This window comes from Eublepharis macularius, chromosome 2 (assembly GCF_028583425.1).
Source record: "Eublepharis macularius isolate TG4126 chromosome 2, MPM_Emac_v1.0, whole genome shotgun sequence".
In the NCBI taxonomy this organism is placed as follows: domain Eukaryota; kingdom Metazoa; phylum Chordata; class Lepidosauria; order Squamata; family Eublepharidae; genus Eublepharis; species Eublepharis macularius.
In genome coordinates, this window is record NC_072791.1 from 66,461,390 (window position 1) to 66,591,954 (window position 130,565).

At 42.3% G+C, this 130,565-nt stretch overlaps 4 protein-coding genes across 4 annotated transcripts; 2 read left to right on the plus strand and 2 right to left on the minus strand.

Annotated features, from left to right (window-relative positions):
• Nucleotides 1-18,752: 18,752 nt before the first annotated feature.
• On the minus strand, nt 18,753-26,969 carry OIP5 (Opa interacting protein 5). The gene is made up of 5 exons (XM_054972129.1): nt 26,696-26,969; nt 25,753-25,819; nt 24,559-24,678; nt 22,884-22,965; nt 18,753-19,620 (listed from the first exon to the last, which is right to left on the minus strand). Exons 1-5 carry the CDS (start codon nt 26,967-26,969, stop codon nt 19,462-19,464), a joined length of 702 nt encoding a protein of 233 aa, XP_054828104.1. The 3' UTR covers nt 18,753-19,461.
• Nucleotides 26,970-27,141: 172 nt separating this feature from the next.
• Nucleotides 27,142-43,088, plus strand: NUSAP1 (nucleolar and spindle associated protein 1). The gene is made up of 12 exons (XM_054971660.1): nt 27,142-27,456; nt 28,977-29,042; nt 29,596-29,757; nt 36,125-36,290; nt 37,356-37,451; nt 37,834-37,946; nt 38,964-39,029; nt 39,273-39,460; nt 39,631-39,809; nt 40,488-40,598; nt 41,415-41,505; nt 42,618-43,088. Exons 1-12 carry the CDS (start codon nt 27,364-27,366, stop codon nt 42,703-42,705), a joined length of 1,419 nt encoding a protein of 472 aa, XP_054827635.1. The 5' UTR covers nt 27,142-27,363; the 3' UTR covers nt 42,706-43,088.
• An 8,543-nt stretch (nt 43,089-51,631) lies between these two features.
• On the minus strand, nt 51,632-63,577 carry NDUFAF1 (NADH:ubiquinone oxidoreductase complex assembly factor 1). Its single transcript, XM_054971042.1, has 5 exons — nt 63,072-63,577; nt 61,433-62,017; nt 56,846-57,031; nt 55,414-55,488; nt 51,632-52,121 (listed from the first exon to the last, which is right to left on the minus strand). Exons 2-5 carry the CDS (start codon nt 61,922-61,924, stop codon nt 51,984-51,986), a joined length of 891 nt encoding a protein of 296 aa, XP_054827017.1. The 5' UTR covers nt 61,925-62,017; nt 63,072-63,577; the 3' UTR covers nt 51,632-51,983.
• Nucleotides 63,578-63,627: 50 nt separating this feature from the next.
• RTF1 (RTF1 homolog, Paf1/RNA polymerase II complex component) lies at nt 63,628-107,838 on the plus strand. Its single transcript, XM_054971041.1, is given in 19 exon segments — nt 63,628-63,767; nt 63,769-63,868; nt 73,420-73,530; nt 75,198-75,345; nt 78,967-79,168; nt 85,013-85,127; nt 86,724-86,835; nt 91,930-92,065; nt 93,025-93,202; nt 94,630-94,712; nt 95,225-95,312; nt 95,414-95,521; nt 96,174-96,251; nt 96,794-96,915; nt 97,148-97,205; nt 99,851-99,928; nt 100,567-100,662; nt 100,932-101,043; nt 105,255-107,838. Coding segments are annotated over 19 exon segments (2,157 nt in total). The 5' UTR covers nt 63,628-63,642; the 3' UTR covers nt 105,362-107,838.
• The last annotated feature ends 22,727 nt before the right edge of the window (nt 107,839-130,565 follow it).

The following is a 130,565-nucleotide window of genomic DNA, read 5'->3' on the forward strand; positions in this document are numbered from 1 at the left end:
CACTAGTCAATCATTGTCTAGTGAATCAGTTCTTCTGGGGCCTTGTTAGCTCCATCTTTCAGTTCTGTCACCAGTCCCTGAAGGCTAGTGAACTTCATGCTTTACAATCCAACTAGTCTTATTTGAGGTTTCATTAAAGGTAAACTGTCCAGACATTTCTTTTCTCTGAAGATAGTGTCAAGTTTCCTGTCAACCAGTACCTCACACTCTCTATATTTTTTCCATCATCAGCTTCTGACGTAGAGCGAGTGTTGTACACCTTGAACATTAGGAGGGCCTTGTCATTTATTTGGACAAAGCTACTGTCTTTTGATATCTTACTTTTTTGGTGTTATGGTGTTCAGGCCCTAAGAAGGGACAGCATGTCTCCCACAAGGATTGCCACTGGATTTCTCAGACTATCTAGTTGTGCTCTGAGCTGTCTTCCAAATGCAGTTCAAGCATGCTCTGCCAGAGATGTGGCTACCTCCTTGGCCTTCAGCAGAAGGATCCCTTTCCCAAAACTCTGTAGAGCAGCCACCTGGGCCCTAGCCTTCTGCCTTGAGGCAATATGCCTTAGCTATCACAGGAGTCTCTACATGAGATGAATTACATGAGGATGCTCAAGTAAGGGAGGCGCAGTGTTATCCGGGAAGGGTAGTTAAAAAGACAATATCGAAGGCTCTGTCAGTTTCACCTCTCCAGAGCAGGCAAAGATCCCTCCTCAGAGGGTTTCTTTATTTCCTCTTTGCTTCTGGAAGGGGGGGGTGAAATTAACAGAGACTTGGGGGAGGCCAAGAGGAAATAAACAAACTCTCTGAGGAGCAATCTTTTCAGCTCTAAAGAGGTGAAACTGACAGAGCCGAACTACCCTTCCCAGCTAACATTGTGTCTCCCTTCACTTGAGTGTCCTCGTGTAATTCATCTCCTGTAGAGAGAGACTCAGTCTTTGGAGAACAATGTTCCACTCCTTGTTTTCCTGAAGTATCTGTATCTGCCACTAGGTAGCGCAGCTTGCTACACTATACCCATCAGTGTGATACATACAGACTACAAAGTAAAGAGGTTGCTTAGCTGTAACTGTTCTGAGTGGTTGTCTGTACATTCACATGACCCACTTGTTGCAGTGTACTTTTAGGCTTTGGAAGGACCTGAGTAGGAACGGACCTTTGGATACTTACCGTGAAGGGTCTTTCTCCTCTGAGGAAAGGAGGACATCTTGGGTGATTCCCACCATCCAATCAGGGAGGCAGGAACTAACTTTCTTCCTCTTCCTGTCTAGCCTGTGGGACCACCCTCTCTTCAGTTCAGGTGACTCCACAAAGCAGTAACATTGAATTTATCATTCAGCAACTGTCAATACTGAGAGAAAAATCGCCTGTTGCATTAACATGTACTTTAAATAAAGCATAACCCGGAGGAGGTATAAGAATGAGGCAGCACAGTAGAGAAGGACGGAGACCCAGGGAGGGCAAGATGTCCTCCTTTCCTCAGAGGAGAAGGACCCTTCACGGTAAGTGTCCAAAGGTCCGTTCTCCCTCTGAGGTGGAGGACATCTTGGGTGCTCCCAAAGCAGTTTCCAGTTTCTGGGTGGGATATGGTCTTCGTCCATGATCCTGTACTGCAGTACTTTTCTACTAGTCAGTGTCCACTGAATCATATAGATTCAATTTGTAGCATCTTAATAAGGTAAAGACTGACAATTTTGCAGCCTTTTTCTACAGAAGTGTTCCTGTGTAACGCTGCATTGGTAGTAGCATTCCTCAAAGAGTAAGCTGGTATACCACAAGGAACCTCTGCAAAGAGAGTTTTTAGGAGTTTCGATAGTGTATGTTTTGCTATTGGCACCTACTGCTGCTGAAGACATTTTCTTCCCTAAACTGAGATGAGATATATTTAAGAACAGTAAGACTGACTTTCTAATTTGCACTATTCGGAGCAGAGGCCTTGAGCCTCCTTCTGACATCTAGGTTGTATCAGAGCCTCTCCCTCGTCTACTTAGGGTACAGGTAGAAATATGGTAGTCTTATCTCTTGCAAACTATGCAGTTTGGAATACTCTTTTGGAAGACAGTACGAGGCATCACCTTACTATTGGGAAAGATACGGAGTTCAGGTCTGACTAAATCTTCTGGCAGACGCGAACATAATAAGGAAGATAGTCAGGGGAACACCCTTGACCAGAACAAATGGATGCTTGGTCAGGGCTGTGTAAAATGTCTACTGAGTGAGGGCTTCCCAGTAAGAGTTGTAAATTCTGAGCATAAACTGTTTTCTGAATGCTAGGAGAGTGTTGGCCACCTCTCAGAAATATCCCCATCTTAGGAAGGTGTTCCTTTCTATTTCCACGTGGTTCAGCAGAGTAAGTCTAAATGAGAGATCCAAATTGGTCCCTGCTGTAATTTGACCGAAGAGGTCAGTGGGATGAAAGGTGGAAATATCACCATCTGTTGGAGGGTGGAAAGGCATGGTCTGTTACTGGTAAGGGTAGTAATACATAGAGGAGGCATAATAGCCACTGCAATGTCAGGGCATCTGCTTGTGAGTAGAACAAATCTTGTCATCTACCCCGGTAGTTGATGGTTGTGTTGGGGTGCACACAGGTTCATGAGGTGTTGTGAAGCACAATGTTATGAGATGTTTCTTAAGGGACGATTCCCCTGTTGTCTCCTCATCCAGTCTGCCTGGGCATTGGATATGCCTTTGATGTGTACAGTTCTGATTGAAGCTAGGTGACCATCCTCCCAGGTAAGTATCCTTGCTGCCACCTGTGTCATTTCAAGGTCTTGAATCCCCCTTGCTTGTTTATACATATTTTGTCTGCAACCTTGTCCATACGGATCTCTGAACTGGAACAGGGCCAGACAAATTGCTCCCCTTTCTACATCATTGATAGGAAGACATGCCTAACCTGATTCTTACACCTGTAAATATTGGTTGTTCTCGAGGGATCATGAATCTTTTGCTTTGCATTGGGTTGGTGACCTTAGCTCAGATGGGTTTTGATCTGAAGTGGTATCTGAATGGGAAGATCTGTCTTCTCCACAATCTGTTGTTAATGAGATCTAAGAAAGGTCTGAAGTGGTCTTGCCTATAGATGACCCCAAAGGTATTGCATTGTAGGTAGCAACTAGCAAACACATCAGTTTCAGCAGTGTTGTGAGAAGTGATTTTGCACTCTGATGACAGTCCACAGTTTGGTCTTCCTGACCTTTTCTTTGGTGAGGGATAGAAAAAACCCTTTTGGTGACTGATCTAACTCAGGTGTTCAAGCGTGTAGGAACTGAATGGTGAATTGAGTGTTGTGGTGAGATTTTCTCTTGAACCGATCAGGAGATCATCTGGGTACTAGTGAACATGAATACCCCGTCTCTGAAATGTATGATGGGGTTGATCATGAATTTTGTGAATACTCGTGGTGTGATGGACAGGCCAAAACAGGATGGCTCAGAACTGCCAATTTTTTTTTAAACATAACATCTGAGATATTGTTGATGGGCTGTCAGAATTGGTACATGGAGGTATGTCTCTGTGAGATCTGTAGATGTCGTGTGTTCTTCTGATTGATTAGTCACTGCGACTGAGCACAGAGTCTCCATTCAGAAGTCATATCATTTGATAAACTTGTTCAAAGAAACTTGAGGTCTAATAACACCCTCCAGTCCCTATTCTTTTAGGGATTGAGAAGAAGATTGAGCAGACCCCTTTCTGGAGGGGTCTTCCATGCAACTTTCAAATTGCATGGAATAGCCTTGTGAGACTATTTGTAAGGCCTGCCTGTCAACCTAAGCTTGATGGTAAAGAGTAGCTGGCCTCTCACGGGACAGCTAGCAAGTTCTGTCTTAGAGATCTGGGTATTAAGGTTGATCTCTTTCCCCGTGTGGAGAACTGGCTGTTTGATATTGGGAAAAGGTAAGCATTATCCCCACAATACAGCTGGAGAACTGGGACTGAGAGGACTGGTTTATTCAAGGCAATGTGGCAAGTTCATGGCAGCAGTGAGAACTGAACCTGCAGAGTACTGCATCACTGTTCAGTTACTTAACCACTATACTACAAGTGCGGTCTTGAAAAGACCCCCCTTATTAAAGGGCTGCCTAGATTAACCTCAGGATGGCCATTTGGAAGCTTGTCTGGACCTTAGTAGTGTGTGTTATGAATAAAAGGCTGAGGGCCAATGGATCCCCTCTCAGATTGATTGTTTTGGGCAACACATTCTTCTGTCCTAGGTCTCAATCTAGATCTTTCCCAGGGCACCCCCAAATAGCTTGTCTTGCTGAAAGAGGTAAGCCAGGACGATATTTTTTAGAGTGTGAATCTGCTGGCCATACTCTTACTCAAGCGTGCCAGCTTGTCACTGCTGTCAAGACCATAATCCTAGAAGAAAAAGGTAAATGTATCCAGGATGATATCTGTCTTGAAGGTATTGGCCCTTACATTTCTGTTTGCCCCTTCAATGGGGGCAGCTATTGTTGTACAGGAGGAGTTGGATCAGTTTCCAGATCCATACTCCTGACCCTCTTGAGGCAATTGAGACAATAGCTGTAGCCTTAATAGCCATGGTTCCGGGCTTGTGAGCTCTTGTTAGCATGGCCTCTCTCCTCTTGTCTAAGTGGTCTCTGACTGATCCTTACCCATCTTCTGACCAGAGCCCAGATGACTGAAGTGTAGCCACTGGAGGTTCCATCGCAAGTACCTGCAACAACTCATAACAAAGCAAGGTAGTGAGTACAGTTTGTTTTGTTTTGGGACCAAGTTTGGAGATTATTAATTGGCTTATGGTTTAGACCACTCAGCCTTGAACCTTCTCCACAAATATTCTGGAAATGGGAGGACCTTTTCTGAGGAACCTTCACTAGGAAGCAACTCATTTTCCTGGGTTGGATTTGGTATTCCCAGTCTAAGGGTCCTACTCCCCCAAGGCTAATTTTTACAGCTCTAAGGCTGAGAATGTCTTAGGTAGTAAATACTGGTAGACCTCAGATTCTGACAGCTGGGCTGACTGTTCTGGTAGGGATATTTCTTCCTTTTCCACATCTGAAGGAATTCATCCTTCTCCCTGTCATTACAAACTCTATCTGAGGGTGATTCCCCTGCTCCGTGGGGATCCCTGACTGATAAATGTTACAAACTGCCTTATTCTGACTCAGACCATCGGTCAGTGTTATCTCCTCAGACTGGCAGCAGGCCACCAGGGTCTCAGGAAGAGGTTTTTTCCCTCATCTACCTAATCTCTTAAACTGGAGTTAATGGGGAACAAACCTGCATCTTTTGCATACAAAGCAGAAGCTCTTCCACAGAGCTACAGCCTTACTCATGGAGGGAGGAGGAGGTAGACACCACACCACTATTTCCTCTCTCCTGGTTAGTCTTAAGAGTTAAAAGGTTCAAAGACACCGGCAAAATTGCGCCCTTTATACATTACCCATCTGACAGGGAAAGGCAGGGCTAGATCCTGTTGTAAAAGCAGGGTTAAATCCAAAGGGGAAAGGCCTGCCGTAAAATCTCCAGCCAGGAGATTGGCATGGGCACATTCACATGGTACCAGGGCTGAGGAGATTCATGGAATCTTTATAGGGCCAAGGTGCTTCTGACTGGTAAAGTAACAGGATTTCCTCCCTCACAGCCAGTCTAATTGCTGACAGGGATTCTGGAGGTATAACACGCTCGGGGGAACACTTACGTGGCCCTCCTGGGCTTGTCGGCTGGAGCTCTGGGTGTCTGGATTATGTTTCAGCCATGTTTCTCCTGCCAGGAGATTGGCAAGCGTGTTGCGTTGTTTCCCGCCAAAATTGAGCTCCACCAGGTGGCGCTGCTCTCAGCTGGCTGGCTGAGGCACGCTGTTTTAACAAGCTCCCTCTGTGGAAGATGGGGCTGTTGAGAGGCCTGCGTCTCTTCCAAGGCCATTTCCTTGCCGGGGAACCCATACAGCCTCAGAGGCATGCTGGTGCCGGCTGGGCCTGTTCCCTCCGTCGGTAGGACGGCTCTCCGTGGGAACAGCCCATATTCTCCTCGCCAGGGAACCCATACAGCCTCAGAGGCATGCTGGTGCTGGCTGGGCCTGTTCCCGCCGCCGGTAGGACGGCTCTCCGTGGGAACAGCCCAAATTCTTCTCCATGAAGCTTTCCTCAGAGTCCGATGACTCTCTAGAGACCATCTTGTCCTCTTTTCTTTCTTTGGCAAGAGGAGTAAAAGAAGAGGAAATGGGAGGAGAGTAAGGTAATGAAGTAAGTAAGGAGTAAGGTAAAGAATGATTTGAGGAAGAAGAAAGATAAACAAGAGATAGAGAGAAAAAAGGCAGCAGAGCTAGTCTGCTGCAGAACTGTTCTCCCTGGAGGCAGGAACAGAACTGAACTGAAGAGAGGGTGGTCCCACAGGCTAGACAGGAAGAGGAAGAAAGTTAGTTCCTGCCTCCCTGATTGGATGGTGGGAATCACCCAAGATGTCCTCCGCCTCAGAGGGAGAAGGTGTGATTCCTCCCCCTTGGGCATGCATTCTAAATGCTTACTCTGGAGGTTTCTGAATCAAGGCTCTGTGCAGGTGCAAAGCCCATTAGTATGAATTCAGAGATAACCACTCGAAGAATAACCATTAAGGGAAGAAATCTGTTTTTCTAATGCCAAAGTCCCATCATGAGGGACTTTTATTCTGACTGTGGTAGCCATGTAGTAACTTCAGCTCTACTAGCAATATGGTGAAGCACTAATTTGTTACCTGAAACTTTCTGCGGTTACATTGACAGCTATCTCATTGTTTTAAATTAATTAAACTGTCATTGGTCACTGAAATGGAAAATTAGTCTCATACATCCATAATGATACAGCAGATGAGCTCCCGTTCAGCTTTCACTACTGATTTTTATAACATTAAAGATTTTTTTTCTGTTATACCTTGGAATTCCCAAAGAAGTGTTTCTGAGACTAGTCATATCTCTTTATGCAGTTGAGTTATTTTTCTATATGTCTTCTCTGGCAGAGATTTTCATTGTTTTCTTCAATGTAAGACAAGCTTACTCTCATATATATAGGACACCCAGAAATTTCAGGATCTGTGCTGGGTATGTGAAAGCTGGTGAAGTAGGCAGGAACATGACCAGGAATAGTATACTACTTTGAAGGCAAATGGAAAAAAACATCTCTCAATTTTTGACACTATCCTAGAATTTATCTACAAACCTTTCAAACAAAAGTATCAAAGAACTAAGGTCTTAATGTAGCATTGTATGTAAAGTGTGCTTCAGTTTAATTGTGTTAATTATTTTGTATTCCCAGGACTTTCCAGTTGACCCAGAAAAGGCTGATTCTGAAGTTTTGCTTGATTCTGAAGCCTCGCCTGTTCATGAAAGCACTTGCTGAACAAAATCATCATCTTGAGGGAAATGAAGAATATTCTGTTTCTGGTTCAACTCTTCAACATTTCACATGTGAAGGCTGTATTATAACAAAGACATATTTCCAACCCTTGCAACCCAACTGAAATGAATAGTTGACATTTCACAGAACGTTGGTAGCTCTTTGCTCAAGAGTTTCTCCTAGAATTTCTCCCTCAGTTCTCCTAGAGATTGTACATACAGGCACAGACAAAAGCCAATATTGATTGGTATTTACTCCTTTTCAGAATGCCTTAGTTAACTGCCCACTCTCTACATAGCCATTGGAGAATCTAACAAATTGATAAGTCCTCAGACCATGTTGCAGAAGTTTAGCATGAAATGTGGTAGGGTGATCAGGATGCATGTATGTATTCACTAAAGTGAGGAACACTTTTTCTTAAAACACTCTGAAAAATACCCCAGCTAGGATTTTTCAGCCCATTAAAGACAAATTTATAGATAACTACCTTGATGCTACTGTGTAGAGCCATTTGTGCACAGAACGTGGCATTTGGCCCACTGTGTCAGAGTACATCCTTGCCTTTAAAAGAAACCCAATGTCTACATATTTGCTGGAAAGGAGATGTTGGTATGAGCTGCTGCCATTCTGACAAATCTTTTCTGAAGGTGAAATTTTCATTTAAAAATACATGCAAGTAAGCTGAGGGGCATTGGGGTTAAGTGGCATCTCCAATCGTCCCTAGAGAATTTAGCAGCAAAAGAAACAATAGCTTTCTCCAGTTCAAGATTTTATCCAAAGGGAACAAACATGATAGTGTAAAAATATATGTGAAATTTTCCACCACTTAGATTAACAAAGGCTAGACATACTTAGGAAGGGTTTCACTACTTCCTCTGGTGTCTCCACTGCAGTTAAGGTGGAAATTATGATTCTAACACGTTTACACAAAATTCTGTCATGCATGAACTTTTACGGGACATTTTGCTTTACCATGGGATAATAGATGGTCTTTAGCCACACATTGCCAGAGTTTGTGGCTTCCTGATGTCAGTCTTATCCATTTATGCTGAACTTGGAGCCCTCAGTAGCACCTTACTTCAGTCTAATTAAATGTGAATTTAGAACAGGTTTGTCAACTGCTTAAAAATCCCTCATCTGTGTTAAAATGGTGGTATGTGTTCTAATAACTGTCAATATTGTCTAACAAAATTCTCAGAACTACCTAATATCTAGTGGTAGGTAGCAAGGGCATTATTTCTGGCAGGGACAGCAGTGGCTAAGATTAGACAACATATTTTCCTTTTAAAAATAGAATAGTTGAATAAATGGACCATGCCATTAAATAAGCACTTGTATTGGCTCATCTATTGGCATTGTGTATAATTTTCATAATATAAAAATGCAAGGGAAAACGTTGGAGTAGAACATGGTAAAATAACAGAGCATAAGTTGGCTCTCCTGCCAACTTCAGAAAAAAATGGTTATGGCTATCATTGAGAGTGGCATTTTTAAAAGTATTTCAGAGTCCTAGTAAAAAATTGTTAGGTAACTGAGTATCATTTTAGGATATTCTAAAGAGGAATTCTTGTTGAATTCAATGGTGTTTTAGATGCAGGATCTGCCTTCTAATTGGAATGAATGAAAACAGTTCTGTATAGCCGTGACATTGAAAAATTATAAGCATCTAGCATGGTGATGGCTTGTTGACCGGTCTGCAGACTTCACGTTGTCTTAACACCAGAAATATTTTTTCTAATGTCACAGGCTAGTTTATTGATGGGTTTTATCACAATGGCAGTTCAGAATAAATATACCCGAAGGTGAATAGTGGTCATGCAAACCTTCAGTAAAAGAATCCTTCCTCCCTTTCTCCTCTTTAGATCCTTTTCTAATTACGAACATATTTGTGCAGAATAGGGCTATATTAGGATTGAAGTTGAAATCTCAGAAAAAAAATGCCTTGTGTGCATGCCCAGGAAATCCCATTGCCATACTTGTCCTTTAGCATCTTCTTCACGGTACTGTGCAAAGGCAATATTGCCTTAATCTTTTGGTTTTATATTTTTGTCTGCATCTGTTTCTCCATGTCGGCAGGAAACTTTTCCATATGAAAGATTAAAGAAATTTGGGGCATGTGCAATAGTATAATATATATACATATAAATATATTTTAATACTTGTGGACAAAAGTTACAAGTTGTTTGAGAACAACAAAATCACCAATGTCTTCCATTTTGAGATGTGTATAGTTCCATAAGCATTAGTGCTTTGTAGCAAAACTGTAGTGCCATGTTAGGATCAGTGCATGAGCCTAGTAGTACTTTTTTTACAATTTCAGAGTGACAAATTAACACTGATGAGGAAATTAATAAAAAACTGACAAGATTATGTTCATGATCTAAAGATGCAGTATCTTTTCTAGGCAGTGGTAGCAAAAAATGTAGTATGAAACAGTAATGTGAGTTGGAAACTATGGAAGTTATACTGGCAACCATCCAGGTGTAGTCTAGTGGCATTTAAAAGAAACTACAGATAAAATCCAGACTGCAAGTGACATAGTCTTTAAGCAAAGGCCTTTCTTTGTGAACAAATACCCACTTGCTTTAATTGACAGGTCCATTAATCCCTCATATTCTAAAAGTTCCACTTAGTGGAGTAAGTTGATGTTCTTGTAAAATGCTCCTTTGTGTATTGAATCAATTACTGTATTTCCCATTGTTGGCTGCACATGTGACTTAATCTCCCTTGTTTTAAGAGCATCACTGTAGCTCTAGATCAAGAATTCAATCTTACAAAATTAAGTATGTTAAAACTGGTAGAATTATTGGTACTGCTTAAGATAAAAAAAATTGAGTATTGACATCCATTATTAAAACAGCTGAATATAAAAGAGGCACTTATGTAAGTTTGCAGGTAAACCAAAATGTTGGAATCCCTTTACTGTTATTGTAGTGTTCTGTTCCCAGGATGCTTCTCTTTTATTGGAAATATAGCTCCTGTATGTAACTATCATTTTACATTGCTGTTGTTTGGGCTGCCTTGCTTCTCTCTTGAGATTTTTAAAAAAAGCCCTGCTCCCAGCTTAAAAAAGATACTGCATCTTTTTCCTGGTCTTGTCTGTAAATGGCCACCTTGGGGGTAGGGGGTGGATACATTTCTCATTCTGAGTTGATTGTCTAAAAATTCATAGGAAATGTATAATTAACTGCAATACAAGGGATCCTTGTCAAGTTACCTTTACTTTAAAAGGTCTCTGCCTATTCTCTCATCATAAAAATTGGAGTCGTTTACAGATGAGCTGTGAGGACCTGTGCTTGGTCAAGGTTCTATTGTGAACAAATGTATCTGTACCATTGAATGAAGTGGTTTTAGTGTTTGAAGAATCAATTGATGGAAAAATACCTCTGAAACTGGAATGCAAAATAGCACAGTATGTAGGGGGAAGAATCCCTGATGCAAATAAAGCCATAAGATGACTTAATAAATAGAACTTTAGTAGCAATAACTGTTTGCATGTAATAGGAATTAACTTGCATTAGCAAGAATTGTACAGTAGAATAAACGGTACCAACCAAATAGGTTTGTGCTGCTCTGTGTTGCGGGGAGTTGCCTGACGAGATAGGAATTTTTCTTTTTTAAAAATTAGAAAATTCCTTTTCTCAAAGGAACCTGGCATTTGAATGCTGCAGTTAGATGGTCTGGCATAAACTCCTGAGTAGATTTTTGGTTTTTCAGAATTGATGCATCTAGAAGAGGTTGATTGTTCATAAAGGGGTGGATGTACCCATATTCCGCTTGTCTGTAGATAGCATGTAGTTAATATTTACTTCTGGAATGAAGGGGAACTCTTCCCAGCATGTGAACAGGCCTAGGATGTACTCAGATGTGTAATTTGGGACACTTGTTGTTTAGATGTGACTGTTTTTGAGGAAAGTGGGCAAAGTATGAAACATCCAGGTATGTCTTTGAAATGCTTGTGGGCATCTGGCATGTGCTTTTCTTTATCTTTTTTCAAATTGCTACATGTTTTCAGTTGCTTTTACAAAACTACATTTAGACTAGGGAATGGGAAAATCAGGTATAGTAATAATTCAGTATGCCTGGCAATCTTTCCTCCCCTCCCATCCTAGAAAGCAATTGCAATTCATACCTCTTTACAGTGCAGGTCACTCTAATCCAATATGCACTTGCATACTAAAAAACATGGAAACTGTAAACTCAGTTCTGCCTTAAGCAGGATTCAGTTGAAGTATGTAGACCAGAGAACAGATTTGTCAGTGAAGTTGGAATGTATACAGGAACAATATGGCATCACCTGTTTCCTTTTACTTATGAGGTACACATTAGCTACCTGCAGCTTAGCTTTCTGATTGGATGGCAGAAGCTCCTGTTTTAAAAACAATGCACAATTGTACTATCAAAGCCCTGTCCATATATATTTTATATAGGAATATACAAATAGTAATTTCCAGTCTTTGTCAAGAAAATGTGTTCTATACATAAGATAAGTCAACAAAGCCAGCATAACTGTCTAGCTTATATTGTTAAAAATACAGGAAACAATCTTGGAAAGAAAATTCCTAAAACTAGATTAGTTAAGGAAATTATTTGCATTTAATTACTGATGTGGTTCTTCTGAATATGGATTTTGCTGAATCCTAGAGAAATATCATGGCAGTGTCTGTAGAACTTTCATTGATCTAAACCTTCCGAGCAGCTGGTTGGTTGCAAATTGTTTGCTGTCTGCAAAACTGGTGCTAGACTGATACAATGCCACTGCCCAATTCAGTCATAATAGAAACTTGGTATCCCAAGCTTAAATGTATGAACCTCTTGACTGCAAGGTTTGCTGCCTTGGCTTATTGGTGCTACTAAGAGGTTTAGTCAGAATGCATACAATTAATTGCTTCCTTGAAGATGCTTGGCTGTCTAGCAGTGTTATTCCAGAGTCTTACAGCCTAGATTTGGAGGGATGAGGGACCTTAGTACTCTACAGGGCATTAAAGTGCTTCAACAATTTAAAACTTGCCAGCTGTTATTTACATTCTTGAAGATGTAATAGTGAAACTTATTAGATGTATAGTGAAACCTTTTTCTAAATTCTCTTTGTGATACTTAAGTAGTCCTTGGATTTTCCAGCTTTTGTGCTGATTTTCCAACTATTGTCCTTTGACTCAAGATTGGAATTTAACTGAAAGCACTTTAGTGCTGTGTGCGCATGCGTACACCTGTCTGTATTATTAGCTGGTATCTGTCCCAATCTCCCAGTGACTCCAGGTACAATCTTACATGGTGAAACTCCTCTTACTAGACTTCTTTTTTTTTAGACTTACTGTCCTTCTCTTGGTTTTTTAGGTTTTGAAACAGTAAATTTAGTAAAAATCCAAGCACAATACTACAAAAAAATACATGGGTGTGTTTCATAAATAGGCTTTCAGTATACAGATATCCATATGCATATGCTGGGAATGGCAGGCCAGAAAGATTCTCTGTCCTCTCTTTGTAGAGAGACAATTAGTTCTCCTTTCTCAAAATCATCAGAGGCATAAGGCTGTTTCTCCAACCAAGAGTAGACTGGAGGAATAAAAACACATTAGGGAAAGAGTTTCTCTGCACAAAAGGTCTCCTTTTATTGGAACCTGGACAGCAAACAGTAGGACTCTCGTGTCATCCTGGGAGGTCCCCAGAATGAACATTCCCTAAACACCAAGAGGGGGAGGAGAAGGTGTGTGTGGGAGAATTTATTTAATTGTATTTTAGGAAAATAGGTGGGTTGAGGCTTTTTGTTTGAAGCACTTGCTAGTAGGTTTTAGGTGGAATTCTCAAAATGTCTGCAAGTACTAGCACAATATAATGCTTCACAAAGTTTAGAATTTCTTAAGTATCGGATGGTGTTGCCGTTTATATCTGTTCCTCCATACGGAACAGGTGTTTACTGAACTAACTAGAAGGGGGGGTTGGCTTATGGAGCCCTCAGAATGGAGAATTTGTGTAGAAAAGTGAATAGCGGCACAAGCACACAGACTCACAAACCAAGTCTTTTATACAGCTAGTATTCTAATTATGCATGATTAAGATGTCTAGTGTTAGAGTTATTATCAGTAAATTGATATATGCATTTATACATAATAAAGCAATAGGAATATACCAATAGCTTGAATTTACTGCTTTGATTCTCAGATTTTGTTTTTAGGAAACATGCTACCCCTTTAGAAAAGGGGCAGAGTGTAAAAATAAGGGAAGAAGCATGACACCAAAACTGTGTATTGGAAAGCAGAATCAGCAGAACAGAGCCCTATTAACCACTTGCCAAATTCAGTGATCCCCTGAGCCTACTTAAAGACAGGGCATAAACTGAACAGGGTTGGTGGTAAGATAGGTTTCTTAACTGCTGCAGTTGTACAAATCAAAAGGTGCAGAGTTTCAGAGTGTAGGGAAGGCAATAGGTAAAACCCAAAAAGGACTAAGTAGTAATGGATTGTTCAGGTATCACAGTAAAGGAACCTTGGTCCAGAGCCTGTTGCACCCCAATATACAGGAGATGAATGAAATCAGTAAGCAGTCTATACTCTTCAGGGGTTGAATAGTTTTTAAGGGCAGGTGGTTTTTTCAGGTTTCTTTCACTAACTGGGCAGCTACATCAAGGTGAACTGGTTTCAAACCAGCAATAATGGTACAAAAATTAATCAGAAAATTATAATTTTTGTGCAGCTAAAGTTCTGATGCTTGCTTGCTAGTTACAGTAAGAGCTTTAGATCTACCAGGGAATAAATAATGTGTTTTTATTTTTTCCTAGTTGAGTTTCAAAAGACAATGCTAGGTCCCTGAGCTTTGGAAATCACTTGTATTTCATGGGTAGCAAATGTTTATGCTTTGAGTTGTGAATGAGAAGATTCTTTTAAAAAATCCAAACCTCTTGTAGCAATGTCTAGGTTGAAAGATTACTTTTTTGACATGAAGGTGCTGCATGAAAGAAACCCTAACATTCTTTAGCTATTTCTGAAGCTTTTAATGTTTGCCTTTTTCCCTAGATGAGAGGAATTTTGTTCAGGTCTGTTTATATTCTTTTATTTTTTTAAAAAATCACACATTTTAAGCTTGTTGTTGAGGCCATATTTTTTTAAACTGCCATTGTCAGTAAATAGCTGCCAAATAAATTATGACTATTGGAGTGCAGAGTAGACACTTAAAGCATCAGCATAAGCTTGGCTCCTTCTCTGATTCCATTTTAAAAGGTAAAATGAAATATGACATGGTGGTCCGTTCCATCACTGTTAAGTGTCTTGGGAAGTATGTAAAAATGAAAGGATCTTGTGGCATCCTAAAGACAGGTTTATTATAGAATATTTCATGGATGAGAGTCCACTACATGACAGCTAATTTGCTGCAGCAGATTAACATAACTATTCTCCACCAGAATTGGAAAATGTGTAGGAGAGATGTGCAGAAAAAGGGCAGCAGTTGAAAACTGGATGCCAGAAATAGGTACAATGATTTTGCTAAATCTTAGTAATGGGTACATATTTCAGCTCGGTTCAGTACAAGAGATGGGGAAAGTATAGGCCACACTGCAAAATATTTACTCCATTGCACAGACTATATAACAGTACTGAAACCTACCCCTGTATATATTTGAAGTTTTCCAAAAGGCAGCTTGCTTTTATATCTATGCATCTTTGGGGAGGGAAGGCGGGATCGTAAATTTTATTCTTTTGACACTGTAAACAATAATGTTCAAAAATGAACTTGGAAACTCTGCACCTGTATACATTTTTTAGCAATAAAGCAGCATGGGCTGAGAATGCACTAAAATGTCACTGTGTCCTTTCTTCTTGGGAGGGGTAAATTGCAGCTACATTTGTCTACATCGAGATATACTGAAATTTTCCTTAAGTGTGCAAGTAAAGGAGGATTAAGCAGAGAAACTGATATATGGAAATCTTGATTGTTCACAGTCCTTTTCCACACAGGGCTTTTTTATCAGTTCTGGCTCCATTCTGCTTCTATATATCCTCCAGGTTTTACATGCACAGGCAAAATACTTTGATTCAGTCTCCAAACTGTTTCCCAGACGTTTTTGCATCTTGCATGGTGAAAACTGCATCTGATGCAGAAATGATCTTTCCCTGGGTTTTCTGTGGCTTTTTTCTTCCTTGTGCACATATTCCAAGAGTTTTCTTTTTCACATCAAAGTAAAGACAGCTTTCTTGCACTAAAGAATGTTTTCTTCAGTGTAAGCCAGAGCCTAGCTTTCACCTTCTGCCTTATCCCCGTGTATCCTGATTGGTGGAACAGCAGTGTGTAACTACACCCTTCCCACCATTTTCAGAGGTAATCCTTTTTTTAAAAAAAAAAAAACTTTGTGCACACTAACCTTGGCAGTAAAATGTCTTATCGCAACACAAGAAGCTATAAAAATGAACAGTGGTTTCCCCATTTTAAAATTTAAAATAGTTGCTGGTTTATCAAAAAATTTTTTTAATAGTTGCAACATTGGGAAAAACTGTTGCAATAGCTAACATAGAAACTGCAGAGAGCCCTATAGTTTCCCTCCAGAACACCTTGGCCAATCATACAACCTCCTATAATGTCCAAACATTACAACGTTGCAATGCATGGGCAAAAAAACCCCCAAACATACTGATGAATCCACTGACGTGTTCTTTCCTTAGAAAGTCTCTAGCAGAACTGGGGCATTTTTCTAGCACTGAAATAAATACCAGGAGCCACTTCAGTTCAACTTCCTCAAATGTGGAATTAAAGAAATGGAGCCATAAGTGGGCCACAACTGATGAATAAATGGTTCTGATGCACGCTGGCCAATATCTTTCTATACCAGTATAATAATAATTTATTTTCTTCAATTTATAGTCCACCCTCCCCCCACAAGTTAACGATGGATAATGGTAACTACACTTATACCCTGGTCTTCTAGACAGATTAGTGCCCCACTCAGAGCAGTTTGCAAAATCAGTGTTGTTGTTATCCCAATGCAGCTGTGGAGCTGAGGCTAACAGAAATGGTTTACCCAAAGCCATCCGCTGAGCTCATGGCAGTAGTGGGATTTCAACCAGCAGATTACTGATTTGCATCCTAACCACTTAACTATGCAACCCATGAGGAGGCCTGGGTAGGATAAAGGGGGATGTGAAAGATTCTCTTAGGAGTGCTCCTCCCTATTCATGTAATTTTTTTCTGATACATATATTTTATTTCAATTTACAAACATAAAATATAAATTGTAATAAAACAAAATATAAACTATAATAATTTGTATTCAGTATCATACATTATACGCAGCAGCAGCACCAGGTTTTTCGGTGCCCACAGCCAGCTGGCGGGCTGGGCGCCCCTGCACACGCACCAGCCTGCATGATGTCACGTGTGATGTCATCATGGGAGCACACATGCCGCCGGCCCAAACGTTGTGGCGGGCGGCTGGGACGGCGCGCAGGTGGCCTCTGAGCTCTCCTGCTCAGTTGCCCTGCGCTGCCGCAGACAGCCCATGGCTGCTGTGCCTGGCCGGGGACGTGTGCTGGTGGCAGCACGGGGCGGGAGGGATAGGAGGCTGCATCTCCGTGGTGCGTGCTCCCACCCCCCCGCACCTCCTCCGGCACCCTGCACCCTGAGGCCACCACCTACCTGGCCTCAATGAGCACGCCAGCCCTGATTATATGGAACTTCCTTAAATTGACTTTTAATATTTTACTTATATATCTTTATTCTATCTTTTCCATCTTCATATCTAATAACATTTTTATCAACAAACACAATGTATAACCTAACTCCTTTTATCATTCTGTGTTAATTAAATTTTATTCTTGATTCTCAGCTATATAACTGAAAATTTTTGCATTTTTCTTGAAATTCTAAAATCAGTCTGTTATGTATAAAATGTTAATTTTGTCATCATCACATACTCATTTAGTTTATTCTTCTATTCCTTCAAGTCTAGGCATTTCACTGACTTCCATTTTGCTGCAAATATTACTCTTGCTGCTGCCACCATATACTTAAATAAGTCTCTCTCTATTTTGAATCTTACTTGGTAAGATACAATAGCATATTTTTCAGATTCATCGGGAGCTTGAATTTTAATATCTTTAATGTGACAAATGGTTACGGTCTAGTTAGGGGAGAGGATTAAGGAGGCCACAGTTGCAGGGACTGAGCAGAAGGGAAAACACTCCTTTTAGCTTGTTTGGCCAAACTAATGCTTGGATTTCTTCATCATCTCGTTCTTCCTATGCCTTTTAGAAAAGACAACATTCCAAGAATGAGAGATCAGGGCTACTAGTTTGCTGCAGCACTGGCTGCATTTCATTAGCTGTCTCAACTCCTACATGGATTAAGAATCATGAACAATAAAAAAAAGAGGGTTCTTATGTTTAACTTAGAATAAGTGAAACTTTGAGAATGATCCATATTTGTGGTGGAGAAAATCAGAACTCAATCTGTAGTTTAGTTTAAGGGTTTTTTTCTTTTTTCACTTGTTTATGTATTGTCAGTGTCTCTTCTCTTTAGAATGTTCTTTTTTGTCTATAGCTTATGAACATATGTTTTCTATAGCTTATGTTATTGTTTATAGTTTAAATAAAGAAAAATTCTACTCCTACATCTCTTTTTACCACACTTGCTCTATAACCTGGCTAAGAGTGACTTTTTCCTTTGGAAAAGTTAACTGTTTGGTTATATAGGTTGTAAGGAATATATTTCATACGGGAAGAGTGAGTAACAGGATAATGACCACCCTTTCTAAAAGATTTTTTTAAGCTGCACTGGTGATGGGTTTTGCCTAGATAGCTTAAGCTTGATGCTCTACATATACTGTTAACGGTGCAGTATTCTAAAAATGTACAAGAGTGCTATACGTCTCAAGTGCTAGGAAGTCCAACTGAAGATTCCCTTCCTACACTACCCTTTCTGAACTGCACGGTAACTCTTAACAAAATTTGCTGTAAGATCAAAAACTAGAGTACAGGTGGCTTGAGGCAATGCCAATAAACTTCACCTGTTCAAAAGTCATAGCAACATTGACTGTACAAAAGCACTTTCAGGTGATGCTACCGAAGATGGACCTTTGATTTCTTTTCAGGCTCTTTCTGCTTGAGATATCAACTGTGTACGTTGCCTAATTTACTTCCAGAAGTACTCTTGCTTTCTTAGAAACAAAGCCCACTTTCACATAAGCATGCATAAGACTCAAAAACCTGTGATCAAAGTGGCTTACTTCGCCCATCCCATACCAGTTGCTTGTTTTGGCTTTTTAATCTTGAAAAAAGACTGCCTACTGTCATAGAGGAAGAGCACTAAGAGCATATGGAAGGCTCAGGGATGTGATAATGGGCAGTCAGCCAAAGTAACCCAAGCTTTCCAAAAACATTTTTATTACAGCATTATTAAACACATTCCTAAAATAATAATGAAGGTTCAAGAAGGCTTCTCGCAACTGTAGAACTTCTTTCTCTGAAAAGCTCAGCCCTACACTGGGAGTCTGGCAAGTCTTTTAAAACTTTTGCTAAGACATTCCATTTCAATATAGTCATTGATTTTAATCATTTTCTCACATAAGATAGGAGAGCAGGGCACCCAGACACAAGATGCAACTTTCTGTATATGCACAGGAACTTCAGTTCTGCAGAGAAAGACTGGCATCTGTATCTTTCTCTCCTTCCAATGACACAAAGGAAAGTGCAAGAATGCTGCCCTCCTGGAGCATCAAGAATCCTAGCAGCAACAGAGCATGGCACAAGCATAAGCCCTCATTTTTCCCAGCAGCCAAGCAGTCCTGTATTGTGGGGTAGGGAAAAGAGATGTGCTTCTTTCTCCTCCCGCACAACTCTTGCATATATCACAGGGGTTGGGATGGAGACGTAGAAGTTTTGTATTTTACTCAGACAATACATATACATAGATGGTTCGGGAACAGTATTTTAATATTTAAATGCTTTTGTGAAGACTGAATAAAATGTTTATACTTAAAAAAACCTTCCAACATAGTGGCTCACATTCACATTGTGAATATACTTGCTTGCATCCTATATTAAAGAAACAGGTCATTCTGAGACGTTATTTTCAGAAGCAACCACAGCAGCAGCTACATGACAATAGTTTCAAATTGTCATATGCACCTGCAAAAATTCCACAAGTCAGTTGTTCAATTTCTTTTTTCGATGCCCAGGTGCAAGTGGGTAGGGCCTTCGTTTGTAGCAGTGCTTCTTGTCTACAATTTTCTGCTGGTTTTGTTCTTCTAGTTTCTTATGCTGCGCATCTATACGCATGTGTGCTAGCACTAGGTTTTCTTTTAACTACAAAAAACAATTTAAACCACTGAGCTCAGGTAAAATGAAATGACACAGAATGCAACACTATCTAGCGGTTAAGCAGTCTGCCTTGTTATGAACAGTAGCAAAATATCAAAAAACTTCAGTTAGGCATTACCCTTTATATCTATGCATTTTGCTATTAGAACAGAATATGCAATCTTCAAAGATAGCTTATATTGAAAAAGCAAGCATTCATTTGAACAGTATACAAACGAATCTAGAGGATCTAGGGGAAGTTTTTCTACTGCTTTATTTTTCTGTGGAAATATTTCCATTTTCAAATATTCCTTGTTTCATACAATTACCACCACTGAATAGATGCCATTCCTATTACAATATTAGGAAGGCAAAGATGTTCTGAAGTTAACATTGATATTTTTTTTCAGGCAATTATTGTGTGAGACAGTAAATGTATGTATTAATGATTTGTAATAATCCAAATTTTAAAAATCAAGTTATCAATTTACTGGACTGGTTGTGCAGGTCAAATCAAAACTAAAGCTTCCAACGCAGAGTGGGGATATCAACCTGAGTCTCCCACATCCTACTCTGAAACAGCAAACACTACACTTGTTCGGAAGGGGGCTGCTATTACAGTAGCAAGAAGCCAGGACTGGGTAAATCATGCAAGTCATGTGGTATAAGTCTTTGAGTGGTTGCCTCTGGTACCAGCTCCAATGAGTCCTCCCTCAAAGTCCAAAACAGCCCTGGAAAGGCCCTTACCAGGGCCGGTGTGCCCATTGAGGCCAGGTAGGCAGTGGCCTCAGGGCACAGGGTGCCAGAGGGGGCGCTGGAGAAGGCGCGGGGGGTGGGAGCATGCACCACAGAGCTGTAGCCTCCTAGCCTTCCTGCCCTGTGCTGCCGCCAGCACATGCCCCCGGCCGGGCGCAGCAGCCACGGACAGGCGTCTGCAGCGGCACAGGGCAACCAAGCGGGAGAGCTCGGAGGCCACCCGCGCACCGTCCCAGCCACAGTGATTGGGCCAGCGGCGTGCGCACCCATGATGATGTCATGCGTGACGTCATCACGCAGATAAGTGCGTGTGTGCGGGCGCCCGGCCTGCCACAAACATTAAAAACCCTGGCACCGCTGCTGGGCCTTACTCCCTTCCTCTTCCTTTAACTGACAGAAACCAAGCCTGGAATACTGGCTGAATTATTATTGTTGCCTAGCAACAATCACTGAAGGCATCCAGTTAAAGCTATATGCAATCTTTTTATCATTTGGGGTTTTTTAACCCACCAATGTATTATTTTTTTAGATTTCAGATTTTTCTGCAAAACCTGGGGCATTTATCAAATCTGTCTTCTCCATTCATGGCTCCAATCTCTGGGTTTAAGTATCCAAGATGAGGAACACTTGGCTAGCAGTATGTAAAATAAACTGAAAGAGGAGGGTACTACCTAGTGACAGAGACTGTACTCTATTACCGCCTCCAATGGGTGATGGAAAAGTGCCTAGTTGTAAAAGGATATCATGCCCAGTTGCTGCTTCAGAAGAAAACATGGAATAAATGGCACAGATGTTTCCAACAGCAGTAAAAGCCCTCCTGCTACTCAGGAAACAGCAGCACATGCCGTCCTGTTATATGAATGGTACAAAGAAGAACTATGTTGCAACAGCCTGTTCAGGTAAGGTCCACTGCATGAGATAAGTTGCCTCAAAGGCTTGTATGTTACATTAATTTGCTTATATATTTGGGTGCCAATTCAAGAAGAATTTAAGAAGAAACAGGCTAGGTCCTACAAAAACAATTTTAAATGAAAGCGAGATCTTCTTACTACACTAGAAAAAAAATGCCTAATTAAAAAATGTTCACTTTAGAAATCTTTCTTTGCCAACTTGTATTACATTCTAAGACAAAGAAGGTAAATGTTATAAGTGCATTTGCTTCTTTCATTTTAAATGACAAATAATTACTTGAAGCTGAATTTTATTGTATCCTGCTAAGAACTTGTGTATTTAAAAATAATTTTAAAGTGACTGCTGGAGAATTAAGCAAAAATCATACTATTCCTGCACAACCTGAGCTGTATTTTAAGGAAACTGGCAATCATCAACATTCATTAAAGTGAATCTAGGAGTTGATTTTACAGACCCATTTTCATTTATTACCCATTTTTACATGCTCGAAGTGCTTCCTTTGGCCTATTATTACTCAATAGCTTGTGTTCTACATTAACAGTGCAATCCTCAGAAGAGGTACTCTAGTCTATGCCCATTTAAATCAATGTTCCTAGACTAGAGTAACTGTTCTGAGGATTGCACTGTAAGAGAAGGAAAAAGGACTGTTACATTTCATACATTGCATCAACATTAGAAGCTTCTCCTTATTCTTCTTGTACATAAAGAGCCAATTCATTACAGAGCAGGCAAAGAGAAAGCCAAGACAACCTTTATTCAGACTTACAGAGGGTTTGTGTTGCAGAACTTAAAGGATATTTAACATTTTTTGAATTGTAACTATTGTAGAGAACTGGTATGGCAGATTGTCAAACTAGGACCTGAGATGACTGGATTTGAATCCCTTGCTTGTCCATGGAAGTCGCCAAGTGACCTTGGGCCTATCACTCTCTCAGCCTAACCTATCTTCACAAGGTTGTTGTTGAGGGGATTTAATGGAAATGGGGTGGGGGAGGGAAATGATGTGAAAAGCTACTTTGGCTCCATAATCAGGGAGAAAAGGTACAAATTTTAAAAAATAAGTATTGCAATAAATCCCAGCAGGATTTCTTGTCCTTTTGCTGGGCCTGTAAGATGGAGATGTTCCATCAGGCATATGGTTGAGGCCAGGATAGGCCTCCGCCAGCCACGCAAGGGGAGGGGGGTGGATGAATGTTTTTAAATCCCTCCCACCAGATGTTTTCATCACCACTGTATTTACCACCATTCTGCTATACTCGGAAAGTATAGTAGTACTGCCTATGGGGTTTTATCCAAGTAAAGATACGTAAAAGCGATATTCTGGTAGCTGCCCTCTTGATATTCCTCTTAATTATTTATTATGTAATTACTTAAGATTTTAAATGTTCTTAGGGTTTTTTATGCATTTATTGAATCGTATAACATTGTTATAAGCATGTTTTAAATGATTTAATCCATCCTGAGCCCATTCGCAGAGAGGGCAGAATACAAATATAATAAATAAATTAAAAATTGTATATTTAGTTATTGTTGCTATCTGTCCAGATCCATCAAAATAAGATATAAATTCTTACATATATATAGAAAAAGGGGGGAAATACCTTTTGGACACGTTCCTTTAAACTCACTGTAGGAAAGGTCATCTTTGATGCTCTGACTGTGGTTTTAGTTTTTAACAAGTAACTGGAAAACAGAAAAAAATCATATTTTGAATACTATCTCATCATTCCTTACATGAATATATAAAAACATAACAATTTAAACATGCAAGTTTTTTAAGACAGTGGATTCATTAATTTATATTGTGTATTCCAGATTAGTTCTTTATTTTTTCCCTTTCTTCATCAATAGGAAATTCTAAACATTCATATTAGTAAAGATTATTGTTGTTGATAAAGTAGTAATTCACTAGTATTTTAACTCATAGATGTCCAAAGAAAAAGTTACTCTAGGGTTATACATTCCAGTTACATTTAACCACTATGCCACAGCTCTGTTGAGGAACAGTGTTGATTCAAAATATATGGCTGTCTGTCAATTTATGCCTGTGAATAAGAGGCTCCATCTTCCTTCATCCCCCAAAGCCCTCATCACTTTAGCAAAAAGATGGGATAAATATATAATACTTGATGTGATCTCATACTCATGCAAGAAAAATATCTAGCGGCTCTTCTGCACTATCTAACATGGACACAAACTCTGGGACCAGGGCCTGTAATCAACCAAAATAGTAATTTTGTAACCCGATATCAACACAACCACCTGACCTAACTACACCCACCATACCATCTCAGGTTTATCCACTTCTCATATAAGGCATCAAATATCAACAATGCCCTTCTACTCCTTACATTAGACAAACAAGCCAGTCCCTAGGCAAAAGACATAAATCTGACATTAAAAATCACAATAGTCCAAAACCAGTGGGAGAATATTTTAATCTTTCAGTACATTCCACTTAAGTGTAGTGGTTCTCCTATGGAGAAACTTCAAAGGGAGCTTACAATGTGAAATTGCTGAACTAGAATTCATTAACAAGTGTAAGACAATTTACCACCACCTCCCTTAAGGGCTAAATACAGACATAGGATTCTTATCTCACTGAAGCTGATTCTTAGCTGTATGCAGCTGATTTATGGCAGCTACATACAGTTTTCAAGAGAAGAGATGGTTTGCCATACTCTGCCTCTTTGTAGCAACCCTGGACTAACCTTGGTGGTCTCCCATCCAAGTACTAATCAGGTTCTTAGTTTCCAAGATCTAACAAGACCAGGCTAGCCTAAGCTATCCAGGTCAGGGTACTTATTACAGATGCAAATCTTCTCCATTACCCACCTTTATGCATATCTCCTTGCTCTAATCAAGTTGATTATATTTTGCAATGTACCTCTGCATTCTAACTCCAACTAGCCCCTCTTTGTAATACACCTTCCTTTTGACCTGGATTGTAAAGGCTGATTTATTATCATTCTCTTTTGTACCTAACAAAGTGAGCTTTCATTCACCAAAGCTTATACCCTAGAAAATTTTGTTTGCCTCCAAGGTACAACTGAACTCAAATTTTGCTCTACTAGTACAGACTAAAGGGATTACCCACATGAAAGTTTTTGGTATAACTATCACAATATCTTTAATACATACAGGACACCATCAGTCTTTTTATGCTCCTTTCAGTAAATGAATGTTTATAGGATGATTTATAGAATTTTACTAAAGTTTATCCTTATGAATTGTTTTGAGCAATTCAGTGTTCATCTTGAGTTAATGTTCACTAACCATACAACACTATCCTTGAAAAGACAGAAGAAGCCTCGCAGATGGGCCAAAGATGTTGAACAACAGAGCTTGATTCCTATGCCCAGTTCACATGACCGACAGTTCAACACATTGTAAGTGCTAGAAGAAAAAGCAGAATGTAAAGTCAGTTAAAAATTGCATTCAATAATCTGTTTTGCAACATACATCTGGATTTGAAACACCATATAGGCATCACTACTAACATAAAATCACTTAAAGATAACAGTTCAGCAAGGTCTTTGAGACAGCTTCACTTAGTGGACTGGATCCTACAAGATATTTCCACTGATAGGGAACACATTTTTGCCAATTTGTCCCCCCCTACTGTGGACATCCAAGTACCTCCTCATGCTGTTCCGGGGGTCCCCCTTCCCCCAGGGACAATTCAGGGGGCAACTGGGGCTGCAGTTGGAGGCAAGGAATCCTCACAGATCACTGATGGGAATCCTCCCATCCCCAGAAACTTGATGAGAGTCAAGCCACTAGCTACAATGGCATGAGAAACAGTCAGCATGAGTTCCTGATCATGTAATATGTACCACTAAATAAAATTCTCCAAGACATGTCACATTAATCAAGCAATTAAACATTGTTTGTAAGGACACTCATTTGAGACATAGCACAAGAGGCTGATAAACAATAACTCAGGACCCAATCTTCATGATTTTTCCACTTTAAACTTAACAGGTGAGTTTATGAACCTGTATACCTAGAAAATAATCATTACTGCTTCCAAAGGAATTACTCACGATGTCAGAGTCAATGGAAATTCTATCAAATCTCTATTCTTGCATGTATCCTGCTAAAAACAACGTTCATAAATAGAAACAGTGATTAGATTTAGGAATATCATCAAACAAGGGGATTGTGGAAAAGATTTTGAGTGCAGAGCTAGAATGCATCCTTCTTTCCCAGTTTGTGCATTTATAAAAAGAACTGCTTCTCTTAAAAGTTCATTTAGTGAACAGATGCATTCGTTTTGCAATGCATTTATTGCAAAAAAAGCTGGTCTAGCAATATTCTATTTAATTAGCCACTTTTTACAAGTCATGTTCAAATTTTTAAACAGGAGAAAGCAGTTAGGCTGAAAGACCCAGGTATTCTGGCTCTCCTTTATGCATACTTGATGGGAAGTATTAATGGCAATAAATAGCTATCCCCCCCCATGCCCACCTTCCCATGAAGTCTCCTTCAATGCAGACCATCACAGAATCTTCCACAACAACATCATTTGTAACCTCTGAAACAAGGAAATCAGAAAATTACTTATCTAGGCATTTATAAGAAAAAGCACTGCATCTAGCAATGATATTCAGTGGTTTGTGGGTCACATGTGACTCTTCTGGAAACTATTTCTTTATAAGGCATCTGCCTTATGTTTCAGGATCATGGGCAAGGTACTTGCCCAGTGGGGTTTATAGTTGACAGGAGGTTCTAAATTTGATACAGGCATTACCAGTATAACAGGCAAAATGTGAAGATCCTTTAGGTACAGGCCTCATGCCCAGAAAGAAAGTGAATGTGGCTAATTAATTTTCCTTAATTGCAAAAGTGGCTCTCTGCAAACTGCAGTGAGTACCAGTAATCTAGTACTTCCATATTTTTTTTATTCACAGAAGCAAAATGCCCACTAGCTGCTAGTGCCTTGTAAAATACTTCCTCTTTTCATTCAAAACCCATTCCCAGCTTTGTTACAGATAAGCAGTATCCACAGCTAGAACTGCTGTACCATGTACTTTCCTCTTACTGTTTCGTTTTATTCTGCCCTTCTGCTAAAAAGATGAAGGTGGTGTATGTAGTATAGTAGTAGTTTTGAAAGGTTCAGAAATAGGTATTGCCTAAACTTAACAGTATAAAACTAGGATCTCAAAATGGCTTTACTTTCCAATTCATCCTAAAGAATAAGAACCCAAGGGGGGATGTGGAAGATTGAGTTGCAGGGCAGGGTTAAAAAGGAAGGTTTCAGGTGGAATGGAGCAACACTGACCACACCACAGGCGGATAAAGAGCTCTGTACAATAGCAAACGAATGTTTCCTGCACACGGAAATGTAACCAGCATAATAAGCGGCATCGCCTCTTTCGTTCCCAACCGTTCAAAAGTCTGGCCAACTCACTGAGGCAAGCGATAAGGCCGATCTTCTCCTCCTGGGCGCAAAGATGAAGCGAATCTCCCAGGACCGTGTTGCAGCGCTGGCACTGGTAGAGTACACACTCCTCCAGCCTGAGACTCCGCTCTCTTAGGCTGCTGTCGCTAAAGGCCCCCAGCGTTTCTACCCTACGCTGTTCTTGGGGCCAGCTTCTTGTTTCCGGCCTTGCCCGCTCCACCATGATCGCACCCCCGATTCGGGGCTCCTGGAAAACCTGCAGCAGCTGCCTCCGCACCGCCATCTTGTGCCCGCCAGACGTTCAAACTTAACTCCCGCCCCCTCTTGTACCTATTGGCGTATCGAACGAGAGGAACCCTTCCATTCTTCCTTGTGATCGGATGATCAACCTGTCCGTACAACTGTCAGAGCGAATCACATCGCGAAGTTCCCGTTGAAGAACTTGTTCAGTTTGGGTCCAAACCGGAGAAGCTAAAGCACTTTTAAAAACAAACAGCTTAATCCATGGTTTCTATTGGCCGTGGCTCGTATTAGTAGTTGGCGAGGCTCTCAGCCAATGGGGAAGTGCGAAAGGCACTTTTGAAAGGAAAAACAGTGCGCGCGCGAGCCGAGCGGTGGGTTAGAAGCGCGGCGGTTGAATTTTATTTCATTTTCAGGTAGCGTGACGAGATTCCTCTATGGAGGCTCTTACTGTGCAGCAGCTGGAAAAGCTCAAGTACTGCGAGCTTCAGCGTCTGGCCAAGAGCGCGGGATTGAAAGCTAACCTGAAGGTACGTGGGCGCTAGGCAGAAGAGCGGGCTTTTTATCCGAGGTTGTCTGTTGACCGGAACGAAACCCGGCCCGGCCTCTCTCGCGCATTTAAGCGCCAGGTGCCCATGGAAGCGAAGCAGCCCTCCCACAGATTTCTGCTGCTGTTAAACCTGCAGCGGGCGGCGAGTCGGAAAACTGGGAGGCTGACAGGGAACGGTGGCAGCCAGGGAGCGGGGAGGTAAAGCGGGAAAGGCCGCCAGTTCCCTAGCACCTCGGAAGAGTCCTCCGAAACCGGGCTGTCTCCTCGCTTCCTTTTGATTTGTGCCCGTGCATTCAGAGCAGTTGACAGACATTGGTTAAGCAAATGATGCTAGATGTATTGTCGAAGGCTTTCACGGCCGGAGAACGATGGCTGTTGTGGGTTTTCCGGGCTGTATTGCCGTGGTCTTGGCATTGTAGTTCCTGACGTTTTGCCAGCAGCTGTGGCTGGCATCTTCAGAGGTGTAGCACCACAGCTGGCATCTTCAGAGGTGTAGCACCTCTGAAGATGCCAGCCACAGCTGCTGGCGAAACGTCAGGAACTACAATGCCAAGACCACGGCAATACAGCCCGGAAAACCCACAACAGCCAAATGATGCTAATCTTATCTGAGAAATACGGTGAAAGGGAAAGTTTCGCCTGCTTCTTAATCTCCGGCTACCGGTGCAGGAACAAAGCAAACAGCCTATCCTAATTGGGTTTAGAGATTAGGTAGATGTATGTATGATTTTATTATATGCTGCGGAGATGGTAGGATATAAAATACTGTAAATAAATACTAATTTAAAATTATCTTGAGCTTTTGTGTATCTCAACATGCTTGAGACTGCAACTTTTAAAAAATAAGTGTTACTCATAAAAGATAATAAACACCTTTGTGTGGGTGTTTATATGCAGATCATTTTTCTGCAGTGTGTTAAATTGGCTACAGTTTTAATGTACTTTTCTTTCTGATGTGAAACGTTGTTAAGGATATACTTAGAAATACAATTGTGTACTTTTCAAAAAAGAAATCCTACTCTTTATTTATCCCACTTTTCTCCCAAACCGCAGGCCTTAATGCAACTTGTATCATTAAAACCAGATACAATGTCACTTCACAAAAACAAAATACAAAAAAACCCCAAGAGAGTGAGCCAGAAAGCATGCCTACTTTAATAAGCCCTGAATGATTAAAGATGAGAATACCTGAAGGCTGGCTCTGCGTTTTTTAAGTGCTGGTACCTGTTATGCTTCTGTTCTGACAGTTTTGTTCTAAGTGATACATTTTATTGTAACGTATGATTTTATATTGACCTGAGTGGCTTTGGAAGTGATCTAAAAATAGGATAGAATTTTATATTAAAACAAATATTTCAAGATATTAATTCTTGAAAGGGAACAATTTTAACTTTATCCATTTTTATATTTACTATATGATTTGTCTTTATGTGCTGAAAATTAACTTTGCAAATCCAAGTCTATATCTAGTGCTCAAATTATGCTGTAATTATTTTATAGGCAGACAAGTTGTTAAAGGCATTGAAGCAGCACTTTCATGAAATCATAAAGGAAAACAGAAATATGGTGAGTATATGGTGACAGGTTATCTGAGATACAGTTTATGGATCTGTCAGTGGAAGATGCTGATGGTCACAGATCTTTTGTATTTCCCTTCCCTCAGAATCTAACCTCAGGAATGTTTGTTTCTGAAGTCATGGGACCATATGGACTAGTAATACCCACAAAGGCTGGTTGGCTACTATGGGGGAAAAGAAGTGAAATCACACTCTCTTCTATCAGCACAGCTTCACTAACAGAAGAGAGAGTAATTTCTCCCCTTCCTCACTGTTGCTTCCCAACTCATGTGGTTACTTAGTCCCATGTGGGTCCTGTGACCTCAGGAGAAAATGTTCTCAGCATTAGTAAGGACTCTTGGGTGGGAGGGGCGCACAAGGTCCCAGCCGAACATCATGAGAGAGATTGTGAAATGACCTAAAAGATCTATGATATCCCCATAATATTGTGTTATAGCAATTGATTGGTGGCTGAGAACTTTACCATGTTGCTACATTGGTAATTGTAATAATCTGGAAAGAACAGTTCAAAGGAATAATATGGTCCAATTTCTTTTCTATAGGTATCTACAGATACCAAAGAGCTTGATGGTGGTCAAATACCTCCAAATGAGACCTTTGTGACTCAAAGATGTAAAAAAAAGAAGGGAGACAACGATGATCAGGGAAATCCAGAGGGGGAAGCTGTTAATGAGGGAAATCTAGAACTCTGTCCAGAGAAAGAGGTAAGCTCATGTATAGCTTTAAGTTAAAAATACCCCCAGACTGTTGATAATATTTCATGTAACACCTAAGTGCTTTTGAAATATGTTTTAGCAGTGAGCTTCACAAGAGTGTTCATTCTGGAATCTTTTACAAGCATAGCTACAAACTAGTATTATTAACTAGTACTGTCATTTATGCCCTAATTAAAAAAAACAGTTATAATAATTACACTATTTATTTATTTATTTATTTATTTATTTAAAATATTGATTGGCCACCTTTCTACCTTGCAGGAACTCAAGGAGCCTTACAATATAAAAAATAATAACATGAATGAAAACAAAGTTTTAAAACACAGTTTATAACTGCCAATAAACATATAGATAAAGGTAATTAATAATAATATTATAATAATAACATTCAATTTATATACTGCCCTTCAGGACAACTTAATGCCCACCCAGAGTGGTTTACAAAGTATGTTATTGTATTGTCGAAGGCTTTCACGGCCGGAGAACGATGGCTGTTGTGGGTTTTCCGGGCTGTATTGCCGTGGTCTTGGCATTGTAGTTCCTGACGTTTCGCCTGACTGTGACACTGAGAGATCTCTGTCTTTTGGTGCTACACCTCTGAAGATGCCAGCCACAGCTGCTGGCGAAACGTCAGGAACTACAGTGCCAAGACCACGGCAATACAGCCCGGAAAACCCACAACAACCTATGTTGTTATTATCCCCACAACAAACACCCTGTGAGGGGTGGGGCTGAGAGAGCTCCAGAGAACTGTGATGAGACCGAGGTCACCCAGCTGGCTTCAAGTGGAGGAGTGGGGAATCAAACCCGGCTCTCCAGATTAGAGTCCCATGCTCTTAACCAGTACACCAAACTGGCTCTCTTAAAAGCAGTCCTAAATACAAATGTCTTCGGCTGCTTCCTGAAGATCAACTGTGAGGGGGCCAGGTGCACCTCCCTGGGGTTGCAATTCCATAATCTTGGACTCACTGCCTTGCCGCTGTGGAGATCTGTGGGACAGCCCTGCAATGGCTGAGCTTTCTCCATGGTTGGGGACAGAGGGTGGCACTAGAGGAACAGATGTCCGCCTACCATCCCTTGGTGTGCAGCGTCTCTCAGCGGGCGATTCTTTCCTCAGTGTTATTTAACATTTATATATGTGCCCTGTTGTCCAGGTGGTTCATAGCTTTGGGCTGGTTTGTCACGAGTATTCTGATAACACCCAGCTCTATCTGTTGATGGATGGCCAGTTAGATGCTGCCCCGGCCTCTTTGGCTGGGTGTCTGGATGCCATAGCGGAATGGTTGTGTCAGAGTTGCCTGAAGTTGAATCCCTAGAACAGGGGTGGCCACACTTGCTTAATGCAAGAGCCACACAGAATAAACCTGAGATGTTTGAGAGCCACAAGACATGATGCATTGAAGTGACTTCAGAGAAGGGGCGGGTTTGGGGGAGTGCCGTGAAATGACATCACAGGAAGGGGTGGGTTTTTGGCACAGTATGCTGGGAGTAACATCATCAGAAGGGGTGGAGCTTGGGAAGGACTACCACCTAACGTTTGACCTGGAAGTGACATCACAAAAAGTGATATCCTTGCAAGGCACCACCTCTAGAGTATTCTGGCTAAAGACTCCAGGTTTTTTTTTAGTTGGAATTGGCAACCCTAATGTTTTATTGAAAATAGGAAATACATGGAAAGAAAGAAGGAAGGAAAAAAGGAAAGGGAGGGAGGGAAAGACGTGGAAAGATGGAAAGGAAGAAAAAGACAGACATGGAAAGAAGGAAGGAAAAGACAAAAAAGAAAGAAGATATGGAAAGAAGGAAGGATAAAAAAGGAAAGAAAGATAAGGAAAGAAGGCATGGAAAGAAGGAAGGAAAGGAAGGCATAGAAAGATATGGAAAGAAGTAAAGAGGAAGGAAGAAGGGAAGGCGAAAGAAGGAAAGAAATACACGAAAGGAAGGAAGGAAGACATGGAAAGATATTAAAAGAAGTAAAGAGAAAGGAAGGGAAAGATTTCGAAAGGTATGAAAAGATATGGAAAGAAGAGGAAGGAAGGAAGGAAGATATGGAAAGGGAAAGAAGGAAGATATGGAAAGGTATGGAAATATATGGAAGGAAGGAAAGAAGAGAAAGGAAGAAAGAGGAAGGAAAGAGAAAGAAAGATGGAAAGAAAGAAGTGGAAAGAAGGAAAGAGAAAGGAAGGAAGGAGGGAAGAAAGAAAAATCAAGGAAGGAAGGATCACAAAAGAAGAGCCACACAATCTTAAAGCAAGCACATGTCCTCTGAAGCAAACACATTCCCTGCTCCTCCATCTCAGCTGTCCTGCACACACTTATGGATGCGCCAGTCCTCCGTGCAACTAACGAGGCTTCCACCCATGCAAAAGCCCCCCCCCCCCCCGGCGCAGGCTGTGCTTCATGCCATGAGCGGCTCTCGGCAGCTGCACACTTGCCTTCTCAGGAGTAAGCCGGAAAGCAGGAAGTCCTGGGCCACCTCTGCCTTGGCACTTCCTCGTCGCGTCTTCACTCCTCTCTTTCCCCTTCCCAACTGCTCTTCCCGGGCGCTCGCTGAGAGCGCGGGGCCGGCAAAACTCAGTGCTTGCAGAGGAGTGCCCAGGAAAGCGAGGAGGGGTGGGCTGTCCTCAGCCCTGGCCCGCCCCTTTGTTGCTCCAGCGTTGGGAAAGGGGAAGCACGCTGGGTGCATAGATCGGGTGAGCGGCTGGTCGGCTCTGCCCCTTAAAGGAGCCTGGGGGAGGAGTGAACTTGCAAGCCTCCGGAAGCCGCCAAATAAGACTTGAAGAGCCCGCATGCGGCTCGCGAGCCGCCATTTGGCCACCCCTGCCCTAGAAGATGGAGGTTCTGTATCTGGGTCATGAGACAACTGAATTGGGAATCTGGCTCCCAGCCCTCGACGGAGTGCAGCTACAGCCTTCATCGACAGTGAAGAGCCTGGGTGTGCTCCTGGATGCCACACTTTCTATGGAGGCCCATGTTACAGCTGTTGCCAGATCTGCATTTTTTCATCTTCGGCAGTCCAGGCAATTGGTGCACTATCTCTTGTCCCAGGACCTAACTTCAGTAATCCATACAACACTTACCTCTAGACTGGACTACTGCAACTTGTTCTATGCTGGGCTGCCTGTGGGCTTGACCCGAAAGTTACAACTGGTCCAGAATGTAGCAGTATACGACCTTATGGGAATGCCGTTTGGAGCGCACATCCACCCTGTGTTATGTTATGTGCTCTGGCTCCCAGTCGAGTTCTGGATCCAGTTCAAGGTACTGGTTCTAGTATTTAAAGTCCTTCATGGGCCTGCATACCTATGGGACTGCCTTTCCCATTATGTCCCCCGCAGAGCCTTGCTCTCTGTGGATAAGCAGCTCTGGTGGTCTCCGGCCCGAGGGACATTTGGCTGCCTTCGACTAGGGCCAGGGCCTTTTCTGCCCTGGCGTTGGCTTGGTGGAAGAGCCAGGCCTTGCAGGACCTCCTACAGTTTCACGGGGCCTGCAAGACGGAGATGTTCTACCGAGCCTTTGCCTAGGGCCCAGCATCTTGTCCCCTCTTCTGACTGCCCTGCCCTCCTTTTGCGGCCACCCTGGAGTTACATCATGGCGGTGCCTTTGATTTATGTTGACATTGCAGTCGCCTGATTTGCTTGGTGGCGCCTGGACTTTTTCATATTTGGACCAATGTGGTTATGATGTTTTTATTGCATTTTAACTATGTATCTTGTTGGAAGCCACCCTGAGCCCACTTGCAGGAAGGGCAGGGTATAAGCTGAACAAAATAAATAAATAAAATGTAACTGTGGCATGGATCACTGTAACTAGATCTGACTGAGTTAAGAATGTGCACAGCAGGGCAAAAGCACTCCAAACCACCACAGTCACCCGGTTTCATAAAGTGACTGATGTGTCGAGAAACACTCTCAAGCTGCTTTCCTGGTTTTTTGAGGGAAGTATAGTCCTGTCCAAGACAGGAGAGATCTCAAGTTCCTAGTCTGCCTTTCCACTAACTGAGATAACCTATTTCTTGTCAAGATTGAGTTTCAGCTTGTTCGCCCTTACCCAGCCCATTAGTGACTTTAAGCACTGGTTCAAAATATCAACAGCATCTTTGGAATTATGTAGAAAAGAAAGGTAGAGCTGAGTATCATCTGCATATTGGTGGTACCACAGCCCAAACCTCCTGATGACTTCTCCCAGTGGTTTAATATAGATATTAAATAGCATGGGGGATAAGATTGAACTATGCAGAACCACACAGGCTAATGGCCAGGGGGCAGAGCAGGAATCCCCCCTGCACTACTTTCTGAGACCAGCCTCCCATAAAGGACTCAAACCATCATAACACAGTGCCCTTTAGTTTCAGTGCCGAGCAGCAGCTCAGCAGGGATATTGTGGTCAATAGTATCAAAGGCTATTGAGCAATCCTGCAGGACTAGAAGGGTCACATTCCCTGCCTATTTCTCGGTGGAGGTCATCAACCAAGGGAACCAAAGCAGTTCTGGTTCCAGATCAAAATGGTCCAGAAAAACACACTTCCAACAGCCTGTGGAGTTGGAAAGCAACCACCCACTCTAGGACCTTGCCCAAGAATGGGACCCTGGCTGCAAGTTTTTCAGCACAGTATGGCTTAGGGAGGGTGTCATGACTCCCTCCATTTCATGTAGTTTGGTACCTTAAACCCTCTTGTTATTTCACCCTCTGGGTAGGTAATGCTGCCACCAGGAATTTAATTCCAAACTAGTTAATTTTTCCTTGAATAATGTGCCAAGCATTAGGCTCTTTTGAGGAACTATTTGGCCCTGAGAATAAGACTGGGATATATAGAAATCACATATACTCTGGAGTGAACAAAAAAACCCCAAAATAAACCTTTATTAGTACACGAAGGGTATTGGTTTCACACTATTAAGCTTGGTGGTTTCAAAGATAGTTATCTGCTCTTAAAGGTTTTTTTCATAGGCTCAGTCACACAAAGTAATTTTCTACACAGGTCTTTAAGAGAATAAACTCCACATAGACTTAGATTCATTCAGGTCTTTCCACACAGCTTGCATGAATTAATCTCTAACTCAAATATACATAGACTTTCTTTTTCAGACACAGTTTGACTTAGAATGAATATTTTTCTCTCAGAAACACACAGTTCAGGCTTCACTCAGATTGCCTGACTGAACTAGAATGAGAATCCTTTCAGACTTCCACACGTTGCCTGCTTTGCCCAGAATGAATACTTTTCTCTCTGCTCAGTACCTAAAAACTGCAGTTTGCTCCTCCCCTAGAGTACTACTGTCCAATCAGATTTCACTCTTATCACACTTCTCGACTCCCCCTATACTCTCAGTCATCAACCCATCACCTCACACATCCCTATATTTCACCTTCCCATTCTTCTGTAACACATCAAGTATTTAAAGAAACACATACTTAAAACCATTACAGAGGGCTTTTTCAAAGCAGGACTATTCACTGCCCCCTTGAGCATGGGAGGCACAACTGCTCTCAAGGAAGCATTTACAATTCCCCTTACCCACTCAGTTGGTCCCCCTTCAGCCAAAGCTTTTTCTCACTCTGAAAATGTTTTTCTTTGCTGTTTATGTTCTGTGCATCTACCAGCTTACTCCCCTAACTTATGAGGTGGGTGTAATTTTATTGTGTGTGTCTGTGCTAGCTTTTGGGCTTTTTGTTGCTATCTGCAATCGTGTTTGTTTCGTTTTTAACATTTGTAATAGGAACAGATTTAAAGACTTTCTGCTATCTGCTGCTGTTCCTAAAGCAGCCTTAAGGGTTTTACTTGTGTTTCCTAGTTTTTGTGATAATTTATTTTTATGCATAGTGCTTTGTATGTTTATTTAATAAGTTTAAGTAATTCAATATTTTAAATAGTTTGGCCCTGAACTCTTAATCAGAAAAAATCATAAGGCAGTTTAAAGAAATAGACTTAAAATAGTAAATACATAATGTACATTAAAAGTCAAAAACTAGGGAACCAGGATGAAGCTCTTTATGGTTTTTATAGGTTATAAATTTGGGCTTTGGGGGCATATTTTTTAAAGTGCAGAATGCACACAACTTTTATTGAAGACTTACAAATGTATGTGTATGAAAGGCTAATATATGTGTAAAAGGCTAAATCTTTAGATAAATAGTAGGTGAGAGTTTTCTTACAGCTGATAGCTAAAGCTCATCTATTGTTTTACTAGTTTATTTTCAAATCTGTGAAAACTGACATCCATAGTTACATTTAATTGTGTTTGCATATTTGATTCTACTTCCATATTAGAAATGTGCACTAAAGAGAATTGTGTGGTGAGAATAGTAAGTGAAATATTATATCTGTAAGTATCTGAACAGCACCTTTGAACTGCAGATTTTTTCTGAGCTGAAAGAAAATGAAGAGCCACAGGATACTAGAGCTGAAAGGAATTTGAAGACGAACCAAACTGAGCTTTTGGCAAACAGTGGACTGGCAAAGAATGTAGCCACTCCAAGTCAATGTAAAGAGAAGTTTTCTGCTAAACATGGAAGAACTGAACGTAAGCTATGTTTATAAAGTAGAATACTGATTCATGATGGTGTGAGAGCCTAGTATAGTGATGGGCAGCTTGTTTAGCTGTCAGATTTTTGCTGAAAAACTTTCGTACAAACATTGAAAAGTTGAAATTCTCAGGATTCAAGTAATAGTTTGGAGACAGCAAAAAACCAAAACACAGCCCTTTAAGTAAAGTAAAAGCAGCTGATTCATGGCAACCCCCTGAAGTTCCATCACATGGGGTTTTCAAGGCAAGGGATAAGCAGAGGTGGTTTGCCATTGCCTTCTGGTTAGCAGCTCCAGTCTTTCTTGGTGGTCTCCTATCCAAGTACTGACCCTGCTTAACTTTCAAGTTTTAATGAGAGAAAGTTCATGTCTGGGCTATCAGGGCTGCTTACAGTATTTGATTATTGGGACTTAAGTGCACTATGTTAATCTTTCAAATGATTATCAAGGAGAGCAGACAATTTCAGGAAGGCTTGGGCCTCTTGTTTAAAAGACACCATTATACTTGAGCAATAATAGATTGATGATAAAATCCTTCAATGGCAAACTGTTTAAAACAGAAGCTCTGTTTTATTACTTTATTTTTATGTTAATATTCCTCCTTTCCATTGGAAGGGTCATAGCATTTAACAAAATTACCATTAAACAAAATAGTTACAGCAGTTCAGTACAAAGCCATAGAAAACTGTATGGAATCATTGATTGAGAGGAGAGAATCTGAACATGGTTAATGTATTGTCGAAGGCTTTCACGGCCGGAGAACGATGGTTGTTGTGGGTTTTCCGGGCTGTATTGCCATGGTCTTGGCATTGTAGTTCCTGATGTTTCGCCAGCAGCTGTGGCTGGCATCTTCAGAGGTGCTCTGAAGATGCCAGCCACAGCTGCTGGCGAAACATCAGGAACTACAATGCCAAGACCACAGCAATACAGCCCAGAAAACCCACAACAACCATGTTTAATTTAACTTTGAAATATTGAAAATTATAAGAATGGTTTATGATATTGTAGAATTATTATGTTTGCCAGTATTCTAAAAAGCTTTGTTCTTAATTTGTGGAATCAGATAAGACTCTTGTGGACCCTCTTTCTGGAAAGAAGTCTCGGTACACAGCTAGTCTATCAAAACCTGGGAGAACAGGATTTGCTACTACCACTCCAAGTATGTTTCAAGCAAACTGTATTAACATAATAGAAAAAAATCTTAGCAGTCTCCAAATCATAGATTTTGAAAATGACATGACATTTTTGATTCTCAACTTGCTTTCTGTTGCTCTTATGGCTTATGCTAATGGTTTGTTTTTCTGCCTTGGTTATTTTGAGGTCAGAAATCTTTCACACACATTTATCACAAGAAGAATTTTGAAGGAAATCTTGTTCTTACTTCTGAAACTGATCTGTAACAAGTAATTTAGTATGTTTCCTTACAATATTTAAATACTATTATTGGAATTATTCAGCATTTTGTCTGACACCTGTGTTGAGAAAAACTTCTAGTATGTATACTTTTAAAGTAAACCAGTATATTTCTTTCAATTATGTAGATTTCAAGAAACTTCATGAGGCCCAGTTCAAGAAAATGCAATCTATTGATGATTACATTGAAAGAAAAACAAAGATGATTAAAAACTTCAGTAATTCAGTTAATGATGTTAAGGTGAGTACTGGACCTTTTCCCTTAAACTGAAATATCTTTGAATAAAAACCAGAGCGTCATTCCAATTGTGATGCGGGTAGCAGGAAAGAATTCTGAATAATATGAAAAATCATTGAGCATTTAGCTTTTGTTGCTCTTGAAAACCTTCCCACTAATAGTCCTTTCCCTCGGTCCTATTTGATGGAATTCTTAAGGCAAAATAGCTTGATGATACAGTAACCCAGCAAGTACTTTATTCAGTTCCTTGTCTCTTCCGCTTGTCTTTTATTTTCCCCCACTTCCATTCTCCTAGGCCCAGTATTTCCTTGTATTCCTTTTAGGAAGCCTTTAATCTTTGTATTTGTGACCTAATGCAGAGGCTGAAATGAATTTCTTCCTATAAATCTGCTGAAAATTGACCTCTGAAAATTTTGACTCTTGAGATTCACCAGATAGTAAATAATATGAGTGTATGATCCACAGGTAGTAGATTTCAGTATTTGGATATTGCATTGTAACTGTATCTGTCTGGCAACTGATATACCTCTCACCTTACATATGAAGTTTGGTGGTTCTTGATGCTTTTATCCTCATAAAATGATGAAATCCTGCTGAAATCAACTAGTCAGGAATACTCATGGTGAATTTCATTTTGAGAATAAATTCAAAATGTTGGTGTTGAAAATTCGGAAAGCCTTATTTCAGCATAATCCAGCCCAGCCCTATGCCATTCTTCACCTTTTTTCCACTTTCCACTTCATGTTTCTGGTATTTAATAGCAGCACCACTAATAGTTACTGACTGATCATAGACAGCTTAAGTTTAAGACAGATTGGGAGGGAGGGTCTGAATTCCTATGAAACTGTAGAAAAAATAAAAATTACTAGTTTGGGGCAAATTTATGTAATCTGTGCTTTAATTAAACATCTTATTTGTCTTTATGGGTTAGAACAGCATCTGTAGAGAAACCTCAAGATTTTATTGTTACATGAACTTGTTATACAGACACTATATGGTTTATTTTTCCAATTTTGACAGATGTTGGCTATGAAGAGTAACTATCTGAAGACTTTTAAAAAAGAAACTCCAAATAGTAATTCCACGGTGAGGCTATGCCAGAATACATTTCCGTTAAAATGTTACTTCAAAACTGATGTAGTTGGATCCTATGAGTCCATACTGCTAATGGCAGAGCAATCCTGTCAGTCGAAGAAGCAAGCTCTACTGGCACAAGGCTCTGCTATTAGCAGAATGGATTCGTAGAATTTGGGTATGGTTGCCTTGATAATCTCTCCAAAGTAGAAAGGCCAGACTTTAAAATTGTTAACTAGCCCTCACGTTTTGCAGGGATGTTCCAGTTTCAGAGAGTTTTTATTAAGTCCTAATCCCCATGGGAACAATTTTGTGGCTACACGTACTCCTGCAAGCCAGCGGCGCTCACCACGTCATTCTGTCAGCAACGGAAATAAAAGTATTTTAACTCAGAAATCATCATTCAACCCAAACAGTCTCTCTGCAATCAAAATGAATGTCAGGTATACAGCACCCTTAAAAGTATCAATGGTTAATAAAATTTATGAGAATAGTTAGTATTCAATGATCTGAGAACCATTTTCTCACAAAGTTATATATTGAGTAAAGGCAAAACTTTTAATTCTAACAGCTGAAACTGAGCTGTTATGATCATCTGAAGTATTTTGTTTAGATTTTCAGAAGCCACCAAGGATAATGAACACAAACGCTCTCTTATCAAGACTCCATCTAGAAAATCTCCTTTCTTGAACACTTGCACCCCGGATAGCCAGAAGACCAGTGTATCTGTTTCTAGAAAGAACTTCAGGGGAAGCACAACAAAATGTCAGCTAACAGAAAGCTCAAACTCTGGTAAATAAGAATGAACTAGGCAAATAATTAGGACTGTTCTCTCTACAAGCAGAAATGATTCTTACAAAGCTAGACTAGGTTTCCTCACATCTCTGTGATTTAGGCTTTAGACTTTATGCTGGTGCAACAGACTGCAGGTTGGGGAGACAGGAAAGATACTACAGCATAAAATTGTTATAACTTTGCCTTGTACTATGCAGCCAGAAGTGCTGATTCACTTAAAGAATGCTTGAAGACTTAGGCATGGGTCCATTAGTTTTTCTTCCCTTCCTGTCTTGTTTTAGTGTCTTTATTGAGCTAAAGCTGTTATGCTACCACTCCAACACTCCTTGTACCCACTATAACAGCAGGAAATAACTGATCTGAGAAACACTTGCCTATCAGAACAGCACTACCTCCTAGCTTTTTCTTTGAAACACAGTTCTGTAAAGTAAAAATTGTAATTATTCCCCTGGTAAATTAAGCAACAGGGGAAAATGCAACCCTCTTTCAAGTAAAGAAGGATCAACTAGATTATCCTTTAAGTGTCTGTTTGTGCTTTCTAAAGTTGTATAAAAACCTTTTGTTACAACTATAGCTGTCCTTTAAACTGAATGTACTGGAAGTTCAAGAGCCTTCAAGTGGAAAACAGATTTTAGTTCTTGTGGCTTACTGTCCTTTTCCCCTCCCCCCGCTCAGCTGTTACCCTCAAGTTTGAAGTGCAAACAGCAGAACCCACAAGCACCAAGAAGCCAACATTTGACCTCAAAGCTAGTTTGTCAAGACCACTTGGTTATCAGCCACACAAAGGTATTGAAATCCCTCTCTAAACGATCCTTTTGCCAATATGGCAGCAGCAATCAAGTTAATATCTTGATTTTCCTCAGATGGTGTACAAAACGTGTGTGTGTTAAGGTCTCTAAACTTGCAAAGCTTTTCCTGGAGTACATTAGAGGGGTGTGTTCTTGTCCCATCTTTTTAAAAGTTCAATTTAACTTGCCTTGGCTAAATAAAGTATGTGTTTGGTTTTGATTCAGACCATATTGAAGCAAATAATGGCTATATTAACTTTTGAGTTGATCTTCCTCATCTGTGCAGCCATGGCATCGGGCAGTCTAGTCCTCTAGACTAGACAGAGCAGAAAGCTCTTCTCAGCTAAGGACTTTTAACATGCTGCACTAGCACAAAGGAGTAAGACAAATGCCTTTCTGCTCAGTTCTTTCTGACAGCTGTAAACAGTAAGCAGTTAGCCTTCTCACAGTTTTTTGCAAGTTTATCTGTTAGAAGGGCTTCTATTATTCCTCTTACTGCATTAGTGTTGTGTTGTTCATAGATGGTATCTTATATTTCTCCCACAAGATACGCTGTAACTATGACAGTTCATTTCCAAAGGACTTGAATACTGCCTGCTATAATCTCACTCTGATTCTGAACTTGCTTTAGATGCTGAAGTTTTAAGAGAAGCATCAGCAGTTTATAGATGGTACTTTTGCATTGCAAGGTAGTTGCAGTCCTTCACATGTAATTGGTATTGATAGGAGGAGTGAATTCATTTAAGGAACCTATAAAACAGAATGTAAAGGTAAACCTGCTAAATCTTGTTATACATGCCTTCTCTGTAAACAGGTAAACTGAAACCTTGGGGTAAATCAAAGGAAAACATCCAAAATGTGTGTTCCCACAAGAGAGATTATAAACAGCCAGTTCTCACAACCCGGTGAGTATAACTTTTCAGATTAAATTTGCACAGCAGTTTTTATTTTGCTATACATTACTGTCAAGACTGATCACTCTTACTCTGTATACTTCTCTATCTCTAAACAAGGATGCAGCCACTCAGTAGCACTGAGCTCCCTTGTGATACAGCAACGTTTCCCTCAGATCCTATCATTCCATCCTAACCAATACTCTAAACTAGAAACTGCTAAAATCTACCTGACATATAAGCTGCCTGCTGTACTCTATATATACTCCAAATCAACTGATGATTAAACAGTATCTGTGTCTTGAAAGTAGTTAATCTGGTATAGTCAATAGGAGTAGAATCTTACTCCTGGATAACCTACATTTAATATGCAGTTCTGACTATCATAAAATATTAAGGCAGCAAGTCTTCTAGTGAAAGCCAGGGAAAAGACAGAGAATCTCCATGTTTTACCATATAAATAGCTCTGACTATAGGCACTCTGAAAGAAAAAAAAAAGGCAGTTGTCTGCCCAAAAAGTATTTAAACTTTTTTGTGCCATGAGCCCCTTTGGCAGTCTGGTGAAGCCAATGGACCTTTTCTCAGAAGTCCATAAAATAAAATACATAATTTCAGTTAGTGAAAATAAAGATTCCCATCCAAGTTCATGGGCCCCTTGAAATCTATCCACGGACCCAAGGTTAAGAATCCCTGTTTTACTGATAGATCCAAATCCTAGGGTTTCACTTCCCCTCTACCAAGAACTCCCAAAGAAGCCTGGATTCTTTCAGACTACCATGTCTGCAATTGAACAATGCAACTTAATTATAACTGGGAATAAATTAGGCTTTAGATCATTATGAATGCAAAATTTTTCAATTAACAATTTACAAGTCTAGGCATGCAGCTTCTTTCTTTGACTATGAACAAATGGCCCATCAAGTTGAGATGTGACTTTATGCTGTGATATCTAGCTTTTGTGGATTGAAAAGATACCTTACATTGCTCATCTGTCACAAATAGGAGGGCCTTATCAATATTAAACTTTGGATCTGGAAGGATTACAACGCAACATATTTTTCTCCAGTTATATTGACATTTGCATTAATCTTGCACCAACCTAATATGATATTTTTCACTTCCAGAGAGGAGAGGCGAGAGAGACATGAGGAAGGGAGAAAACTGAGAAAAGACCAGGCACTTGGAATCCGCAGAGGATTGACTCTTGCTTAGAGTTAACCCCCGAATTACTCTGTAAATAATATTCTTTGTGTAAAATTATTTCCTACTTCCTTGTAAATATTTTAACTTTTTCCTGTTCAGTGACTTGCTTAAGACACTCTGAATAGAACTAGTCTAACAGGCTTTAGCACCATTACAGTCAGTTATTTTAGCTACTGAGACTCACATACAATCTTGAAAGACTGTAAGCAAAAGAATTGCAATTATTGTACTGTTATCCTAGGTCTCCATTTATGTTTTTCAAATGTTTATCAAATTATCCTGGACTACTTGGAAATGAACCATTTTCTGACAAAAGCTGTTTTTTTACTATATTTGAGGGTGGAGACAAAATGGAAATGTTTTTATATGCATGCTTAATTGAAGAGAAAATATTAAAATGTATGTATAATTAAAACAGTATGACTATTGATGGTATTTCAGTTTTGAGTACAAGCTGCTACATAGCTCCTGCCAAATGTGGCTTTTCATAGCTGTTTTGGGTCCTTTGTACCACACACTAGGACAAAAGACTCTTGGATCTCATGTGAGAGGAAGCCATTTTCCCACTGTACGTTTAAACATTTAGTACAAGTTACTTTCTGCATACCCTGACTTCTACACTTAAAAATGGACATTTTATATAATTTGGAGTGCTGAACTCTCATGTGGTACTACTATGAGGGGAGAAACTGAACATGTCTAATGCAGTGGTATTTACTCCACTGTTTACAGAAAGCTACATTTGCAATTATAAGCAATCCAAAAAGCCACGAGTACTATATGCCCAATGCACTGCCCCATCAAACACACAGAGTAATATAGTTACATACATAATATTAAGGTAAGTTTCCAGAATATTTCTGGCCATGTAAGAGCTCTCTCTGTCCTTAAGTAGCTGGAGTGAGGGGGAAATCTTTCCTCTGGTGTTTTCTGCATGCACGCTTATACCAGGTTTTTATTATATTCGTTCTGAGAAGATCTGATCTGCTTTGGGCCTCTGCACTTGAAGTTAAACTGAAGTGGTGTCTTTATTTTGTCTGCACTGGGAAAAATATATTTGCAACTAGAGAGGAAAAAGTATGAAACTATCTTTCATCTACTCTAAAAGTATTGTCCTTGTATCTGATCCAGCTGATAGACTAACACTTTTATAACCTATACCCTCGCCATTCTAGAAGCACTCTTCTGATCCCAGGTATATGACAAACACTGTTGCTGTCACTTGTTTCAGGAAGGAATTTTCTTCCACCCAGCTGAATAGGACTGCCTTCCACTGTTGAGTATGTAGTTTTAGTAATATGGGCCCATGCGAAGCATTAAGCAAAGAACAAGCAACAACTGGTACAGCAGAGTTAATTTTAATTTACTCTTGAGATTCCTATGCATTTTATATACATTTCATCAAGGGGATCTAAAGTTGCTTTTAAGGTTTTCACACATATTTCAGATCCTCCCAATGAAATATTTGAAACATGTAGGGGGTCTCACGTGAATTCTCATTTTTTGCAAGGTGTGTGGTTCAGTTAGGCTGGAATCCTATTCTTACTGAACGACTTTCCTGTTTTTCAACAAGACTGACTAGCACCTGGAACACAAACTGCCCTATTTTTAAAATGGCAACATTCCCTCCTGAACTATACCTGTGGACTAGCTGTTGATCTCGTAAGGCCCAGTTTTTAAGAAATCCTTTTTTAAAAGGCAAATATTAGCTCCTCCAGATACCTGAATGTATGACTTGCAGGGTAGGATCTATCAGAAAATTTCTGCTAAGAGGATTTTTGACAATTTTGTCGTACTCAGCAGTAGAACCACACATAGTGAAATTCTTGAGCCAAAAGTAAACATGTGGTTTGCGTTGTTACACAGATTTCCTGTGGTGGTACGGAATGCCCTCAAGTCAGAGTTGGCTTATGGTGACCTCAGGGTTTTCATGGCAAGAGAGTAACAAGTGGTTTGCCATTGCCTGCCTCTGCAGCCCTGGTCTTTGCTGGATGTCTCCCATCCAATTACTGACCAAGGCTAACCCTGCTTTGCTTTTGAGATCTGACAAGATTAGACACACCTGGGCTATCCAGGTCAGGGCTCCCAAGAAAGTAGTCAAAAATCATATATATAAAAAGTAATGCAAATCCAGGATTCTTAGGTATTGTGAAATACTGCTCCCCAAACAATCCATGGTATTTTTCATCTTCAGGTCCTACTACTTAACTACAGCAGATGCTTGTGTTTTGTCTTTGATTCCATCAATTTCTCTAGTGGTCCGGAGTGGGGCAGTCATCACTAGTGGGTAGCTCCTCCTCCAACTCTTTCGCAGGGGCCGGACAAAAACTTGCGATCCTTTGGGGGAGGGGCTCCCAGGAGTCCCCAGTTTTTTCCGGCCCTGCTCGGCAGGCGGACACGGACTCTTGAGCTCTGAAGAGCTGCGATCTTACAACTTGAAGGACAATCGTTCAGGCGCGGGCTCGCTGGGGAAAGGAAGGCTCAGTCCTCCACCCCCCCCCCCCGGCCGGATTGGCTGACGGCGGCGAAGCGGCCGCGAAAGCGAGCACAGGACCGACGATCCTAGCTTGCTAGGACCCGGTTCCTGTAGAGGCTTGGAAAAAAGCGGCGGGGATCGACGCTGCGCGCGCGCGCGCGCGCGTTCCTCAAAAGCCAAGGAGCTTCAGGACGGCGGAGGCCTCTTAAAATCGCGCCAAACGCACGGAGCGGTGAGTAAAACCCCGCGGAGAGGTTTTTAGCCTCAGAGAAGCGGGGGGGGGGGGACGATTGAACCAGGAGGGCTTTTCCTTAGAGCCTGGGTGGTTATGAGTGAAATAGGGGAAAACGGAGTGGCTCTAGAAGCTACAGGGTCCCCTCTGTGTTTGGAATGGGTAGACCTGTTGCTGACTTGGAGATTAGGAAAATGCAGACGTTTTTTTCTCTAATTCCCGCCCACGCTTACTTTCACTTTAGGAGGAAGGTTTTTTGGCGGGAATGGCGTCCCAGGCCAGTAACAAAGAAAAGCAAGTGGAGTCAGACTCTAATTCTATGCACTCCCCAGAAAGATTATCACAGCATCACTCTATCCAAGGGGGGCCCTCAGGAAGTAGTGACCCTGACCTTGCAGGTCCCGAGGCCAAAGCAAATATCCTGGCCTGGCTGCAGGCAGAAATTAAAAAAGGAATTGATACTGCTGTTAAGGACCTTAAAGGCCATTCAGCTAAACACAAAAGAGAGAGAAAAGAACCTAGCTCATCTAAAGGGAAGAGGAAACTACAGTCTTCCACACAAATTAAAGCAAAAAAGAGAAAGCCCAGAGAGTGGCCAGATGATCTATCCAGTGAGTCAGAGGAATCCCAGGGGAGTTCAGATTTATCTACTCAATCATCAGGGAGTGAAGAAGGGGAATTATCAGAGGAAGAGGAGGTGGATATGGATAAAATTCAACCTAGGCTCTTCCCACCTGATATGTATTCTAAATTACTGGCAAAGGTACTAAGAACCCTAGAAATACCTACAGCGGCCTCAGAAAAGTCAGGGACATCAACCCCCTACCCTCAAGGACTAGAGAGAGCGCTTCCAAAGATGGGGCCCAAATCATCAGGGGTGCCTCTACCTGCAATTTTCCATGAAGTACTGAGGACGGAGTGGGATAACCCGGCAAAGCCAAAACTCTATCAATCCATCTTCCACAAGTTTTACTCCCTAGGTCCAGATGATGCAAAGAAAATCAAACTCCCTATGGTAGACGATCCGGTCACTAGCCTAGCGACCACCTCGGTACTTCCTATGGACGCGGAGGGCATGCCAAAGGATCCCTCCGATAAGAAAATTGAGCAGGCCCTGCGCAGAGACTTTGAGGCATCTGCGGCTTCCCTGAGATCATCGGCTACTGGGTCTTTGTTTGCGAGGGCAGCATACACCTGGGCCTCGGACTTAGCAGCAGCTGGCAGGGAAGTGCCGAAGGAGATAAAGAATGAGGTCAAAAAGATAGCCCTGGCAGCGGCCTTCGCAGCGGACGCCACCCTAGACTCCTTCCAGATGTCCTCCAGGGCTATGGGTTTCAATGTCGCGGCAAGACGTAACACGTGGCTGAGGAATTGGGACGCAGACCCCCCAGCTCGCAGCAAGGTGGCAGCGATACCATATTCGGGAGAGAAGCTGTTTGGCGATGCCCTGGACAAGTACCTGGTAGAAAATGCAGAAAAGAAGAAAGTTCTTCCTTCGAAGAAGAAAGACCCCAAGTATAAATGGAAACAGTCCTTTCGGGATCTCAAAAGACCGTCCAGACAACAAACGGACAGACCGTTTAAAAGCCGATGGCAACCTAGACACAGATCAGACAACAGATCTTTTGCCTTCAGGAAGTCTTCCTTCCAGCCCAAAGCTCAGAAGAAAAATAACCAAGCATGACTACTTGCACCCCGGGACGGTGGAGCAAGTTGGGGGACGCCTTCAAACCTTCGCGTCACAATGGGCAAGGACTGTATCAGACCAATGGGTACTGGAAACAGTATCCACGGGCTATTCCTTGGAATTGGAGGAAACACCTCGCAGACGCTTCATCCAAGTATTTCGAAACCGGTCTCAGACGAAGCACTGGGAAATAAAAGAAGCCATCAGTCATCTTTTGCAGATCAAGGCGATAGAACCTGTGCCACAACGGGACAGGAGGCAGGGCGTGTACTCAATATTCTTCACCGTTCCGAAGAAGAATGGAGAAGTCAGGGCCATTCTAGACCTCAAATGGCTGAATTTACACATAAGATCCAGAAAATTCAAAATGGAGACGATGAAGTCTACCACGGCGGCCATTCAGCAGGGGGACTTCCTTGCATCTATAGATCTGTCAGAGGCCTATTTACACATCCCTATTCGACGAGACCACAGAAAATACCTGCGTTTCGCCTACAATGGGAGGCACTATCAGTACAGAGCCCTTCCCTTCGGCCTGAAATCATCTCCGAGGGTATTTACCAAAGTACTGGTCACCTTGGTGGCCTTCCTCAGAGTCCAAGGTATAGCCCTGTCGCCTTACCTCGACGACATACTGATAAAGGCCCCATCCTTTCAATCAGCGGAGATGGCGGTTACAACGACGATCAGCTGTCTGGAGAGTCATGGCTTTATCATAAACCGCCAGAAAAGCATCCTTATACCCTCACAGAAAATTGTTCACCTGGGTATGATAGTGGACACGGTTGTGGGAAAAACCTATGTGTCCCAGGAAAGGCGGATAAAACTTCTCTCACTGGTGAGGGAGATACTAGCAAAACAAAGAGTGGAGATTTCGCAACTGGCCAAGCTTCAAGGCATGATGGTCTCTTGCCAGGATGCTCTACAGTGGGCCAGGTTTCATACCAGACCTCTGCAGAGGTTCCTGCGTCCCCATCAAACGGCCATAGCTCATCGGTGGCACAGACTTGTGGAAGTTCCCCAAACATTATCCAGGGAACTGGGATGGTGGCTGGTCCCAGCCAGGTTCACGGAGGGCTCTCCGCTCAGGGAACCAACCAGAATAGTAATGACAACGGATGCAAGCCTGACGGGGTGGGGAGCACACACCAAGGACAGGATGACACAGGGAGTGTGGCTCCACGAAGAAAGAGAGGCCAGCATAAATTTATTGGAACTCAAGGCGGTGAGAAACGGGTTGCTGGAGTTCACAGACGATCTAAGGGACAAGGATGTCCTGGTGAACACCGACAACATGACAACAAAGGCCTACATAAACAGGCAAGGAGGCACGAGGTCCAAACATCTGATGGCAGTGGCGAACGAGATATTCTTCTGGGCAGAAAGAAACATCAGGTCACTAAAGGCAAGCCACATAGCAGGACAGAAAAACGTAGTGGCAGATTGGCTGAGCCGAAACACAGTGGACCAGGCGGAATGGACACTGAACAAACAGGTTTTCTCCCTGATCTGCCACAGATTTGGTACCCCAAAAATGGATCTATTTGCCACACTAGCCAACAGGAGGTTACCACAATTCTTCTCGAGATTCAGAGAACAGGGTGCGAAGGGAACGGATGCACTAAGCCAGGAGTGGCCACGAACGCTCCTATACGCCTTCCCTCCGATGAAACTCATACCCAAGGTGCTACAGAAGGTCCTGGAACAAAGGGCGACTGTTATCCTGATCGCACCATTCTGGCCAAGGAGGCCATGGTTCCAGGACCTAATGAGACTGTCTTCTTCGGATCCGTGGACTCTGCCACTCAGAGAGGACCTGTTGTCCCAAGGGGAGATCCAGCACCCGAATCCGGCATCGTTGAAGCTGACGGCCTGGTGTTTGAACATGGACAGCTTAGAGAGTTAGGTTACTCCGAAAAGGTGATTACCACCATGTTGGCTTCACGGAAGGGTTCTACTAACAGAAGCTACTACAAGACTTGGAGATCGTTCGCAACTTGGTGTGACCGTAGAGGCCAGGACCCCACTTCGGCACCGGTGAAACAGATTCTCCTTTTTCTACAGGATGGACTGGAAAAAGGACTAAGTACTAGTACCCTCAAGCGACAAGTAGCGGCAATCTCGGCCATCAGAGGTTCCAAGTCTGGTGCCTCTCTCACCTCACACCCGCATGTGAAAAGATTCCTGAGGGGGACCATGCTGCTAAACCCACCTCGAGTCCATCGTTTCCCGACATGGAACCTTAACATAGTGCTAAAGGCTCTCACCAAGGAGCCCTTCGAACCAATGGCTACCTGCTCTCTAAAGATTTTGACTCTCAAGACTATCTTCCTAGTAGGGCTGACTTCGGCTAGGAGGGTTTCAGAGTTAGGGGCCCTCTCAGTGAATGGGGAGCTGTGTGTTTTCCACCAGGACAGGGTAGTCTTGAGGACAGACCCGGCTTTCATACCGAAAGTTAATTCTTCCTTTCATAGGGGGGAAGACATTGTTCTGCCTTCTTTCTGTGCCAACCCCAAACATCAGAAGGAAAAGGAATGGCATAAGTTAGATGTCAGAAGGGCCCTTAGCTTCTATTTAGATAGAACGAACTCCTTCCGTAAGGTGGAGGGCATGTTTGTCTCCTTCAAAAGTGGTTCTATGGGGGAGAAGGTTTCCCCTTCTACACTGAGCAGGTGGATTAGGGAGTGTATTGAGTTGGCTTACAAGTCCAGGAACCTTTCGCCCCCGGAGGGGATTAAGGCTCACTCCCTCAGAGGGGCGGCCACTTCGGCCGCTTATAGATCTTTCCCCTCGTTAGAGAAGATATGCAAGGCAGCAACCTGGAAGTCTGTGCATACGTTCACCAAACACTATAGAATAGATCAGTTGGCTTCTGCGGAGGCGGCTTTTGGCAGGAGGGTGTTACAACAGGTTCTAGACTAGAAGAATACCCACCCTGAGGGAAAAACTGCTAGACGTATATCCCACTAGTGATGACTGCCCCACTCCGGACCACTAGAGAATGGAAGATTTGTACTCACCGTGAAGCTTCCTTTCTTGGTGGTCCAGGAGTGGGGCAGTCAGTATCCCGCCCTACATTTACACACAAAAAAAAAAAAAAAAAAAAAAAAACCAGAAAAAAGAAGAAAGAAAAGGGAATTGGGAGTTCAGTATATCTGAGGTTAAGATATTGTTTCAATATGGGGGTTTTCCACAGTTGAGGTTTTCCGTTGGATGGATCATGTTGATCAGTTGTTACTTTAGTTCTGTATAACAGGAAGAGGCCGAATGTTATGGAACCGTGGTGAAGTGGACGGGGCTTGAAAAGGAACTGAGGACTCCTGGGAGCCCCTCCCCCAAAGGATCGCAAGTTTTTGTCCGGCCCCTGCGAAAGAGTTGGAGGAGGAGCTACCCACTAGTGATGACTGCCCCACTCCTGGACCACCAAGAAAGGAAGCTTCACGGTGAGTACAAATCTTCCATTCCTGGGCAACGGCATTTCATTTTTCTTCATTCTAAACAGGTCCTTGAAAAGGAAGAGCACACAGCTCTCCCAGCAAATGACCTTTGGAGACAAGCCACAGATACTATTTTCTTTCTCTTTATTGTGGGGACAGGCCCTTTTTTAGAAGTATGTTGGCTGGGGGCACCTTGTTCAGGGACTCAAAAGTACTGGAGGTCCTTGGAAGGAAGAATGGCAAATGCATCCTTTTAGCATGGTTAGTCACAGTAAGAAAATGAAATGAATGCAGACAGGGTGGTCTTATCTTAATGCTGGTGGCTAGCCAGTGCTCTCCTGGCTAGGCAACCCCTTGACAGTTATTTTAGGAATCAGTAGAGAAAAGTGCACCTGTGCAGAGGTACCTATGGGGGTGGTTCATAAAATTGGGGGTCTTTGGGTAAGAGGAAGGACTGTTGTGCACATCTGGTGCCATCTTTATAAACAGCTGCCCTGGGCCCTCATATGCATTCCCCATTGAAAGTATGGTCTCAAAACCCAGAAGCCAAAAACCCACAGATCTGAACCTTGAACTGATAATGTCCTACCCAGAAATAAACAATCACAGTACCTCTGCTGAAAGCCCAGATCCAAGATAACATTTTTTTCTCACCACACCTCTCTACTTAGCAGACCTCCAACGCCCCTATCCTGCTGTTTCTGATGGGCAGGTCCTCTTTCTTCTAGGAACAACATTTCAGGTGTCATTTGGTCTGCTGTGGATGGTGAAGCTTAATTCCACTGACAGAAATCCCTTCTTGCAGCAGAGGTTTTATGAGAGATCCAAACCACATAAGTTTAAAAGGAATTAACAGTAAGCCACAACAAGACATCACTGCCCTTGCAAATATTTCCCCATAAATGTCTTAACTTAGTTTAAAGTAAGATAAGTTTAACCGGGCAAAACAAAATAGGTTGGATGCATTTACAAGAGTTAACCTTTGTGTGCAGGTGAGAAAAAAAAGCATTCAATTTAATTTCCACCTCTCACCCTTATTAACAAGCCAGTAAAACACTGGAGTGATCACCTTCAAAGAAAGTCATATTCTGAGCTCATTCTAAAGCTTTCAGATAGAAGATTCCATTTATTTGACACAATACATACACCATTCTAATTACAATTGAATAAGGATGAATCTGATGCACTAAGCTAATAACAAAGGTGCCTCAAACTAATTCAACCAGTACAGTTTTATGTCTTACGCTGAGCTAAACTCTACTGGGGTGGTCCTAAATCATTTCAAAGGACTGAGTTTTCCTGATGGCTGCTTTTGCTCAGACTAATCTCTTTCAGTCAGATTAGATTTCCGTACAGGGACTGCAGCAGAGTGCAGCAGTATAAACATCCACCTCCTACAGGACAAATGTAAAAGCTTCCATACTCCAGATGAATAACTTCCCTCCAGGTGCTGTTCTACTTAGGATTTTTTTCATATATCTCATAGGCACATTCTTCTATATGTGCTCTGTCTCTGGCCAATCCAATGAAGTCGATCTCCAGCTGGAATGGACCATCTACTTTGTCACCTAAAGTGAATCCAAGAGTACTGATCTGTTTAAAAAAGACAAAGTTACTTTTAATTAATGCAGGTTTTATTCCTCTAAAAAATTTACTACTAACTGCAACAGTCAATCAATTATGAATTCTTAGGTTTAATGTTATGGAACCCTAAACTAAGATTCCCCCATACACATCTAAATAAAGTGGCCTTAACACCATCGACTAAACACTAGTTTAGATCCAAAGTCCTGTAGATATAAGAAGGTATTTTTGTTCACTGGATGAAGTGTTGTCATATACATGCCACTGTTCATGCATGGTACTGCTGAAGGGTTCCCTGATTTTCAGAAGTGACTTGGAGGTTATAAAAGACTGCTATGGGGAAGACTTTTGTGTACATCTGACCATAAATACTACTTTCATAAAGTGAAGCTGAAAACTTCCAAGACTGCCTCTGATTTACTTTTATGCATTATCTCAGTTTAACATTACAAATGCATTTCCCCCCGTGATTGCATCTCTGGGCATCTGGTGCATTCTCTCTCACTAACTCACACACCTCTTTGTTTCCACGCTGAAAATCAAAATAATGTTTTCTTTTTATGCTGTGGTCTGCTTGCAGTACAACTGGAGACTGAATCCTGTTCTCTTAGAGCTTCCTTCATTTGGTACACAGCACATGCCCCAGCTTCTCTTCCCTTGGGTCTACTAGCTGCCCATATCACTGGATCTTTCACACCTGTGTCAAATTCTTTGTTGGCTCTCAGGACTCTGAACTTGCTTTCTTCTTCTGACCTGTCTTTTCTCTCACACACAAATATACCTGCTCCGGTCAGGTGACTTGCTCACAATCCTGTGGGAGAGTAATTTCTCACTGAGACTTGCTAACTGTCCCACTGTGAAATGCCATATTATTCTTTTAATAAATTTCTATTTATGGTTACTGTTTGGGCTCTCTGATTACTTTACTCCATTTAAGCCTTGGGCTAGTGCTTCATCAGCCAATCAAGTAGTGTTTTAGGTTTACTGGACCCTGAGAAGCTCAGCCAGGGGTTAAAATCTAAGCCAGCAGTTATATAGTCCACAGCTGAGAGAGAGAGAGAGGCAGTTTTTCCACATTTGGGCTTCCAAAATCAATTGTTAAGAATTTTGGTTCATTGTCCATCTTCTATGTAGTCCCACATGGAACTGCGCATGCGCAGGCCTGCCAAACAGCAAAACAGGAACTGTTTGGCAGGTCTGCGCATGCACAGTCCCATGTGGGACTGCACAGAAGACATCAATGAACAACAGTTACTGGTAAGTGCAACTCTGTTTTCTCACTGAACAGAAGAACTATATTCACAAAGACACAAGCCTCAGAAGCCAAAAGTGTCTGGCGACATGTGGTAACAATGAATACAGAGAAGCAGAAATTGTCACTGATACCAGAACACAATTCTGTGACTATTTACTGTATAATACCACAGCTTAAAAAAATGCAAAAACATACTTGATTTCTCACTATATGGAATCAAAAATACACAAAGGTGGACTACCCTGGTCAGGGTACATGTTTTAGGTGTTTTTATTCTTATTGGGGGTTAACTCCCCCCCCTCCATAACCAGTGACATCTGCATGAAAGAAAACAGATGTGTGGAAACTTGTATAGGTGGTGGCAGCTGCAACATCCAAAAGGGCAAAGGTAAGCCAAGAAAAGGGGAGGAGGGAAAACACTATTAAATAAAAATCAGCTTACAGAAGAAAACAGATGGAAGAGTAAGTGGTAATGGGAGGGAAACATGAATAGGTGAGGAAACACCAAGGGGTCTGAGAGACATGAGCTAAGGACAGCTGTGAAAGGGAAGGATGAAGAAAAAAAGGCAGCATGCAAATGACAGAAAACGGAGGGAGATACGAATGAAACAGCTGAATGGTGAGGATGAAAAAAATATGCTGCGAAAGAAAGGGAGGACTGATTGCCCCTGCTCTATGAGTCCTTGCAGGTGCCATTTGTTTTAACTTTTTGGATTAAAATACTGTACTGTGTAAAAATCTAACAGACCTTCCTCTATAATAAAAGGATATTTACGTGCAGACATTACTGTATCTACTGTGGTTGCTAATGCAAGGAATCTAAAATCCATGTTGAGGTATCATAAGATGCTGAATTAAAGAGGGCATCTTCAACTTTGATTTTGACTTTTAGTAACCTAACTTTAGCTTTAGTTTCTAAGAACAGTATACTCCATTTTTTTTAAGATCAACGAAAAGACACAAAACAGTAAAAGCTTTTGAATTTCCCCAAACTCTTCATCAAGAGGGATGTCTAATACAAAAGTGGGGAAAGGGAATATTTCAGGCCATAATGGAAAACTCCCAATCAGCAATTTGTACTCTTGAAAAAGAGGCGTCAGAGGCAACTGTGATGGAGAAGCAGTATATTTATTCTCCTCTTGAAAATATAAAAAAGCCAGCACTGTTCAGGATTTATTTACCTTATAAGGCAGGGCAGAACCAATGTCTATTTTACATATCTCACACTGCTTATTTTTCAGTTGGATTATTAATACGTCACTTGCCCCATCTACTGCACTGCCTACTGGATGGTCTACATTGGAACTGAATGGAGAGCCTTAGACCTCTAAATGAAGTCAAACTCCATCCACCTTTTAAAAACAGCTTCTAGCAGTTTCCACTAGTTCCAGATCTACTTCTAAACTGTACTAGCCCTGCTGCTACTGGCCTGGAAAGGAACAGGTCTCTGTTCAGGAAAGCAGATGCAGTGTCCTCAGATGTGCTACATGGGTCCAACCAAGATGGTACCGATAGAAGGTGTTCATATGTGGAGGGAAAGGTACATGCCTTTGAGTACCAGGGTCCATTTCCATAGAAGTGAATATACAAATTACAGATGGTTGACTTCTATCAAATAAAAAAAGATTTCCTCTGCAAAAAAGATTTCCACAAGGGGGTCAACAAGATTTGGGTTGGCTTAGTAGCAGCCTATTAGGTGATCCCCCCACCCCTCACCCCCACTGCCAACAGTTGTCTTGTCAAGGGTTCTGTTAGAAGTTAATGAAGAAACAAGATGGATTCATAATTCTTCTACTTCTTCTCAAAAGTTTAACACAACGTGGAACAAGATCTCTCTCACAGATATCTGTATACATAGAACTGGAAGGGGAGGGAGCAGATCTTGGTTTTGAGTAAAAACCACACACACCTCCGAGAAGTCTGAGGACAGCAGGGCTAGGCAGGAGTGATGACCAGAAGAGGATGCACAGTTGCCACAAGCAAGCAATTTATGCTCTCCTGTCTTCACTCTCAGATTGCCTTTAGGCTATTAATTATAACCCTTACCTTGTCTACCCACAGTGCATGTTGCTGATCCTGGATTCTGCCCCGGCTTGAGAAAAAGAACTTAGAAAACGGAATCTGTCAATAAGAAATTATAAGCAAGCAGATTTTAGGTTACCAGTAACAAGCATCATTGTAAAAGTCATATATTTATCTTCTGCTTTTCAGTGGTGCTAGCTTTGAATGTAAGAACTTGAGCCTTGCTGGATTACAAACTAAGAGTCTAATCCAACATCCTGTCGCACAGTGCCCAATCAGTTACTCTGGCAGGCCAACAACAGAGCACATAAACTGAGGCCTTCCCATGACATTGCCTCCTGGCACTCGTGTTCAGTGGTATTCAGAGGTTTGATGCCTCTAAATGCAGAGGTTCCCTTTAGTTACCATGGCTAGGAGCTGCTGATAGACTCCTATCTAATTCCCCAATCTATGGCTATAAGAAGTTTACATACACAAGTGAGGTGACTATGTCAGCCTCAATTGATTACTGTTCATGCTTGATTCCTAAATTAATTTAAACTAAAAACACAATTACATACAAGACCAGAACAAAACATTAGCAAGCCAGTGAATCACAGGGTGCCTAGAGTGTTCTCCCAGAAAGAATTGTTACCTAAACTAGGCAAATGCCATAGCAATCTGCAAGACAGGGCCATATATTCACTCAATATAATAGCACTATGTTTGTGATTCCCATTTTGTAATATGGGGTTACAGTCTATCAGCTTTTCTGGTACTGCAATAGAGAGGAGGGCCTGATCTTGCCTAACTGCCTCTTCACAGCAGCTCCCATCCCACTTTTTCTGGTCTGCGTGGATCCCATAATCACCAGCACACAACCTTCTCAGGAATCAAAGGGGTCCTCTCCCCACAGAACCACCATAAAAGTTTGTAGGACCCAATTTGATTACAATACCTATGAATAACAATAGAGTATGACAGTTAACACTAGAGTTCTTCACCCTATTTATTTACTCCATAAGCACAAATAAGATTCATTTCTACCCTAAGCAATGAGTTTCAAAATACAGCCACAACAGCTCTATGCATCCATGAAGAGTGACAAGTGGTCACTTGCCAATATAACTTATATTGTAAATGGTTGGCTGAAGTTACCAGAAAGAAAATGCAATTGATCAGATGTACAGCGATGCCGCAGCTGTACTGTTTCTTTCTAGATCTCAAGCTCTTAAAACTTACACAAGATTTTGAGAGCTACGGCAGAAAGACCCAGAAAGTATTTATATTTTCTCCTCCTTTGGCAGTAACAAAACATCAATTTGGAATTATGTTTGCTGTGCATTATATCTGGTTTCATTTAATTTTACAACAATGCAAAGCAGTAAATGTTAATAAATTTCACTCAACACACACAATCAAGCTAGGGATACTTGATTCATATATCATCAACAACATCATGGAAATATTATATTACCTTGATTTCCTCCCAGTATGGACCCCCTCGGGTAAACATAAAGTAATTATAGAGATCATCCTTTTGATGAGAGTAGTACGGGTCTGTATAGATGTTTATCATCCAAGGTCTACCATCACCACGAATTCTCAGGTGCAGACAATTGAACTTTGACCAATTGTAAGGCCACTTTCGATCAAAAGAAATCTAACAAAATAAGCAACATTGCATTCAACATGTTACCAACTGCAAAATTCAGATAAACTCAACTCCCTCCACTTGGGAACTGAGTTCGCAGGACTTTAATAAAAGTTTTCAGAGTGCCTTCACAGCATATTAAACTAAGATGAGAATCTTAGTTTGTGCTCCTTTCTCCTTCTTTCATAAGCCCTATTGCTGTGACTAATGAACTGTCTCTAAACATTCATATTTTACATTCCACGAGATCCTTACGATCCGATTCACCATCCTATTGCCCTGCACGAGATCAAAGAGCATTGCATGGAGTCCCATCCATATTTGGTTACTCTGCTGTTGCCAGTACTGGTACTGAGACTGGAAGTACTGCTTCAACAGTAGCATTCTGTTTTCTGACTGAGGATGTCTGCATCTGATCCAATCATTTAGAGAGGCTCCTGCCAGAAACAGAGTGGTTCAAAGGCAGCAGGGTTCACTTATACCAGGACGTGGATGTCTGTCCTGGTGGAAGGGAACACTAACACAGCACACCTGAAGTGCAATAAGCAATAATCTAGAATGGTATATTTAGTTTATATCACTGTAGTATACAAATTCAGAATATTCCACAATGGGCAGCATTTATTCTCTCCAAAACAAAGTTCCTCTTAGAATAAACATACAAAGGATGTTTATGTTAAAGCAATTTTAAAACAATTTACATATAAATCTAAAATAGCATTTAAAACAGTATTAAAATATTTCACAACACAAACACAATAAAAGGAACAGAAGAGGGTCAGTAACAGCTACTGAGGGTGTGACAGATGAAACAAAAAAATCTTCACCAGCTAGTGGTAGACAGCAATAGAGAGGAACAGACATTTCCCTGGGGAGGGTGGTGCCGCAAACAAGAAGGCCGTTTCTCGGATTGCCACCCATCTGGCCTCAGATGGCAAGAGCACCCAAAGCAGGGCCTCTGAAGATAACCAGAGTGAATGAGCAGGTTCATCTGGGAGAAGGTGGTATGTTTTAACTTGTTAGTTGCTTTGGTGGCCCTTGTGAGTGCAGAAAGGTAGAATATGTTCATAAAATAAACATACAAGTAAGAGGAAGGATGGTTTCTAAATAAGGTGAAGATAAGAAAGTTACACCATAACTGTTACACGCATCTGACGAAGAGAACTGTGATTCTTGAAAGCTTATGCTACAGTAAAGTTGGTTAGTCTTAAAAGTGCTACTGGACTCTTTTTGATTTTGCTACTACAGACTAACATGGCTAACTCCTCTGGTTCCATAAAAATAATGGCATACTCCACAGGCACCTGTGCAAAAGGAAAAGCCAAATGCTCCTCCTCAAGAGCAGCCCTGCCTGAAAGGCCCAGTGGAGCACAGGATGCTGGCTACAGCTGCAATCGGTCATCTCCTTCCCCAGTGGCAGACAACATCTCCAAGCACCCTATCACAGCTCCCCCCCAGTACTACATAAACCCCAGCCAGGCCACCCTATGGTTCATTAGGTAGGAAAGGCGGCACAGGACTGTCTCAGAGCTCCCTGTCATACAAACTTACAGCACAGCATTGCATTTTGGTGTCAAGAAAAGCACAGAGTGGACATTTAGCACTACTGGAGGAGCACTTAACACTAACACCCAAGGCGGGGAGCAAAGTCCATATCAAGTGCCTGATGTGTCTCATTTCAGAACCCTGACAGGTACCCCATCTCTGGAGGCTGAACTTGAAAGGGTGATCACACACTGACTGGTAAACAGGGGGTGGGAATACAGTAGCTCCAGGTTGGGAGTGCTCACCTGCATTCCTCATTCCTCTTGCATGAGGCCAAGCACCACTTTCACAATGTTGGCTCCCAGAACCATGGCCAGTGGGGTGTGCATATGGGGGTGGTCCCAGCCAGCCTCTTCTGGCACCATGGCACATGTCATGCACTGGGGGATACTCTCAAGGAGATGTCCCTGGAAGGGTTGCCTATGATGGGAAGGGCAGGGATGCTTGCAGCCCCAACTGGATGTTAGTACACTCCCACGGGTTTGACTAACAACCACCAAAGTCCCCTTGCAGGTTATCTGACTCTGGAGTCCCAGCTCGGGAAGGGGCAAGGGAGCACTGACTGGTAGGAAGGAGGAGGGGCAACGGCTACCCCAATCACTGATTTGTGCCACCTTCCCCCCCCCTCACCTGAATCCTCCCAAAAACCAGCCTCTGCAGGTTAGGCTTGCCAGTGAGGGGGGTCAGTGGCAGCAACTGCCTGCCACAGAGACAGTTGGCCAGAAAACTGGTCTTGATGCAGCCATGGGGCAGGGGAGGGAGTTACCCATTTGGAGACTCTGTTCAGACTCCCTCAGCCAGGACCCCTGCTGGCAGAGGATACAGCACGGCTGCAGGTTGCGTTGACAGGGTGTTCGTAACTGGAGTGCGCTCGGCCCCTTGGTTTCTCCTTCACTAGATAAAACCATTCCGATGCACAGCACATTCTCACCAGAGGGTCATGCATCACCAGTTGTGGCCTGGACCTGTGACAATGGAACTGCTGCAGCTGCTCCCACCCATGAACACCCTCCCAGAATGTAGCAGACTGGGCTGGGGCTCGGACAGGGCTCTTGCCACACATGTCTGTTTCCCTTGCAAACAGGTCACAACTCATCAAGGAGACCAAGGAGCACGGCTGTTCCAGCCCCTGGTGATCCTCCTCGAGTGCCATTCAAGTCCAGCCCAGGGAACTGTTCCCCAAGGCAGCCTGCATCCCAACCTCACCAGGCAAGATGAGGAATGCTTTTTGCGGCTCTGACTGCTGCGCAAACTGCCACTGCTCCCTTTCCAGCTGAGGGACATTGGCAAGTTACATGTCCAGGCAACATCATCACCATTTCCAGTTTAATAAAATGTGTTGAAAAACAACAACCTGCCTGTCTGGTCGATTGTCCTTAGGTGACAGTTCCCCCTCCCCCCTTGGGATGTCATGTCACACATGTTGTGTCACACATGCTGGCAAATGATCCCTGGCTCAGAGCTGGGATGGATGGGGTGGGCTCTGCTGCCAGAAGGAGCAGGTGTCCTGTGGCACCTCGGGGTCCACCCAGCTTCCCTGCCCCCTTCCCCCCCCTCAACGTAACTTCAGGCAGAGGGTTGGGAATTGTAGTGTGGCCTGTGTATGTCTGGCAAGGCTGGGGTGGGGCATCACTGAGGACTCTCATTCTCTGACGGACAGAGCTGCTGGCATCTGATAAGCCAGGCAAATGACAGCTGCAAGCAGGAGAAAGGGGGAGGGTTGCTGCTGGGAGGAGAGGGCTAAGAGCGACATCTTGGGATCTCTGGGGCTCCTCCTCTGGGGGGGGGATGTACCACCCTCCTTTTCACTGTTTGCAGAAGTGGAAAAGAGCAAAATCCAGTAGCACCTATAAGCCTCACATAATTAGTGGTAGGGTATGAGCTTCTGTGAGCCATAGCTCGGTTCTCCACGGTTTGCAGAGGCAAGAATTGACGTGGGGAATCTGGCCGGGGGGGGCATGGCCCCCGGAGCAGGTTCCCTGGTCCCATAGGCCATCACTCCATTCTGGGGGGTGTTATCCCGGGACAGGAGCATGGCTCCACCCTGCATTCTCCTTACACCTATTCAATGACTGATCTTGGGTGCTGTGTCCCTCTTCACTCTTTGCAGTGGTTTTGGTACCACTTTTCAGGGAGAAGGAACCTGTTTCTCGTGGCAGGGAGGGGGATTTGTAGGCGCAGGGCTGCAGCCACTGGCCTGGCCCTCATCAGAAATGGGGGTTGGACAGGCAAGAGCGTGGGTGACCCGTCTGCCCCTTTGATATTACCTTTGTTCTCCTTGCCCCAGCAGGGATGCCTGCTCCCTGACCAAAGGGGGTGTTGGTGGGCAGCAGAGATTGCAGCCTCCCCATTGGCTGTGCTGCTGCTCACCACTCCTGTGCCTTTCAGGGGAGTGGTGTGGTCATTGGCTGCTGCAGGCAGGGTTGTCAGGGGAATGGCAGCCAGGTGCTCTTGGCGAGAGCCACACCTCGTCATGCATGGGCACTAGTGTGGGCTCTCCTGTGAGTCCACTGAGAGTGGCGGAGCAGTGCGGCTTTTATGTCAATGCGCAAGCTCAGACACCAAGTTGGGCCTTGGGATTGGGCTGTCTGTTTTTCTGATATAGTTTTCCTAATAATATAGAAATTGAGATGATAAGGTTTCATTTTCAGGGAGGCTGCCATCTCAGTTACAATTTGTCTGTGTTAGAGCAAACAAGAGTCAGATAGACAGGCCACCAAGCTATTTTTTAGAGTATCAATCCATTTTCCCTTCTCATGCTTTCAAAAAAAAAAACACCCCTCACTAAAACCTATAATTCCAGACGAGGCTTAACTATCAGAATCCCAGTGCCCAGTGAATATTATAATAATACGCTGTACTCACACGTCGTGGCTTTGATCTCATAGAGCAGTATCCACTGTATCTTGTCTCTCCATCTCGAGGTACTTGAGTATTGAGAGTCCCATACAACAGAGCAGACTGGTTATTTTTACTTAGTTTAAGATACACTTCGCTTTTCCCTCCAATTTCAGCATCACAGGAGATCACCCACTTTTTCAAGTCTTCTTCACTGCGAAACTGCCAAGCCACTCTTGTCTTTTCCAGCATGTATTCCTCTAATGAACGTTCCTCTGGCCCTCTCAGATGATCGCCTACCTCTTTTATTAAGCGTCCAAAGTGTGTCTTGATCCCTTCTATTCCTTTCTGAAAACTGAAGTTAATCTTTGCCCATGGTGGGATCCTGTCAGATGGTGTTCCTGGTCTTTTATAGCTGCTATATTGTATCTGGCTGCAATTATCAACAAGAGCTCTAAATAAGGGATATAAGCCATTTTGCCAGTGACACTTATTAAGCACCTTGAGTGATAAAGCCATAACAACAGAAAATTAGGACTTGCTTCAACAAACAAGCTCTTCTTATTGAAGTAAAACTGATGTCTCTTTCTGGTTGAGGTCACTTGCTTTCATCTGTAAAAATAAGAAATTATACAAATGTGAAAATTACTTACTGGATTAATCCATTCTCTCAAACCAAATGAAGCTTGCACTTAATGTAATTACTTAAGGAACATTATTAGTGTTATTGCATAAGGATAATCCCTGCCTCCTAAAATATTTCCCAAATCCACAAGTATCAGGGTTTGTTTTTAGTAAAAGAACAGATAACTCATGTGGTAACATATTCAATTGTACTTCTTTCATTATTTGGAATATGTGCTACTATGAAGAAAAAATAAATTCAGTTATACAATCAGAAGCAGATACTCCATTTGTATCTGAAGAGAAAGATAACACATAGAACTCATTCAGGTCCATAACAGGTTGCTCTGAAATGTACATACTCCAAGCTTGCTAAAAAGCAGTCATGACAACAGCAATATTACCTCCTTTGTTTAGTTCTCTCAAACAATGGTCAAAGTGCTAAACAACTACAATATAAAAACAGAGAGAAAAGCTTTAATAGGGGCACATAAAAATATCATGCTAGCGTTAATCCACTATTAAAGTGAGATCCTTCCATACAGCTACAGATTTCTAACAAAATAATTCACATCAGATGGATTACTGCATAAAAGATGTACAAGTCAGGCTCTCTTTTCCATCTTAGCCAATGGCACTATCAGGTTTTTAGCCTATTAGCAACACACTATAGTTTACTTTCTTTAAAAACAGGCGTCAGAGTTTAAATCTACCAAAGACTTCACAGCTCAGACGTTTTATTTGCTAGTCTTCACACAGTCCAGGGCCAACTCCACTCTTTAAAAACTGCTTCCAATGCTGGATCTTGGTAAGCTGGTTAAAACCAGTTATCTTAAATCGTCTTAAGTAAAGAATATTTAACAAGAAACTAGGAAAAGCTACACATCGAAGAACTGGCGAGGCTGCCAACAGGTCACCTTCCAGGGGACCAGACAACATGGGACCCCAAACAGACCTTGTGGCCAGAACCCGAAGGGCCAGTTCACCCGTTATTTCCCCTTTACGTTCTCCAAGTCACTCGCTTCTCACATACCAGCCTCACCTGCTTGCTCTGATGTTTCGAGACTGCATGGCACCGGCGAGTCCGACGCTGAAAGTCTTTCGGGCGCCTACAGCGACTTTGTCCAACCCCCTTCCACCTCCGCCCATCAAGGTGGAAACAAGAACCCCGTGCCGAAGGGTCCGTTTGGCTTGCAGCCCCCAGCCCGACTCAGCTTCGCCACAACGAAACCCTGCCTGATGCTCTTTAGGCTTTTTTATAGGAGAGAAGATGGGGCGGACCCGCGTTCTCTAAGGGCTATCTTTCCCAGTAAACCGTCACCGCAGGCCAGCCTCTTCAAGAACCCACGCGGGCTCGAAGGCCCGGCCTTTCCGACGGCTGTTCCAACTGAGACCTGGCCCCAGACACGTTCTCACGACGAGACTTGCACCCCTACTGATAGCAGCAAAGGGGCGTTCTGTTCCCTTCCAGACAGAGCTCCCCTCCTCCCCCAAGCAGCTTTCTACAGCCAGAGGCCCCAGCCGCGCCTCCACTCGCCTGGCGCTCCTTCTCCGCCCCGCCTGTTAGGGCAGGTCCAAGACGGTGACGAGGTGGGCGGGGCAGCACATGGCGCATGCTCGGTGCCCTTTGTGTCCCGGGTTGGTTGGCTGGCGGGCGGCTGGCTTGGCGAAGGCCCGGCCGCTTTGAGCGCCGCACCGGCCGCAACGCGGGTCCCGCCGTGAGGCTCAGCGAAGTCGGTCGGCGGCGGGGCCGGCTCCGCCATGGTGAAGAAGCGGAAAGGCCGTGTCCTCATTGACTCCGACACCGAAGACAGCGGCAGCGAAGAGAACCTGGACCAGGTGGGCAGCGCCAGCGCGCTGGGCCCAAGCGGAACTCCCCCGGCCCCCGCGGGGCTGGCCCTCACGGGGGCTGCCGTGCCTGTGGGAGGGCGAGGGGCACGCGCGCGCGCGCGCGCGTGCGGGGGGATGGGGGCCCCTGGAAGAGGCGGGGCGGCGGCGCACGGGACGGTGCGGGGGCAGGTGCGGGATGCCTCGGCGGTGGGGGTCCTGGGGAGGAGGCGCTGGCGCTGGCCGGCAGAGATGGGGGCAGTGACGCCTAGCAGGTGGAGAAGGGGAGGCGGGTCGGGATGCGTCGGGGGTCCCGCCTGAGCAGGCCCTCGAAGACCTGGCCTTGGTGGTGCTGAGTGGTTCTTGGGAGGGACTGGAACTGTTGCCGCCAGTGATCCCTCGTTTCGCTGAAGCTCGGCTCAGAGAGGTGTTGCCATGTGATGTCAAGTTTGGCTTCGAAGTAAAAAGGACGACCGTCGTTGTGATGCCAGCCGGATGGAACATTCTCCAGTGGGCTGTTGTCCTCTTGTGAAGATCTACCCTGGTGTGTTGTATCCAGAGTTACGTTGAGCATCTCACTTGGGCCTTCGCAGTTAGATCTTTTAAACAGTAGTGTATACACAGCTCTCCATGTACATGTGTTGCCTTTAAAGTGTTTCTTAAGCATTCTAGCACTGCTGGTGAGCATCTTGTAAATTTGTCCTGGCTTTTTGCATGGTGCAGTCATTGCCTCTTAGTTGTGAGAGCTCAAGTCTGTTTCCCTGTGACACTGACCCTTTAATATGTTCGTTGCTGGTTTCCCTGCTAGTTCTGTTTCTTGCCCACTTGCACCTGGAGACTTCTGCAGTGTGTTGAGTCCTGCCACTTGGAAATCATTTGTTTGGCAGTAATTCTGTTAGAAGTGGGTTCAAAATTTATATGCATAGTAAAGACCATTGACAGAAACGGAAATGCATGTAAACAAAGAATGCCTGGATATGTAAGTAACCGTGTTAGTTGCTTTCACACATGCTGGATAATAAACTTAAGCAGTTGAATGCAAGTGGATTTTCCTGTTTCACACAGTAATACCCAGTTGCAAAGTAGATTGAAAATGCACTATTCAGCATGTGTGAAAGCCTGTAGCAACAAAATAAAACAACTCCAGTGGGATATTATAAATCTGGTTAATGGATTAAAACCCCACACGTCTGATGGAATTAATTTAATTCTTTAAAGTGCCACTGAACTGTTTTATTTCTCTTAAACGTTTAACCTTAAGATCTTCGGCTACATGTGCTAAAGAAGATTTTTATATTATGGTTGTAGATCATACATGAACCTGGAAAAGCAGAGCTTAAAGTTTATTTTCTCTTTATTTAAACAATGTCTGTCTTAACTTTCCTGTTTAGTCCAAGGCAGGTTACAAACAAGACCACAGAGCCAGACAACATAGTTGAAGCATAGTACCAAACTGTGCAATAAAGCCATAAGTTCCAAATCCCAGTTCATTTGGCAGCCTGTCAGGGAAAAGTCAGTTCAGCTCTATTCAGGATGTACAGAAGTCTATTGGAGTTTATGCCTTGCTGCCCACCTCTGGGTGACTTCCACAATAACATTATTCAAAAAGCCTAGGGAAAGATTGGACAAAGTGGACTATTGTGGGGGTGGGGGGGGGGGGTGGGAAGAGACTGAGATAAACTGACTACCTGCCTTAAATGTTTCTGTTAAATTTTGCAGCCCAAAGTTGTTAAGCAGAGGTGCCAAGCTTATGCAAAAGATATTTTAAAAGTTTGTGGAAGCTGATAGAGTGAGGCTGAAATCTTATATACAATTTACTGCAAGTAAATCCTATTAAACACAGATGGACTTACTTCTAAGTAAACATGCATAGTATTCGCCTGGGAAGAGAGAGGTGAAACAAAAAGACAGAAAAGGGAGGATCTAGTGGACAGAAAAGAACTTGTATCTCAAATATCCACTGAAAAGCACAGTTAAGAACAGAACACTTAATACTGTTGTTAAGCAATCAAAATTGTTTGGGTTCATGTATTTTTCTTGTTCATAGACATTATTTAATTGTGCCTTAGCTCTGTTCGTATGATGTAGAATAGCACTTGTCTTTCAAAGACCACTCTTCTACCTCTCCTCACATTCAAAACCCATCTGAAGAGATCTGTGTATTCTAAATAAGCATAAACAAAGAGCTCATTCTATTACATATATGATAGTTTTCCAGTTCAATCTATGTTTATATGGACCTGCTGATCATCTGTCATCATTAAGAGAGGTGTTACTGTAGCAGGGCCTTCTTGTCTATTGTACCCCCTGCAAGCAAACCTATTAGTTTACAAGCCTCCAGGCTTCTAGAAGGCATTACAAGATATTTTATATAGCCTCGTGTTTTGAAGATTGACTGTGACAATAGATGTTTAAAAATATTTTAACATAAAATAGTGGTTATTACTACTCTGATAATTCATTTTCTTATATTTTATTTTTCTGTTAACTATTTTAGTCTCATGTGATAAGATAGATAATATCGTTTATTGTGGTATATTTACTAAATTAAGTAAACCTTCATAGCACATGTGACCAAGGTGACTAAGAGAAAATAGGAGAGCTAATTATAGATGGCCTATGGATGGACGTCTGCTGGAACAAGTGCAATTCTATAAGTATTTGGGTATTGTATTCTTCTGGTAAATGGACTGCACATCTCCAGCATGCAAAAACAAATGCTAAGTAATCTCCTTGAGCAATTACTCAATTCTCTTATGTCAAACATGAATGTAACATTCCTGCAGCGGTTCATGCCTACATGAACATAGTGCCTCATCTATTTTATGGAATATCAATATGGCTTGATGGATACAATCCATGCATAGATAGGAAGGATGCAGCCTCACAGACCTGATAAGGAGGGCTTTAAACTAAATCCTGTAAGAGAGGGAGATAAAAAACCCCAAAAACCATATGATCCCAATTACTGGAAATAAGAGAACTAATGATGAGCAGGAAGGGGCACATATGCTGGGTCCCATTAATTTGCATGTAAGGACAGAAATGAAACATTTGGGGCAGAATTGTAGATTCCAATGTCTCTGCACAATATGGGAAACATACAGGAGGAACTTGATGTCTTAATATAGGAAGAGGACTATGACCTAACAAGCTTTACTAAAATTTGATGGGATGAGACATGCACAACTGGAATATTAAGATTGAGGGGTACAACTTGTTTAAAAGGAATAGTCCAGTAAGGAAGGAGTGAGGAGCAGTGTTATATATCAAGGATGTATGTGCTTGTGAGGAAATACATGAATCTGAGCAAGGAGACCCTCTGTGTAAAAAGAAAAAGTAATAATAGTGATATGATGGTGGGAGTCTGCTATAAACCATCAAGCTTGGATAATACAATCAATCAATCAAGTACCTTTAATGGCATACAAGGATAATACACTCCTAGACCAGATAACAAAATTTTTAGAGATGGGACATAGTAGTCATGGGAGATTTCAATTATCCTGCTAGCTGTTGGAAGTCAAACTCTGCTAAAACTGAAGGTTTAATAAATTCCTGACTTGTCTTGTTGACAACTTCTTCTTCCAGAGGGTGGAGGAGGAAACAAGGGGGTCGGCTATTTTGGACCTGACTCTCACCAACAAGGGGGTCGGCTATTTTGGACCTGACTCTCTCCAACAGGGAGGAACTGGTTGATGAAGTAAAAGTTCATCATCCTGGGAGGTAATGACCATATAATTTTGGAAATTAAGGTCTTGGGTAAGAGAAAAGCTTAATGTGGTCAGACATATAGGTTAGATTTTTAAAAAAACTAATTTTGACAAGCTCAAAGTTATGTTGGATAGAATCTCATGGTCAGACATTCTCAAGGAGAAAGGAGTTCAAGATGGGTTGGAGTTCTTAAAAGTGAGATATTGAAGGCACAAACAAACTCTTCCAATGAGAAAGAAGAATAAAAGGAACCTAAAGAAGCTCCATAAAGAGCTCTCTAAAGATCTGAGAATTAAAAAAGACATATTTAAGAAATGGAAAGAGGGTCATATAACCAAGGATGAATATAAAGAAATTGCCAGTGCTTGCAGAGTGTTAGAAAGGCTAGAGCTCAGTATGAGCATAGGCTAGCTAGAGATGCTAAACACAACAAAAAAGGGTTCTTTGGTTAAGTTTGGAGTAAAAAAAAAGAATAAAGAAATTGGCAACCCACTGCAGAGAGAAGAAAGTGGAATTTTTACAGGTGATAAAGAGAGGGCAGATCTGCCCAGTTCCTACTTTGCCTTGATCTTCTCTTGCAAAGGAAACTTCTCAACCTGTCAAAAAGAGAAAACATGATGAAGGAAAGGAATTGCTGCCTAGTATAGACATAGGGGTGGTATGTAAACATTTTGCTTCTTTAAATGAAATCAAGTCCTCAGGCTCAGATGACTTGCATCCTAGGGTACTAAAGGAATTTGCTGATATAATTATGGAGCCTGCGTATCATCTTTGAGCATTCTTGGAGAACAGGTGAAGAGACAGAAAATTGGAGGTGGGCAAGAAGGGGAAAAAGGAGGAGCCGGGTAACTATAGACTTGTTAGCTGGATAACCATACCTGGAAAGGTTTTGGAACAAATCGTCAAACAGTCCTTTTTGAGCATTTAGAAAAGACGGCAGTGACTACTGAGAGCCAGCATGGGTTCCTCATGAACAAGTTGTGTCAGAGTCAGACTAACCTTATCTTCTTTTTTGAGAGAGTTACTACTTGGTTGGATCAGAGGAATGCTGTGGACATAGTTTATCTTGATTCAGGAAGGCTTTTGATAAGGTTCCACATAATATTCTTGTTGATAGGTTGGTAAAATGTGGTTTGAATCCTACTACAGTTAGGTGATTTTATAACTGGTTGACAGATCGCACCCAAAGAGTACTTGTAAATGGTTCTTCATCCTCTTGGAGAGGAGTGACAAGTGAAGTGCTACAGGGATCTGTCCTGGGCCCTGTGTTGTTCAGCATTTTCGTAAATGAAGGAATAAAGGGAATGCTCATTAAATTTGCAGATGATACTAAATTGGTAGCCCTGACCTGGATAGCCCAGGTGACTGGGATCTCATCAGATCTCAGAAGCTAAGCAGCATCGGCCTTGGTTAGGAATTGGATGGGAGACCTCCAACAAAGATCAGGGTTGCAGATACAGGCAATGGTGAACCACCTCTGTTAGTCTCTTGCCATGAAAACCCCACCAGAGGTCGTCACATGTTGGCTATGACTTGACAGCAGTCTCCACCACCACCACCACCACTACTACTACTAAATTGGAAGTGGTAGCAAATGCAGTAGAAGACAGAATCAAAATACAGGATGATCTTGACAGGCTGGAAAACTGGGCTAAAACTAACAAAATGAATTTCAGTAGAGATAAATGTAGAATTCTACATTTGGGTAGGAAAAATGAAAGCATAATTATAGGTTGGTGGACACTTGTCTTGGCAGTAGTACATGTGAAAGGATCTAGAGTTTTTAGCAGATCACATACTGAATATGAGTCAGCAGTGTGATGTGGTAGCTAAAAAGGCAAATGCGATTTTGGTCCGCATCAGCAGAAGTATAGTGTCTGGATCATGTGAAATGATGACATCACTATACTTTGCTCTGGTTAGACCTCACTGTGTTGAGTACTGTGTTGAGTTATGGGCACCACAGTTTAAGAAGGATGTTGACAAGCTGGAACATGTTCAGAGGAGGGCAGCAAAGATGGTGAGGGATCTGGAGACCAAGTCTATGAGGAAAAGTTGAAGGAACTGGGCATGTTAAACCTGGAGAGGAGACGATGGAAAGTTGATACGATAGTCGTCTTCAAGTATTTGAAGGGCTGTCACATAGCGAATAGAGCAGAGTTGTTTTCTGTTGGCCCCACAGAGTCGAACCAGAACCAGCAGGTTAAAAGTAAATCAAAAGAGCTTTTGGCTAAACATTAGGAAGAACTTCCGGACAGAGCAGTTCCTCAGTGGAACATGCTTCTTGGGAGGTGGTGGGCTCTCATTCTTTAAAGGTTTTTAAGAGACTAGATGGCCATCTGACAACAATGCTGATTCTGTTACTCAGTATGAATTTAGGCAGATTGTGAGAGGGTGGAAGTGGGGAGGAGGTAGTTGTGAATTTTCTGTGTTGTGCAGGGGGTGGACTAAATGACCCTTTGAGTCCCATCCAGTTCTTTGTTTCCTCAGAGCTATCCTGGGACTCCCTAAATGTATAAAGTGGCAGTTATGAGCCTCTAGGTGGGATTAAGTTCATTAATGGCAAATACAAGTATTGCAACCATGAACTTCTGCCTGTTTTCCATAGAGATGCATCCTCAGGTTTTACCACTTTAGTATTCAAAGATGCATTTATGATCAAATGGAAGAAAGATGTAATCCAAGAAATTAACTATGCTGCATTTTCTATCCCTGGTTTTATGGAAAAGATCCAGACATTAGCCAAGCAAAGGATGTGTAATACAGATTATCAAAGTATCAGCAGGCATGTAGACCATGTTCATCTTTAACATTGGATATAAACTTTCCAGCACTTAAGTAACGTGCATGCTATTTAAAAACCTCAAGTGTACCAAAATACAGGAGAGCTTTTACATTCGCATCATCAGGAATCCTGGAAGGTCTTTGCAAGCATAACTCTTCAAATGATCAGGTATATGCCTTGTGAGACTGTATCCCATATACTATTGTTTTGTACTTATTATAAAGGAATTAGAGGTGATGTAATTGCTGTACTCTTGGCTATGGCACCAAGCTGTACAGCTGACCTGATAGTTACTCTTCTTGCTGAGAAGAATGTACATATCAGTGAAAAAGTGACTGTATTTTTAATGTAACCATTGTGACAAGGTCCTTGATGATGTAAGAATTCAGCTAATCAACATGTCCAGTTGAATATTTTGTTTTAATGGATGTAATGCTGACAGATCTGTTGACTATATAATACACCTGTAAGTATCTCAATATGAGAGATATTAATAATATAAATAACTCTTAAAATTCCTAAATTGATACTTCTAATACATTTCGTGCTGTTGCAGCATTGAAAATTCTACTTCTGAACTACATTACAAATTTTATCTTGCTCTAGTGTAGGGGAGAGTGACCTTGTGGGCTACACATTTCTCTGACTCATTACGTTTTTTAAATAAATATTTTTATTTAAATGAAAGGAATGAAATTCCACTCTATATTCTAAAAACGGGAACAGTCTCATAATGGTTGATAAAATACATATGGTAGGATCCCATCTTCATAGTTGTTCAAAAATTTATTTTTAGAAGTCCACTGTTCAAGAAACTTATCTGGAAAAGAATCAGTGCTACATAAATATTGTTTGTAATATTTCAATTTAATTAGATATGCTGTAATCCACTCTTTATATAGCCATTCTGAAACAGTGGGGAAATTTGTACATTTCCAAGAAGTAGCTGTAATAGGTGTTCTTCAGTTAATACATTCAGTGCTTTTTCAAGATCTTTATCCTGAACCAAATCCATCACATAACACAATAAAACTACCTTTGGGTTTGGGGGGACTGTATAACCTCTAATACAATGAATCAATTTTAATATTGAAATCCAACATTTCTGAACTTTTCACACCAAAATATGAAATTGATAAGCTCTTCTTGCAGCACATCAATATATATCAATTGGAGTTTTATAAATACAGGATAATTGATGTGGTATTAAATACCACCCAAATATCATTTTGAAGAAATTTTATTTATCTATTGCAATCAGTTTTTTGGTACTATTTTCCAAATCAATTTTGACTCATGCAACATAATTTCTTCTTCCAAACCCTTTCATATTTCTAGGTACTTGAGTTAACAGTAAGTTAGTACGGTTGACTGTGGCCTGGATTGTTAGGAGCTTCAGGGTCCAGTGGCAAAGTTTCTGCTTTCAGAAACTTTTCACCATGGACAGCCAAAAAGACAAATAAGTAGGTACTAGATCAAATCAAACCTGAATTCTCCCTAGAAGCTAAAATGACAAAACTAAGGCTATCATACTTTGATTGCATCATGAGAAGACAAGATTCTCTGGAAAAATCAATAATGCTAGGAAAAGAGGAAGGCATAGGAAAAGAGGAAGACCTAAAACTAAAAGAAGCCACGTCCTCCAGTTTGCAGGATCTGAGCAAGTTTGTTAATTATAGGACATTTTGGAGGTCTTTCATTCATAGGCTCGCCATAGGTCAGAGGCAACTTGATGACACGCACATGCACACATACACAACATTCCTCTATAGCTACTTATTGCATGAGAAGCACGTCCATCATTACAGATCAATTGAAAAACCCTGGCAAGCTTCCAAGGAACCCTAGAGTTCTCAAGAACACAGCCTGGAGATCACAGAGATTGCAGATGAAGCTACTTGATGTATCTATCCATGCTCACCTTTAAAATTATGCAAACCTGTACCATGCAAAGTGTAGAAATACCATGAGTTTGGAGATAAAAACAAGTTAACTTATCCAGCAAAAATCACTGCTAACCTTCTAGTGACAGACATTGAATGTGAATCTAAGCCCCTGTGATTGTTTCCACTTAATGGAAACTGTAGCTTGCTTACGCACTAGAGATGAAAGCCATCCTTATTTAGATGTCATGGTAAGCTAAAGTTATCTGTCCAGAAGATGGAGGAGGAGCCTTTGACAGAGTCCCTGATCACCCAGCTGTGCTTTTGCAATCAAGCAGTGTGACATACGAACCTATGGCACTATTATAATTTTACTATCCCATTCTGCAGATAGTCCAGTGAGAGTTTGAAATCATTTTAATTTTCCTTATGATCTGGATTTCTTTAAATTCAGAAGTACTCTTATAAGGTATTCTGTAACTGAAATATTAACACACACACCCAATTACTTGTAACAGATGCCTGTCTATATAGAATTCTATAGTGGATCTGCATGTGTGCTTTTGTTTATATAAATCATTCCCATGTAATAACTTTATTGTGTACAAGTGTTCTCATGAACAAAATTTTAATGTGACAAGTGGCTTACATGTTTTATTTGTCCTCTCCACTGATAATATATGGTAAATGAATCTGTGAATGCATGTTTTTAAAATGGCAAATCTGATTGAGAAAATGTCTAAAGACTTTTAAGTGACCTGTAAAATTTGTTTTGTGAAAAGTCCAGCAGTTCGTAGTGCTAAGTTTTATACTTTGGTTACATGTATGATAAACAGATTATAAAACTTAAGTTATGTCTAATAGAGTTGAAAGCTTAAAAACAACTAAATCAGTTTAAAACAAATCTGACTTAGACACAGCATAAGATAATATAATAAAAGCTGTCTGAAATAGAAAACATTTCCCCCATTTTCTAGAAGCTAATAAGGTTAGGTGTCTTCAGGCTTTTGTGGGGATGGAATGCCAGCAAAACAGGACTGCACTAAAAAAGCCCTGTTCTGTATGTTTATGTTTAAAATACCGTTGTAGGGTAGTATTTATTGTAGGAGAAATTCTATCTTTTCTAGTCAATGCTGGAGAAGTCAGCTCAGCTCTAAAATAACTCTATTCTGCTCCATCAGGAGCTCTTGTCATTGGCCAAACGGAAACGCAGTGACTCTGAGGAAAAGGAAGCACCTGCTAGCAAGCCAACAGCATCGTCAGACTCTGAGACTTCAGACAGTGATGATGAGGTAAGTATGGTACATAGGTAAATAGAGTGTAGAAAACTAGGGCTAATCGCTACCATGTTAGCAATGAGGATATGATGATGATGTGTATAGGTGCCATCAAATCACAGCCAGCTTATGGTGACCCCATAGGGTTTTAAAGACAAGAGACAAATAGAGGTGGTTTGCCATAGTCTGCATTTGTGTAGCTGCCCTGGTCTTCCATGAAGGTCTCCCATCCAAGTACTAACCAGCGCTGACCCTACTTAGCTTCCAAGATCTGATGAGATTAGGCTAGCCTGGGTTGGTCTTTACAAATGGTTGCATCTTATTTATAAGTAGATCTAGATTTAGAAAATGATATACACTCCTCTTTCTCTAGTAGATAAATGTCTAACTGGATTAATCTAGGTATTGCTGTTGGGTGGGAAAGAATGGGTAAGGTGAAAATTTATGAGGTAATATTAGGATAAAACCTTCTTTTAGAAGATCTTAAGGTATATAAGTATTTGAGACATACAGACATTATTTATATATAATTTAACTTAAGATACGAAGGAACTCTGGCAAAGGTGGTATGAAAAAAGCCATATTTAACAGGCAAATACTGACTTTTGTTATGAGGCCTAAGAGATGAAAATGTAAAAAATACCAGAGGAGGTATGCATACTTCATAGTATATGTATGTTGCCGTGGAATGTGAACATTTCTTCATATCTTCATGTTTTGCATGGACCTCAGTATGTTACCTGCTCACTTTGTTTTAATAATGTGTTAAAGGGCTGTAGGACAAAATCCCCTCAGAATTGGAAGATAAACCCTGCTAGTGTGTGCCTCATGTAATGCTTCTAGTTAAGAACATAGCAAGAGCTTAAGATGCTGCAAAAAAACCTTGAACACACCTTTTGTTAAGCTGAACAAAACCAGAGTGTAGCTGGGGCTTGGAGAACTGCAAACAGAGCCCAGAATGATAAATATGTGATATGGGGCAGGGGAGTGTCAGTGAGCTGGTTTCTTCTGATTTTCCCATAGCCATTGTTGCATCTCACTTGCCTCACTTCCTAAGAGAGTCTAAACTCTTAGGAGCAGCACTAAGCTAGGTGAAGCAGGCTGCAGTGGAAAAAGGGAATAGGAAGAAGTCCATTCTGTGAACTCTGCTCCATTGGTAGCTCTCTAGGTCCATGCCACATTTTTGTGAGGAGGTACTTAATGCTATTTACTGCAATTGTGTTTCTAAGCTGCGTGGAAGTAATTTGGAATGTTGTCTTTTGCTTTAGGGGAACTAGATGAGTTTTGCAGGAAATAACTCAATCTTGATTTCCAATCTTTTATAAGTGTCTTCTTCATTTTTCCTTTTTTCTCTTCGTGACTCTGGCAGTTCTAGCGCTCCTTTCCATCTGACTGTACTGGAAAGCCAGAAACATTGCACTCTGCATACTCCTGCAATTGCTCTTTAAGGGTGCATGTGCATGAGCTAGACTCTTTAAAGGCACAGCCTTGTGGACTTTGAATATACTTGTTGCAGAATGAAAGTTTCTAATTTGATATTGTTTGATGAATTCTTACAGAGAAAGTTTCAGTAGCTTTTAAACAATAACATAACCACATATTCACTTGGTGCTTAAATGTGTGATGTTTGATAGAGATGTCAGCCTTGTCACTCAATTCCCTTTGCTCCTTTTATGTTACAGTGGACAGTTGGAGGTGCTAAAAACAAAAAGAAAGGGAAAGCAGGGAAAGCAGAGAAAAAAGCAGCCATGAAGAAACAAACAAACAAAGCAGCTTCATCAGGCAGCTCTGATAAAGAGAGTTCTGCAGAGAGCTCAGCACCTGAGGAAGGTAAAAGAGCACAGATGTCTTGTCAGTAGTGTTAAAGATCATCTTCAGGCTGCTCGCTTTCTTTTGAGCTTGATTTTTCTTCAGATTGAATTATCTCTCTTGGCTGAAGGCTGATGTACTGAAAGCATTTCTAAAACATCGGTGTAGTTATTTATTCTTCCCTATTCATTTATTCTTCCCGGAATAAACTGCCAGTAATTTTATTTTTCTTCTTAATCCTTTGTAATTTCTCCATCCCTCTGTCAGTCTTGAAGCAGTTCTAGTGACTGCTATAGCTGCATACAAATAGTCACCACTAAAGATGGGCACAAACTGGGCCGGTTTGTGCTTCGCGAACCAGCGGTTCATGGAAGCCCATTTTCCACGAACTGGTCTGCCAGTTTGTTTGGTTCATTTGGATCTCTCCAGCAAGCAGCTGATCCAAGCCTGTGGGGGTGAAATGCCCCTTTCCCTGCCGCTTCACAGCAGTAGGGAAAGGGACATTTCAACCTGCGGATTAGATGCTTGTCAGGGATCTCCTGGACAAGCAGCTGATCCAAGCCAGTGAGGGGTGAAATGCCCCTTTCCCTCCTGTTGCGAAGCGGCAATGAAAGGGGCATTCAAACCCCCGGATCAGCTGCTTGTTGGGAAGATCCCCGACAAGCAGCTGATCCAAGCCTGCGGGGATGAAATGCCCCTTTCCCTGACGCTTTGCAACAGCATGGAAAGGGGTATTTAAACCCCACGAACTGGTTCCCAAACTGGGGCAAGTTTATGAAAGTTTGTGGTTTGTGAAACCGGACGAACCACGAACTGCATGGTTCGTTTTTTCCCTGGTTCGTGCCCACCTCTAGTCACCACCATGTTGCTACTTGAGGTGTCTGGTACTACTGGATCTTTTTACGCATTGCAGTTGAAACTAGCAGAAAACCATCTTCTGAGTGATATATGGTCAAATGATTTGAATCCATTCTTTCAGCACAAGAGGTAGCATGGGCTGTATTGTTTGCTGTTTTTTCCTTACTGCAATGGCTTTTCTCTACATGGTTTCCCCAAACTCTGACATCATCTTTTCAGTGCTGTTACTACAACTGCTGGAAGAAGAAGAAGATAAGTGGGAAGGTCTACTATTAACTTCTGATGGCTGTGCTAGTATTAAAAAGATAACTATAAAACAAAAGCAGCCAGAAAGGATCTTAATTGCAATAGGCAGTGGTCCGTTTTGTTCTGCTTTGTTGGGTAGCACAGGATTTCAGAACGGATGCTTTGAAGTCTGCAATAAATACTTAAGGAACAACAGCTTGCACACTAAGAAATACCTTGCGAACCAATTGTAATTAGTGCTGAACCCATGTTATGAGACATAAGTTGCTCTAATAGGAGTCTGTGTATATGGAAATCTCTTTGGCAATGCAGTTGGGAAGACTATCAAGGGATATTGAATGGATGATAGAGATTATCAGAGAAGAGGCACAGTGGAGTATGGACTAGATCAGGGGTGGCCACACTTACTTAATGTAAGAGCCACACAGAATAAACCTGAGATGTTTGAGAGCTACAAGACATGATACATTGAAGTGACTTCAGAGGAAGAGGCGGGTTTGGGGGACTGTCCTGAAAGTGACATCACAGGAAGGGGTGGGGTTTTGGCACAGAATGCTGGAAGTGACACCATCAGGAGGGGTGGAGCTTGGGAAGGACTACCACCTGACCTTTGACCTGGAAGTGACATCACAAAAAGTGATGTCATCCTTGCAAGGCACGACCTCCAAGTATTCTGGCTCCACCCCCAAAGACCCCAGGTATTTTTTGAGTTGGACTTGGCAACCCCAATGTTTTATTGATAATAGGAAATACATGGAAAGAAAAAAGGAAGGAAAAAAGGAAAGGGAGGGAGGGAAAGACATGGAAAGACAGAAAGGAAGAAAAAGACAGAAAGAAAGACATGGAAAGAAGGAAGGAAAAGACAAAAAATAAAGACGATATGGAAAGAAGGAAAGGTGAAAAAAGGAAAGAAAGAAAGGGAAGGAAGGCATGGAAAGATATGGAAAGAAGGAAGGAAAAGACAAAAAATAAAGACGATATGGGAAGAAGGAAAGATGAAAAAAGGAAAGAAAGAAAGAGAAGGAAAGCATGGAAAGATACAGAAAGAAGGAAGGAAAAGGAAAGAAAGAAAGACGAGGAAGGCATGGAAAGATATGGAAAGAAGTAAAGAGGAAGGAAGAAAGGAAGGGAAAGAAGGAAAGAAATACATGAAGGAAGGAAGACATTGAAAGATATGAAAAGAAGTAAAGAGGAAGGAAGGGAAAGAAAGATTTGGAAAGGTATGAAAAGAAGTAAAGAGGAAGGAAGGAAGACATGGAAAGAAAGGAAGGAAGGAAGATATGGAAAGATATGGAAAGAAGAAAAGAGGAAGGAAGGAAGGCTTGAAAAGATATGGATAGAAGTAAAAAAGGAAGGAAGGCAAGGAAGAAATGGAAAGAAGGAAAGAAAGGAAGAAAGAAATGGAAATAAGGAAAGGAAGGAAGAAAGAAAGAAATGGAAAGAAGGAAGGACGAAAGAAAGAAATCAAGAAATCATGGAAGGAAAGAAGGATCACAAAAGTGGAGCCACACAATCTTAAAGCAAGCACATGTCCTCTGAAGCAAACGTACTCCCTGCCCGTCCATCCCGGCTGTCCTGCACACACTTATGGGTGAGCCAGTACTCCGTACAATGAATGAGGCTTCCACCCATGCAAAAGCACCCTGGCCAAACTGCGCTTCATGCCATGTGCGGCTCTCGCCAGCTGAGCACTTGCCTATTCGGGAGTAAGCCTGCAAGCAGGAAGTCCTGGGCCAACTCTGCCTTGGCGCTTCCTCACCGCTTCTTCTCTCCTCCCTTTCCTCCCAGGTGCCCTTCCCAGGCGCTCGCTGCAAGCGCGGGGCTAGCAAAGCTCAGTGCCTGCAGAGGACCGCCCACCATGGCGAGGGAGGGTGGGCTGTCATCGGCCCTGGCCCGCCCCTGCCTTGCTCCAGCATTGGGAAAGAAAGGGGAAGTACGCTGGGTGCATAGATCGGGAGAGCGGCTGGTCCGCTCTGCCCCTTAAAGGAGCCTGGGGGAGGAGTGAACTTGCAAGCCTCCGGGAGCTGCCAAGTAAGGCTTGAAGAGCCACATGCGGCTCGCAAGCCACCATTTGGCCACCCCTGGACTAGATGTCTCAGCCACTTTACAGGTATCCTGAAAAAACTTCAGTCTTTAAGCTTGTTCCTTGTAGAGTTAAGCATATCTTCAGTTTACTTAAGAGGTAACAAAGAATATGATAACATCAACATATTATCACCTACAATAATCCAGTTTACTTACGAGGTAACAGGGAATGTAAGAACATCGATGTATTATCACCTACAATAATCCATGGTTGGTTACTTGTAAGGAAGCTATATGTAATTTCTGCGAGCATGGTCATTATGCACAGCATTCTATATCATAAGCAGAAGACAGATCCCTGTCCAAAGATCTTACAGTCCCAATTTTGATGGAGAATGAGAGGCATGGGTAAAACGGAATAAATGCAAGGAAATAACATTACACTATGTAGTTAAGCTGCATCTAGAATTTCTTGGCAGCATCAGCTTAGTGAAATATTCTGTTCTGTTTCAGGTGAAGTATCAGACTCTGAAAGCAACAGCTGTTCATCCACCTCTGACTCTGATTCATCATCTGAAGATGAGTTCACGGATGGCTATGGGGAGGACCTCATGGGTGATGAAGAGGACAGAGCTCGGCTGGAACAAATGACAGAGAAGGAGAGGGAACAGGAGTTGTTCAATCGGATAGAGAAGAGAGAGGTGCTGAAAAGAAGGTAAGGTTTGGATTGGAAATACATTTATATACCAGTTTCAGGACACACACTCTATTTGCAAACACTCATTTCAGACATAGAACATCTGTCATCCTTATCTGTCCCTTACTCACTTTCTTTAGAAATTTATGGGATAACTGTAAAGCTAGTTCTAGTTAGCCTTTGGTTTGTTTCTTTAAAGCAATAACTGCAGGTGAATAACAGTATTGGATGCTCCTTTCTCAGTATATAAAATCAGTGTGTCTGTTTTCTATGTTAAGTACTCCAGAGTTAGCAGCTATTAAATAATTTGAACAGTTTGAGCCTAGGAGTGCCTAGGCATTTCAACCCATGAAAGATAGAGACAAGGTAAGATCTTGGCAAAATGGACTATGAGAACCAGCGCTGATCGGGGTGATCAGTGAGAGAGGAACTTGGTGGGTGATTATTTTTATGGATTTCTTTTTAGCAGATTGGATGGAGGCGCAGGTTGGGGTGTCCTTAAGAGTTATACATCATGCTGAGGAACATGAGGTGCTCTGCAGGATCAGAAAAGTGCCCAGTATTCTATTTCACACAGTGGCCATCAAAAAGGAGAGTAGAGGTGATGGCCTTCCCCTGATGTTTCTTCCTAACACTGACATTCAGAGGATTACTGCCTCTGGACATGTAAGTTCCTTTTAGTTGTCATAGCTAGTAGCCATTGATGGCTCTATCCTCCATGAATGCGTTTAGCCATTTTTAAAGCCATCAGTGCTAGTAGCTATAAATACACCCAGAGGCAGCCCATCCCACAACCTTAGTACTTGTTGAGTGAAGCGCTTCCTTTCATCTATTCTTAATCTGCTGCCCATTACCTTCAAGTTCTAGTATTATGGAAGAAGGAGAAAAAGTTCTGTATCCACCATCTCTGTCCTGTGCATAATTTTTAAAATTAGATGATCACGTGGCAATAACAGAACACATGATGGGGGAAGGGAGTTACAGCCTAGGATCAGCAAAGAGGTAGTACATGAACACCTAGTGTCTTTAAATGGAACTAAGTCCTCAGGGCCAGATGAATTGCACCCAAGGGTACTAAAAGAACTCGCAGATGTAATTTCTGAGCCTGTGTCCATTATTTTTGAGAATTCTTGGAGATCAGGTGAGGTGCCAAAATATTGGAGGCAGGCAAATGTCCCCATCTTCAAGAAGGGGAAAAAGGAGGATCCAGGTAACTACCGACCCGTCAAGCTTGACATCTGTACCTGGAAAAGTCTTAGAACAAATCATCAAACAGTCAGTTCTTGAGCATTTAGAAAGGATGGCTGTGATTACTAAGAGCCAGCAGGGGTTTCTCAAGAACAAGTCATGTCAGACTAACCTTATCTCTTTTTTTGAGAAAGTTACTACCTTGCTGGACAAGGGGAAAGCTGTAGACATAGTTCATCTCGATTTCAGTAAGGCTTTTGATAAGGGTCCACGTTGTTGACAAGTTGGTAAAACATGGTTTGGATCCTATTACTATTAGGTGGATCTATAACTGGTTGGCAGATCGCACCCAAAGAGTGCTAGTTAATGGTTCCTTATCCTCTTAGAGAAGAGTGACAAGTGGAGTTTCTCAGGGATCAGTCCTGGGGCCTGTTCTGTTCAACATTTTTATAAATGATTTGAATGAAGGAATAGAGGGAATGCTTATTAAATTTGCAGATGATACTAAATCGGGAGGGGTAGTAAATATGGTCGAAGACTGAGTAAGGATACAGGATGATCCTGACAGGCTGGAAAACTGGGCTAAAACAAATAAAATGAATTTCAACAGAGATTAATGCAAATTTTTGCATTTAGGAAGGAAAAATCAAATGCATAATTATAGGATGGGGGAGACTTGACTATGTGAAGTATGTGTGAAAAGAGTATAGGGGTCTTAATAGACCATACACTGAACATGAGTCAGCAGTGTGATGTGGTAGCTAAAAAGGCAAATGCGGTTTTGGGCTGTATCAACAGAAGCATAGTGTCCAGATCACGAGAAATGATGGTATCGCTCTACTCATCTCTGGTTAGACCTCACCTAGAGTATTGTGTTTAGTTTTGGGGACCACAATTTAAAAAGGATATAGACAAGCTGGAACATGTCCAGAAGAGGGCAATGAAGATGGTGAGGGGTCTGGAGACCAAGTCTTATGCGGAAAGGTTGAAGGAGCTCGGAATGTTTAGTCTGGAGAGGAGATGACTGAGAGGTGATATGATAACCATCTTCAAGTACTTGAAGGGCTGTCTTATAGAGGATGGCATAGAGTTGTTTTCCGCTGCCCCAGAAGGTCAAACCATAAGGAAGAAATTCCTGACAGAGCAGTCCCTCAGTGGAACAGGCTTCCTCGGGAGGTGGTGGGCTCTCTTTTGGAGGCTTTTAAGCAGAGGCTGGATGGCCATTTGACAGCAGTGCTGATTCTGTGGACCTGAGAGGGAAGGCAGCATGGGTTACATCAGTGCTTAGTTCTTGTGGCCCTTCTTAGATGCTCAGGGTAATGCTGATCGCCACCTTGGAGTCAGGTAGCAATTTTCCACAGGCCAGTTTGGGTAGGGATCCTGGAAGTGTTTTGCCATCTTCTGGACATGGAGCAGGGGTCACTGGGGCAGTCAGGGGGGAGGGTAGTTGTGAATTTCCTGCATATAAATTGAATGTTATTATTAATATTATTGTGCAGGGGGTTGGACTGGATGACCCTAGAGGTACCTTCCAGCCCTATGATTCTGTGTTTCTGTATCTCCCCTTTAGTAATTTTTTGTCTAAACTGATTAGACACAGACTGTTTAGCCTTTCCTTGTAGAAAATGTGGATGCTCTGACATCTTGATAATCTTGATTGCCCTCTTCTGTATTTTTTCCTGCTCTGAGAGATCTTTTTTGTGATACGGTTACCTGAACTGTGGACTTTATGCCAAATGAAGAATGGGCTGGAACCTGTTTCTCCCTCAGTTTTCTAGCTTTTCCCAAACCTTCACATCTCTAGATGTTATTGAGGGCCTAATTTCCTGAGCTGTGGTGGAATCCACTCTGTGATGTAGGACAATAATAAATGAAGCATTTTTAGTATGCTTTCTACTGATATTTTTTGGTGGGATAATTAGCTGGCTTTTTAATAAGGCAAACATGGCAGCCTGTCAGATCTGTTGGCTGAACCAGAGCTTCTGGACCCAGTCACTCTCTAGAATTAATGATATTACAGCCTCAAAAGCTCTTTTAAATACACAGTGTACTTAGAATTTTTTTATCATCCAATCTCAGTCTTGTATAGAAAGGGACAGGAAATTAAGGACTTGCAAGCTTTCATAAATATTGTTTGGGACAATCTTATGTTTCCAGCTCTGCTAATTACCTGATTGAATTTCTACGTTTGGAAACAGCACCAGTTTGTTTTGACTTCTGCTAACAAAATAAAGGTCTACTTTTGTCACTGCTGGAGTTACATAGCATTGTATTCGTATGGCAACACAGCTGTAGGAGGTAACATCATCAAATGCTGGTGCACCTACTTGGCAATGAGCTTGAACTGCTGTTGGCCTAGTATAATGGGGTGTGGCAAAAACATATTATTTCCAGGTTTATGCCAGTCTGCCATTATCGTTCTTATTTAATTTATTTAAAACATTTCTGACTTTCCGTATCTCCTTGGACTCAAGGTGTCCTCTTTATGTGTTCTGAAACCTATCTCTGACCTCAGTAACCTGACAAACTGACACAGTACATTAATGTGATCCTGTGTAGTATAGTAGTTAAGAGTGTAAAACTAGAATCTGAGAGACCCAGTTTTGATTCCCTATTCTTTCATGAATATTGTTGGGTTACCTTGGGGCAGTCACACACTCTCACTAGATTGGTTAGAAACTGATTCTTGAAGCCTTCTTGTAGTGTGAACACTTTTGACATTAACACTTCCAGGAAGTATGAATTCCTCAGAGATCTTTGTAGGTGTGTGTCGAGAGGCAATTTCCCAACTTTTATACATCTTTTTGAAAAAAATTATTGGATTGCATCAGCCCAACTTACTTCAGAACTTTTGAGCAGGAAGGGGGTGTTCAAGGCAGTTTCTTAATTCTGTGGGCATAAGTGCCTTACACAAGCAGAAGCTAGATTAGGAAACTAAGCGTGATAAGGTACTAAAAAGATAATAAGTATTCAGAGATTAGGGATTCAGAATGTGCATTGGCGCATATCTTGTACATCCTGAGTGCAGCCTCTGTGTTGATGCCTACGTCATGCACTACTCTCTGAAGTGCTAAAATGCAATCCTTAGCCTGTCATTCCACATGGGGAAGCATATACATTCAATAGCTGGAAAACTTGTTTGCTAATCAAACATCTTGTGCAGCATTCTGTCTCACAAAGCAGCCTACCAGGTGCCCTGGAGGACAAACAAACAGAGCGCAGAGGCAAAGGCCGTCCTCTGATGCTGCCTCCTAGCCTGGTATTCAGAGATTTCCCTTTACCCACCAGGGCTAGTAGCCATGGATGGACCTATCCTGCATGGAACTGTTTAGCCTCATTTTAAAGCCATCCCATGCTTGTGACCATCACTGTGCCCTCTGGAAGTGAATTTCCCATTTTAATTGCCCATTGAACAAAAGTATTTTCTTTTGACCTCCCTGAATCTATTTTCCATCAGCTTTATTGGGTGCCAGTGAGTTCTGCTGTTTTGAAAAAGGAACAAAAAGTTCTCTTGATCCCCTTTTTCTACCCCTTACATAATTTTATAAACTTCTACCATGTCCCACCTCATTTGTCTTTCTTCTAAACTGAAAAGTCCCAAACTCTTTAATCTTTCCTGCTTCAACTCCTTAATCATTTTGGTTGCCTGCTTCTGTGCTTTCTCCAGTATTTGGATTTGATTAAGAATACAACTCAGAATATGATTCTGATCTTTAAAGCCTTGAATGAACTGGCTCCTGGGTATCTTCAGAACCAATGCCTTCCATACCCAAACTTTAAGATCTACTTCAGAGGCCCCTGTTGTCAGAGCTTAATTGGGTGTAGTGGATGGGTACTTCATTTGTGGAACTCCAGATCCAGTATTATCTGCCTGGCATCTTATTTTATGTTTCAGGTGACAAGTAAGAACATGCTTCTTTATCCAGTCATTTGGCAAGCACTTTGGGGGGGGGGTAGTGGCTGTCTGTTGTATGATCAGTGCGCTTGCTTTTGTAGCTGCACTAAACTAGATTTTATAATTTTATTTGCTCTAATTTTTTTTAGTTGATAGGTACAGCATTGTTTTAATACTATTTGCTGCTGCTGGCCTTTGTTGGCTTTTGATTTTAGGGAATTTGTTTTTTCTATTTTGCACCACCTTGTGGCTTAGAGGCACTGTAGAAATAAAAACAATTAGCCAGGTAAACCCAGCAGATGAATGTTTACTGTCTGTTCTGATCATACCAATTCAATCATCCAGTTGGCTTGGGCCTCTAACAAGAAGGAATACAGTGTCCGTAAATTCCTGAACTTAAATTGGTAGTTAAATGCCTGCATCTTTACATGTATTTGAACTCTGCTTGCTGTAAAGGTAGATAAAAATCTCTGCATACTCTTAAAATGACCAACCCTGCATATTCAAACACTCCTGCTAATTCACTACCAGGTTCTCCATCTCAGCCTTCCGCTTTGAAATACTGAACAGCTAACCATCATGCCTTGTCAATAGTTTGTTTAATCTGTGGCAATAAATAATAGACACATTTAATCTAACTTCATTGTAACTGTAACAAAGGGCTTTAAACTCCCTTCGTTCTTCACTTCAAAGTCATTAATCTGCCCTGCTATTTGAATCTGCTGTGTGAAACTCCATGCAATCTCCTGTTCATTTTTTAACCTTGTGTTTGTGCACAGATTTGAAATAAAGAAGAAATTAAAGACAGCAAAAAAGAAAGAAAAGAAAGAGAAAAAGAAAAAGCAAGAAGAAGAACAGGAAAAGAAGAAGCTTACACAGATCCAGGAATCCCAGGTAGGAGAAATAACATTTGCTTTACCTAGAGGCTAGAATTTCCTTGTGCTAGTCATTGGCGATGCAATGTAATGTTATGTATCTTAATCCTAACTGAAGGTTTTTTGAGAGGGCTATATAGAATAGTCTTGGTGAAACTCCAGCCAGGTGGCTGCCACTGAAACAAAATAGAAGTCCTATTGATGGGAGAAAGGAGTGACTTAGGAATTGAGGTATCTCCAGTTTTGGATGAGGTTTCACTGGAGGAGCAGGTTCATAGCTTGGGGGTTCCGCTGGACCTGGGATTCTTGCTGGAAAAACAGGTGGCACTGTTAGTCAGGAGCACTTTCTACCAGTTTCAGCTGGTGATCTGATCAAGAGGCAGTTTAGTATAGCACTTAAGAGAGGCAGGACTCTAATCTGGAGAACTGGGTTTGATTCCCCACTCCTCCGCTTGAAGCCAGCTGAATGACCTTAGGCCAATTACAGCTCTTCCAGAGCTCTCTCAGCCCCACCCACTTCATAGGGTGATTGTTGTGAGAATACTAATAACATACTTTGTAAACCGCTCAGAGTGGGTATTAAGTTGTCCTGAAGGGCGGTATATAAAGCAAATGTTATTATGAAAGATCTTGCTGAGGAGCCCTGTGGCGCAGAGTGGTAAGCTGCAGTACTGCAGCCCAAGCTCTGCTCACGACCTGAGTTCGATCCTGGCGGAAGCCGGGTTCAGCTAGCTGGCTCAAGATTGACTCAGCCTTCCATCCTTCCGAGGTCGGTAAAATGAGTACCCAGTTTCCTGGGGGTAAAGTGTAGATGACTGGGGAAGGCAATGGCAAACCACCCTGTAAAAAGTCTGCCAAGAAAACGTCATGATGCGATGTCCCCCATGGGTCAGTAATGACTCAGTGCTTGCACAGGGGACTACTTTACCTTTACGTCTACAGTGCTGCATGCCCTGAACATCTAGATTAGACTACTGCAATATGCTCTACAGGGGCAACCATTGAGCATCTGGAAGCTACAATTGGTGCAGAATGCTACTGCCCGAATTCTCTGGAGAGGGTTGTTGGGACAGTATCATCCCAGTTTTGTTCCATCTACGCTGTTTCCCAGTTTGCTTCCAGACCCAATTCATGGTTCCAGTATTGACCTTTAAAGCCATACACAGCTGGGGCACTTACCTTAAGGATTGTCCACTTTTATATGAACCTACCCAGCTACTATGGTCATCTCTCAAGGCCCTACTTTGGGTGTCCCTTCTGCCTGAGACTGGATAGGCAGCAACCAGGGAAGGGCCCTTCTCAGTCATGGCACCAAAATTACGGAATTCCTTCTTTAAATTTGTCTTTCTCCTTCTATCATCATCTTCCATCATCAATGCAAATTAGTGATGATTAAAGCAAACTTTTAAAATGTTAGTTCAGCTGTGTAAATGGATGGAGGAAAAATAGTTATCTTGAGGTTATTTAGTGTAATTCTGTCCTGTGTAAGTGGCCATACCCAATCTGTGCCAGCATAATCTTCGCATTATGTTCCAGGCCACATGGATGTATGTTTAGTTATTTTCATGCATGAGCTGAGGCTAGTTACTGAAGAGGGTTGTGTGTATCTTCTCAGGTAATGTCACACAATAAAGAGCGGCGGTCAAAGCGAGATGAAAAATTGGACAAGAAATCCCAAGCCATGGAAGAGCTGAAAGCAGAAAGAGAGAAAAGGAAGAACAGGACAGGTACATTGCAAGGCTTATGCTGAAGTTTTTGTTGTTTGTGTTATTCTTTAAACTGTTCCTTTCTAAACAGTGCCTTTTTAATTCATATAATATGGTTGCAATGTGATGTCCAGAAGCAACCCTCTATTTAAGTTGCTGGTCAGATCTTAGTAGCTATGCAAGGTTGGCCCTATTTAGTACTTGGAGGGGAGACCACCAGGGAAGTCCTGAGTTGCTATGCAGAGACAGGCAATGGCAAGCCATTTCTGTTCTTATTTTGCCTTGAAAACCCTGTGGGGTTACCAAAAGTCAGCTGCAGCTTGACGGCACTTTTCACCAAGGTATTTGTCAATTGATACTTGTCCCAAGAGGTATGGTTGCATTTCATTTGCAATTACAGTACTGCTGTATCTTTTTTCTGCTCGCATAATTTTATTCAGCACAGTTTCTTGTGGCCTTTATGCAATAGTCTTTTAAGTTTAGTTTGTTCAGACTGAAGAGATAAGACGATAGCTCTTTAATAGTTTAACCCAATTTTAATCTACTAAACCATCCTTGGCCTTACCATGATGAAGCATGAACTATATTGGGTTGTGATTTCAAGTACTAGAATGTGCTTTCTCCAATGCACCAGGTAGAAGTTGCATTCATACAACTTGTTTTGTAAGCTTCGTGTGCTTTGAAATGACATCCCAAAGGAGAAGCTGTGTTCATTTTTTAATAATGCTAAATCCTATCTTCTATTCATCTTTGTTACCTCAGAGCACATGAGCATGGAAGCATTCTGTTCTTCCCAGTACATATTTAAAATATTTTTGTTGTCTGTCTATCTGCTCCTCCTTTCTTAATGGTCACAGTGTTATCTCTTCTATTTCAGACCTTTGCCATTCACACTTGAATTAATAGGTTTTAGAATTATTTATCAAAATGTAAACAATGCCCTTACATAAAGTTTAGAATGCATTGCAAAAATCAATCATGTTTGTACTTAACATGTTGATACTTACCATGTTGGTACTTAACAAATAATTCAACAGATTTGCCTAAGGAAAAACAATGTCCTCTATGAAACAAAACGGACCCAGCAATAACTTCTCCTTAAAGAAGGGCTCTCCATAAGTAGAGCGTGCCTCTCTAACCTCCTTCCTCCTGCTACAGCCCCCAATGCCACCCCAGCCCAAAATACTGCTCCTGGGGGACAGCCAGAAGCAGCATGGAGAGAGACTTGGAACTCTGCAGTGGGAGAGGCAAAATGATAATAACAACATTCGATTTATATACCACCCTTCAGGACAACTTAACACCCACTCAGAGCAGTTTATAAAGTGTGTTGTTATTATCCTCACAATGGGGCTGAGAGAGCTCTGAAAGACCCAGTTCTGCAGATTAGAGTCCTGCCGCTCTTAACCACTACACCAAACTGGTTCTCAGAAAAATCTCCCCCTCCAGCTACAGAACTGTGTTGCTGGATCTAATCCTTACAGTTATACTTTTCAGCCTTCAAAATGACAGGTTATGCTCTACATCCTCAAGAGAAAACCTGCAAATATGGCAGCTTTGCATGCCTTCTGACAGCCTGGAAGAGAAGGATCCTTACAGTTCAAGTTGGATATGACTTTCCTTTTAAGTCTTCCTTCAGTGGAGAGAGACTTCCTCCAAAGAAGAACTACTTTTTCTGTGGGAGAAAGACTTCCTCTGGTGAAGAAAAAAGGTTTTTTTGGAAAGAAAAGTTGGTACAAGGGAGTCATAGTATCCTATCCCTTACCTTCAGAGTCCTCTGTGGCCTTTTCTCACCTTACCTCATCCTGAGTTACGTCCTCCAGGTCACAGGTGCAAGGGTCTCAGACTGTTCCTGTGTTCCCCTTCCCTGCCAGCAGTCCCTTTTGACACGGGGAAATTTATTCCTAGGATTACAGGAATCATGTAGTGTAATAAGCATACAGGTTGGTATGAAGCAGTGGAGAGGGAGAAGGCAATGAAATTGTCCCCTCATCCCCTCTTCCGTCAGAGGAACTGTGCTAGCCGAAGAAGCAGGTAATTTCCTAGAGTTGGAAAGGACTGCTGGGGGAAGGAGGAGAGCATGGGAGACTTCTGTAACCACAGGATCCAACCCCACATCTCTCTGCTGTTGTATCCCATTGCATTACTATTCCAGTTGCTTCACTCTCTGCCATCTAAAGGTCTCCTCCCTGAAACCCATCCTTCTCCTAAGCAATCCAGGACTCAAGTTCTTGCTGTCTCCCTTTACTTTAAACTGCCTCCCAGGATACATACTTGTTGTAACCCATTCCCTAATGAAAGTAAGACTTTGCATCTTTATCCACAATAAACAGATCTGTCTCCTTTCTCTCTTCCCCCCACCCCCCATTGCTTCCCTTATCTCAGCTTTAGATTGTAAGCTCCTTAAGGACAGAAGCCAATTTCTATCCTGTAAAACATGTTAATGGGACTATATAAATAATTTTGACAGCTGAGCTGTGGAAATGTCAAAATATTGCTCCCTTTACCCTATCCCATATTGTAGCCAAGATTTGCAGAGCAACCTGGATATGCTCAAGGTATATAGTAGGATGTATTTTTCTGCACAGTGGAATGAAGTGGGTGAATTTAAATCACCTAGTGAAAAGGCTAATTTCACTGTTTTGATTTAAATCAAAATTTTCTCTTTATAATTTAGATAATTGTTGCTATAATAATAGAAAACTGACTTAAAAACTCAATAGAGCCTTTAAACAAATTTGGGATATATACCATAAATTTCTTAAATATTAATATTTTTACTGTCTCAGAAAATGATATACAGTGCATTGCTTATTTTTAGATACCACAATGGTCATGATTGCAGGTAGGGTGTCTCTTACAGTATGCATCCATGACTGGTTTTTGTACAGGTGTGCTGTTTGGAATCAACACTGGAAAGGTGATTCTGCTTTCTAGTGTTCTGCTGTAGCCTGTCCCTTTTCCTTTGTCCTGTGTTTGCCCAAATAGTAATTTCCCCCCCACTCCCACTGCACACAGATACACCCATCACACTGCTGTTCTTGGACGATCCCTGCTCCCTGGTGGCATTGTTTGGGTTGGGGTCTGTAATGATTTTAAGTTAATGTGTGCATGTGTCTTTAAATGCTTGGTGTGATATAGGTGAAGAGTGGGGGTGAAAGAGAGGGGTGAGTGATATGATTGGTTGATGACTGAGAGTGCGGGCGGAGTGAATGCAGTTTTAGACTGAGAGTGGAAAGTGAAGTTTCAGTCAGGGGAAAGAGAGGTTAGCTGTGTGCTGCCTGACCATGTTTAAGCAGTTCTAAGAGAAATATTGAGTCAGGGAAAGAGCGGATAGCTGTGTGCTGCCTGAGCATGTTTAAGTATTACTGAGAGAAATATAACCTATGTAGAAACCTGATCTCAGTATGTTTGTGAAAGAACATTCAGTCAGGAGAAAGCAGGCAAGCTGTGTGTGAAGCCTTAGAAAAGATCTGTGAGACTGGGTTTAAGAAAATAACTTTAAGAATTGAGAACTACTCTTTGAAACCATCAAGTTTTAGAAATAACATGAAAACATAAAAAAATAAAAATATACTTTGTTTTTGTTATATCCCAGGGTATCTGTCATTGCTATATCCCATTCCTATCCTCAGGGCCACATAGAGCCACGAAGGAGCCTGACGCTTAGGCACATTACTAAAAGGAAATTTAAAAAAATATCTTGGAATATAATATTCCTGGTGGCAGCAATCTACCCAGACGGTAGAAGGGAAAGATTAAAGACAAAATCTACCCAAGAGAAAGAAGGGGTCGTAACAGGGTCGCATTGGGCTGTAGGTGGAGACAGGAAACCTTGTTCTGCAAACACAGCTCTATTTGTGTTACATTGGTTACAATCTTACATGTTTAGCAGTCATTTTTAAGAAACAACTGAAACTTGTTAAACAAAACATAAGAACATAAGAACATAAGAACATAAGCAAAGCCATGTTGGATCAGGCCAGTGGCCCATCCAGTCCAACATTCTGTCACACACAGTGGCTAGAAATCCAGTGCCATCTAAAGGACTGTTAGTGAGGCCAGGACACCAGAAGCCCTCCCACTGCCTTCCTTCCAGCACCAAGACAACAGAGCACCACCTCCCCACAAAGAGAATACCATCTATCTCCTGTGGCTAATAGCCACTGATGGACCTCTGCTCCATATATTTGTCCAGTCCCCTCTTGAAGCTGGCAATGCTTGTAGCTGCCACCACCTCCTGTGGCAACGAATTCCATGTGTTTATCACCCTTTGTGTAAAGTAGTATTTTCTTCTATCTGTTCTAACCCGACTGCTCAATAATTTCATAGAGTGCCCACGAGTTCTTGTATTGTGAGAAAGGGAGAAAAACACATCTTTCTCGACCTTCTCTAACCCGTGCATTATCTTGTAAACCTCTATCATGTCTCCCCTCAGTCGTCTTTTCTCCAGGCTAAAGAGCCCCAAGCGCCTCAATCTTTCCTCATAGGGAAAGTGTTCCAACCCTTTAATCATTTTAGTTGCCCTTCTCTGTACTTTTTCCAGTGCTATGATATCTTTTTTAAGGTGTGGCGACCAGAACTGTACACAGTACTCCAAATGAGGCCTCACCATCGATTTATAGAGAGGCATTATGATACCGGCTGATTTGTTTTCAATCCCTTTCCTAATAACCCCTAGCATAGCATTAGCTTTTTTTATGGCAGTCGCACACTGTGCTGACGTTTTTAGTGAGTTATCTATCATGACTCCAAGATCTCTCTCTTGGTCAGTCTCCGCCAGTTCAGTTTTTTAAAAATCAAATTCAAGTTTATTTTTCACCCAGCAGCAGAACACATAAGTTGCTTTTGTAATTTCCTCAGTTTCAGAGTTTTCTGCCATGTGGCTCCTTCATGTGTGTACTTCTGCTTGCGTGGTTCTGTAGCCAGTGTATAGGCAGCTAAGCCTATTGAAATTTAAGAAAATTCTTAATTTTTGCTTCAGTAAGCAGCACTAGTAGTAGATGAAAGCTGGGATATCTGGGATATCTATCTGCTTTGCTTGTAGTTCAATTTAAAGACATTTCTAGGAGAAAAGAACAAAAACCCAAGTTATTTTTCCCTTATCCCTTGTAGCAGAGTTGCTTGCAAAGAAACAGCCATTAAAAACTAGCGAAGTATACTCGGATGATGAAGAGGAGGAGGAAGATGATAAATCTAGTGAGAAGACTGATCATTCATCCAGGTCTTCGTCTTCTGATGAAGAGGAAGAGTGAGTACAAAATAACCCTTTGTGTTTGAGGGTAAGGGGAAAGGGATTTGAGCCCGTTCCAGTTTGTAATCCTAGATTCTGTCTTCAGCAGAGGAGTCTGTACACTTTGGGCTTATGTAGTAGTTCTTACCATCTAAACATGGGGTATACTTTTTAAAAAAAATTATTTTATTAAAACAAAATAGCATTGAACTGTAGAAAAATATCAAAAGCAAAATATATTAACAAATTGACATTAGACATTAGACAGTGAACATAATATTGATAACAAAATATGTAACAAAGTATAACAGAAAGTAACATTAGAGATTATTTCTCCTCTCCATCCCCCCACTTATTTATGTTAAAATATATTATACTCGACATTTTATATTCAGCCTTTTTCCTGAAATTCTGAAATTGCCTATTTTGCATATAAGAGGTTAATTTAGCCATTGTCACATAAGCATACAGTTTATTCATCTATTCAGCCACATCTGGACAAAGTTCAGCCTTCCATTTTGTTGCATATACTACTCTCCTTTTGTTCATCTTTATTTATCGATAACAAATGCTCTTCTTTTTATTCAGTTTATATCCAGAATATAATCCAAATCTTTCTATTTATTTCATTATAAATTTCAGGGAGTCTTTTGGTTTTTTTCACTATATAACAACATCATCAGCATAGCTTTTCATTTTATATTCTCCTTTTCCTTCTTTTATTCCAGCGATTCTGGTCTCTTTCCTAATTTTCACCAATATTTTCACCACAGTGGAAGTATCGGGGGATATACTAGTTTTGATCTTGTGTCACTTGCACTGTAATACTTGGTGCTGGATGAGGGAGGTCAGAATGGTGTCATAGAAATATGAACTTGGTTGTCCAGAGTTGTGTTGCTTTGGGTTTCTAGTTCCTAGCATATAGCACTATGGTTTCAGATGGTGTGAATGGTCTTCTCTCTTCTTTGCTGAACTAGGAAAGAAGAAATTCCTCCCAAATCACAACCAGTGTCTTTGCCTGAAGAACTGAATCGGGTTCGATTATCTCGGCACAAACTGGAGCGTTGGTGTCACATGCCTTTTTTTGCCAAGACAGTCACAGGCTGCTTTGTGCGCATTGGCATAGGCAACCACAACAGCAAACCAGTTTACAGGGTGAGTTTGTCTTTGAAAGTGGGGCCTAACTTCCACTGGCATATGTTACGATAATGGAATACAGAATATTTTGATTAAGACACAAGAGGCACTGACCCCCAGATAGGTCACTCTCTTTCCAGGGAACAAAGCAATATAGTCCTTGGATTTCAGGCTGAGAATAGATGGGTACCTTTTATGAGACAAAGGATGAGTCAGAATGATGATGATGATGATGGTTTGCTGATCTGCCAGGAAGAAGCAAGATAGACAACTGTTGTGGATATCCTGTAAAAGTTGAGGATGTGAGCTTTGATATGATTGGGGAGAGATACAGGGCAGCATACATGGGAACTGGAACCCAAGTTCAGGAGAGGTCAGAGAGAAACCCTCCCAATAAGGAGATAAAGATTTAAAAATTGTAGCGTACTTTGTGGAAGCCTGCGAGCCAGGTAACAAGGAGAAATTGAGTGAAGTCTGCTTTGATCAGTCTTTATTTCACAGATCCAGCTTTGCTTGTGTCCATTCCTCAAAATGGAATACCGTTACACTCGGTGACTTGTATAGCTTAGTTATAGCTTGTTAACATTGTTCCTTTTTATTCGTCTTCTGTAACATTCGTGCTAATGTTCTGTTTTTCCTGTGTTCTTGTGCTCCTAGAAATTAGAAATGTTTGTTAGTGAATAAAGATCTCTGTCTGCAGAAAAAGATCTCAAACAGTGACCAATTACTGATACCCAAAGCACCTGGCCGCTCTCCGTGCATAGACTAAGAACTCCTGACTGGGCTGAAGTCATTTAGCAGGCGGGGGGGGGGGAGTGTGTGTAGCAACTCACAGACACACTGCCTGCGTCTGTGTCTCAAACCACAGATAGCAGAACAGAGGAGCATTTGAGTGGTGGCAGTTTACAAGAGGCAAAGAAGAGAGGGAAGGGCTTGGGAAACTCAAAGCCTTCTCTCACACATGCAGATCCCCCACTGCCTCTCTGGTACTCTTGGGAAGCAGGGAAGATGGTGGAGGATCATCATCACAGCATTAAGAACCACAGATGTTCCTTCTTTGTATTTGTTCATTATTATTAAGATGTTGGAGCCATGAAAAGTTAGTTTCCCAAGATGTGAGGAATGGGAAGCTAGTAATATACTAAACAGTAACCCTGTATTATTTACCCTGTTATAATGCCTTGCCATTCTTAACTTACTTTAACAATTACCATATTTTAAACAATTATTAGACAATTATTGCATTTTAAATGGTGTGATTAAATTGCCTTTTTCGGTATACAACCTTTGTGCTTCAAATTGAAGGAAGTGACAGTGGGCTTGTACTTTTGCTGCAGCTCCTTTCTGCTCTCTCTTTGTTGATTCTGCCCACCCTCAAGACTTTTCCTGTGTTAGAAAAGATGTAGATAGAAGTATTCATGTTCTTCTCTCCCTTTTGTCTGTAGGTGGCAGAAATAACTGGTGTTGTAGAAACGGCAAAGGTTTATCAACTTGGAGGTACCCGGACAAACAAAGGATTACAGCTAAGGTAGGATGCCTGGAATTCATTTTGAGAATTTGTTATTCTGATAGAGTATGAATGTCAAATTCTCTTCTTAAGGATAGGATGTTGGTAAATAACTCTTCAAAATGGTTTCTTTGTGACATCCATAGAAATGTGGAACACATGGAGCACCTGCAGTACTGGAGTAGGTGAGACAGGATGTGTCTGCTGTGCTATGAGTACAAGACTGGGTCTCTCTCTCTCTCTCTCTCTCTCTCTCTCTCTCTCTCTCTCTCTCTCTCTCTCTCTCTCTCTCTCTCGGGGGTCCCAAAAGCCTGCGAATGTCAAAGGCACTTCACCTCTCTTCCACCATCAGAAAAACTGGTATGATCCAACCAGGAATATAGTCTGCTGTATTGATGAATGGCTAACACTAGCAGTGAGGTGTAGAGCACCCTTTACTCTGTGCATCTGTACCACTATCTCCTCTCTAGACATTAGAAGGAACAACTCTCTTATGCACCTGTCTGATTAAAAATTATTTTTTTATTGAACAGGCATGGCAATGACCAGCGTGTTTTCCGATTAGAGTTTGTCTCCAATCAAGAATTCACAGAGAGTGAATTCATGAAGTGGAAGGAAGCTGTAAGTTTCTCAGAACCTGTTTCTCTTAATATCTTTTGCCAAGACTTAAAATGTTGAGCCGTAAATGAAAACATGAAGCACTTTCTTTCTTTTATAACTAGATGTTTTCTGCTGGGATGCAGTTACCCACATTAGATGAAATAAACAAGAAGGAAGTATCCATCAAAGAAGCCCTCAACTATAAGTTTAATGACCAGGACATTGAGGAGGTAAATGAAGAAAATGTACTTTTGAGCTGGAACCATGCAATTGAAGGTTCATAATGGAAAGGTAGGTGAGGTTTTAAAGAGGAGATGTTCACAGATGCCAGATTCTGGTTCTGTAAATATAAGATGGGCTAGAGGTTTTACTTTTAGAGGGAAATGCCTGGTGCAAGGCTCTGTTTGGACTCCATTTTGATGCCACTGTTGTGTATCACTTTTTACATCAAACCTGCATGAATCACAGCTGAAGTGGGACTGATATTATGAGTAGTTATGGGTGAGGTACTGAAGACTAAGGGTTTTTTTTTTTAAACATCTACCTGTAAAATAAATTAGTTTTGCCCTGGTATAGAGAATTTCTCACCACTAGTGAATCACCAGTAGATTTGCATCCAGCAAACAAGATATGATATATGAACAAGTTCTGAAGAACTTAACTACCCCAGTATTATGTATGTAAATTAAAGGGAAACATTTTCTTTAAATGGGCCACAAATGAAGTGATATGGGAACTGATCTTAGGTTGTGTGGGCTTGAATGTAGTGAATGACAGCTGTAAAGAGCAGCCTTATAGTAGCTAATGAAACCAGATGGCTTTCTGTTTGTGGAATCCCAGGGTTACACATTTTATTTTAATTTTCCTGTTCTCCATTTATAGATTGTAAAAGAAAAAGAGAGATTCCGAAAAGCTCCACCAAACTACGCCATGAAGAAAACGCAGCTATTAAAAGAAAAGGTAAAAAGCAGTGGCCATGGGTTCAGGCAGCCTTGAGTAAAATGGTCTTTCTAAAGGTAAAAAACGGTGGCCCTGGGTTCAGGCAACCTTGAGTAAAATAGTCTTTCTAAATGCAGTTTCATGCAATTTTTTCTAGTGCCTGATTTGAGTTCTTTCCCAAAATTACCTGTTTATAGTGAATGCTTTGATTGTGCCTTCCTTGAATTGAGGTTCATTTTTGGTACAAGGTATAGACAGATTGTTCAACTTGTACCATCAGCCCTAAAAAATTTGTATCAACCCCAGTAGTGGTAAACTGCTAATTGGCAGCACTCTTAAAATAATGGTCCATTAAGCAAGTTAAAATTAATCACTGTACTGATGTTTGTTCTTCTTGCCTTGTGTGTCTGATCGGTGTTTATCCCATTTTATCTAATGAACAACAGAACTACTTGATCTAATGTTAGCATGATAATATGTTGATGAGATTTTTAATGAACTCTGACCCATATAACAAGTGTTGTGGTGATAGGTCAGGCCTAACAAACTCATCTTTGTTGAAGGCAATGGCAGAGGACATGGGAGACCAAGATAGGGCAAAACAGATTCAAGATCAGCTTAATGAGCTAGAGGAGAGAGCAGAAGCCTTGGATCGTCAGCGAACAAAAAATATTTCAGCCATTAGGTATGTATCTTGACATTTAATGGTTGGCCAGAAACAACATACCACAAGTTGGACTTCTGCAGAAATTTTGAGTTTTCTTCTTTCTAAAGTAAACCCTATGGTTACTAATCTTATTTGCAGACAATTAATGCTTATTTTCTCCATCTTATTACTGATGAATTAACATGTTAAGAATTTAAGGGAATGTCTCTGTGAATTATGTTAATACTGGCACTGTGGGGTTTTTTTGCAGTTACATTAATCAGAGGAACAGAGAATGGAACATTGTGGAGTCTGAAAAGGCTTTAGTGGTGAGTGTAATAATCATGGAGAAGTACACATACAATGTAGAAAGGTCACAGAAAAGGTAACCACCTAAGCTAATTCTTCAGGAGAAGCTGTTGCTTTGCCGTGTGCCATCTTGGTGACAGTTTCATCAGTCTTATAAAGAGAATTGCTTGATACTTTATAATAAGCAAGGATTGCTCTGGTTGTAATTTTGTTGGTTTCAAATGTAGCTTGTTCATAATATAAATACAGTAAAACGGCATGTAGTAATAGCTATTTGCAGAAACTAACCTATTGATCTGCAAGAACAAGATTATGCAAATAAAATTGCATCTCTTGGATGTAATCTTTCCCTGCCAGCAGAATATTTCATCTGAGATGGTGAGGGAGATATATCTGCTTTGGGCTTTGCTCTACATCCCTGCATCTGCATTTTGAAACCACCTTTAACCTAGAAAGATTCCTAGTGATGCAGAAGAGGAAAAGAGCCTAGGACGGAGAGGAAGCAATTGCTAGAAGCAAAAGAGTGCTCAGTGCTCATTTCATCTTTAGCCTTCCCTGTCACATGCATGTTGTGCTTCCCTTTACACCCACACATCCCCATCCCAGTTATAGGGATCATACACAGTTAAGTGAAAAGAAAACATCATTGTTCCAACATACTAGCTTGGTTTACACAGTCCCATGGTTTGTTATGGGAGTGAGCCTGGGTTTGTGTGGTCCCTCTTTCCCTCACAAGTACCTAAAAATGAATCACTTCTGTTTTTGTGACAAGTTGTACTTTACTGCTGCATCCAGATCACAAACTATTAATCCTGCTTTGGAAGCAAGAGAATAAACTGTAAGGAAATTATCAGTCCAAAGCCAGGTTTTGGTAAAAAAAATGGCTGAACTCAGGTTCAGAATTGTAAGTGTTGTCAGGCTTTGGCCTAGTTCAGATATGTGGTGGCTGGGCTGACTAATAATCAGCCCAGAGCAGTGCGGAGCAGTCGCTGAGTTCCCCAGTGATTCAAATTGGGAGACTGTTTTCAGAGACGCTCTGTCTGCACTCCCTAGATTTTCACACAGCTGAAATGCTAATTAACAGCTCGGCCCTGAATGACTCTTGAGTTGCCAGATGATGCGCTGAGTCCTAGAAGAGATGGCTTCTCAGCTCACCCAGTTCACTCTCCATTCTTTTCCTCTCTGAGCTAGCTTTCCTCAACCAAGCTCAGACCATCATGCAAGTATGCCAGAGAGAAGCTGAAAGCCATATGCTATTCATAACTTTAGCATGTCCCTATGCTGAACCAGCTAGGCATGGGAGGGGGCTCAGGTTCTAATAGTTGGTTGAGATGCCATCTAATGGATGTCAACAAATGGATGCCAAACAGAGATGCTTAGGTAGCCAGCTCTCAAGTTTTAAATAGTCAGATTACATGTTGAAGCAGTAAGGTTTTCTTATTTTAATGTCTGTTGCCTGCGTAAGAGCGCTTTATGCTTTTTGCAACACTCCTTAAGCTTAACAAAATTAACTTTTATTTAAGCTGAGTCTGGAATGCATGATGTGGGCAAACCCGGAGATTGGAAAGCCAATGCCTTTGGGAAAGGAAGAGCTTTCAGTCTCACAAAAAAAGGAAACACGTCACACCTGCCTGATTGCTGAAATGGCTGTGATTAGGATGCAGGGAGGCGACCACCCTTCAAAATCATAGTTTGTGATTTGAGTATAGTGACAAACCGCCATATGCTGTGGAAAGTGGAAGTGAAGAGTCTTCTATCAGCACAAGGGGAGGGGAGGGAGCATGCAAGTGGATCCTCTTAATGCTCATTCCCATGACCAGAATGGTTTGTTGTGTGAACTTAAGGACTGTGTCTCCTTGTACCAACCCATGAGCCGCTCTCAACAAATGTTGCTCATCATTCCATTGCGAAATCAGGTTCAGTCTTCTCTAGTGAGTTCCAACGACTTTTCATTGCTGTGCTAATTCTTTGGAATGGCCTGCTTGAGGAAGTTAATAAAACCCCAATGCTAGGCAGTTTTAGAAATCATCTAACAGTTCTATTCCAAGGGGTTTTTTTATTTCAAAAAATGTTTTTTATGATTTTGGGCTCTGATCTGTATTACATAATTGGGCAACACAGCTTACTACTGATACTTGTTAATACGTTTGTTAATGTGTTTTGGTTTTGTTAACTACTTTGAAATTGAGGAAGTGGGATATAAATTTTTAAACCTGTCACTGCCTTTTTTGTGTTTAATCCCAGACATTTTAAGGAATAGTAGAAAAGAGCAAGAATCCAGTAGCACCTGTAAGACTAACAAAAGTTGTGGTAGACTATGAGCTTTCATGAGTCACAGCTCACTTCTTCACAGCTTCACTTCTGAAGAAGTGAGCTGTGGCTCACGAGAGCTCGTACCCTACCACAAATTTTGTTAGTCTTATAGGTGCTACTAGACTCTGGCTCTTTTCTACTGCTACAGGAAGACTAACATGGTTACCCATCTTGATCTATCTCCATTTTAAGGAATAGTGTACATTGCAGTACTGTGAGCCAGATACTTGGCTAAAGGAGTTTCTGATCCTTTGTAGGACAGATAACCTTATGTTCATGTGTAAAGCTATGCTATGGAAAACCCAAACAGAGCAGAAAAAGGTGACTGAATATTTTGTATTTTTCTGTGCAGGCTGAAAGCCACAATATGAAAAACCAGCAAATGGATCCCTTTACTAGGCGGCAGTGCAAACCCACAATAGTCTCCAATGTAAGTAAAATCAGGAGATAAACAGTAGATTATTCATGTGTCAAAGTGGCCTGTGAATATGATTATCTGGAACAATGCTATCCACAGTGCTGTGTATAATGCTGAAGTAGTATCAGCATAAGACAGTGGTGTCTGGGTTGGACTATACATTGATCAAAAGGATATTTGAAGGGCTGCTTTTACTTATTTTAGTGTTGTACGAAGTTCTTCATATCCAAATTGCTCCTTCAGTTAGTGCACGGCATAGCACACCATGCCGTTCAAGCCCTTCCCAGCCTTTGCTTAAGATTCTTGCACCAAGTCTTGATCTAGCAGTTGAACTGATGGCATTCCACTGGTAGCCTGTAGAATCCAACCTGTCATCTTCTCATTGCCTATCTCAGTGAAGAACAGTGTGTTATAGCCTCCGTCAGCAAAATGATGTATTTGTGACCAAATCCAGTATAATTGAACCAGAATATTGATGTCACTCTTTGAAAATAGCTGAAAACACTAGATCTGAAAAGACATCCTTTATCATTCTAACTATACATATATTACTGCGTCCCATTCAACAAGTACAGTTGTATGCTTGTTTGCTCCTGTATGAAGAACAGTAGGGTATTGAGTTGATACTAAATCTCTGCTTCCTGTTGCAGTCTAGAGATCCTGCTGTCCAAGCTGCTATCCTTGCCCAACTGAATGCAAAATACGGATCTGGTGTATTGCCAGATGCTCCAAAGGATGTGAACAAGGCAAGTGCACACAACCTCTAGCTTCTTTCATGAGTGTTTATCCTATAATGTAGACAACTAATTCTAATAGAATTGTAACCTCATGAAACAGTTGCATTTTTAGGCATATGAATAGGAAACAGAAGTCTAAGAACAGAATGGGTTCTCTTTAGTGTGTGAGATGACTGATGCATTCCAGAACCATTCAAACATAATAAACTTTCTGGTGTTTCCTTCAGACTCCACCTGCCTTAGCTGCTTAATATTGAAAGCCTCTTACTTTGTTCCAGAGTCAGGGAAAAGACAAAGATATGAATTCAAAATCAGCCAGTGACCTCTCAGAGGACCTCTTCAAAGTGCATGATTTTGATGTGAAGATCGATCTCCAGGTTCCCAGCTCAGGTGAGTAGTGCTGTTGTGGCCTGTTAACTGTAGAACGTGAAGGAAAATTTTGGTTTCTGCTGCCTTGTGGAAAATGTCAAATTCTTAGAGGGAAAAAAATCAATGTTTGTGAATGGAAAAGTGAATTTTGTACAAATGTTTCCTATGGCTGCTCCTGGCTCCTTCCTAATGACAGTGTCCAGAGGTTTTCTGTTCTTTTATTAAAATATACTGGGGTTTTAATTAGTTTCAGTTGCTTACTATGGATTTTGTTTAATCAAATAACCCGTGAAATTCATCCCTGGTTGCACTTTGTCTTGGAAATGCATAGAAACTTCTCTACAAGTTTTTCCTTTTAGAATAGTAGCGCCTGCAGATTATTAAACTGTATCTCACAAGTTTAACCCTTTACCACTTAGGGTTTTTTTCTGTAAACAAAGAAGTGTATAGGGTACTAAACAGCCTCATAATAAAACTATTAAATTTGTAACAGGGGTTCTTTTTCGTCCCAAACAATTGAACCCACCAGGGAGTATTGGAGTAAAAAATACCTCTTGAGTTTTAATGTTGAACGTTTATATTCACATAACTTACCTGCTATTAGCATATTGGCTGCTGTCAGTACCGTACTTGTTCATAGTACTCTTTCCATACAGATCCTTGAAGGGACCACTCTCTAGCACAAAGGCAACTTTCAGGTGCTAAAAATTGCATAGGTTTTTCTCTTAAGTGGCTGCTACAGAGCTGAGATCTTTGCTGAGCAAACTTGCTCTGTGCCAGAGTCATAGGACATGGATAGCAGTACAAGAGGATACACTGTAGACAGGTGAAATAACGTGCTTTTTATCTGTTCCATTAATGAATAAATTGCCGACATATCCTCATGTAATACCTATTTTCTGTATTACATGGCATGTAACACTAGGAATTATTTAAAAATGGCTTGGAACTAAGTCACCTAATATTGATTATACTACATTGACAAAAAGGGCCATTTCTAATCTGTCAGTTTATCCAGTATGTCACATTCATTACAACTTAGTTTGGAAGTACGTTACAAGAGATGTTTTGAAGTAAATAAGTAAAACTACACTGAAGTGTGGGACAGAAATAACAGCAATAACAACAAGATTCAATTTATATACCACTCTTCAGGACAACTTAACACCCACTCAGAGCGGTTTACAATGTTGTTATTATTCCCACAATAAACACCCTTTGAGGTGGATGGGACTGAGAGAGCTCTGGAAGAGCTGTTACTGACCCAAGGTCACCCAGCTGGCTTCAAGTGGAGGAGTGGGGAATCAAACCTGGTTCTCCATATTAGAGTCCCACTGCTCTTAACCACTACACCAACCCCTAAGTTTCTTCTGCATTTGTCACCAAGATGCTGTTTTTAGTTTTGTGACAGCCTACTGTCTATCACCTCTCCAGAGCAAGAGAACAAAAATTGGTCTGTACTTAATGTAATATAAGCATATTATCCAAGAAGAGCTCTGCTGGATCAGAGCAGTGATCCATTCGTTCCATCATCCTCTCTCATACCAGCCAGTTACTATGGAAGGCCACCAACAGGGCACAGAAGCCAAGGTCTTCCTCTGATATTGTCTCTTGGATCTGGTATTCAGCAGTTTACTGCCTCTCAGTATGGAGACACTGATAGATCCTATCCTCCATGAATCTGTCTGTATCCCCTTTAATGTATCGCCTTTTAAAGTTAGGTATTTTTGTGGCCATCACTACATCCTCTAGTAGTGAATTCCACATCTTAATCACTTGTTGTGTAAAGTAATTTTTTTGTCTGTCCTGAATCTACTGCACAACAGCTTCATTGGATGCCTTCCAGTTCTGGTATTTGGGAAAGGAAGGCAAAGTTCCCCCTGTCTCTATCTACCCAGTGCATAATTTTATAAACTTCTAGCATGTCCTCCTTAGTAGTTTCTTTTCTAAATTGAGAAGCCCCAAACATTCCAGCTTTTTCTCATAGGAAAGGTGCTCCAAACCCCTACTCATCTTGGTTGCCCTCTTCTGTTACTTTCCCTAGCTCGAACCAAAAACAAGCGGTAGGGTTCCAGAACCAAACAGACATAGACCAGGGGCATAAAGCCTCAGAACCCAAGAAAGCACTACACGGTGTTATATTACATACAAACTCTATTCAATGCAGTCAAAAATATATGTACCATGAATTACAGTGAATCGAATAAATATATATATCAAAGCAATCTCATCAATCGTCCATTTGTTCTGTAACATGTGCAGTCCCAGTAAAAAGTCCAATCCTGGTAGGCAAACCTTCAATGAATACCAAGTTAATATCCGAAATCCAATAATTTCAAAGGCTGAGTTGTGGCCTGAATGTCCAACCAGAAGACTGGCCAGGAGATTGGCAAGTTAATATTATTTGCGATCAGCTGTTGTAACGGTCCTGAGAAAGATTTATGGCATCCTATTATGGTTTGATATCATATGATCTGGCCTCGTTGATAATTGGCTATGAAGAAGAAGTGCCGAAACGAGCAGAAGTAATAGCTGGCAGGCTTGTCGCCAATCTCCTGGCCAGTCTTCTGGTTGGACATTCAGGCCACAACTCAGCCTTTGAAATTATTGGATTTCGGATTTTAACTTGCCAATCTCCTGGCCAGTCTTCTGGTTGGACATTCAGGCCACAACTCAGCCTTTGAAATTATTGGATTTCGGATATTAACTTGGTATTCATTGAAGGTTTGCCTACCAGGATTGGACTTTTTACTGGGACTGCACATGTTACAGAACAAATGGATGATTGATGAGATTGCTTTGATATATATATTTATTCGATTCACTGTAATTCATTGTACATATATTTTTGACTGCACTGAATAGAGTTTGTATGTAATATAACACCGTGTAGTGCTTTCTTGGGTTCTGAGGCTTTATGCCCCTGGTCTATGACTTTCCCTAGCTCTGCAGTGTCCTTCCTGAGATAACAGTGACCAGAACTGCACACAGTATTCCAGATGAAGCCACACCACGGATCTATTCAGGGGCATTATAATATTGGCTGTTTTATTTTCAATCCCTTTTCTAATAGCAGCACAGAGTTTGTCTTTTTTGTTGCTGTAACACACGGAGTTGACACATTCATTGAGCTATCCACGCTGACCCCCCAGGTCCCTTTCCCTCAGCAAGTTCAGACAGCATTTGCATATACCTGAAGTTGGAATATTTTTTTTGTTCTAATGTGAATCAACTTAAGCTGTCCTACATTGAACTTCATTTGCCACATTGTTGCCCACTCGCCCAATTTGTGGAATCCTCCTGGATTTCTTCACAGTTGGTCTTGGGTTTCCCTGTCTTAAAAACATTTGTGACATCTGTGTACTTGGCTACGACATTGTTCATCCCCAGTTCCAAATAATTTATGAACCAATTAAATAGCACCAGCCCCAATACTGATCCTTGTGGGACTCCATCTCTTATTTTCCTCCATTGAGAGAACTGTCCTGCCCATTTATTCCTGCCCTCTGCTTCTTGTCATTTAACCAATTTTGATCCCTAAGAGCAGGGCCGGCGTGCCCATAGAGGCTAGGTAGGCAGTGGCCTCAGGCGCGAGGGCCCTGGAGAGGTGCCAGAGGGGGTGTCGGGGGCGGAGGCGTGCGCCGTGGAGCTGGTGTGGCTGGCCCGCAGCTGCTGCAGCCAGCCAGCCCTGTGCTGCTGCTGCTGCCGCCGCCGCCACCACACGCCCTAGCTGGGCGCAGCAGCCACGCCACCCCAGCCATCCGCCGGCGAATGCCCCGGCTTGCGCTGCGCAATGACGTCATTGCGCAGTCTGTGGCGCGTGTGCGCTGTGTACGCGCAGGAGGGGGGTTGCCGCAGGCACCAGAGACCCTGGCGCCGGTAGTGCCTAAGAGGACACATCCTCTTATCCTGTGGCTGCAAAACTAACTTAGGAGTCTTTGGTGAGAAACCCTCTCAAAAGCCTTTTGAAAGTCCAAGTATATAATGCATACCAGGTCATTGTTATCTACATGCTTGTTCATTTTCTCAAAGAACTCCAATAGATAGGTGAGGTAGGACTCCCTTTGCAGAAAGCCATGCTGATTTTTCATCAGCAGGCTTTGTTTGTCTATGTGAATAATAATTGTTGTTATTACTGCTTCAGTTGCAAGAACAGTATAGGCTGAAACCAGACTTTCTTTCATGCCAAGATTTCACTGCATAAAGTTTTGATCTGTGTCATCTCCCAACAGAGTCTAAAACACTGGCTATCACCTCCAAGGCTCCTCCTGCAAAAGATGGGGCACCCCGGCGGTCACTGAACCTGGAGGACTACAAGAAAAGGCGGGGACTTATTTGAGCATACCCACTCTCTGCTGCTTCTGATCCTGCATGCAACATGATGTCCATTATTTTGTTCCTTCCCTCTTCAGTTTGCCCTTTGGGGTTGGAGCAGCAACAGAGCTGGGAAGAGACTCTTCAAAATTGCCAGCCATCTGTAATATAAACCATTGACTCTTTACTGTATAGATCTCCCTTCTTGCCCTTTCCTCCTGCCACCCACACGTGTGGATCCGTGCTATTTAGGGTTTTGGGGGGATTTTTTTTTATACAGCTGGTTGGCTGGCTATCAATACTCAGTGTTAACCTGGAGTCTGGATTTCTGCAGGGAATCTCTTGGAGGCACAAGCAGTGTTCACTCTTGGCTGACTTACCACCACAGGCAAGGAAAGTGAAACTGGCACAAGGCCTCTTGGGGCTTGAAAGTCACCTACACCTTTTTCCCTACTCTTTCCCCCCTGGCCCCCAGCTTTGAAGAAGGACATCTTTACAAACTGAGTTAGGTTGAAAGTGTACATTTTTGTGGGGGTGGGCGGGTTGTGCAAATTTTTTTCAGGTGGTTTTTTTATCATTTTTAGCCTGCAGTACTGTTTGTATCTGTCACAGTTCTTTACAGCTGTCCTGAATTTCTACCAGCTACATTGGAGCATCCAAAACAGCAAGAGCAATTTAGTAAAAGTAATTCTTACTAAACAAAAAAGAGTCTGGCTGACAATAATTGTGCAACTTCACTCTTCTCCGTTTGCACAGACTTGTAAAAATTACTCCCCTCTCCTTCCTCCAGTGTCTTGCTTTGTAAAATCTGTACTACGTAATACTAAATTTCCCTTTTATCAGAGAGGTGGGGCAACTTCTTCCCTCTTGATCTCTCTCTTTTTTTAATTACAAAATCTATATTGTCATCGAGCTTTTGTTTTCCCTCATGGTCACCTCATCTTTTCCAGGCCAGAATTTTTTTTTATTTGCCTCTTGCTTAAACTTAAAAACGAAACAAAACCTTGATTTGCTGAATGGGAAGGATACAGTAGAAAACAAAACTAGGAAAATATGGAAGGGCAGTTCCTTGACCTATATGTAACTGGTACAACATGTGCAGAGGAATTCTAGCACAAGAATTGTATGTATGGAATGTCTGAATAGGAACAAGATGACTGCTTGATAATCACTCAGGTGTAAAGATCAAAGTGTAAATAAATGGCATTTTATCAAAGAGCTCTTCAGAATAAAATACAGTGAGTTATACTGCATTAAGAACTATATACACACACCGGTGATCTGACAGATTACTCTAATGCCAGTTCTGGAAAGTGCCCTGAATTAAGGTTGCTTTTCTCACTCTGGGTGAAAAGGAAAACCCCTAACATGCATAAAGCATTCTTAAGCAAGCCCAGCAAACTGTTTTGCTTACATCTGAATAGAAGTTTGAATCTTGTGGCTCTGATCCTTATCAATGCTTTAATGCATTTTCTTTGTAATTCTTTATTTAAGACTAGGAAGATATGGAACTGTGTAAAACTTGATGAAGTGAAGAGAGGATTTTAAAAAGCTCAGAATCCTCCCCCTGAAGCAGTTCTTGTCAGGTCCTGTAAACTGTGTGGCTTTATTTACTAGATAGTCCATAGTTTGTGACCCACTTTGTGGACTATTGTGTAAACACGTAATCATTCTGTTTTTCTGCCTTTTTTCCCAAACTGCCCTTCCTTGAGCTCGCTCTTCTGATCTCTTATTTACATATGTGCTTCTAACTTTTTTAAAGAATGAATTTCTTGAATCTGCCAATGTATCGCTGTTTGGGCACTATCATGATACACATGATGTGGATACACAGCTGGCCTCACTTGATTTTTGCCAGCAACATCTGTAGTAGCCAGTCTCCCCAACACCAACACTTCTGATAAAGAAAAATATTGTAAAACTACTGCAGGGTTTAATAGCCTACCAATTTCTACAAAAGTTAGGAAATAGGAGAATGAAAGAGCAAGCAGAGATTGAAATGTATAACTTCCTTGAGTTTTCACCAGCTCTGCTCTGATGGCAGTCCAGACCTTTGCAGCAAAGGTATGCCTGCTGAAATCTGGGCTTTATAACTGAAATATGGATGACATCCTTAAGTTGTAAATAATGCAACAGTTTTCTTAATGGAGCTACAGAAACGAGGAGGGGATGATGTATTTAGGAAAAACGAATGAACTATCCCCTATTCACCAATGAAAGATTCTGACCTGAACAGAGGTCATGGCCTACCAGTCCTTGTACACCATCTGTTCTTTCACTGAGAATAATGCCTTGAGGGAGTATTTTTTCCTCAAATAGTTATGGAATTGATTGTTTATGAAGGTGTAACGTTTTCTCCTCTTTAAGTGCATGTGACAGTGAGTGACAACAACAATGGCTCATTGGGAGGGGATGGGTTTATTTGCTTTAATTCATTTGATGTCTTGGCAGCATTCGTTACAAATGTATAGACTTCTATAAATAAACTTTGGTTGGTTTTAATGAGGCTGCCCATGTTTAATCCTTTGGCTGCATAAAATACTCTGAATACCTCAAATGCAATTTGTACTTTTCCCTGAAGTCAAATGAAGAGAGGTCAGAGAGGCTTGCTTTCATTTTAAGTGATGAATAACCCATATTCCTCCTCATTTGGCCACCTCGGAGTTTAAAATCTGCTTCAGATTTACTCTTCAGTTAAGTTTAAATGCACTAAAAAGAGTGAGAAGTTTGAGGCACAAGGCTACAGATGTCCTTGAACAGTTGCTTTTCAAAAAACACAGGTGGAATATAAACAAGGAGTTCTTTCTCATAGAGTAAAGAATATATAAGGGAGGTGTTCACTTGCTATGTGTTTACTTCCAGAATGGGCAAGATCACATACTGTCATACAATCTTTACAGCCTCAAGTAAAGATTTAATGGCCAGCTAGTTTATTTGCACAGCTATGCCTGTAAGAAAAGTTAAGAACTTGAATGTTAGGGAGAAGAAAGAAGCATTTGTCCTTTTCTTGAACTGAAAGAACAAAGCAGCAAAAAAATTTGAGGGACTTTTAATTGAATGTCAAACACTGGATTTGCTGTATGGCTCAAGTGACTCAACATCCAAAAACATGTCACTAAAAAAATTTCATCAAGGCAATACAAAAACTGAATTTCAGAGCATATTTCTATTTATAATAGTACCTGGGCCTTATAATATCCTTGGTTGCACCAAGAGCTCTAGATTTGTGCTGTTGGGACTGAAGGAAATTTCTAGCGAAAGGGTCTATTATTTGGGGTATGGGTGGGTATGTGGGTGGTGTAAGTAGACCCAGGTTCAAATCCCTGCTTGTGACAGAAAGTCACTGACCTCAGGGCCTTGTGCTGCCAATGTAATTTACCATAGAGCTGGGGGGGTTTGTTTTGAGGAGCATAATCCTAAAGGAAGGAGTAGGCAATGTGAAAAGACTTCTACCTGAATGCCACTGCCAGAGTACACAATACTGATCTTGAAAGACCAATGAGATGAGTCAGTGGAAGGCAGCTGCATATTATTTGTGTTCACTTCTGGATTAACATCCCAAAACATTTTTGTTCAGATGTAGTATGTATGTGTAGGGCTTTTTTTGAGCTGGAACACCCCAGAACAGCGTTCTGGCACCTTTTTAAAATATCCATGTGACTAGTGTCATGGTATTTTTCAAATGGCCTGTTTTGGCCATTTTGGGCCTGATCCATTTAGGGCCCCAAACGGCCCGGATCGGGCTAGTGCTGGGCAGGGGAGGGTTCCCCCGCCTAGCAGTGACCCATTCCAGGCCGTTTAGACCCCGATCTGGGCTGTTTTGGCCGTTTTGGGCCCATTTAGGTTCCCCTGCCCGGCAGCAACCCATTCCAGGCTGTTTCGCCCCCAATCCGGGCCATTTTGGGGGCATTTCGAGCCATCAGACCCCCCCCCCCATGGAGCACAGGAGCGCTTCCAGGGCAGCCACGGCCTGTGTGATGATGTCACTTCCTGGAAGTAATGTTATTGTGTAGTCCCAGAAGTCCCAGGAACTTCTGGGCCTCCTCTGGCCTCCTCCCAGGATTTGCCTTCGATGAGAGTTCTCCCACCTCTTTCCTCAGAATAAACGCCCTGTATATGTGGATAAATGCCTACTTGAATGAATTTGGGCCTGCAAAAATCAAATGAAACTAGCAATTTGCAGGACTCTGAAAACCCAGAACACAAGCATGTGTAAATCGGACTGTGGTCTGGTGACACACTTAAGATCCTAACAGGGACTCTGCAACTCCATAAATTGCTGTGATTCTACTATGGCACTACTCAACTGTCGCCTTTCAAATGGCAAATTGTGCTGCATGCACAGTCTGGCTCTGTCCATTGTCTTTTTGTACTTTGTGTAACATTCTTAAAAACGGATGGCCCTTCTCTTTTGATTTTAAAAAGCCTTTAAAGCAATGCCTGTTTCATCAAGCCTTTTCTTAAAGACCTTACAGATTATCAGCTGTCATAAATGGACTTTTTTTTACTGTATAGAGTCAGTCATTTATTTATTTGAACTACATATACGCCTGCCCTACTCCCAAACAAGTAGGACCCAAGGCAGCTAACGAAAGGAAAAATGGAATGATTTCTTGTTTGTATCTAATTTTAATTTGATATTGTCAGCAGCTTTGAGCTAACCTGGAAAGCTACAAAAATCATATTTTATGAATATACTGTAAAATGATAAATGTATTCATCTTGATTTCAGCTGACCTTTGTTATATAGATTGCTATCTGTTGAACCTTACTCCAAAAACCTATAATACCTTTTGTTAAGACCACCCACAATAACACAACTGTGTATGCAAAGGTGGTTGTTGGGGGTTTTCCGGGCTGTATTGCCGTGGTCTTGGCATTGTAGTTCCTGACGTTTCGCCAGCAGCTGTGGCTGGCATCTTCAGAGGTGTAGCACCAAAAGACAGAGATCTCTCAGAGATCTCTGTCTTTTGGTGCTACACCTCTGAAGATGCCAGCCACAGCTGCTGGCGAAACGTCAGGAACTACAATGCCAAGACCACGGCAATACAGCCCGGAAAACCCCCAACAACCATCGTTCTCCGGCCGTGAAAGCCTTCGACAATACATGTGTATGCAAACTTTAAATTTCTCCTTGATTTTTCATTAGGCTGGATGTTAAAAAAGGGGGTGGGGTGGGGTGGGGTGGAGAAAAGATGCCTGAATTTATCTTACAAAGAGATTCTAAAGGGGAAAGAATCTGGGAAGACACATCTAGGTAACACTAACCCAATTTGGTTTAATTTATTTCCTTAGTACCCTGTTAATAAAAAGGACTACCTCTCAGCCTATTAAGAGTTCTGTGTTGGGTGTCAGAGATATTTTTATCAGCTTCTTGTCTTGTGTTTTTGATTGAATGGTGGCCTCAGAAGACTACGGGTGCAAACTGTGATAGTAAGGACACCCTGCATAATATTAATTATAACAGCATTCCATCTAGGATGCAGACAGAAGCCTTAAGACCATTCTCTACATCCAGGGGAATTCCAGATCAGGTTTAAGATTTTGGTTTTAACATATAAGGCCCTATATAGACTGAGACCAACATATCTGCAGGACTGCCTCTTGCCATATGTTCCCTGTAGGGTGCTCTGTTTAGGCGATAAAATCTGCTGGTGATTGCCGTCCCCCATGAGGTTCGCCTGACCTCGACCAAGGCCAGGGCTTTTTCGGCCCTGGCACCAGCCTGGTGGAACTCTGTCTGTGAAAACTAGGGCCTAGCAGGACCTGTTATTGTTGCACTGGGCCTGTAAGATGGAGATGTTCTGCCAGGCCTATGGTGGTTGAGAAGGGGTGAACTACCCAGCTGGTCTCCTGCCGGAGGCAGGGAGGCATTTGAGCTCCTCTTCTAAGCCTACTGTTTTAAATAGCTTGCCACCTGTGCCCCTGGGTTTGAATGCTTTTTGGACTGAAATATTGAGTGCTACATTTTAATCTTTCAAACTTTTTTTATTGTAATTGTATCTGTTAGACTTTAAATTATGGTTGTTTTTATATGTTTGATTATATAAATAGCCCAGGAGAGCCTGATCTCATCTGATCTCAGAAGCTAAGCAGGGTTTGCCTTGGTTAGTGATTGGATGGGAGACCTCCAACAAACACTAGGGTTGCATAGGCAGGCAATGGCAAACCACCTCTGTTAGTTTTTTTTGCCATGAAAACCCCACCAGGGGTCGCCATAAGCCAACTATGACTTGAGGGCAGGATTTCATTTTTCATATGCTGTTATCCGCTCTGAGCCCACTTGCCTGGAGAGTGGGCTGTAAATTTAATATAATAAAAAAAATAAATGCACACTTTTTATTAACATCCAGTCTGATGAAGAGTTCCAGAGCACTCAAAAACTTATGCATTATGTTGTACCATTTTAATTGGTCTTTATAAAACTTGCTAGATGGTGCCTATGTTTGGATATTGCTATGGACGTTTGTCTATTGGCCTTTGTAATAATAGGGATGTAATTAAACAGCTCGAAGAGAAATTGTATGCACACTTACAGTGCAATATAAAGTCTCTTCATAAACATGACTCATTATGTTGTATTTTAAAAGCATGTTAAGCAGCTGTTTAGTGACGACCCAGCCTGAAGCCAGCATCAGGAAATGGCAGTTTATCCAGTTTTCACTAATACAGCAGTTTTTTTATTTTGTTGAAAAAGGTCTGTATAAACGTGTTTGTTTTAGGGGAGGGAGCACTGAAACATTTCAAAAGCATCAACCGCTGGAAGCAAACTCACTAAAACTTCCATTTTCTTTAATACAGGCATGCTCAAGTATTGAATGGACTTTGTAAAATGGATGTAGTTGTCAGCCCTGGCACCAGGGTTTATGGCGCCGGAGGCCAGCCTTGCGTGCGTGCCCTGTGCACGTGCATCCCGGACTGCGTGATGACGTCATCACGTGATGACGTCATCACGCAGTGCGCCAGCGGGTGGCTGGGGTGGAGCGAGGAGGCCTGTGCACTGCGCGCCGCCCCAGCCGCCTGTCGTCCCTGGCCCGTGTCTGCTGCGCCTGCCTGGGTGCGGGTGGCAGCAGCAGCGGCGCGGGGCTGGCTGGCGGCAGCGTGGGACACCTCCTCTGGTGCCCCCTCCGGCCCCACGGCGCCCACGGCCCCCACCTCACGGCTTCAACGGTGGCGCCGGGCCTGGTAGTTGTACAGATCCTTAATGAGTAGAGTCCAGTAGCACCTTTATGACTAACCAACTTTATTGTAGCAGGGCTATTGTCGGGTATAGAGTGTTTTGTTAGCCTGGTGTTTTTCAGGACTGGAAACCATGCTCTATTCATTCTTAAAGTCTCTTTTTTCCTGTTGAAATTGTGCTTATGCTTGTGAATTTCAATGGCTTCCCTGTGCAGTCTGACAAAGTAGTTGGAAGTATACCGGACAATAGCCCTGCAGAGAAGATTAGCACATCAAGCACCAATCCATATGCAAAAGAACCTCCTCAGGACACAGTGAAGCCTCCCTCCATTAGCATTCCACACCCTGGGAAACTCTTACAGGATGACTCAGCCCAACCCCAACCCTCCTGAGTAGATACAAATGACCTGCCAACATCTTTTCCACACTGTGACACTGAGAGATGTCTGTCTTTTGGTGCTACACCTCTGAAGATGCCAGCCACAGCTGCTGGCGAAATGACAGGAACTACAATGCCAAGACCATGGCTATACAGCCCGGAAAACCCACAACAACCAGAGAGCTGCTAACTTTTTTAAAAAGACTAAATTTCTTCCTACTTCCACGACCCAAACCACGAATTTTCCTGTGAAACAGCAGAACTCCTCTGATTCAGATTCTCAATGCCCAGGAACTTCAATTGACCAAAAGGCGCAAGTGGCATGGAACGGGGCATCTGGACATGACATCCAGTCAGTCTGGGCCTCTCTTTTTCCTGTGTTTCACCCTAATTACTTTCCTTCCACTGTTGAACAAAGCTTCTTCAGCTAACCAGTGACCAACGTGATCAATTCACTCAAAACTCTACCAAGCTCTGCAAGGCTTCTTAGTCCCCACCCCCCACCCACCCCCCACAAGTCCAAATGTCAAACCATTCCTTTCTTCAAGTATTTTATGAATAGGTGTTCTGGACAATATGGGTTCTTAGTGAACCCATAGGTTTAAGCGCCCTATCCCTGCTTGCTATGGTTCCAACTTCCAACCCAAATCACCCTCCTACACATCTGGGAACTGATTTCTGAGCACAGTATTCCCAAACCTTGTGTGACCACATTAGGAAAAGTATAACATGTAGCTGATGCTTTTATCACTGATTGAGACACTTAATGGTTCTAGTTTTAGCTTAACTGTTCTATTTTATTTATAGAGACTATGAATGGTTATCTCATTATCAGAAGTAACTGACTTCCTTAACAGAAGCAAACTGATCTCCATATCAGAAGCTACTGTTTGCATCTACTCCTCCCTCCCCTCTCCACCTATATATCTGACCAGTTTCTTCTTGCCCTCCATGCATCTGACGAAGAGAACTGTGATTCTCGAAAGTTTATGCTACAATAAAGTTGGTTAGTCTTAAAGGTGCTACTGGACTCTTTTTGATTTTGCTACTACAGACTAACACGGCTACTCCTCTGCATATTTTATTTATATCCTACTTTTCTCTCCAATGGGGACCCAAAGCCGCTTAAAATACAAAACCAACGAAATAGAAACAAACAAGCAAATCTTCCTCCCAGGCTTTAGGAACTTGTGGGTGGTGTAGAACACACTCAGCCAGATCTTTACAAGGGTACTTTGAACTTATGCTGAAAATGTACTCAACATAAAGGATCTTTTTCCATATGTGGTATACTTGTAAGAAAGCAAAAAAACACAATTGGACACAAATACAACTATTAATTTAGAAGATTTTAAAGGTTAAAATATAATTGAAACCAGAGACCTTTTTGTTGGGAATTATGGATATATAGTTGGAAAGAAGTTATAAAACTGTTCTTATATACAATTACTGCAGTGAAACTATTATATGCACAAAACTGGAAGAGTCCAACACTGCCTGCGATAGAGGAATGGTTGATAAAGGTGCTGGAACTTGCAATGATGGCAAAACTTACTTCACTGATTAGAGAGAAGACAGTAAGTTCATTTATTGTTGAATGGAAACCCTTTATACACTTTTTAAATATGAAATAGATATTCATGATTTGATGACTTGTGGATTTATGGACTAAGGAATGTGAACATTAGGGGGAAAAGAGTATTTATTTTTAACACAGAGTAAGAGAATATTTGAAAATACTAATATTCGTCACGAAGAAAAACGGAAGCTTCCTTTTCTTTCTTTTCTGTTATTTTTGTTAGTTACTTGTTGTGTAATTGTATCTGTATGTTTTTATAATATAAAACATAATATTATATATTATATATTCTTTTTATTATATAAAACTCCTGTTTAACAAAAAATATTACTGTACAGGAGGGTTAGGAAAAAACTCAGGAAAAAGGTAAAGCCAAAAAGTGTGTGCGACCACCACAGTGCTTTGTGGAAGCAGTTAAAAAAAACCCCTTTCCATCAGCAACAAAGCCAGACCAAATCCCTAATGTGGAAGCAACCTGAATCTCAAGAGGTTTTACAATGACATATATAACATGCAAGGTGTGTGTGCTTTTAATCAGGCCATTCTTGTTCTTTTAAAAGAACATATTCTTTTCCAGAGTTTTGCTTCCACACATAATTACAGTTCCTTCACCACTAATTTGAGGTGTGTGGGTTAGGAAGGAGAGCAAAGATGGAATTTCAAAAAGTAATTCCTTCACAATTTTTAATCCTAGCTGCGCAATGTATTGTCGAAGGCTTTCACGGCCGGAGAACGATGGTTGTTGTGGGTTTTCTGGGCTGTATTGCCGTGGTCTTGGCATTGTAGTTCCTGACGTTTCACCAGCAGCTGTGGCTGGCATCTTCAGAGGTGTAGCACCAAAAGACAGAGATCTCTCAGTGTCACAGTGTGGAAAAGATGTTGGCAGGTCATTTATATCTACTCAGGAGGGGTGGGGTTGAGCTGAGTCATCCTGCAAGAGTTTCCCAGGGTGTGGAATGCTAATGGCGGGAGGCTTCACTCTATCCTGAGGAGGTTCTTTTGCATATGGATTGGTGCTTGATGTGCTAATCTTCTCTGCAGGGCTATTGTCGGGTGTAGAGTGTTTTGTTAGCCTGGTGTTTTTCAGAACTGGAAACCATGCTCTGTTCATTCTTAAGGTTTCTTCTTTCCTGTTGAAGTTTTGCTTATGCTTGTGAATTTCAATGGCTTCCCTGTGCAGTCTGACAAAGTAGTTGGAAGTGTTGTCCAGTATTTTGGTGTCCTGGAATAAGAAACTGTGCCCTGTTTGAGTTAGGCTATGTTCAGCCACTGCTGAACATAGCAGTTTGGATGGTTTCTAGAGAATATGTGGATTCAGGTGACTATATGGACTCCCTAAAATACATAAGGATTTAGTCCCACTCCGACCCATTGTGAGTGCCATTGGTTCACCGACATATGAATTAGCTAGACATCTGGCCGATCCCCTGCAGGACCACATCGGGAAAACCTAGTCTTACATCAAAGATTCAACAGATTTCATCAACAAAATCAGTTCTCTGAAACTCAATCCACAAGACATACTTGTCAGTTTTGATGTTGTATCCCTGTTTACCAAGGTTCCAGTAAAAGACACTATTGCACTTATTAATCAGATTTTCCCAGAGGATGTAACAGCCTTATTCCATTATTGTCTGACAACCAGTTACTTCCAATGGGATAACGAATTCTATGAACAGATGGATGGGGTGGCCATGGGGAGCCCTCTCAGCCCAGTTATAGCAAACTTCTACATGGAACATTTTGAAAAAACAGCTCTAGAATCAGCACCCCACAAACCTAGTGTATAGTTCCGGTTTGTGGATGATACATTTATCATTTGGAGCCATGGGGAGGAAGAATTGATGGGGTTTTTGAATCATCTCAACAACATCCACCTGAACATACAATTCACAATGGAGAAAGAAATCGAGGGAAAACTCCCATTTCTGGATACCTTGGTCATCCGCAAAGCAAACTTTCAGTTAGGTCACAAGGTCTACCGGAAACCAACTCACACTGATCGGTACTTACACAAAAACTCCAATCACCACCCCCGACAGAAAAGAGGCATAATGAAAACATTAGTGGACCGTGCAAGACGGATATGTGAGCCGCACTTTCTCAATGAGGAAATTAATCATCTAAACCACGCACTTCAGGCAAATGGCTACTCCAGAAATGAAATCCGAAGAGCAATCAAACTCAGGATGAATCAAACAACCAAGGAAAAACAGTCTCCTACAGGAAAAGTGTTTTTCATATATCAAAGGAATTACTGATCAGATGGGAAAGCTTATGAAAAAGCATAACCTTCAAGCAGTATTCAGACCCACCCGAAAAATACAACAGATGCTACGATCAGCAAAAGACAGTAGAGACCCCCTCACCTCTGCAGGAGTATACCGTATACCCTGCAGCTGTGGACAAGTTTACATCGGGACCACAAAGCGTAGCATCCAGACAAGAATAAAAGAACATGAAAGACACTGCAGACTTGGACAACCTGAAAAATCAGCAGTGGCTGAACATAGCCTAACTCAAACAGGGCACAGTATCTTATTCCAGGACACCAAAATACTGGACAACACTTCCAACTACTTTGTCAGACTGCACAGGGAAGCCATTGAAATTCACAAGCATAAGCAAAACTTCAACAGGAAAGAAGAAACCTTAAGAATGAACAGAGCATGGTTTCCAGTTCTGAAAAACACCAGGCTAACAAAACATTCTATCCCCGACAATAGCCCTGCAGAGAAGATTAGCACATCAAGCACCAATCCATATGCAAAAGAACCTCCTCAGGATAGAGTGAAGCCTCCCGCCATTAGCATTCCACACCCTGGGAAACTCTTACAGGATGACTCAGCTCAACCCCACCCCTCCTGAGTAGATACAAATGACCTACATCTTTTCCACACTGTGACACTGAGAGATCTCTGTCTTTTGGTGCTACACCTCTGAAGATGCCAGCCACAGCTGCTGGCAAAACGTCAGGAACTACAATGCCAAGACCACGGCAATACAGCCCGGAAAACCCACAACAACCATCGTTCTCCGGCCGTGAAAGCCTTCGACAATACAATTATCTCTTGTTCTTCTCCCTTTTCTCAGACTGAGCTCTGGCACATTTTGTGTGTTGCCTGAAAAGAAATTTTAAATTAAATAAACACATTGTTTTGGGGCAGTTGCCAAGCTGTAATCTCTGACAGAAGAGATCTGGTATTTTAATGTAAGCAGAGCTTGGTACTGTTCAAGGAAGGACTACCTGGATTTTCAGCCCGGCAGTAAAATGTCTTATTCCCTGGCAATCAATAGCAAACTGGCATGCTATTAATGATGTGACCTACCTTAGATTTATGACCCATCAGTTAAATATCAACACAGGATTAACCTATTTTTCTCCTCCTTCCTCTAGCCCTAACCTTTTTTAGCTTGCAGACACATTTAGAATTCTGACAGAGGATGATGGGTGCAACCACAAAATAGCTGCCATGGGAGACAAAGCCAGCCACAAATGGCTGCCAAAGGGAGGTGGAGCCGATCACAAAATGGTGGCAACAGGAGGCAGAACCAACTACAAAAGGTTCCTGGAGGGAGGAACTTGAACCATCCATCACAACAACATGGTGGCATAAGCATAACTAAATCATCAAGGGGATGCAAGATCGAAGTCCCTCTATGAGGAAGCTATGAGTCTTCTCTCTTGGGTAGAGATCATCCTAGCATCAATAAACATTGAATACCTGAGGGTGGTACTTTAAGAAAACTGTCTTAGTCATCAGAGTATACACCAAGGAGTGTAGAGTCTATGCTATGAGGGTTTTTTAATATGATCTGTTTACCTGTTCCTCTCTGAGCCCGCCTAGTGGGGAGGGCGGACTAAAAATCTAATGAATGAATGAATGAAATATCTCTTAGGAGAACAGTGTTAGACTGATTCTTTTCCAGATTTATGGCAGAAGACCGAAACCCATGGCCTCAAGATCTACTGTGTGCATTCCCACTACTCATTATCCTTCCACAGATTAACACCAGTTGCTCCTTTCTGGCAAAGAAAATCTTGTTTCTTGGATCCAAGAACATGGCTCAAGATCCAAGAAACCCCAATTTTCTCAAGATCCAAGAACCATGACTATTGCCAATACTAAAGGGTTTACCTTCCCAAAGCCCCATTCTAGAGCTAGAATGGCTTCCACTGACCTCTTAGAGACTGAAAGAAGTAAACAACTTTAAGGATTAAGAGAAGGAGGTAATTAGTAACATTCTCTTCTCAAGGATCTCATTTGGAAGGTCTTCAATTGATAGTATAACCAGAAAAAGAAGGCTACCACAATTGCTTTGGTAGGCAAGTTGTTGATTTCTTCCCAGTGGGCTTGGACCAGGGCTTCTGGCCTAATATTGGTTGTGGCACCAAAACTCTTGAACTATTTTCCCAAGGAGATTTGTCTGCCTCCCTCTATTGTTGACTTCTTCCAGTGTATGAAGACTTTTTGTTTTGTTTCGCATTCCCTCACTAACAGCTCAATCCTGAAAGGGGGTGGGGGGTGGAAAGCGCTCAGAGAGTGGACTAAGGGTTATGCTGGCGTATCCCAGATTTACACCAGCGTAACCCCCTCCCCTGGCTGTGGTGGCGAGGCACATGCACAAGTGCGCCATAAGTTCTTGCATTGGCTGCTAGGGGGGCAGTCCAAGGGGCAAGGCATGAGGTAGTCAGCTTCCTAAGCTGCTCTGGGCCTGGAAACATCCACTGCAGCAGTGGAAAGTTACTCCGTGAAAAATGGTGGTATAGCCTGAAGGCGCCCATTGTATGGGAAAATTCGCTCCCCTCTGTGCCCAGCCCCTCCCAGGCAGCCCAGTGGAGCAAAGAATGCTGACTACTGCGGGGACCAATCCACTCACACCACCGTGGTGGCCAAGCCCCACTCCACATGCCCAATCAGCTCCCCTGGCACCCTACGTAACTTCTGGCCGGGGCTTCCATGAACCCGGATAAGTAGAGAGGCGGACGGAAGCTCTGCCTGGCAGCCCCCTGCTGCAGGGACTTACAGCATGAGGTGGGAGAGAGTGCTCACAGTGGCAGGGCAAGAGCGCACGGGGAACTTTGAGAAAATTGGGGAGTACTTTGCACTCACTCAGGGGAGGAGAGCTAAGTCTGGAATGCCTGACTAACAATTACCACCCAAGTTTCCCTTGCAGGTTATCCTACTCCTGAGTCTTGGCTTGGGAAGGGGCGAGGACACCCTGATGGGTAAGAAGCAGCTGGGGAGGCAGCCACCCCAGCTTGCTCATTTGCACAAGCTGCCCCTCTCCCCTCACCCACATCTTCCCAAATGCCAGCCTCTGCAGGTGAGACTCGCCAGTGGCGGGACGCAGCCTCTGCCTGTGAGCTGGCACAGCCCATGCCTGCCATGGAGGCAGTTGTTCAGGCAGCTGCACTTGACACAGCTGTTCCTGGGGGGCTCCAGCTGCCCATTTGGGGCTCCGTTCAGACTCCCTCAGCTGGGCTCCCCCTGGCAGAGGAGGGAGTGCAGCTGCAGGTTGGGGTGATTGGGTGTTTGTCCTCGTAACCTCCCTCACAGGATTGACACTCCAAGCAGCCACACAGCAGCGGAACAGCCTGATGCAGACAAAGAGCATTTTCCTGCTGGGAGGTGGCATCACCTCCCTCATGGCGTGGGGCAGACTCCCAGGACACGGCAGACTCGGCTGTGGTTTTGTGAGGTCCTTCTCACTACACATGTATGTGTTTCCCCTCCAGGCAGGTGGCAAGCCATCAGAGAGGCTGCACCACCAGGCATAACTCCCTACCCAGACAACGGAAGTTGGGCACGCTTCCCCTTTGGCTGTTCGATAAAGTTTGTGTCAAGCAACTCTCGCCCTATCTGTTTGCTTGCCGGTGCATGACAGTAGCTCCCCCTCCACTTCCCCATTAGGCTGCCCTTTCACACAGTCCAGCAAATGGTCTCTGGCCCTGGACTGGTATGGACAGGGTGGCCCCAGGAAGGTGCTTTTGTGTGGCTCTGCAACCAAGAGGAGCAGGTGTCTAGCAGCACCGCGGAGACTCACATCCCATCCATCTTCCCTCTCCTCTCCTCTCCCCCCGTCATCACTGCAGGCAGCAGGGTGGAACTTGGAGTATTGCCTGTGTGTGTCTGGCGGGGGTGGGCACTATGGAGGACTCTCTCCCTCCTCATGTGCTGCTGGGGGAGCTGCGGTTGTTACCGGGAGGGTGTGTGTGTGTAGCAGTGTCCTGGGATCCCTGGTTCTCCCATCCCGTGAGGCCAGACCATTCTCGCTTTTGCTGTTTGCAGAGGTGGGGATGGACTTTGAGAATCTTGTTCAGGAGATGAAATGCCAGCCCACAAGCAGTTTCACTGCTCCTGCAGGCCGTCATTCCACTCTACGGGCCGTCATCCCAGCGCTGGAGCACCACATGTTCTCCTTCTCCTTATGACCTCTCTTTGAGAGCCAAAACACACAAGAAGAAATACCTAGGTTCAGCACGTGTTCTCTTACCTCAAGGTTTGCCGGGATCTGTAGGCGTCCTGGAAGCTTAAAGTTTAGCATTTACAGAGCAGCAGGAAGGGAAATACAGGTGCCTGTATTTCCCTTCCCCTTCCTGCTGCTCTGTAAATGCTAAACTTGTTCTCTTACCTCAAGGTTTGTTGGGAAGTGTAGGCATCCTGGAAGCTTAAAGTTTAGCATTTACAGAGCAGCAGGAAGGGGAAGGGAAATACAGGCGCCTGTATTTCCCTTCCTGCTGCTCTGTAAATGCTAAACTTTAAGCTTCCAGGATGCCTACAGATCCCGGCAAACCTTGAGGTAAGAGAACACGTGCTGAACCTGGGTATTTCTTCTCGTGTGTTTTGGCTCTTAGTCAGTGATGTGTTTCAAAGGCGCCACCACTGGGCAATGGGCAATTGGTGCTCCTGTCACGTCCAATAAGCCTTCCAGCCTCTCCCATGGTTTCCAATAGGCATTCCTGTAATTCGTTTCAGACCCCGCCCTTTGCCCACCTCTATGGAGCCGCCCTTCTGGGACTTGGAGGCTGCTCCTGAGTGCCGAGGACACTGGGCGTGACCCTTGCTGGGTCCTGCCCGCCTTTCTGGTCTTACTGTTCAAGGAGGGGTGCATGTTTCTTGAGGTGGTAGCAGCAGTGGGAAAGGGGTTTGCAAGCGAGTAGTGTTTTCGCCACCAGTCTAACCCTTGTCAGGAATGGGAGTTGGATGAGCCGGGTGGGAGAGCACCCTGTCTGCCCTGTCAGTGTCCCCCTCCTCAGGCGGGCCTCCTCTCAGGGCAGGCACCTCTGTAAGATTGCAGCAAACCCGATTGTGGGGATCTCCCAGCCCTGTGCAGCCATGCTCTGTGGGGCAAGGGAGTGGTATTGGCAGCTGGCTACGGGAAATATGACCTTTGGACTGGCTACACCTTTCCCTGCCGCTCACTGCACTACCAACTGCAGCCTCCCTGCAATTGGTGGATTCTGGAGGCTTTGCCTGGGCAACGATGGAGCATTCTCTCCTGGCTGCATCTTGCTGGGCTTGGTTGGCTAGCCCAGCTCTCCCACGGAAGTCCTCAGGGAGCAAATGAGTGGCACTGCAGTTACGCTGATGTGTGGCTGCTGGCACTGAGTGGGGCCTTTAGATTGGGCTGCCCCTCTTATTAGCCCTCTTTCCTGATCATGTGTCTATGTGTTGATATGTTTTAATTTTAAAAAAATATTATGGATGGATATTTTCGGTGCCATGGTGACCCTGATTTGGGTGTAAAGGTGGCACAGAAATGATTAAAATAAACAAATAAATTAAAAAATCTAAAGAAAAAGTAATAACACTGGACCCTATTATAAGGTGGTGGGGGGGAGGAGACTTCCATTTCTAAGCACCCTCATGGCAAGAAGTTTTCTAAGTAGTGTTTCCCTAACTCACCCTCCAATCATTCACAAGTTCCCAACTTGGGAGCTTCCAATTGTTCTAAAACTTTTATCCCAAACTCTTTTCAAAATGCTTCATGAGACATCCTTCACGGTACTGTGGTAGAATGTGTTGGTTTTGATGGCCATTACAGAGGAACTGAGAGCTCTGGTGATCAGGAAGGAGTTTTGTATCTTTCACATAAAGTAATGTTTGACTCAGACTCAGCCTTCATCCAAAGGTATATTCTACCTTTCATAGATCCCAACAGTTGGTTCTTTCAAACCCTAATCTCTGTGGACCAAGTTCACCCCACAGAAAGGCCCACTCTAGGACTTTTCCACAGGCATGCCAACCCAGTCACGTCAAGGTGGCAACCCACTACCTGTCATGGATCAGCATACAGACTCTGCCTCAGATGAGGAGGCTGAAGAGTTAGAGGCACCTAACACCACCACAGAATGGAGCAGTTGGGACACCTGCAAGAACCCCCTTTGATGTGCTGGAGGAAATTCAAGAGTCTGAGTGAGTCTGCTCACCCTGGGAAATCACCCTGACTTCAGATTCACACTTGACCCCTGAATAATAATAATAATAACATTCGATTCATATACCGCCCTTCAGGACAACTTAAAGCCCACTCAGAGTGGTTTACAAAGTGTTATTATTACCCCATAACAATCACCCTGTGAGGTGGGTGGGGCTGAGAGAGCTCCAGAGAACTGTGACTCGCCCAAGGTCACCCAGCTGGCTTCGTGGAGGAGTGGGGAATCAAACCCCACTCTCCAGATTAGAGTCCCGTGCTCTTAATCACTACACCAAACTGGCTCTCAAGCCCCATCATGGTACTCACCACAAGCATCAGGCACGGCAATTTTAAGTCCCAGTAGCCTGCTCCTAGAGGGAGGGGTTTGTATCTCCACCACCTTGCAGTAGTATTTAAAACCTTAGTTCACCTACAGTCTTTGCTGGAATAAAGTCTATGAATACTGTTGGTGTCAGCTCCTGCTTTGACTTCTGCTTTGAGCTGGACACTGCCTGACAGCAGAACCCAGGACAGTAGCCAGAGCATCAGTGCCCCAGCATGGAACAAGGTCAGTTCAATGCCCTCTCCTCCACCCCCCTCACCATGTCTCAGCCAGAGATTGTAGCTGCACCCAAGCAGCTTGGCATGTGGCCCTAGTGTAGACATTGGCACAGCTGTGGGCTGCCAGGAAGGTGCTGCTTGCTGTGGCCTTTTTTTGCATGCCACCCTGAGCCCCACTACCAAGCTGGAACCTCTGCAGAGGATGTGGCGCCCTCTTGGCCAATCCATGCACTATCTGGCTAGAGTGGGTTGCCAATCATGGGTGATGTGTGTGGCCAGGGGCCAGCCCGTGACCAAGTACACATCTCTGTGGGTGCAACTCTGTTGACATTTTTTTTCCTCAGGAAGGATCATCCAGCAGTACATCCCTGTGCTGGCATCCAGAACAGAACTTGCAATGGATCCAGGGGTGGGGTGGGGGAGGCAGGGCCCACACTGTGAGGCAGACAAACACAGTCCACATTCATAAATAAACAATCCACTTTATTGTGACACATGAACACCAGCAAACCAACATAACCTGTAACATGAGCAACTCTGCAATGAAAAAGGCCACAGCTGCAGGGGAACACCAGGCCACACAGATGCCAGTCCGAGTGCACTGGTGACTGCTCCCCACTGCACCTGCTACCTGCAGTGCTCCAAGGAAGTTGGGGAGTACTGCATGTCAAAGGGCCAGATCTGTGAGGCATGTCAAAGGGCCCATATCAAAGGGCCAGATCTGTGAGGCCAGTACTGCAGTTACTAGGCTCACAGGTGGAAGGTAATGGTAAAGATAGTCCCCTGTGCAAGCACCGAGTCATTACTGACCCATGAGGGGATATTGCATAGTGACGTTTTCTTGGCAGACTTTTTATGGGTTGGTTTTTATGGGCCTTCCCCAGTCATCTACACTGGGTACTCATTTTACCGACCTTGGAAGGATGGAAGGCTGAGTCAACCTTGAGCCGGCTACTTGAACCTGGCTTCCACCAAGACTGAACTCAGGTCGTGAGCAGAGCTCGGACTGTAACACTGCAGCTTACCACTCTGCACCACGGGGGCTCTTTCACAGGTGGAAGGAAGGAACTAATCTCTTAAGTCCTAGGAGACTTTGTGCTAATTAGCCAGAACCACAGCTGGGATCCCCAAGGTCCTGGCCTTGAGAACTTCTTACTTCCAGAGGCAAGCTCTTTATCTGATCAGTCTGAGAGCCAACAGTACCATCCAACCTCAGTTTTCAAAAAGAAAAGTTGTCAAGGAGGGGGTCATAAAAGTCGAAGCCATAATAGTAAGTAAATACCAGCCAAAAGGGCCTAATTCAAAATGATTTATGAACAAGAAGCAAACAAAGTGAGTTTCTTGACAGTATGATACAGTATCTGGCTTTAATGTCAACTATAAGAAATCCAACATCCTTACCACTAATTTCACTACATGAGAAAGAGATAACCTTTTCCCAATTTCCATAAAATGAACAATTCAAAAATGGGGGGAAATGGGCTCTATATATGAAAGAGTTAATAAAGAATAATTATGATTTAATTATAATTTCAGTTTTAAAAGATTTGTGTGGATAGGGGAAAAGAAACCTCTCCCAGCTTACCAGGATCCAAGCAGTTAAAATGTGATTCTCTCCAAAATGTCTACCAATTTTGTCCCCTCATAGATAATTTTATGTGAGGAGGAAAACACAGGCTCACTAGTTCAACACCACCTGATGCCTATGGCATCCTTAAAGTCCCACCTGTCCTCCAGGGCTCTGAACCAATCCTTGTGATTTAAGCCTTATGCAGAGCCTATTGATTGCCACCCAGTCTGGATCTTCATTGGTTGGGCTGGGGATGAGCCAGCCTCAACTTAAGAAGGGGAGAGATACTTTCCTCTTCAAACAGGGATTTTGGTGGCTGTAGATAACAGTGTAAACTTAGGCAGGCTTTTTGTTTTGGCTTTTAGTTAGGATTTGGAGTCAGGTTATGGAAGGAAATTTGTTTTTAGTGAAATAAGTTAAGAGCCCATCAAATCTAACTTTTTGTGTACAGGTTATATGACCAGGAGTAGCCTGGAACCTGAGTAGTAACCTTGGCCATTTCCACACTACTCACCTTCAATTGGAACGCCGCAGAACGTTGCGAACAAAACCTGGACAATAGTGTTTTCTCCTTGCAAGTTTTGCGCGATGTCGCACAAAACACGTACGAGAAAATGCTATTTTCTGCAGGTTTTTTGCAACGTTCCGCGGCATTCTGATTGAAGGTGAGTAGTGTGGAAATGGCCCTTGTCAGCTGTGGTTAAAAGGTCACAGTTGAACCTAGATTGCTGAGGAGTGAGGACTCCTGTCTGGAGAAAAATGAATCAAATATTCTCTCAGTGTTTGGGTTTGAAATTAAGGCACATTTTTAATGAGTCAGTCCCCAATGGGAAAAGCCTATAATCTCTGGAGAGTGAAGTTGAGAGCACCTGTACATTCCAGACTGATTATTCCATGTGAAATCTTCGTTATACACCTTATTTTCTGTAAACAAATATTTGTTGTTCAGTTTCCAGAGCTGGCACTTCCGCTCTTGTCTAATGTCTCCTGGCCAAAACAACACCATCACAGAACCTGGAGATGTCATAAAAACCTCTCGCAGGCAGGAGCAGGCAGCTGTGGGTCCTCTGCTCCTGGCAGGACTCAACTCCATCAGAAATGCCGCTGCTACAGCTAGTGGCTCACCCTGCCTGCCTCCTCTGGACATGATGGGGGCAGGGCCAGCAGCTGTATCAGCACAATGGGCTGCTCCGTGAGTACAGGGGCCAGCTCGATCCTGAGTCCCTGGCAGCTGCAACAGGCAGAGCATCTTGCCTTGACACAGGAGCCCAGAGATGCCCTGGAGATGTGGCAGGAGGATGTGCCCCCAGCAGGGTCGGTATCACCTGCCTCAGCTGCGCGAGATAGCAGGCAGCCCCACCCCTGTAACAGACAGCAACTGCTTGAGGCAAAAGATTGGGGAAGGGACCAAGAGGCCTTACTAGCCTAATTACCTGGCAGTCTGGGGGAAACCCTCGAAGGGATGGGTGGGGTGGCAAAACCCGGGACCACTCTGCCCCTGGGGGAACATTTAAAAGGCCTGGGTGTGCAAAACAAACAAGCCAGAAATACATGTAGAAATCTTTGTTTCATTAAAGCAGCTTATGGAACGGTGAACTAAATCTGGGAAAGTATGCTATAATGTCACCCTCCCACTGAAAAGTTCATGAGTTTTGTTTCAGTACTCTCTATGCAGCAGCAGCAGCAGCAAGCAGGCAGGTTCTGGGCTGGCAGCATCTTTCTTTCCTTAACAGCATTCTGTCTCAAGGGGAGAGAGCCCTTATGTTATGTCATACCACCTAATTAACTCCATTGGCAGGAAGGGGGCATGTGCATAATGCGCATACCATCAGCTGGCCTGCCTGCCATTACAGCATACCATGGGAATCTCAGAACATAGCAGAAAGAAACTCCCAGCACAGAACAGAAAACAGCCCCCCATCTTTTTTTCCAGTGCTACCCTGGCAATGGCATTATCTCCCTGCCACTCCAGTGCCACTCAAGGGGAGGAAGCACAAAGCCAGTTACACTTACCAACTTCATAGTCCCCAGAAGCTTCCACCTTGGTGAGGTCAAACTCGAGAAGGTCCAGGAAGGTGTGAAGTATGTGTCTGATGGCATGAAAGTCCTCCTCCCTTCTGCTTCACAGCTCCTCCCAGAGAAAGACTCTTGTCTTTGGTCATCCCCTGCTGCTGCTGTTCTTTCTCCAACTGCAGGCTCAGAGTTGCATTATGGCCTGGTCCCATATGCATGTGGCAGCGAGGAGGGTGGGAGGGAGTCAGGGGCTGCCGCAAAGACTCATGTTACATTGCATGCAGATGATGTGAAAGAGGATTTATCTAGTCATCCTATGTGTCCTTAATGAGCCTGGGGATGCTAAAACTTTTGGGGGGCTGTTTTCTGTTCTGTGCTGGGAGTTTCTTTCTGCTGTTCTGAGATTCCCATGGTATGCTGTAATGGCAGGCAGGCCAGCTGATGGTATGCTGGGTGGAACTTTGTATGTAAACTGCAAAGATCAGACTAATTGATTCTGATTTGAGAGGGGTGTATTCACAGCCTGGATCTCTTCCCGACTAGCTCCATGTTGGGAGAACAGATCTGGTTTATCTCCAGTTTAATGCTGGGTTAACATCATTACTCCAAAGGGAGAAGGTACAGAGCTGCACCTTCTCCCACCTATCAGTGCAACGATAAAAACCTTGCCACCAAATAGTTTGTTTCATTTTGGTTTTTATTACACAGTGGCGTCTGCAGACAGGGAGGTGATGGGCTGGCAGTGTTTTGTTTTCCTTATTGGCATTGTCTACCAATTGGATCCCTTTGAGAGACCCCTTACATTATGTTATACTATCTAATTAACTCCATTGGAGGGAAGGAGAAATGTCTGCAATGCGCATGAGTGCATCTTTTTTTCCTTTTCAATGCTACTCAGGCAATGGCATTGTTTCCTTGCCAATCAGGTCCTCTCAGGAGGAGCGTGACCCCCTCCCCACATATCAGCTTGGAAAACATTAATTTAATTAACTCTTATGGAGAGAAGGGGGAATGTTTTGGAGGAATGTGAAGGGGGAAATTGTTGCCTGAAAAAATCATTAGGAAAGGTACTGAACTGGTCTGGAATGGAGGTCTTCTGAAGGGAAAACTCTGGTTGGCCAGTTAGATCCTCAGTGACTTCACTGCAGACACTTCAAGAGTCCAGTTAAAGTTTCTTTATTAGTATCAGTGCACTCAGACAACAGCATTGGCAGAAGTGATGTAAAGGGGGGAAGCAATGTTAGTTATAGGGCAGGGTTCCCGCCTTGGGATGAGGACCGTTGGAATTTAGGTGTGCAGGGCCTAGAAGGCTGGAGGGGGAAGGGGAGGGGAAGACAAGGATGAGCTCATTTCATGTCTTAGGGAGATATGGCTCCGACCGGCACTTCAAGGACACTTTCCCATGACAGTCAAGAAAGTGAAAGCAGCCACCTGCAAGATAAACGATTCACAGCTGCATAGTTAGACAGCTACACAGATAGTTCTTTACACATTCTCAGAGGCTCAGAATACAATACAGAGTATAATAGGCCCACATGGCAGATAAGCAGGGTGCATCTGACATACTGCCCCTCCCAAGATGCTCCTCCCCTCACAGTGGACCTGGTTTCTCCAGGTAAGCTTTGTGAAATCTGCGTACCAATTTGGGAGCATTAACATCAGTAGCTTTTACCCATTCCACATTACTTTTGTAGTACACAACTGGTACTTCGAATGTCCCTCTAGCCAATCATAATAAGAGACAGACGCGGAGTCCTGCAGATGAAGCAATCTATAACCGTTTATTAAACGATGGAGGAATGAAGGTCACACAAAGAGTAAAAGGTCCCCTTGTGCCCAACACTCATCAAAGTTACAATAGCAGTACAAAGCAATTAATACCTTTGGGTTAATTATAATATTTGTTATTCTATTGGCTCAGAAAACACAGTGGCCACCATTGGCTCAAGTGGGCGACCACCTTTCATGATACAAGTGGCTAAGGGTATTCTGATTGGAAGAAACAACTTAGGTCAACAGCATAGTTACAGCATTACCCAATAGCAATTTCTTATCTTATCTGTCCTTGGTTTTATCTCTGGAAGGAACATCTTCCTTCCTTTCTCACACATCTCTTTCATAGGCTTCTCATTCATGCCCATTTCTTTGGTCTATGTAACATTTAATAGCAGCGCCCCTATGTCGCTTCTTGCAACCTTGGGGGCTTCAAGTGGGGAATATTTCTCTGGGTTCCATGGGAGAGAAGCGCTCTCCTCCCCTGGAATGTGCTTATAATTACATTCAGTCCCCCTTCTCTGCTTTGTGGTTTTCTCTCTCAGCCTTGAGAGATGTTGCTAATCTAGCTAGCTTTCATTGCAACATTTTGCATGGACAGTTTCACAAAGGGGTTTCTGTATCAAGTGAGAGACAGGTGTCAAGAATCAAACAGGTGCTCATTAAACTTATTAAGCGCAATCTACCTGATAGCAAGCTTCACAGTACTTTGATCTTACATCTCACAGTGATTTATATGTGTAACATACATTCTGCTTTGGTCTTTTGTTTCAAGTTTCATTTTCTTGCAAGTTGCATTACAAATACTACATTAGCTCCTGAGAATAGTAAAAGTGCATAACAGTGATAGAAGGCACATAAGGTTACATAAAATCTCTTTCATTAAATCCATTTCCCACACTTTTATTTATTTTTTAAAAAATGTATTAAGAAACATATAACTACAACTATAGAAGAAATAATTAGATGAACCATAACATTAACATCACGAAGTAACAGCAACAAAGATAAGATACAATTTGAACAGCTTGTACTTTTTTTGCTAAGAGATAGAGTAATTAACTATCAAGAATTGTTTGGTATAAATTGTTTGGAGGAGACATATCTTTGCTAGCAATAAATTCAAAGAAGGGCCACCATTTTTCAAAGAAAGATGATTTGAGAGAGAGGTTGTCATTTTTACGTATGACATATGTCAATTTCTCCAGTATGAATTTATCTCAGACTTTAACGTACCATTGATCTATATTTGGGATAGTTTTCTGGTTCCATCTTGATGCTATCAATGTTTTAGCCACCACCAGTAAGCTACCAATTAATTCACGCCTGATTGATGGTACTTTTGAATTCTGCCAGGAGCCAAGGAAGATAATTTGAAGATCAAATTGAAGGTCATAACTTGTGAACTTTTTTATTTGGGCAAGAATGTCATTTCAAAATTTCATGACTGATGGACATTGCCACCACCAATGCGCAAATGTACCAACAGCTCCACAACCTTTGCAACAGGTAGGTGAACAATTTAGATGTATTTTGGATATTTTTTGAGGTGTAAGATACTAATGCGTTAAAATTTTGAAGGTTTGGAGTCTTGCACTGATTACTTGGGAAATCATATTCTGAGATGCCCATATTCACTGCCATTGTTCCAGAGTGATAACAACTTTACAGTCTTGTTGCCAACTCTTTTGGTATGTAAAGTTCTTTGGTTTAGTATAATTAAGGATTATTCTATATATCTTCAATATATCACT

What these genes read in the sequence shown, in the direction of transcription:
- OIP5 (XM_054972129.1), bottom strand. Translation starts at nt 26,969, where the DNA reads ATGGCGGTGCGGAGGCAGCTGCTGCAGGTTTTCCAGGAGCCCCGAATC. An exon ending in CGGCCTTATCGCTTGCCTCA is followed by an intron (nt 25,820 to 26,695) that starts GTGAGTTGGCCA and finishes TCCTTGTTTCAG; the next exon opens with AGGTTACAAATGATGTTGTT. An exon ending in GAAGGAGACTTCATGGGAAG is followed by an intron (nt 24,679 to 25,752) that starts GTGGGCATGGGG and finishes TTTTTCTTCTAG; the next exon opens with CACTTACAATGTGTTGAACT.
- NUSAP1 (XM_054971660.1), top strand. Translation starts at nt 27,364, where the DNA reads ATGGAGGCTCTTACTGTGCAGCAGCTGGAAAAGCTCAAGTACTGCGAG. An exon ending in AACTCTGTCCAGAGAAAGAG is followed by an intron (nt 29,758 to 36,124) that starts GTAAGCTCATGT and finishes TTTGAACTGCAG; the next exon opens with ATTTTTTCTGAGCTGAAAGA. An exon ending in GCAATCAAAATGAATGTCAG is followed by an intron (nt 39,461 to 39,630) that starts GTATACAGCACC and finishes TATTTTGTTTAG; the next exon opens with ATTTTCAGAAGCCACCAAGG.
- NDUFAF1 (XM_054971042.1), bottom strand. Translation starts at nt 61,924, where the DNA reads ATGGCTTTATCACTCAAGGTGCTTAATAAGTGTCACTGGCAAAATGGC. An exon ending in TGAGATCAAAGCCACGACGT is followed by an intron (nt 57,032 to 61,432) that starts GTGAGTACAGCG and finishes TTATTTTGTTAG; the next exon opens with ATTTCTTTTGATCGAAAGTG. An exon ending in CATACTGGGAGGAAATCAAG is followed by an intron (nt 55,489 to 56,845) that starts GTAATATAATAT and finishes TCTTATTGACAG; the next exon opens with ATTCCGTTTTCTAAGTTCTT.